This window comes from Drosophila arizonae, chromosome 5 (genome assembly GCF_054131065.1).
Source record: "Drosophila arizonae isolate 15081-1271.41 chromosome 5, UAZ_ARI_1.0, whole genome shotgun sequence".
Classification (NCBI taxonomy): Eukaryota; Metazoa; Arthropoda; class Insecta; order Diptera; family Drosophilidae; genus Drosophila; species Drosophila arizonae.
In genome coordinates, this window is record NC_142925.1 from 21520517 (window position 1) to 21664695 (window position 144179).

The 144179-nt window shown below is 38.4% G+C and overlaps 3 protein-coding genes and 2 long non-coding RNA genes across 8 annotated transcripts; 2 read left to right on the plus strand and 3 right to left on the minus strand.

Annotated features, from left to right (window-relative positions):
- Positions 1 to 8953: 8953 nt before the first annotated feature.
- On the minus strand, positions 8954 to 11263 carry LOC108617652 (uncharacterized). Its single transcript, XM_018013497.2, has one exon. The coding sequence runs from the start codon at positions 11037 to 11039 to the stop codon at positions 9120 to 9122; it is 1920 nt and encodes a 639-aa protein (XP_017868986.1). The 5' UTR covers positions 11040 to 11263; the 3' UTR covers positions 8954 to 9119.
- A 1513-nt stretch (positions 11264 to 12776) lies between these two features.
- LOC149268770 (uncharacterized) lies at positions 12777 to 42642 on the plus strand. Its single transcript, XR_016270550.1, has 5 exons — positions 12777 to 13320; positions 13393 to 26397; positions 26472 to 34415; positions 34490 to 42427; positions 42501 to 42642. It is a non-coding gene; the product is annotated as an uncharacterized LOC149268770 (long non-coding RNA).
- Positions 42643 to 43712: 1070 nt separating this feature from the next.
- Positions 43713 to 64335, minus strand: LOC149268771 (uncharacterized). 3 transcript variants are annotated; one of them, XR_016270548.1, is made up of 5 exons: positions 63791 to 64335; positions 60693 to 63718; positions 52645 to 60620; positions 44630 to 52570; positions 43713 to 44556 (listed from the first exon to the last, which is right to left on the minus strand). It is a non-coding gene; the product is annotated as an uncharacterized LOC149268771 (long non-coding RNA). The 3 variants fall into 3 exon arrangements; XR_016270549.1 differs by having other exon boundaries at positions 60693 to 61352; positions 61425 to 64335; XR_016270547.1 differs by having other exon boundaries at positions 60693 to 64335.
- Positions 64336 to 66086: 1751 nt separating this feature from the next.
- LOC108615024 (uncharacterized) lies at positions 66087 to 67796 on the plus strand. Of its 2 annotated transcripts, none has more exons than XM_018009256.2 (3): positions 66087 to 66547; positions 66602 to 67079; positions 67137 to 67796. In XM_018009256.2, the coding sequence occupies exons 1-3, from the start codon at positions 66466 to 66468 to the stop codon at positions 67336 to 67338; spliced, it is 762 nt and encodes a 253-aa protein (XP_017864745.1). In that variant the 5' UTR covers positions 66087 to 66465; the 3' UTR covers positions 67339 to 67796. The 2 variants fall into 2 exon arrangements, with proteins under 2 accessions (XP_017864745.1, XP_089326096.1); XM_089469970.1 differs by having other exon boundaries at positions 66442 to 66551.
- Positions 67797 to 101163: 33367 nt separating this feature from the next.
- On the minus strand, positions 101164 to 103081 carry Vha36-2 (Vacuolar H[+] ATPase 36kD subunit 2). Its single transcript, XM_018013499.2, has 2 exons — positions 101830 to 103081; positions 101164 to 101766 (listed from the first exon to the last, which is right to left on the minus strand). Exon 1 carries the CDS (start codon positions 102884 to 102886, stop codon positions 101912 to 101914), a length of 975 nt encoding a protein of 324 aa, XP_017868988.1. The 5' UTR covers positions 102887 to 103081; the 3' UTR covers positions 101164 to 101766; positions 101830 to 101911.
- Positions 103082 to 144179: the final 41098 nt, after the last annotated feature.

The window sequence follows — 144179 nt, forward strand, 5'->3', positions numbered from 1 at the left end:
TTTTATGACTTCCATTTAAAGGCAATCGTAGAGCACACTTTATAGATTCTAATGGTTGGTTTCACTCTCACCCCAATTTCCTGTTACTTTTGATAATGTGCAGTTGGGTAACCCACATGTGTGGTTCATGATAATGCCAAACAAATCGCATGCGGCCCATTTAGATGACATAATCGATAACCGTTAACCGATAAACTGTAAATTGCCAAGTGCAAACTTTTTGTCGCACATTAAGATGCGGCCTAGACTTAAGTGCGTCGACTGTCTGTTAGAGTGAGACAGTGTATATGTATGTGTATTCGTATATTCACACAAACCTTGTGCTTGAAGTCAATCAACGCGTTTTTTTTTATTTTTTGGAAGAGGGGCTACTGTTTCCACATGGCTGACTTATTTTGTTCTTGTGCTGGCAACTTTTTTTGTTAGTTATATACGTTAAATAAGTCCCTGTTGCGCGAGCCGAAACTTTGTTTAGGGCAATAAAAAAGTTTTTCCTTAAAATATACAAAATAAACTCAAGAGAGGAGACAGACAGCGGGCAGGCAAGCAGACAGAGCGAGGCAGCGAATGAGGCAGCAGTGCTCTGATGTGGATGTGCAACCTTTTGGGAGCTGTTCCAGAGCGCAAATGTAATATTTGCTAATTTTATGTGAATTTAGAAGAAAGTTTCGTTTGCTTTCTCTTCGGCGCGCAAGAAGCAGCAGCGGACGCATAATCCTCTCGAGTAAACGCAAATCTGGCGCATTTATGGTTATACAATATTTTTTCATCTGTTTTCTGAAATGCACAAAAAAAAAAAGAGAAGCTGAAGGAAATCTGAAATAATATGATAGAGAGCAACGGAAAATCAAACAAGTACCTAAGAAAAGTCTAATGTATGGGATTATCCGCAAGCAAAACAAAAACAACAGCAACAGCAACGGAGGAAGCTAAGGCAAATCAATTTTGCATATATATGTATATACAAATATATGTATATAGGTACATACGTAGGAATGCATATGGGATAAAATCCTTTTCTTGGGTCTGCCTGCTTGTTTTTTTCATTGCGAACTTGGGCAAAACAATAAACTCTTGGCATCTAATAAAAGGTGAAAATCTTTTGAAAGCTTCAAAAGGTTTTGTTTTGCCACGCAGCGCGTGAAAAATTTGCCCGGGCTTTTGGATTTATATCTCTAAATAGGAGCAGGGGCAGACTTATATATATCCACGTTAGACTTGCGTCTTGAGTTCAGCCAGCTGGCATCAGCATCAACATCAACATCAACATCAGCTTCATAAATGCGGTTAAATGTAAAAGTTTTTGCATCTTTAAAATGCGTGTGCGTTGTTTTTACAAAGTTCATTGGATTGGAGTACGGTGTGAGGGATATAGGAAGAGAGAGACAGCGAGCGAGAGAGAGAGAGAGGGAGAGAGAGCCCTGCGGTTTATAAGTAGAACCACACAGGTGCTCAATCGCTCAGCTGCTCTGCAGCATAGAAAGGCGTTTGGCTTGAGGAAAATTGTTGTGGAAGGAAGGCAGCGCCGTGTTGACTTAGAATATGTAATCAAAAAGGTTGGGAGTAGCTGAGCAGACATATGTTACATATGCTGCGAATTTCTGAGATGCTAATGTATACACTAAAAGTATTGAGTGGAAATGGGAATAAATTTAAAAGAAAATTTTAAATAAAAATTGAATATATTAAACTTAAGAAAGTACAATTTATGTCGATTAAAGTTCGACATGGGAAGGCTTATAAAGGTTGTTATTGTTCAGAAAATAATATTATTATGCAGGACGGAGCTGGAGTGGCAGCAGAAAAAAGTTCAAATGTCTAATAGATATTATGTAAATGTGTGTTCAGAATTTTGTAATAATATTTTAATATTTATCTGCTGAAGGGTCATTAAAAATTACTTTAAACTTTGATTTATCAGGATCAAAACATAGCTCACGACTGATGTAAGCAATATGCGTTCAAGTATCGCTCTCTCTTTCCTCTCTTTCTTTCTCCCTCTCTGAAAAACCTCTAACTGTAACCACATTGCGTAATTAAAGCCATTTGCAGCGAAAGAAGAAATGTTGGACACATGAATAAGTAAACGAGAAGTCTTCCAATTCTATGCCCTCAGGTCCACATTAAATGCACTTCCAGCCGCAGCACGCATTCGTTTCTTATGGCTATTTGAATTGGATATATTGGGCATTTGGGCACTGGGCACTGTGCACTGTGCATTGGGAAATGGAATAGGGTCGGTCTGTGCGGTACGGACAAGGTTGCGTGCCAGTCGATTGACGTAGCTTGAGAGGGTTAATGCATGGCACATGTGTGTTTTTATTTCTGTGACTGTGACTGCGTCTGTATCTGTGAATGGACACACACATAGCCAGTAAGTGGCTGGCAAATGGCTTTAGCTGTTATTGAAAATTATCTATGAACCAGGCCCAGCAGCTAGAGCAGCAGCAACAACAACAGCAGCAACAACAGCAGCAGCAGCTTGGAAAACTGTAAAACGTTCCCAACATGCCCGAGTACGAGCCCAATGCTAATTATGGTCAGTAAATTAGCCTGGCGACCTTCATTGCCAGCTGAATTTGTGGTCCGAGACACACGCAAGTGCTTAAGTTTTTATTTCTTTTCAGTTGCTTGATAAGCGCTCGATAGAGGCATTTGTATGTATATACTTTATTTTTCAAGTATTTGATTGATTAATTCAAATCGAATTGGGCTACGAATTGAATTTATAATGGTTTCGTAATTTGGCAGCAATTTAAATAAGTCGGAGAAAAAACTCCATTAACTAAATATGTATGTGTGTGTGTGTGTATGTGTGTGTGGAGTTTGGAGTAGGGTAATGTGGGTGAACGAAGGCAAACAAATGTTCTTTATATAAATATTTTTATAAATTTATTTGATTAAAAATATGTAATTTTAATTTTGCTAAATATTATTTTTAATAATTATTAAAAACAAATTTTTTATAATAATTCTCTTATAATAGATATAATTTTGTCTCTTGCCTTAATTTAATTTAATATAAATATATATTATATAATATAAATATATAATATATATTTATTTTTATAAAAAATAATTGATTATCTTTAAATATACTTGATATTTTATTTATTATTATTATATTATATTTATTATTATTATTTATTTTATTTTTTTTTAAATAAATGCAACAAGGAATTTAAATTTAGTTTCTTTTATGGAAGTATTTTTTATTAAATATTTATATGTAAATATATTTTATAAAATAGTTAATAATAATTTTAATACATTCTTCAATATGAATATTAAGGGAATGGCATAATTTTAAATTTCAGAATAATTCCATCTCTTTGAGCATCATTCCTGCTATCAAGATAAATCAATTCATATTAGATGATAATAAATAATAAGTAGAAAACGTAGAGTAGTATATAGGCCGTTTCGACTCTGGACTCTACCAAACGATCTTGCTGTGCTCGTTAGGCATTTCTGCTTTGTTCGGTTGGCTCTTCAATCAAATTGACATAAACACATGTTGGGGCCTTAAGTGTTGTCGCGCCTACAAAACGTAGACACCGAGCTGAAGACAGAAGGCAGTCGGGGGCATGGCTGCGAAGGGAAAGCCTCTATTAATAGAGCATTAATTGATGGTTATGTCAGTTGAAAGCGTCGTTGACAAACTGTGTATCTGATGGATACATGAGGCGAACGCCCCGACAGCAGCATTTGAAAACTTTTCATGCACTTGCATTGAACGCTGCCATTAATCAAGGCTGGCGCAACACCCCCGCAGCAGCCCCCGCAGCAGACCCCGCAGCGGCAGCAACAGTGGCCAAAATTTCCCCTACAAATGCCGCGAAGCTTTGCTGCGGTTAAATATTTTGAATGGCAACATATGTTGGCTGCCATAAAGTAGCAAGAGATTTGTCATGTGTGTGGCCACAGCGCGCTGCTAGCAGCCGGCAGCAGGCAGGAGGCAGCAGGCAGGAGGCAGCAGGCAGGAGGCAGTTACATTTCGGCCAAGTGCTTACAACTATTTACCGCTGCAATCGCTGCAAACTACGCAAAAACTATCTTGCAGCCAGCAGATACGACAACCGCAAACAAGTTGCAGCTGCATTTCAAGCTTTGGATACAGATACGGCTACAGCCGAAAGCCGTAGCCCGAGCCAAAGCCGGAGCCAGAGCCAGAGCCAGAGCCGGAGCCGGAGCTAGAGCCAGAGTTGGAGTTGGAGCCGACGCAAATGTGCATGCTGCGGTTTTTCCAGCATGGAGCTGGGGGCTAACAGCGCGATTTTGCGTAAAAGTTTTCCAAACATTTTGGCCCCAACTATGCCAAACATTTTTGTATTCAAAACTATTTAGCTGTCAGCATTTATTTGCCAAAAAAGAAACAGGCAACAGAAAAATGAGTTCAGTTTATATTGAGATACTCTATGTGCATGTAGCCAAAGTTTCGTTGAACATCAAGTTTATGGGTATTTATTGATTTTGCAAATAGTTTTAGCTTTGATTGATGGCTGCAACAGGGCCGAGCGGGCAACGCAGGGGGAAAGTTGCAGTGTTCGAGTGCGGATTCAACAGATTTGTAGACCGAATGCTGAAAAGTGATAGAAATGATACATTCGAGTATTTTCATGCATATTTATGTTCGTTTGTTTGTTCCCTGTGCAGCTGCCAGCTGAGAGTGCTTAAAAACTATTTTGTAGGTTAACTATTTGCGGATTGGGAGAACAGAATCTATAAACTGCAAATCCAAATCAGATACAAAGTGGAGTGGGAAATGGAAATAAATATATTCCTGTTTAATATTTGCAAAACTAACGATATTTTCACCAATACAAAGTCATTTGCTTCGGGCTATTATTTATATATAGTAAAACAACATTTTAGCCTCTGTGTAATCTATTGTATCTACTGCTTTAAAGTTACATCAGGCCTTGTCAGCTGAGCAAATTGAGGAACTTACTTGAAATTTTATTACAATTCTTGACTTGATTTTTGTTTAAATTATTTTTAAATTAAACTAAAAAATAATCAAATTTGTAATTTAAAAAAATAAATAAATAAATAAAAATATTCAATATGAATTTTAATACTAGATATATACACATCAAAAGGAAGAGTTTAAGTATTCGTTTTAAAAAATATATGAAAAATGTTGAGTTTTAGTGTTTATTCAAAAACTTTATCCTCAAGCAAAAATCCGAATACTAATAAAAAAAAAAAATAAATAAATACTTGAAAATATTTAATTAAACTATTGAACCATACGATTTTTAATTGATTCTAGACATATTCTAAAGTTAACACACACACACACATACAACTTAAAAGGGATATTAAACAAAGCCATAAAACGTCTAGCTGCGGCAGTTGGTAGCTGGCATTGACTTGGCCCGAAGGCCAAGCAGGCTATTAAAGAAATTCCTGGACGTAACAGTGAGTATCGAGCGAGTGCAGAGCGTTGCTGAAATGCCAAAGCCTCTTTTGCTTGTGGTTATAGCACCACCATGATGATGATGATGATGATGACGATGATGATGAGGACGAAGAAGATGCCGAAGCTGGTGCCTAGAATAACAATGATGATGATGATGATGATGATGTGGATGCGGATTGCATTGCTCATTAACACGAAACTAATTAATTGCGCAATTCAAGTAAACTATCATGTTGCGAGCGGGCACCGCCATTACAGCCACTTGATTGATCACCTCCAGCCGCGTGCAGCATGATCTTCTTTGAGCTAACAAGCCGAGGCCAAGTGCAGGGCCAAGGCTGGCACTAGAGCAAGGGCCACGGCTAGAGAGGGTGCTCCGAGTGCCAAGTGTCTGTTGGCCATGCAGCCCATTGCATTTTAAACGCTAATTTATTGTTAACTGCAACATGTTGCCGGTATGCAAAAATGTTGTCTGGCATATGCAATTAATTGTAACAAGGCCCCGCCAGCTAACTCAGTCAAGCAACTAGCTGCTGCTGCTGCCTCTGCTCGGAGTCAACCTTTAACGAGCTTCCAGCTGCATTGTGGCCAAAAAAAGTTTTGAGGCAGCGCGTTAACTCGGTGCAATTTACGTGTTAATTTGAAGTCGTGTCTCTCCAAATGTTTTGGCTGCCCCCCAACAAAAAACAAGCAGGAAAAGAAAAATAACTTTTACTCTGCGCGACGAGAAAGTCGTAAGTAATTCATGTGTTGCACGTAATTGCTAGGGTGTTGCTGCTGCTGCTGTTGCTGCTGCTGTTGCAGTTGCTGGCGGTTGCGGGCGTTTGCATGTAGCTAGCAGCTGCGAGATCGCTCTAACTATCAGTTTAGGTACTCGACACTGGCGAAAGTCTCCACTTAAAAAGTAGCCAAGTGCCCGAATGTGTGCCACAAATGGCCCAGCGCGCACACTTCGATAGATTTATCGATTAAGCTGATTTCCACAAATTGATGGGATTAATTCAAGGAATTGTTTCCCTATATAATGTTAGCTATTGATTTGCAGCAGCAATTCATACGTAAGTTATATTAAGTTATACCATTATGCATTGATATAGTATCTACATTTTAAATAACTTAAATTTTATTCGCATTGATCGATCACTTCTTCTATCAAAAACATACTCAAAATATGGGCGTGTATGTTGAGTGAAAATTTTTACATTTCTAGCAGCATGATCATAAAAATATCGATACCGTTATGTATCGATACATATGCTTATAAATAATTGTTAAGTGGCAGACTAAAAGCTTTAAAATTAGTATTGCATTTAATTAATTTAAATATGTATATCATCGAATATTTTAATCCAAATGTCGATTATTATAAAATAAAAACCATCATCTTTTATTGCAATCATTTAAAGCAGATCAGTTCGTATTAGATTATTCGCTATGTATCGAACAACAAAATTGAACATTAATCAATGACCGATAAAACATTTAGTGATCGATAACTCTACTCTTAATAAATAGTTAATATATGTTAACTAAGTTGGTTGAAATACAGCCACGAATATCTATAGAATCTGTTTATCAATTTATAGATTATCATCATTATTATTAATAATAAGTAACAATCAGTTCATTCTAATTTTAATTATACGACCAGCATAGTTTTTGGCTAATGTACCCCTTCTATGCAGCTTTGATCTGCAATCAGTGAGTCGTTTCCCTTGCAAATTCAATTTGAAAGTATTCTGTTTATTGTTTGTGCAATATTTTGTTTGATGGGCAGGGTCAGGACCCAGAGCCCTGATTCGGAGTCAAAAGTTATGAGCAAACAATTTTCTGCTTAAAAGCGTCTGTCAGAAAACTTCGGAGCGGCCCTTGTCAACCAACAAAATGGTCTGGCCAAAAATTGTAGCTCTTGCGATTTGTCTGCAATTACTCGTACGTTGTGGGAGGGCAGCCAGAAAAGTTGTGAAGCACCCGAAAATGGAAACCCAGCCCAGCCCAGCCCAGCCCAGCCCAGCGCAGTACGTGATTTGTTTTTAACGAGATTTGCGTCCAAGGAAACTATTGACAATGCAAATATTTCCTAACTCACTGGACGGTGCGACCGGAACCAGTCCTCCGTTCAAATCATGTCCATTTTGGGCGCGCCTGGACGTCCGCCCCTTTGCGCACACAATACAAAATATTGTGTGTCAAAAATGCGTGTTTGCTGGCTGCTCTTGTTCTTCCCGTTGTTATTGTGTGCTGCATATAATATTTCGCATAGTTTTGCAGCTGAAGTGGTTCCCGATCAGCCCCTCGACAGTTGCGAAAAGTTGAAACAGTTTACAATTTCAAAAGAGACCCTTTAAACACACACGCACACATACACGCATACATGTCGGTCCTTAAGTTATCCAACGCCCCGTCCAGCCCCACGCTTCGCTTTTTAATTTGACAATCAATTGACAGTTCGTTTGGTAAACACAAACAAATACACTCAAACAAATGCCGTGCAAAACTATTGCTGAGCGAATAAAAAAAATCAAAAAGAGAAAGACAAAGAGAGACAGAGAGAGAGAGAGAGTGGAAGAGAAACAGAGAATGAAAAATATCAAATAACTTGTCGATTTCAAAGCATATTTCAGCCATTCAATTCAAGGGCCTCTTATGTTACGTTTCCACAATTAATCGAATGCCACTCTGATTGACAAGTATTCAGCAGAAAACACAGCAGCTATGCGGCCTTTTGGGATTCCTGCTCTAAAATGTTGATACACTCTCGTTCTATCCGCTGACCGGAGCTGTGCAAATATAGTAATATTACTACACAAATATCAGCCATTGGGCATGAAACTCTCATCAATTAGCAATACAAAAAGTGTTCCCATTCCTATTTGAAAATGAAAATTGTGTATGAAAGCTTTTAGCAAACTAAACAAAACTAGAATTGCATGGGGTAATATTAATGGATATGCCTTTTAAAGAGAGTGGTATAGAAAACTGTTTTTTGAATTAAATAATTACGTGATCAGAGAACTATACTTATGAAATTGAGAGTGAGGCAAACAGTCTTCTCCATTAGCCATGCTAAACGTTCGCATTATATAACTAAACAGATCTTTAATCCAAAGTACCTAGCAGTCAATTCTATACCATTACAGTCATGTCTCGATTATTTGTACCCCGAATTATCAGGACTCGACTGTATAAATACATAAATAATAAATAAGTAGTATAAACAATGTGATCAGAGAACGATGTACAAGTTGAGAGTTATCTGAGAACTCTTCTCATTTAGCATTGCACAGTATTCCCATTCATATTTAAAAACCTTATTCTGAAAGCTTATAGATAACTAAACGAACCTTACATTCCAATTTCCTACAAGCCTTAAGTATACCTAAATAAATAAAGAAAGAAAAAAATAGATAAATAAATAAATAATTGAAAAAATTAATAAATAAATAAATAAATAAATAAATAAATAATTGAATAAATAAACAAATAAATAAATAAATAAATAAATAAATAAATAAATAAATGAATAAATAAATAAATAAATAAATAAATAAATTAATAAATAAATAAATAAATAAATAATGAATAAGCAATGCTTAAATTGCATGTGGAAATTCCAAATTTATGCCTTTTAAAACAATGATACAGGACTCGTGAGAGGACAAGGGCACATCTGCAAATGAATCATGGGACGATGCTACTTATTCAGGCCAAACATGGCCAAAATATCCTCCTCCGTTAGCTTTTCGTCTTCAGCATTGGCCGGTGCTGTAGCCGTGGGAGCGGCGGGTGCTGGCGCTTTGGGCGGCACCGAATTGGGCTGGGGCTTGGCTGGTTGGCGCACTGGACCCGCCGCCTTGCCTGCTTGCTGTTGGGGCTTCACATTTGGCACGGCCTTCATGTCTGCATTAAGGTTTTCGAGGGCAACTGTGTTCCTCTTGATAGTGATCGAGGATCGGGCCGCACCCGTGGGCGGCTTTCCGGTGGCCTTCGGGTAGTGCTGTGTCTTCACAGTCACCTCAATGTTGAAGGGCGGCTGCTTTGAGGCGCTCAGCAGCGTGATGTAGGGACTGTTTGGCTGGGAGGTTGGCATGGACTTGGGCTCAACGGGATCGTTCCAGCAGCGATAGGCGTCCAATGAAATACCCGGAGGCGGTATTCTGGGCTTTTCCGGTTCCACTGGCGGCTCTGGTTCTGGCGTGGGTTTGACGTCCTTGAACGGTGCCAGATAGGTGAAGAGATGCGGCCAGCCGCGTCGCTTGTATTCGCACATGCAAACGCACGCGTTGGGATCCTCCTCCTCCTCCTCCTCTACGGAGGCCTCCTCCTTCTCAACCCTGGGCCCGTCGCGGAACGGTGCCAGGTAGCAGTAATCCGTATCGTAGTCCTCCAGGCCACTTTTCGATAGCTTCTCGCCATGCGCCTCCTCCATGTCATCCCCGTACGCCGGAGGACAAGTGCAAATTTGGCACGTACAAATGCACTCGTCGTCGCAGGAAAGCTCGCTTTCGCAGGGCGGGCAAACCGATACCGGGCAGGGCACATGGTGATGGGGCAGCTCCTCATCCTCCTCCTTGTAGGGTATCCAGCGGCAAATGTACGGCCCCTGACTGCTCTCGGCAGTTATCACAGGCGCCTGACGGTCCTGGAGGCACTGCAGCTTGTGGCAAGCGCATTTCGTATCCTTCCTCTTCTTCTTCCGGGGCCGCCTGTTGGGTTGGGATTTATCCGAGGTCTTGGAGCTGGTGAAACCTTTGGACGCCTGCTCAAGTTTGCTGATCATATGCTCCATGGAGATCATCGTGTACTCCATGTGCAGAGAGATGGGCGAGGTCAATTTGCTGACGCTATTCACCTCCTTGTTGAAAAACAGTTCTGTCGTCTTAACGCTCTTCATGCTGGCGATCGTATTGACCGAGATCGTGTCCCAATACTTATATGCGGTCTTGGGCGCCATACTGGCCTGTGAGACAGCCGGCAGACAGGTGCAGCCCCGCCCCTCGGGATCCTCGTAGATTATGCGCGTTTGCAGCTCATCGTAGAGCGTCTTGTAGATGCACTCGATGCACTCCTCATACTGCTTCTGCTCCCAGTACATGAGGCCCGCGTAAACTGCGAAAATCTCCGCCGTACGCTTGGACGCGTGCAGCCAAATGCACTCGGAGCGATGGCGCAGCTGGGACTCCAAAGACTTCAGCTGCTTGCCGCCCTCCCCAGTGCCATGGTAGTAAGCACGGAAGGCGCGCTTCGTGATGCCGTAGGCCAGCTGGCTGTCCATGCGGTTCATGCCGGCCTCGGTGACCAGATCGTGCAGAAAGTTCTCCTTGCCGAAGCGTTTGTGCGGCACCCGATCCACCCTGTAGCGGAACTCCTCGTAGTGGCGGAAGCTGCGTTTGATTGGCTCCTTGGTGCGACGCGCCTGCCAGGCCGGCAGGCGGCAGAGGATCATCACCTTGATCAGGCTATTGGCGATGTCTTCGATGTCATCTTCAAAGTAATCGCCTTTCTTCTCTACATTCACCGTTGTGCACTTTGTGACGTCGGGACGCCAGCATTGACAGGCCTTGAACCGATCATCGCTGAATGCTTGACCCGGAAAGAAAAGCGTCGAAAACATTCAGACCAAAAGTATTTGCTTGGCAACTTGGCAATTTGTTATAGACAATTTGGCACGTGGGGAAATTGGGATAATTTAAAAGCCTATTAAGACAATTTAATCAAAGTATAATGGATAAAAAATTTTACTAAACCTCTTCAAATGAGAGCGAAATACTGAAAGGATGCAATTCAAAAGATGTAATGGGAAATAGAGAGCCCCGAAAGGGACTTTTATTTTCGAGAGAGAAAGATAGAGAGAGAGAGAGAAAGATAGAGAGAGAGAGAGAAAGATAGAGAGAGAGAGAGAGAGAGAGAGAGAGAGAGAGAGAAAGACAGAGTGATAGGTTCTAAAGATGAGGAAGGAGCAATTAAATGGGAAAGCAACAATGAGAAAAAAAAAATTAAAAAGTCAATTAAAAAAGTACTATAAAAATACAAAATATAATAAAATATATATATTGTATTTTTCCATATTTTCGCTCCTATGAGCAATGCTTTTATGAATCAGCAATTCAATCAAAAGTAAATTTATATATAGTTGAACTACTTCTAGCAACTCCCTGGCCAATAGTTCCGTCTGTTTCCTCTCAAATGCGAACTGGGAAAAACATGTCCAACATGTCCACCTGTTGCCTGTTGCCTGTGGCCGGTTGCCGCTGCACCGCGCGTTATTCGAGTTGGGCGCAAGCCGAGCAACTTGTCACTTCCTGAATGACGTCTGTCATAGTTTTGGCTGGGGAAGTGCATTGCTGACATGCTGCTGTTCGAAATGCTTTATTCGTGGCAGACGTACAGAAATTCATATTTATCATCGGGGCCAAAGCACAGTGGAAAGACAGGCGGCGGGGCTGGGCAGGGTGTGGCTGGGGCATCGGCCGTTGGTGCAACATGCAACCAAATGTACAAAAGCCAGCAACAGCGACTGCGGCACGAATCATTTTGATATTTGTTTACCCAACAATTTGCCGTGCTCCATTCGCTGCTCTCTCTGCGCTGTCCCCACTGTCTGTCCGCCAGGAGGAGGAGGCGGGGCGCAAGCGAGCGCCGTCTGATTTACTACTGTTAATTCGAAATACTTTTGTGATGCACTGCAAAGCGGAAATGCCATGCGACACACACACACGCACGCACACGCACACACGCACATCACATGCACTTATTTTAACAAGCGACTGCGCAAAAACAACAAACAAATTTCTATATGCTTCTCCAGAGCTAGAAACAACATAGAAACTAATAAGAAATTCTAAATTTATTTAGTCGAAATTTGAATACGCTTTAAAATATAAAATAATATAATAAATATGAATAATTATTTATATATGATATATGTACATATATTTATAGAATACAATAATATATGTTATAAAAGAAAATATAGTACAAACAAACTAAAATATTTTGTTTATAGACTTTTTTATTTTTATGGCATAAAGAAATTTAAATTATATTATTTATTAAATAAATTGTAGAATAGTATATTATATCTTATTAATATTATCAATCAATTTAACAGGGTGATATAATTTGTAAAATATTACACGAATTTTTGACCAGAGAGTGGAAAAAAAAAAAAAAAAAAATATATATATATATATATATATATATATATATATATATATATATATATATATATATATATATATATATATATATATATATATAAATTAATATTTGTGGTATAAAATCTTTTATTCGACACACAAAAATTTAAAATAAATTAATTATGAATATACCTATATATAAAAATATGTAATGGTTGCCAATTTGTAATATTGCAAATTGCAGCGCATGTCGTTTGCGACAACATTGTCGCCTGCGCTGCAATGCAATGCACGAGAGAGACAGAGAGCGGAGCTTTAGCGATCGAGCTTTCGTTAAGCTTACGCTGTGCTCGCTCGTCGGAGACAGTGGGAGAAATACGCTCACTAGCATCCCGCGGTCCGAAGCTTCGCTGAGAGCGAAACATTGAAACCAAGAACACTGGAATGTGGGCGTATAAAAAGCGGCCACATTGCCAGCTCCATCTTTTTCCGGCCCACATTTTCAAGAAGATACCCTCAGCGTGGAGTGCTATCCAGCTAAAATTTTTGTTAATAATTATATATATATCTATCTTTATATATATATTTAACAAAAAGAAACATACACAAAAGATTATTGCCCTCCACAAAAGATTGGAATTTTCTGAATTTGGCCCACCGTGACCAGCTGAGCTAGTCAGTCATTGACTTTGGTGCGCGCAGCCGCACGCATTTTTATTCGTGGGAAACAACAAGTGTGCAAGCAGGCAAAAAAAGGTATTTCGATCAAAATTAATATAAATTAAAACTTAGTTTACAGAAACTAAGTTGGTTTTTTGTATTTTGCAGCCTTTAATATAACCCTAACCTCTCGGCCAGCAGAAGGCCACATGCACATATGCGCTGTGCAGAGGTTAGGGCTATATATTAAAGTAGCCCCCGAAAAAAAAAAAAGATTAGCCACCGAAGAAAAAAAAAGAGCCCCGAAAAATAGCACCCGAAATAAAATGTATAGCAGATCGCAGAACGGCGAGGGATTATTGACGACATATTAGTGAAAAAAAAATATATATATATATATATAAACTAAAAATTACAAATCATTATATGTGCGGTTTAAAAAGAAACAAAAATTAGAGAAAATTATGTATATATATTTGCACGTGTGCGCAATGTGTATGTGAAGAAAAAAACATGAAAAAAAAGCTTCCAAGACAAATTTGATAAAAGTGAACGTGCAGCATAAAACTGCAAGTACACGAAAAAAAAAAAAAAAAGAACTTTAAATGCTTATTGGTTAAATAAATTCTTGATTTAATAGACAATAATGAATATTATACATATATAGAATTATATATATATAATACATAAAAAAAAAAAAAAAAAAAAAAAGACCGAAAAGTATGATACTATAATTCCCCACTAAAATAATAATAATGCATTAAAATAATACACAATAGTTCACACATCCTCCATATAGCAGCAGCAGCAGTCACCAAACGAAAGGCCTTTCAGCGGTGGACATACAACAAAAAGAACTGTGAGTGCTAAATTAACCCTTGTCTTCCCCTCCCTATCATGTCCCCAAAATGTATAACGAAATAAAACTAAATAAATAAATAAAGAAAAAAATAGAAAAAAAAGAAAAAAATTTTGAATAAAGAATGAAATACAAACTAAGAAATAAAAACTATGAAATAAAAGCTATGAATTAAAACTAAATTTTTAAATTAATATATATTAACGAATACTCCCCAAATGTCTAAAATATGATTTAAACATTCTTTTAATATTTTATTGTAATATTATATTATTATATTATTATGTTATTATTACTATATTGCTAACCTTTTTATACATTTGTAATTTTTTCATATTATGTAGTTTTTTTTATTTTATTATACACTCAAACTACATACCAAACACATGCACATACATAAATATAAATTAAAGAACATGAAGCGACAGTAATTAAGAGTACATGAAAATGTAATAGTCTAGTTAGAGTAATTTAAAGAATAAATGTATCTTTTAGAATTTTTTTGAGTTTCCTTGATGGATTAATATGGTAGGCTAGGAGTATAGCGTTGGCATAGAAGAGAGAGAGAGTCGAGGCAATCTTTATTAGGGGATCTTCATAAACAATTTAAAGCTGAAGATCATGGTTGGGTTTGGGTAAAGACAGCGAGAAGCCAACACCACCTCGGCTTCCGCGTCTTTCTAACTGTCCGTGTTTGTTTCGTTTTTCTTGTTGTCCGAATGTTTGTGTTGCATAGGAATCCTAAAAATTTTAAAGTTTGTGTGTATTGGTGACGGTTTGGCAAGACCCACCCCACCGCCGACAGAGCTAAGGGAACCAGAGGATTCCGCCCGCCACTACCCGATCCACGTCTTGTGTATGTTGATGTATGTTGATGTATGTATGTATGTATACATGTATGTGTATATATGTATATATGTATATATGTAAACATGCGAATGGACGAAGATCGCTTTCATACTCGAGTACGCTCGTTACATAGATTTTATGGCGCCCAACGGGGGGCCTGAAATTCGAAGAGAGAAGTTAACGCCCGCTGCATTCATACATAAGATCGATACATTACATAAATTTTATGGCGCCCAACGTGGGGCACTGTGAGTTCATTAGCTTTCAGTGAACCGAAATTGTTTGTGGGGCACTGTGAGTTCATTAGCTTTCAGTGAACCGAAATTGTTTGTGAGGCACTGTGAGTTGATACGCTTTCAGTGAACCAAAGTTTTCTTGTATGGCCACTTCTTCTATATGGAGTAGTAGTCATACAAAACACCCCCTTTTGTGAGAATATTAGTTGTCTCAGTAGCCTGTATTGCTGAAATAGACTTAGACTGGGTTGGTCTAGCTATCGCAACAGCGACTGCTGAGAGGAATAGATTTGTTTTCATAGGTACTACGAAGCTGCTGGATTCAAGCCTGGATCGCAGACCGAGACACCTTGAAGAATCTTTCAACTTTAAATGAATTAAAGCATCTCTGCTTTGGAAAAGAACATCTTCCCTCACAATTGTAGCTCGTTTTTGTTTGCTGTGGATGAAGCCACAATTCAATCTAGTTCTAGAAAAACTTCTCTAAATAATTCCAGAATATTGTGTATTCGGCTAGGATACCAATACTGATTATCCCTGGAGGGTATTCTTTACTTAAATGAAGAATGGTAGAAGCCTTAAGCAATGCTAGTTGTGTGTTGATAAGTTGTTGTCGTTGCGTCTTTAAGTGTACTATTGTCTGGAACTCGGAGATATGCTGCCTGTGCATTCCCTTGCCGAATAGTATAGTTTTTGATGGTAGCGATAATAAATTTGTAAATACCTGCTAGATTTAGTTTCAATAGCCCAAAATGAAACAATTCGGAACAGTTAGAACTAATAAGAATACCTCGATTTTCTCTCTCTATGCCATTTATAGTCAAGCTTAACAACACTTTTTAGTAATTATGCCAGTTATAAATACACCGCCGCACGTCGCATCTGTAGGTAGTACAGAAAATAAATGCGCACTATGTGCGACAGAAATGGATGATACATATCCTTGCTATTTATTAGCGTGTCAGCACATTTTTCATAAAAACTGCGTAGAAGCGTGGTTAACAGAAAATACCATCTGTTATACTTGCCAGACACCAATAGATAAGCAGCAAATGAAGCTAGTAGTAGGCAATTGCTCACCCTCTCGGAGGCACGAGACAGCTCCGCCACCAGCTCCAGTAACTCGTCGAGTTACAACCAGAAATCTTGCCAGAACTTTAGCACTAGCAGAGGCCAACAATACAGCTAATGTACAAGAAGCTGCTTTGTTGAATGCTAGTGGCGCACAGTCATCAGCTTTAGATGCGAGTCAAAGCCCGAGTCAGGCTGAAGCTGCGCGACCCAGAACTACTAGGGGACGACCCAGAGCAACTCGACCATTCCGTGGTGCGAATCCTCAAAGATCGCAGCAACCGGACTACAATGTTATACAGAACATGATTGAAGAAACAGTCACTAGGGTCATGTCCTCGTTAGCCATAAACAATCGCCCTTCGCCAATCGAATCATTGCCGGTAGCGAACAGTCGCGAGTCCCCATCAATAGGCGCTTGCTCCTTGAATAGTCGAAGGATCGTTGACATTATGCAAAAGTGGGGAGTTCAATTTGATGGTTCATCAGATGGATTAGGGGTTAATGAATTTATCTATCGCGTTAAATCGTTAACAGATGAGACCTTAGATAGTGATTTCACAGGCATGTGCAAGAATATGCATGTGTTATTTACTGGAAAGGCTCGATCATGGTATTGGAGATACCACAAACAAGTTGATCATATTATTTGGTCTGACCTCTGTGCATCCCTTCGTCAACAGTACGATGATTATCGGTCAAGCTTTATGAAGATGGAGATGATCAGAGCTCGAAAGCAAAAACCAGGAGAGTCTTTTTCAACTTTTTATGAATCGGTAGCCTCTCTTATAGATAAATCTTCACTCAAGGTAGCAGAAGAAGAATTAATGGAAATTTTAAAGAATAACTTACTCCCTGAAATACGCGGGAAGCTATTATATCAGCCAGTTCACTCGGTAGGACACTTACGCCGTTTAGTTCAAATGAGCGAAAACTTAGCGTATGAGACTAGTTGTCGTTTTAATCAGGCAAAGCCAGTAGTACAGCGTAGACAAGTTTATGCTGTCGAAGAAATAGCTGATGATGTAGAAGGCGATTCACTAGATGCAGAGCTTGCAGCTATACGCGCCTCTCATCAGAAACTTCGTTGCTGGAATTGCGAAGAAATAGGCCATATCTGGGAAAACTGTCTATCTGAACGTCGCATTTTCTGCTACGGTTGTGGACAGCCCAATGTATATAAGCCACAGTGCAAAGTCTGCCTACAGAGACAGTCGGAAAACCGGCAGAAGGCATCCATCAACAGCCGGATGCCCACGAAAATGTAGAACCCAAAAGCACAGATACAGATACACCCGAGTTGCAAAACTTGCACTCGAATACGTCTGCACTTCGTTTTCGTCCCTACGAAGAACGCTTACAAAATTATGTAGAAGTTCGAAATCGAATATTTCAAGATAACCCGCCTGCTATTAGAAAGCGAACTCAAAGATTAAAGACATATTATACAGAGGTTAAGAAAAACCGGAATTTGCAAATATCTACGATTTTCAATAATGGAACCGACCTTCGTAGCTATGCTGAAGTTTCGTTCTTAACTTATACAGAACTTGGTCTGTTAGATACTGGAGCGAATATTAGTTGTATAGGTTCGAAATTAGCAACACAAGATTTTTCGAAGTTGTCCGAGTTTAAGCCTATAAAATCGAAAGCAAAAACAGCAGGAGGAGAAAGTCAAACCATTATTGGATATTTAGACGTAGAACTGACATATAACTCTGTCACCAAGCCAATGACATTATATATTATTCCCAGCATAAAGCAGAATCTCATTTTAGGACACGATTTCTGGAAATCCTTTCGCCTTGCACCAAACATTATTAACGCTATAGAGATAGCTGATACAAGCAAGCATGATTCCCACGAACAATCATATCCTTTAACGAAGACAGAGATTCAACAACTAGAGCTAGTAAAAGGATTATTTCCAAATGCATCTCATAGTTTGGGGCGTACAACACTTATAGAGCACCACATAGATATTGGAGACGCAAAGCCAGTGAAACAAAGATTCTATCCAGTCAGTCCCGCTGTAGAAAAGCTGTTATATCAAGAAATTGATCGAATGCTTCAGTTGGATGTGATTGAACCTTCTGTTAGCCCTTGGAGTTCACCTATGCGCCTCGTAGTAAAACCTAATAAAGTTCGCTTATGTTTAGATGCTCGCAGACTAAATGATGCTACTAAAAAGGACGCGTATCCTTTGCCCAGCATTGATGGGATATTTTCGCGATTACCTAAAGCTAATCTTATTTCAAAATTAGATTTAAAGGATGCTTTTTGGCAAATTAAACTCACTGAGGAGTCTAAGCATTTGACTGCATTCACAGTCCCAGGCCGCCCTTTATACCAGTTTAAAGTTATGCCCTTTGGTTTATGCAATGCCCCCTCCACAATGTGTCGTTTAATGGACCAGCTTATTCCACCAGACCTGAGGCATTGTGTGTTTGGATACCTGGATGACCTTTGTGTCGTCTCAGAAGATTTTCCATCTCATTTATCAATTTTAGTCCGTCTAGCAGATCAATTTCGAAAAGCGAATCTAACTCTGAACATAGATAAAAGTCACTTTTGCGTTACAAGCATTAATTATTTAGGCTATGTAATTGGAAGTGGAGGTATTAGCCCAGATCAATCCAAAGTATCTTGTATAATTAATTGGCCACCGCCCAAGAACTTAAAGCAAGTTCGTGGATTTCTAGGAGTGTGTGGGTGGTACAGACGATTTATACATAACTTCGCAGATCTTACTTGTCCAATTACTGACGTACTCTCTAGAAAGTCAAAATTTGTCTGGCCTCCCGAAGCACAAATGGCTATGGATAGGTTAAAGAAAGTATTGACTACTGCTCCCATTTTAACAAATCCAGATTTTAGAAAAAAATTTTATTTACATTGCGATGCCAGCGATTTTGGTATTGGTGCCGTGCTTGTGCAACTCTCAGATACAAATGACGAAAAGCCAATCGCATTTATGTCGAAGAAATTAAATCGCTCTCAACGCAATTATAGTGTTACCGAGCGCGAGTGTCTCGCAGTGATACTCGCAATTGAGAAGTTTCGATGCTATTTAGAACTGCAAGAATTCGAAGTGGTTACCGATCATTCTAGCTTGCTTTGGCTTATGCGGCAGCAGAATATCTCTGGTAGACTAGCTCGCTGGATTTTCCGTTTACAGCAGTTTAAATTCACTTTTAGTCATCGAAAAGGTAAAGACCATGTAGTCCCAGATGCATTATCTCGATTAAGCGAAAATGAAATATTAGAACTTGATATGAACCCGATTATAGACCTCACATCAAATTCTTTTTCAGAAGATTCTTATTTAGAGCTCATAAAGAAATATTCCGAGCAAAAGTCTCGATTTCCCGATCTGAAATTGGTTGGAAACTTTTTATATGTTCGCACCGAACATGCAAATGGTCAGCAAGAACAAGAAAAACTATCTTGGAAGCTATGGGTCCCCGAGAGCCTTCGAGCAAGTGCTCTTAAACAAGCCCATAATAGTTGTACTTCAGCCCATGCCGGAATGCAAAAGACCATAGAAAAGCTACGTAGGCATCTCTTTTGGCCAGGTCTAGCAAAAGATGTGAGGGAGTATATTCGTTCATGCGATACTTGTAAAGAAAGCAAAGCCCCTAATTATACATTGAAACCCCCAATGGGTGATCATATCCCTTCATATAGGCCGTTTCAAAGACTTTACATTGACCTTCTTGGACCATATCCTCGTAGTAAACAAGGTCATATAGGGTTGCTTATAGTTTTGGACCATTTTAGCAAGTACCATTGGCTATGTCCATTAAAGAAGTTAACGCCCGCTGCATTCATACATAAGATCGATACATTACATAAATTTTATGGCGCCCAACGTGGGGCCTGAAATTCGAAGAGAGAAGTTAACGCCCGCTGCATTCATACATAAGATCGATACATTACATAAATTTTATGGCGCCCAACGTGGGGCACTGTGAGTTCATTAGCTTTCAGTGAACCGAAATTGTTTGTGGGGCACTGTGAGTTCATTAGCTTTCAGTGAACCGAAATTGTTTGTGAGGCACTGTGAGTTGATACGCTTTCAGTGAACCAAAGTTTTCTTGTATGGCCACTTCTTCTATATGGAGTAGTAGTCATACAAAACACCCCCTTTTGTGAGAATATTAGTTGTCTCAGTAGCCTGTATTGCTGAAATAGACTTAGACTGGGTTGGTCTAGCTATCGCAACAGCGACTGCTGAGAGGAATAGATTTGTTTTCATAGGTACTACGAAGCTGCTGGATTCAAGCCTGGATCGCAGACCGAGACACCTTGAAGAATCTTTCAACTTTAAATGAATTAAAGCATCTCTGCTTTGGAAAAGAACATCTTCCCTCACAATTGTAGCTCGTTTTTGTTTGCTGTGGATGAAGCCACAATTCAATCTAGTTCTAGAAAAACTTCTCTAAATAATTCCAGAATATTGTGTATTCGGCTAGGATACCAATACTGATTATCCCTGGAGGGTATTCTTTACTTAAATGAAGAATGGTAGAAGCCTTAAGCAATGCTAGTTGTGTGTTGATAAGTTGTTGTCGTTGCGTCTTTAAGTGTACTATTGTCTGGAACTCGGAGATATGCTGCCTGTGCATTCCCTTGCCGAATAGTATAGTTTTTGATGGTAGCGATAATAAATTTGTAAATACCTGCTAGATTTAGTTTCAATAGCCCAAAATGAAACAATTCGGAACAGTTAGAACTAATAAGAATACCTCGATTTTCTCTCTCTATGCCATTTATAGTCAAGCTTAACAACACTTTTTAGTAATTATGCCAGTTATAAATACACCGCCGCACGTCGCATCTGTAGGTAGTACAGAAAATAAATGCGCACTATGTGCGACAGAAATGGATGATACATATCCTTGCTATTTATTAGCGTGTCAGCACATTTTTCATAAAAACTGCGTAGAAGCGTGGTTAACAGAAAATACCATCTGTTATACTTGCCAGACACCAATAGATAAGCAGCAAATGAAGCTAGTAGTAGGCAATTGCTCACCCTCTCGGAGGCACGAGACAGCTCCGCCACCAGCTCCAGTAACTCGTCGAGTTACAACCAGAAATCTTGCCAGAACTTTAGCACTAGCAGAGGCCAACAATACAGCTAATGTACAAGAAGCTGCTTTGTTGAATGCTAGTGGCGCACAGTCATCAGCTTTAGATGCGAGTCAAAGCCCGAGTCAGGCTGAAGCTGCGCGACCCAGAACTACTAGGGGACGACCCAGAGCAACTCGACCATTCCGTGGTGCGAATCCTCAAAGATCGCAGCAACCGGACTACAATGTTATACAGAACATGATTGAAGAAACAGTCACTAGGGTCATGTCCTCGTTAGCCATAAACAATCGCCCTTCGCCAATCGAATCATTGCCGGTAGCGAACAGTCGCGAGTCCCCATCAATAGGCGCTTGCTCCTTGAATAGTCGAAGGATCGTTGACATTATGCAAAAGTGGGGAGTTCAATTTGATGGTTCATCAGATGGATTAGGGGTTAATGAATTTATCTATCGCGTTAAATCGTTAACAGATGAGACCTTAGATAGTGATTTCACAGGCATGTGCAAGAATATGCATGTGTTATTTACTGGAAAGGCTCGATCATGGTATTGGAGATACCACAAACAAGTTGATCATATTATTTGGTCTGACCTCTGTGCATCCCTTCGTCAACAGTACGATGATTATCGGTCAAGCTTTATGAAGATGGAGATGATCAGAGCTCGAAAGCAAAAACCAGGAGAGTCTTTTTCAACTTTTTATGAATCGGTAGCCTCTCTTATAGATAAATCTTCACTCAAGGTAGCAGAAGAAGAATTAATGGAAATTTTAAAGAATAACTTACTCCCTGAAATACGCGGGAAGCTATTATATCAGCCAGTTCACTCGGTAGGACACTTACGCCGTTTAGTTCAAATGAGCGAAAACTTAGCGTATGAGACTAGTTGTCGTTTTAATCAGGCAAAGCCAGTAGTACAGCGTAGACAAGTTTATGCTGTCGAAGAAATAGCTGATGATGTAGAAGGCGATTCACTAGATGCAGAGCTTGCAGCTATACGCGCCTCTCATCAGAAACTTCGTTGCTGGAATTGCGAAGAAATAGGCCATATCTGGGAAAACTGTCTATCTGAACGTCGCATTTTCTGCTACGGTTGTGGACAGCCCAATGTATATAAGCCACAGTGCAAAGTCTGCCTACAGAGACAGTCGGAAAACCGGCAGAAGGCATCCATCAACAGCCGGATGCCCACGAAAATGTAGAACCCAAAAGCACAGATACAGATACACCCGAGTTGCAAAACTTGCACTCGAATACGTCTGCACTTCGTTTTCGTCCCTACGAAGAACGCTTACAAAATTATGTAGAAGTTCGAAATCGAATATTTCAAGATAACCCGCCTGCTATTAGAAAGCGAACTCAAAGATTAAAGACATATTATACAGAGGTTAAGAAAAACCGGAATTTGCAAATATCTACGATTTTCAATAATGGAACCGACCTTCGTAGCTATGCTGAAGTTTCGTTCTTAACTTATACAGAACTTGGTCTGTTAGATACTGGAGCGAATATTAGTTGTATAGGTTCGAAATTAGCAACACAAGATTTTTCGAAGTTGTCCGAGTTTAAGCCTATAAAATCGAAAGCAAAAACAGCAGGAGGAGAAAGTCAAACCATTATTGGATATTTAGACGTAGAACTGACATATAACTCTGTCACCAAGCCAATGACATTATATATTATTCCCAGCATAAAGCAGAATCTCATTTTAGGACACGATTTCTGGAAATCCTTTCGCCTTGCACCAAACATTATTAACGCTATAGAGATAGCTGATACAAGCAAGCATGATTCCCACGAACAATCATATCCTTTAACGAAGACAGAGATTCAACAACTAGAGCTAGTAAAAGGATTATTTCCAAATGCATCTCATAGTTTGGGGCGTACAACACTTATAGAGCACCACATAGATATTGGAGACGCAAAGCCAGTGAAACAAAGATTCTATCCAGTCAGTCCCGCTGTAGAAAAGCTGTTATATCAAGAAATTGATCGAATGCTTCAGTTGGATGTGATTGAACCTTCTGTTAGCCCTTGGAGTTCACCTATGCGCCTCGTAGTAAAACCTAATAAAGTTCGCTTATGTTTAGATGCTCGCAGACTAAATGATGCTACTAAAAAGGACGCGTATCCTTTGCCCAGCATTGATGGGATATTTTCGCGATTACCTAAAGCTAATCTTATTTCAAAATTAGATTTAAAGGATGCTTTTTGGCAAATTAAACTCACTGAGGAGTCTAAGCATTTGACTGCATTCACAGTCCCAGGCCGCCCTTTATACCAGTTTAAAGTTATGCCCTTTGGTTTATGCAATGCCCCCTCCACAATGTGTCGTTTAATGGACCAGCTTATTCCACCAGACCTGAGGCATTGTGTGTTTGGATACCTGGATGACCTTTGTGTCGTCTCAGAAGATTTTCCATCTCATTTATCAATTTTAGTCCGTCTAGCAGATCAATTTCGAAAAGCGAATCTAACTCTGAACATAGATAAAAGTCACTTTTGCGTTACAAGCATTAATTATTTAGGCTATGTAATTGGAAGTGGAGGTATTAGCCCAGATCAATCCAAAGTATCTTGTATAATTAATTGGCCACCGCCCAAAAACTTAAAGCAAGTTCGTGGATTTCTAGGAGTGTGTGGGTGGTACAGACGATTTATACATAACTTCGCAGATCTTACTTGTCCAATTACTGACGTACTCTCAACAAAGTCAAAATTTGTATGGCCTCCCGAAGCACAAATGGCTATGGATAAGTTAAAGAAAGTATTGACTACTGCTCCCATTTTAACAAATCCAGATTTTAGCAAAAAATTTTATTTACATTGCGATGCCAGCGATTTTGGTATTGGTGCCGTGCTTGTGCAACTCTCAGATACAAATGATGAAAAGCCAATCGCATTTATGTCGAAGAAATTAAATCGCTCCCAACGCAATTATAGTGTTACCGAGCGCGAGTGTCTCGCCGTGATACTCCCAATTGAGAAGTTTCGATGCTATTTAGAACTGCAAGAATTCGAAGTGGTTACCGATCATTCTAGCTTGCTTTGGCTTATGCGGCAGCAGAATATCTCTGGTAGACTAGCTCGCTGGATTTTCCGTTTACAGCAGTTTAAATTTACTTTTAGTCATCGAAAAGGTAAAGACCATGTAGTCCCAGATGCATTATCTCGATTAAGCGAAAATGAAATATTAGAACTTGATATGAACCCGATTATAGACCTCACATCAAATGCTTTTTCAGAAGATTCTTATTTAGAGCTCATAAAGAAATATTCCGAGCAAAAGTCTCGATTTCCCGATCTGAAATTGGTTGGAAACTTTTTATATGTTCGCACCGAACATGCAAATGGTCAGCAAGAACAAGAAAAACTATCTTGGAAGCTATGGGTCCCCGAGAGCCTTCGAGCAAGTGCTCTTAAACAAGCCCATAATAGTTGTACTTCAGCCCATGCCGGAATGCAAAAGACCATAGAAAAGCTACGTAGGCATCTCTTTTGGCCAGGTCTAGCAAAAGATGTGAGAGAGTATATTCGTTCATGCGATACTTGTAAAGAAAACAAAGCCCCTAATTATACATTGAAACCCCCAATGGGTGATCATATCCCTTCATATAGGCCGTTTCAAAAACTTTACATTGACCTTCTTGGACCATATCCTCGTAGTAAACAAGGTCATATAGGGTTGCTTATAGTTTTGGACCATTTTAGCAAGTACCATTGGCTATGTCCATTAAAGAAGTTCACGTCTGCAAAGATTCAAGAGTATCTGCTAAAGCACATATTTCATAGTTTTGGGGTCCCTGAAACTATCGTTAGTGATAATGGCACTCAGTTCAAGTCAAAAGAATTTAACGCCTTTTTGACGGAATTAGGCATCAAACACGTATACACCGCTCTTTACTCACCACAGAGCAACGCGGCCGAACGTGTAAACCGATCTTTGCTAGCAGCGATTCGTTCATACTTGCAGAACGATCAAACTGAATGGGATGTTCATCTCACGAGCATTTCATGTGCGTTACGCTCAGGACTGCATCAATCGCTAAACTGTTCGCCATACCGAGCACTTTTTGGACTCGATATGATAACACACGGAGCGGACTATAAATTATTAAAAGATTTGCATTTGCTCCAAGAGCCAATAATCCCGATCTCTAGATCCGACAATCTGGCTCTATTGAGACACGATATCCAGATCAATATCCGTCGAGCCCATGAACGAAACGCAGGCCAATATAATCTCAGAGCTAAATCGGTTACTTTCAAAGAAGGACAAGAAGTCTTTAGAAGAAATTTTGCTTTGAGTAAATTTTCGCAAAATATTAATGCCAAACTAGGACCACAATTTCTAAAATGCCGAGTCAAGAAAAAGTTAGGAAATTGTTACTATCTGCTTGAGAACCTGCAAGGCCAAGAAGTCGGTACTTACCATGCCAAAGATATTAGAAGCTGATTCCCGCTAATATACTGTCTAACGTTGTATATTATCGGGTGGTGTAATGGTTGCGAATCTCTAAGATTGCAAATTGCAGCGCATATCGTTTGCGACAACATTGTCGCCTGCGCTGCAATGCAATGCAAGAGAGAGACAGAGAGCGGAGCTTTAGCGATCGAGCTTTCGCTAAGCTTACGCTAAGCTTACGCTGTGCTCGCTCGTCGGAGACAGTGGGAGAAATACGCTCACTAGCATCCCGCTGTCCGAAGCTTCGCTGAGAGCGAAACGCCGAAACTAAGAACACTGGAATGTGGGCGTATAAAAAGCGGCCACATTGCCAGCTCCATCTTTTTCCGGCCCACATTTTCAAGAAGATACCCTCAGCGTGGAGTTCTATCCACCTAAAATTTTTGTTAATAATTATATATATATATATCTTTATATATATATATTTAACAAAAAGAAACATACACAGAAGATTATTGCCCTCCACAAAAGATTTAAATTTTCTGAATTTGGCCCACCGTGACCAGCTGAGCTGGTCAGTCATTGACTTTGGTGCGCGCAGCCGCACGTATTTTTATTCGTGGGAAACGACAAGTGTGCAAGCAGGCAACAAAAGGTATTTTGATCAAAATTAATATAAATTAAAACTTAGTTTACAGAAACTAAGTCGGTTTTTTTTGTATTTTGCAGCCTTTAATATAACCCTAACCTCTCGGCCAGCAGAAGGCCACATGCACATATGCGCTGTGCAGAGGTTAGGGCTATATATTAAAGTAGCCCCCGAAAAAAAAAAAAAAAGATTAGCCACCGAAGAAAAAAAAGAGCCCCCGAAAAATAGCACCCGAAATAAAATGTATAGCAGATCGCAGAACGGCGAGGGATTATTGACGACATATTAGTGAAAAAAAAAAATATATATATATAAACTAAAAATTACAAATCATTATATGTGCGGTTTAAAAAAAAACAAAAATTAGAGAAAATTATGTATATATATTTGCACGTGTGCGCAATGTGTATGTGAAGAAAAAAACATGAAAAAAAAGCTTCCAAGACAAATTTGATCAAAGTGAACGTGCTGCATAAAACTGCAAGTACACGGAAAAAAAAAGAAGAACTTTAAATGCTTAGTGGTTAAATAAATTCTCGATTTAATAGACAATAATGAATATTATACATATATAGAATTATATATATATATATAAGACATAAAAAAAAAAAAAAAAAAAAAAAAAAAAAAAAAAAAAAAAAACCGAAAAGCATGATACTATAATTCACCACTAAAATAATAATAATTCATTAAAATAGTACACACATCCTCCATATAGCAGCAGCAGCAGTCACCAAAAGAAAGGCCTTTCAGCGGTGGACATACAACAAAAAGAACTGTGAGTGCTAAATTAACCCTTGTCTTCCCCTCCCTATCATGTCCCCAAAATGTATAACGAAATAAAACTAAATAAATAAATAAAGAAAAAAATAGAAAAAAAAGAAAAAAATTTTGAATAAAGAATGAAATACAAACTAAGAAATAAAAACTATGAAATAAAAGCTATGAATTAAAACTAAATTTTTAAATTAATATATATTAACGAATACTCCCCAAATGTCTAAAATATGATTTAAACATTCTTTTAATATTTTATTGTAATATTATATTATTATATTATTATGTTATTATTACTATATTGCTAACCTTTTTATACATTTGTAATTTTTTCATATTATGTAGTTTTTTTATTTTATTATACACTCCAACTACATACCAAACACATGCACATACATAAATATAAATTAAAGAACATGAAGCGACAGTAATTAAGAGTAAATGAAAATGTAATAGTCTAGTTAGAGTAATTTAAAGAATAAATGTATCTTTTAGAATTTTTTTGAGTTTCCTTGATGGATTAATATGGTAGGCTAGAAGCATAGCGTTGGCCTAGAAGAGAGAGAGAGTCGAGGCAATCTTTATTAGGGGATCTTCATAAACAATTTAAAGCTGAAGATCATGGTTGGGTTTGGGTAAAGACAGCGAGAAGCCAACACCACCTCGGCTTCCGCGTCTTTCTAACTGTCCGTGTTTGTTTCGTTTTTCTTGTTGTCCGAATGTTTGTTTTGTACAGGAATCCTAAAAATTTTAAAGTTTGTGTGTATTGGTGAAGGTATGGCAAGACCCACCCCACCACCGACAGAGCTAAGGGAACCAGAGGATTCCGCCCGCCACTACCCGATCCACGTCTTGTGTATGTTGATGTATGTTGATGTATGTATGTATGTATACATGTATGTGAATAGCTATATGTGTATATATGTATATATGTAAACATGCGAATGCACGAAGATCGCTTTCATACTCGAGTACGCTCGTTACATAGATTTTATGGCGCCCAACGGGGGGCCTGAAATTCGAAGAGAGAAGTTAACGCCCGCTGCATTCATACATAAGATCGATACATTACATAAATTTTATGGCGCCCAACGTGGGGCACTGTGAGTTGATACGCTTTCAGTGAACCGAAATTGTTTGTGAGGCACTGTGAGTTGATACACTTTCAGTGAACCAAAATTTTTCTTATATGGCCACTTCTTCTATATGGAGTAGTAGTCATACAAAACACCCCCTTTTGTGAGAATATTAGTTGTCTCAGTAGCCTGTATTGCTGAAATAGACTTAGACTGGGTTGGTCTAGCTATCGCAACAGCGACTGCTGAGAGGAATAGATTTGTTTTCATAGGTACTACGAAGCTGCTGGATTCAAGCCTGGATCGCAGACCGAGACACCTTGAAGTATCTTTCAACTTTAAATGAATTAAAGCATCGCTGCTTTGGAAAAGAACATCTTCCCTCACAATTGTAGCTCGTTTTTGTTTGCTGTGGATGAAGCCACAATTCAATCTAGTTCTAGAAAAACTTCTCTAAATAATTCCAGAATATTGTGTATTCGGCTAGGATACCAATACTGATTATCCCTGGAGGGTATTCTTTACTTAAATGAAGAATGGTAGAAGCCTTAAGCAATGCTAGTTGTGTGTTGATAAGTTGTTGTCGTTGCGTCTTTAAGTGTACTATTGTCTGGAACTCGGAGATATGCTGCCTGTGCATTCCCTTGCCGAATAGTATAGTTTTTGATGGTAGCGATAATAAATTTGTAAATACCTGCTAGATTTAGTTTCAATAGCCCAAAAAAGAAATAATTCGGAACAGTTAGAACTAATAAGAATACCTCGATTTTCTCTCTCTATGCCATTTATAGTCAAGCTTAACAACACTTTTTAGTAATTATGCCAGTTATAAATACACCGCCGCACGTCGCATCTGTAGGTAGTACAGAAAATAAATGCGCACTATGTGCGACAGAAATGGATGATACATATCCTTGCTATTTATTAGCGTGTCAGCACATTTTTCATAAAAACTGCGTAGAAGCGTGGTTAACAGAAAATACCATCTGTTATACTTGCCAGACACCAATAGATAAGCAGCAAATGAAGCTAGTAGTAGGCAATTGCTCACCCTCTCGGAGGCACGAGACAGCTCCGCCACCAGCTCCAGTAACTCGTCGAGTTACAACCAGAAATCTTGCCAGAACTTTAGCACTAGCAGAGGCCAACAATACAGCTAATGTACAAGAAGCTGCTTTGTTGAATGCTAGTGGCGCACAGTCATCAGCTTTAGATGCGAGTCAAAGCCCGAGTCAGGCTGAAGCTGCGCGACCCAGAACTACTAGGGGACGACCCAGAGCAACTCGACCATTCCGTGGTGCGAATCCTCAAAGATCGCAGCAACCGGACTACAATGTTATACAGAACATGATTGAAGAAACAGTCACTAGGGTCATGTCCTCGTTAGCCATAAACAATCGCCCTTCGCCAATCGAATCATTGCCGGTAGCGAACAGTCGCGAGTCCCCATCAATAGGCGCTTGCTCCTTGAATAGTCGAAGGATCGTTGACATTATGCAAAAGTGGGGAGTTCAATTTGATGGTTCATCAGATGGATTAGGGGTTAATGAATTTATCTATCGCGTTAAATCGTTAACAGATGAGACCTTAGATAGTGATTTCACAGGCATGTGCAAGAATATGCATGTGTTATTTACTGGAAAGGCTCGATCATGGTATTGGAGATACCACAAACAAGTTGATCATATTATTTGGTCTGACCTCTGTGCATCCCTTCGTCAACAGTACGATGATTATCGGTCAAGCTTTATGAAGATGGAGATGATCAGAGCTCGAAAGCAAAAACCAGGAGAGTCTTTTTCAACTTTTTATGAATCGGTAGCCTCTCTTATAGATAAATCTTCACTCAAGGTAGCAGAAGAAGAATTAATGGAAATTTTAAAGAATAACTTACTCCCTGAAATACGCGGGAAGCTATTATATCAGCCAGTTCACTCGGTAGGACACTTACGCCGTTTAGTTCAAATGAGCGAAAACTTAGCGTATGAGACTAGTTGTCGTTTTAATCAGGCAAAGCCAGTAGTACAGCGTAGACAAGTTTATGCTGTCGAAGAAATAGCTGATGATGTAGAAGGCGATTCACTAGATGCAGAGCTTGCAGCTATACGCGCCTCTCATCAGAAACTTCGTTGCTGGAATTGCGAAGAAATAGGCCATATCTGGGAAAACTGTCTATCTGAACGTCGCATTTTCTGCTACGGTTGTGGACAGCCCAATGTATATAAGCCACAGTGCAAAGTCTGCCTACAGAGACAGTCGGAAAACCGGCAGAAGGCATCCGTCAACAGCAGGATGCCCACGAAAATGTAGAACCCAAAAGCACAGATACAGATACACCCGAGTTGCAAAACTTGCACTCGAATACGTCTGCAATTCGTTTTCGTCCCTACGAAGAACGCTTACAAAATTATGTAGAGGTTCGAAATCGAATATTTCAAGATAACCCGCCTGCTATTAGCAAGCGAACTCAAAGATTAAAGACATATTATTCAGAGGTAAAGAAAAACCGGAATTTGCAAATATCTACGATTTTCAATAATGGAACCGACTTTCGTAGCTATGCTGAAGTTTCGTTCTTAAATTATACAGAACTTGGTCTGTTAGATACTGGAGCAAATATTAGTTGTATAGGTTCGAAATTAGCAACACAAGATTTTTCGAAGCTGTCAGAGTTTAAGCCTATAAAATCGAAAGCAAAAACAGCCGGAGGAGAGAGTCAAACCATTATTGGATATTTAGACGTAGAACTGACATATAACTCTGTCACCAAGCCAATCACATTATATATTATTCCCAGCATAAAGCAGAATCTCATTTTAGGACATGATTTCTGGAAATCCTTTCGCCTTGCACCAAACATTATTAACGCTATAGAGATAGCTGATACAAGCAAGAATGATTCCCACGAACAATCATATCCTTTAACGAAGACAGAGATTCAACAACTAGAGCTAGTGAAAGGATTATTTCCAAATGCATCTCATAGTTTGGGGCGTACAACACTTATAGAGCACCACATAGATATTGGAGACGCAAAGCCAGTGAAACAAAGATTCTATCCAGTCAGTCCCGCTGTAGAAAAGCTGTTATATCAAGAAATTGATCGAATGCTTCAGTTAGATGTGATTGAACCTTCTGTTAGCCCTTGGAGTTCACCTATGCGCCTCGTAGTAAAACCTAATAAAGTTCGCTTATGTTTAGATGCTCGCAGACTCAATGATGCTACTAAAAAGGACGCGTATCCTTTGCCCAGCATTGATGGGATATTTTCGCGATTACCTAAAGCTAATCTTATTTCAAAATTAGATTTGAAGGATGCTTTTTGGCAAATTAAACTCACTGAGGAGTCTAAGCATTTGACTGCATTCACAGTCCCAGGCCGCCCTTTATACCAGTTTAAAGTTATGCCCTTTGGTTTATGCAATGCCCCCTCCACAATGTGTCGTTTAATGGACCAGCTTATTCCACCAGACCTGAGGCATTGTGTGTTTGGATACCTGGATGACCTTTGTGTCGTCTCAGAAGATTTTCCATCTCATTTATCAATTTTAGTCCGTCTAGCAGATCAATTTCGAAAAGCGAATCTAACTCTGAACATAGATAAAAGTCACTTTTGCGTTACAAGCATTAATTATTTAGGCTATGTAATTGGAAGTGGAGGTATTAGCCCAGATCAATCCAAAGTATCTTGTATAATTAATTGGCCACCGCCCAAAAACTTAAAGCAAGTTCGTGGATTTCTAGGAGTGTGTGGGTGGTACAGACGATTTATACATAACTTCGCAGATCTTACTTGTCCAATTACTGACGTACTCTCAACAAAGTCAAAATTTGTATGGCCTCCCGAAGCACAAATGGCTATGGATAAGTTAAAGAAAGTATTGACTACTGCTCCCATTTTAACAAATCCAGATTTTAGCAAAAAATTTTATTTACATTGCGATGCCAGCGATTTTGGTATTGGTGCCGTGCTTGTGCAACTCTCAGATACAAATGATGAAAAGCCAATCGCATTTATGTCGAAGAAATTAAATCGCTCCCAACGCAATTATAGTGTTACCGAGCGCGAGTGTCTCGCCGTGATACTCCCAATTGAGAAGTTTCGATGCTATTTAGAACTGCAAGAATTCGAAGTGGTTACCGATCATTCTAGCTTGCTTTGGCTTATGCGGCAGCAGAATATCTCTGGTAGACTAGCTCGCTGGATTTTCCGTTTACAGCAGTTTAAATTTACTTTTAGTCATCGAAAAGGTAAAGACCATGTAGTCCCAGATGCATTATCTCGATTAAGCGAAAATGAAATATTAGAACTTGATATGAACCCGATTATAGACCTCACATCAAATGCTTTTTCAGAAGATTCTTATTTAGAGCTCATAAAGAAATATTCCGAGCAAAAGTCTCGATTTCCCGATCTGAAATTGGTTGGAAACTTTTTATATGTTCGCACCGAACATGCAAATGGTCAGCAAGAACAAGAAAAACTATCTTGGAAGCTATGGGTCCCCGAGAGCCTTCGAGCAAGTGCTCTTAAACAAGCCCATAATAGTTGTACTTCAGCCCATGCCGGAATGCAAAAGACCATAGAAAAGCTACGTAGGCATCTCTTTTGGCCAGGTCTAGCAAAAGATGTGAGAGAGTATATTCGTTCATGCGATACTTGTAAAGAAAACAAAGCCCCTAATTATACATTGAAACCCCCAATGGGTGATCATATCCCTTCATATAGGCCGTTTCAAAAACTTTACATTGACCTTCTTGGACCATATCCTCGTAGTAAACAAGGTCATATAGGGTTGCTTATAGTTTTGGACCATTTTAGCAAGTACCATTGGCTATGTCCATTAAAGAAGTTCACGTCTGCAAAGATTCAAGAGTATCTGCTAAAGCACATATTTCATAGTTTTGGGGTCCCTGAAACTATCGTTAGTGATAATGGCACTCAGTTCAAGTCAAAAGAATTTAACGCCTTTTTGACGGAATTAGGCATCAAACACGTATACACCGCTCTTTACTCACCACAGAGCAACGCGGCCGAACGTGTAAACCGATCTTTGCTAGCAGCGATTCGTTCATACTTGCAGAACGATCAAACTGAATGGGATGTTCATCTCACGAGCATTTCATGTGCGTTACGCTCAGGACTGCATCAATCGCTAAACTGTTCGCCATACCGAGCACTTTTTGGACTCGATATGATAACACACGGAGCGGACTATAAATTATTAAAAGATTTGCATTTGCTCCAAGAGCCAATAATCCCGATCTCTAGATCCGACAATCTGGCTCTATTGAGACACGATATCCAGATCAATATCCGTCGAGCCCATGAACGAAACGCAGGCCAATATAATCTCAGAGCTAAATCGGTTACTTTCAAAGAAGGACAAGAAGTCTTTAGAAGAAATTTTGCTTTGAGTAAATTTTCGCAAAATATTAATGCCAAACTAGGACCACAATTTCTAAAATGCCGAGTCAAGAAAAAGTTAGGAAATTGTTACTATCTGCTTGAGAACCTGCAAGGCCAAGAAGTCGGTACTTACCATGCCAAAGATATTAGAAGCTGATTCCCGCTAATATACTGTCTAACGTTGTATATTATCGGGTGGTGTAATGGTTGCGAATCTCTAAGATTGCAAATTGCAGCGCATATCGTTTGCGACAACATTGTCGCCTGCGCTGCAATGCAATGCAAGAGAGAGACAGAGAGCGGAGCTTTAGCGATCGAGCTTTCGCTAAGCTTACGCTAAGCTTACGCTGTGCTCGCTCGTCGGAGACAGTGGGAGAAATACGCTCACTAGCATCCCGCTGTCCGAAGCTTCGCTGAGAGCGAAACGCCGAAACTAAGAACACTGGAATGTGGGCGTATAAAAAGCGGCCACATTGCCAGCTCCATCTTTTTCCGGCCCACATTTTCAAGAAGATACCCTCAGCGTGGAGTTCTATCCACCTAAAATTTTTGTTAATAATTATATATATATATATCTTTATATATATATATTTAACAAAAAGAAACATACACAGAAGATTATTGCCCTCCACAAAAGATTTAAATTTTCTGAATTTGGCCCACCGTGACCAGCTGAGCTGGTCAGTCATTGACTTTGGTGCGCGCAGCCGCACGTATTTTTATTCGTGGGAAACGACAAGTGTGCAAGCAGGCAACAAAAGGTATTTTGATCAAAATTAATATAAATTAAAACTTAGTTTACAGAAACTAAGTCGGTTTTTTTTGTATTTTGCAGCCTTTAATATAACCCTAACCTCTCGGCCAGCAGAAGGCCACATGCACATATGCGCTGTGCAGAGGTTAGGGCTATATATTAAAGTAGCCCCCGAAAAAAAAAAAAAAAGATTAGCCACCGAAGAAAAAAAAGAGCCCCCGAAAAATAGCACCCGAAATAAAATGTATAGCAGATCGCAGAACGGCGAGGGATTATTGACGACATATTAGTGAAAAAAAAAAATATATATATATAAACTAAAAATTACAAATCATTATATGTGCGGTTTAAAAAAAAACAAAAATTAGAGAAAATTATGTATATATATTTGCACGTGTGCGCAATGTGTATGTGAAGAAAAAAACATGAAAAAAAAGCTTCCAAGACAAATTTGATCAAAGTGAACGTGCTGCATAAAACTGCAAGTACACGGAAAAAAAAAGAAGAACTTTAAATGCTTAGTGGTTAAATAAATTCTCGATTTAATAGACAATAATGAATATTATACATATATAGAATTATATATATATATAAGACATAAAAAAAAAAAAAAAAAAAAAAAAAAAAAAAAAAAAAAAACCGAAAAGCATGATACTATAATTCACCACTAAAATAATAATAATTCATTAAAATAGTACACACATCCTCCATATAGCAGCAGCAGCAGTCACCAAAAGAAAGGCCTTTCAGCGGTGGACATACAACAAAAAGAACTGTGAGTGCTAAATTAACCCTTGTCTTCCCCTCCCTATCATGTCCCCAAAATGTATAACGAAATAAAACTAAATAAATAAATAAAGAAAAAAATAGAAAAAAAAGAAAAAAATTTTGAATAAAGAATGAAATACAAACTAAGAAATAAAAACTATGAAATAAAAGCTATGAATTAAAACTAAATTTTTAAATTAATATATATTAACGAATACTCCCCAAATGTCTAAAATATGATTTAAACATTCTTTTAATATTTTATTGTAATATTATATTATTATATTATTATGTTATTATTACTATATTGCTAACCTTTTTATACATTTGTAATTTTTTCATATTATGTAGTTTTTTTATTTTATTATACACTCCAACTACATACCAAACACATGCACATACATAAATATAAATTAAAGAACATGAAGCGACAGTAATTAAGAGTAAATGAAAATGTAATAGTCTAGTTAGAGTAATTTAAAGAATAAATGTATCTTTTAGAATTTTTTTGAGTTTCCTTGATGGATTAATATGGTAGGCTAGAAGCATAGCGTTGGCCTAGAAGAGAGAGAGAGTCGAGGCAATCTTTATTAGGGGATCTTCATAAACAATTTAAAGCTGAAGATCATGGTTGGGTTTGGGTAAAGACAGCGAGAAGCCAACACCACCTCGGCTTCCGCGTCTTTCTAACTGTCCGTGTTTGTTTCGTTTTTCTTGTTGTCCGAATGTTTGTTTTGTACAGGAATCCTAAAAATTTTAAAGTTTGTGTGTATTGGTGAAGGTATGGCAAGACCCACCCCACCACCGACAGAGCTAAGGGAACCAGAGGATTCCGCCCGCCACTACCCGATCCACGTCTTGTGTATGTTGATGTATGTTGATGTATGTATGTATGTATACATGTATGTGAATAGCTATATGTGTATATATGTATATATGTAAACATGCGAATGCACGAAGATCGCTTTCATACTCGAGTACGCTCGTTACATAGATTTTATGGCGCCCAACGGGGGGCCTGAAATTCGAAGAGAGAAGTTAACGCCCGCTGCATTCATACATAAGATCGATACATTACATAAATTTTATGGCGCCCAACGTGGGGCACTGTGAGTTGATACGCTTTCAGTGAACCGAAATTGTTTGTGAGGCACTGTGAGTTGATACACTTTCAGTGAACCAAAATTTTTCTTATATGGCCACTTCTTCTATATGGAGTAGTAGTCATACAAAACACCCCCTTTTGTGAGAATATTAGTTGTCTCAGTAGCCTGTATTGCTGAAATAGACTTAGACTGGGTTGGTCTAGCTATCGCAACAGCGACTGCTGAGAGGAATAGATTTGTTTTCATAGGTACTACGAAGCTGCTGGATTCAAGCCTGGATCGCAGACCGAGACACCTTGAAGTATCTTTCAACTTTAAATGAATTAAAGCATCGCTGCTTTGGAAAAGAACATCTTCCCTCACAATTGTAGCTCGTTTTTGTTTGCTGTGGATGAAGCCACAATTCAATCTAGTTCTAGAAAAACTTCTCTAAATAATTCCAGAATATTGTGTATTCGGCTAGGATACCAATACTGATTATCCCTGGAGGGTATTCTTTACTTAAATGAAGAATGGTAGAAGCCTTAAGCAATGCTAGTTGTGTGTTGATAAGTTGTTGTCGTTGCGTCTTTAAGTGTACTATTGTCTGGAACTCGGAGATATGCTGCCTGTGCATTCCCTTGCCGAATAGTATAGTTTTTGATGGTAGCGATAATAAATTTGTAAATACCTGCTAGATTTAGTTTCAATAGCCCAAAATGAAACAATTCGGAACAGTTAGAACTAATAAGAATACCTCGATTTTCTCTCTCTATGCCATTTATAGTCAAGCTTAACAACACTTTTTAGTAATTATGCCAGTTATAAATACACCGCCGCACGTCGCATCTGTAGGTAGTACAGAAAATAAATGCGCACTATGTGCGACAGAAATGGATGATACATATCCTTGCTATTTATTAGCGTGTCAGCACATTTTTCATAAAAACTGCGTAGAAGCGTGGTTAACAGAAAATACCATCTGTTATACTTGCCAGACACCAATAGATAAGCAGCAAATGAAGCTAGTAGTAGGCAATTGCTCACCCTCTCGGAGGCACGAGACAGCTCCGCCACCAGCTCCAGTAACTCGTCGAGTTACAACCAGAAATCTTGCCAGAACTTTAGCACTAGCAGAGGCCAACAATACAGCTAATGTACAAGAAGCTGCTTTGTTGAATGCTAGTGGCGCACAGTCATCAGCTTTAGATGCGAGTCAAAGCCCGAGTCAGGCTGAAGCTGCGCGACCCAGAACTACTAGGGGACGACCCAGAGCAACTCGACCATTCCGTGGTGCGAATCCTCAAAGATCGCAGCAACCGGACTACAATGTTATACAGAACATGATTGAAGAAACAGTCACTAGGGTCATGTCCTCGTTAGCCATAAACAATCGCCCTTCGCCAATCGAATCATTGCCGGTAGCGAACAGTCGCGAGTCCCCATCAATAGGCGCTTGCTCCTTGAATAGTCGAAGGATCGTTGACATTATGCAAAAGTGGGGAGTTCAATTTGATGGTTCATCAGATGGATTAGGGGTTAATGAATTTATCTATCGCGTTAAATCGTTAACAGATGAGACCTTAGATAGTGATTTCACAGGCATGTGCAAGAATATGCATGTGTTATTTACTGGAAAGGCTCGATCATGGTATTGGAGATACCACAAACAAGTTGATCATATTATTTGGTCTGACCTCTGTGCATCCCTTCGTCAACAGTACGATGATTATCGGTCAAGCTTTATGAAGATGGAGATGATCAGAGCTCGAAAGCAAAAACCAGGAGAGTCTTTTTCAACTTTTTATGAATCGGTAGCCTCTCTTATAGATAAATCTTCACTCAAGGTAGCAGAAGAAGAATTAATGGAAATTTTAAAGAATAACTTACTCCCTGAAATACGCGAGAAGCTATTATATCAGCCAGTTCACTCGGTAGGACACTTACGCCGTTTAGTTCAAATGAGCGAAAACTTAGCGTATGAGACTAGCTGTCGTTTTAATCAGGCAAAGCCAGTAGTACAGCGCAGACAAGTTTATGCTGTCGAAGAAATAGCTGATGATGTAGAAGGCGATTCACTAGATGCAGAGCTTGCAGCTATACGCGCCTCTCATCAGAAACTTCGTTGCTGGAATTGCGAAGAAATAGGCCATATCTGGGAAAACTGTCTATCTGAACGTCGCATTTTCTGCTACGGTTGTGGACAGCCCAATGTATATAAGCCACAGTGCAAAGTCTGCCTACAGAGACAGTCGGAAAACCGGCAGAAGGCATCCATCAACAGCCGGATGCCCACGAAAATGTAGAACCCAAAAGCACAGATACAGATACACCCGAGTTGCAAAACTTGCACTCGAATACGTCTGCACTTCGTTTTCGTCCCTACGAAGAACGCTTACAAAATTATGTAGAAGTTCGAAATCGAATATTTCAAGATAACCCGCCTGCTATTAGAAAGCGAACTCAAAGATTAAAGACATATTATACAGAGGTTAAGAAAAACCGGAATTTGCAAATATCTACGATTTTCAATAATGGAACCGACCTTCGTAGCTATGCTGAAGTTTCGTTCTTAACTTATACAGAACTTGGTCTGTTAGATACTGGAGCGAATATTAGTTGTATAGGTTCGAAATTAGCAACACAAGATTTTTCGAAGTTGTCCGAGTTTAAGCCTATAAAATCGAAAGCAAAAACAGCAGGAGGAGAAAGTCAAACCATTATTGGATATTTAGACGTAGAACTGACATATAACTCTGTCACCAAGCCAATGACATTATATATTATTCCCAGCATAAAGCAGAATCTCATTTTAGGACACGATTTCTGGAAATCCTTTCGCCTTGCACCAAACATTATTAACGCTATAGAGATAGCTGATACAAGCAAGCATGATTCCCACGAACAATCATATCCTTTAACGAAGACAGAGATTCAACAACTAGAGCTAGTAAAAGGATTATTTCCAAATGCATCTCATAGTTTGGGGCGTACAACACTTATAGAGCACCACATAGATATTGGAGACGCAAAGCCAGTGAAACAAAGATTCTATCCAGTCAGTCCCGCTGTAGAAAAGCTGTTATATCAAGAAATTGATCGAATGCTTCAGTTGGATGTGATTGAACCTTCTGTTAGCCCTTGGAGTTCACCTATGCGCCTCGTAGTAAAACCTAATAAAGTTCGCTTATGTTTAGATGCTCGCAGACTAAATGATGCTACTAAAAAGGACGCGTATCCTTTGCCCAGCATTGATGGGATATTTTCGCGATTACCTAAAGCTAATCTTATTTCAAAATTAGATTTAAAGGATGCTTTTTGGCAAATTAAACTCACTGAGGAGTCTAAGCATTTGACTGCATTCACAGTCCCAGGCCGCCCTTTATACCAGTTTAAAGTTATGCCCTTTGGTTTATGCAATGCCCCCTCCACAATGTGTCGTTTAATGGACCAGCTTATTCCACCAGACCTGAGGCATTGTGTGTTTGGATACCTGGATGACCTTTGTGTCGTCTCAGAAGATTTTCCATCTCATTTATCAATTTTAGTCCGTCTAGCAGATCAATTTCGAAAAGCGAATCTAACTCTGAACATAGATAAAAGTCACTTTTGCGTTACAAGCATTAATTATTTAGGCTATGTAATTGGAAGTGGAGGTATTAGCCCAGATCAATCCAAAGTATCTTGTATAATTAATTGGCCACCGCCCAAGAACTTAAAGCAAGTTCGTGGATTTCTAGGAGTGTGTGGGTGGTACAGACGATTTATACATAACTTCGCAGATCTTACTTGTCCAATTACTGACGTACTCTCTAGAAAGTCAAAATTTGTCTGGCCTCCCGAAGCACAAATGGCTATGGATAGGTTAAAGAAAGTATTGACTACTGCTCCCATTTTAACAAATCCAGATTTTAGAAAAAAATTTTATTTACATTGCGATGCCAGCGATTTTGGTATTGGTGCCGTGCTTGTGCAACTCTCAGATACAAATGACGAAAAGCCAATCGCATTTATGTCGAAGAAATTAAATCGCTCTCAACGCAATTATAGTGTTACCGAGCGCGAGTGTCTCGCAGTGATACTCGCAATTGAGAAGTTTCGATGCTATTTAGAACTGCAAGAATTCGAAGTGGTTACCGATCATTCTAGCTTGCTTTGGCTTATGCGGCAGCAGAATATCTCTGGTAGACTAGCTCGCTGGATTTTCCGTTTACAGCAGTTTAAATTCACTTTTAGTCATCGAAAAGGTAAAGACCATGTAGTCCCAGATGCATTATCTCGATTAAGCGAAAATGAAATATTAGAACTTGATATGAACCCGATTATAGACCTCACATCAAATTCTTTTTCAGAAGATTCTTATTTAGAGCTCATAAAGAAATATTCCGAGCAAAAGTCTCGATTTCCCGATCTGAAATTGGTTGGAAACTTTTTATATGTTCGCACCGAACATGCAAATGGTCAGCAAGAACAAGAAAAACTATCTTGGAAGCTATGGGTCCCCGAGAGCCTTCGAGCAAGTGCTCTTAAACAAGCCCATAATAGTTGTACTTCAGCCCATGCCGGAATGCAAAAGACCATAGAAAAGCTACGTAGGCATCTCTTTTGGCCAGGTCTAGCAAAAGATGTGAGGGAGTATATTCGTTCATGCGATACTTGTAAAGAAAGCAAAGCCCCTAATTATACATTGAAACCCCCAATGGGTGATCATATCCCTTCATATAGGCCGTTTCAAAGACTTTACATTGACCTTCTTGGACCATATCCTCGTAGTAAACAAGGTCATATAGGGTTGCTTATAGTTTTGGACCATTTTAGCAAGTACCATTGGCTATGTCCATTAAAGAAGTTCACGTCTGCAAAGATTCAAGAGTATCTGCTAAAGCACATATTTCATAGTTTTGGGGTCCCTGAAACTATCGTTAGTGATAATGGCACTCAGTTCAAGTCAAAAGAATTTAACGCCTTTTTGACGGAATTAGGCATCAAACACGTATACACCGCTCTTTACTCACCACAGAGCAATGCGGCCGAACGTGTAAACCGATCTTTGCTAGCAGCGATTCGTTCATACTTGCAGAACGATCAAACTGAATGGGATGTTCATCTCACGAGCATTTCATGTGCGTTACGCTCAGGACTGCATCAATCGCTAAACTGTTCGCCATACCGAGCACTGTTTGGACTCGATATGATAACACACGGAGCGGACTATAAATTATTAAAAGATTTGCATTTGCTCCAAGAGCCAATAATCCCGATCTCTAGATCCGACAATCTGGCTCTATTGAGACACGATATTCAGATCAATATCCGTCGAGCCCATGAACGAAACGCAGGCCAATATAATCTCAGAGCTAAATCGGTTACTTTCAAAGAAGGACAAGAAGTCTTTAGAAGAAATTTTGCTTTGAGTAAATTTTCGCAAAATATTAATGCCAAACTAGGACCACAATTTCTAAAATGCCGAGTTAAGAAAAAGTTAGGAAATTGTTACTATCTGCTTGAGAACCTGCAAGGCCAAGAAGTAGGTACTTACCATGCTAAAGATATTAGAAGCTGATTCCCGCTAATATACTGTCTAACGTTGTATATTATCGGGTGGTGTAATGGTTGCGAATCTCTAAGATTGCAAAATTGCAGCGCATATCGTTTGCGACAACATTGTCGCCTGCGCTGCAATGCAATGCAAGAGAGAGACAGAGAGCGGAGCTTTAGCGATCGAGCTTTCGCTAAGCTTACGCTAAGCTTACGCTGTGCTCGCTCGTCGGAGACAGTGGGAGAAATACGCTCACTAGCATCCCGTTGTCCGAAGCTTCGCTGAGAGCGAAACATTGAAACCAAGAACACTGGAATGTGGGCGTATAAAAAGCGGCAACATTGCCAGCTCCATCTTTTTCCGGCCCACATTTTCAAGAAGATACCCTCAGCGTGGAGTTCTATCCAGCTAAAATTTTTGTTAATAATTATATATATATCTATCTTTATATATATATTTAACAAAAAGAAACATACACAAAAGATTATTGCCCTCCACAAACGATTGAAATTTTCTGAATTTGGCCCACCGTGACCAGCTGAGCTGGTCAGTCATTGACTTTGGTGCGCGCAGCCGCACGCATTTTTATTCGTGGGAAACGACAAGTGTGCAAGCAGGCAACAAAAGGTATTTTGATCAAAATTAATATAAATTAAAGCTTAGTTTACAGAAACTAAGTCGGTTTTTTTGTATTTTGCAGCCTTTAATATAACCCTAACCTCTCGGCCAGCAGAAGGCCACATGCACATATGCGCTGTGCAGAGGTTAGGGCTATATATTAAAGTAGCCCCCGAAAAAAAAAAAAGATTAGCCACCGAAGAAAAAAAAAGAGCCCCGAAAAATAGCACCCGAAATAAAATGTATAGCAGATCGCAGAACGGCGAGGGATTATTGACGACATATTAGTGAAAAAAAAATATATATATATATATATAAACTAAAAATTACAAATCATTATATGTGCGGTTTAAAAAGAAACAAAAATTAGATAAAATTTATGTAATGTATCGATCTTATGTATGAATGCAGCGGGCGTTAACTTCTCTCTTCGAATTTCAGGCCCCCCGTTGGGCGCCATAAAATCTATGTAACGAGCGTACTCGAGTATGAAAGCGATCTTCGTCCATTCGCATGTTTACATATATACATATATACATATATACACATACATGTATACATACATACATACATCAACATACATCAACATACACAAGACGTGGATCGGGTAGTGGCGGGCGGAATCCTCTGGTTCCCTTAGCTCTGTCGGCGGTGGGGTGGGTCTTGCCAAACCGTCACCAATACACACAAACTTTAAAATTTTTAGGATTCCTATGCAACACAAACATTCGGACAACAAGAAAAACGAAACAAACACGGACAGTTAGAAAGACGCGGAAGCCGAGGTGGTGTTGGCTTCTCGCTGTCTTTACCCAAACCCAACCATGATCTTCAGCTTTAAATTGTTTATGAAGATCCCCTAATAAAGATTGCCTCGACTCTCTCTCTCTTCTATGCCAACGCTATACTCCTAGCCTACCATATTAATCCATCAAGGAAACTCAAAAAAATTCTAAAAGATACATTTATTCTTTAAATTACTCTAACTAGACTATTACATTTTCATGTACTCTTAATTACTGTCGCTTCATGTTCTTTAATTTATATTTATGTATGTGCATGTGTTTGGTATGTAGTTTGAGTGTATAATAAAATAAAAAAAACTACATAATATGAAAAAATTACAAATGTATAAAAAGGTTAGCAATATAGTAATAATAACATAATAATATAATAATATAATATTACAATAAAATATTAAAAGAATGTTTAAATCATATTTTAGACATTTGGGGAGTATTCGTTAATATATATTAATTTAAAAATTTAGTTTTAATTCATAGCTTTTATTTCATAGTTTTTATTTCTTAGTTTGTATTTCATTCTTTATTCAAAATTTTTTTCTTTTTTTTCTATTTTTTTCTTTATTTATTTATTTAGTTTTATTTCGTTATACATTTTGGGGACATGATAGGGAGGGGAAGACAAGGGTTAATTTAGCACTCACAGTTCTTTTTGTTGTATGTCCACCGCTGAAAGGCCTTTCGTTTGGTGACTGCTGCTGCTGCTATATGGAGGATGTGTGAACTATTGTGTATTATTTTAATGCATTATTATTATTTTAGTGGGGAATTATAGTATCATACTTTTCGGTCTTTTTTTTTTTTTTTTTTTTTATGTCTTATATATATATATATAATTCTATATATGTATAATATTCATTATTGTCTATTAAATCGAGAATTTATTTAACCACTAAGCATTTAAAGTTCTTCTTTTTTTTTCCGTGTACTTGCAGTTTTATGCTGCACGTTCACTTTTATCAAATTTGTCTTGGAAGCTTTTTTTTCATGTTTTTTTCTTCACATACACATTGCGCACACGTGCAAATATATATACATAATTTTCTCTAATTTTTGTTTCTTTTTAAACCGCACATATAATGATTTGTAATTTTTAGTTTATATATATATATATATATTTTTTTTTTCACTAATATGTCGTCAATAATCCCTCGCCGTTCTGCGATCTGCTATACATTTTATTTCGGGTGCTATTTTTCGGGGCTCTTTTTTTTTCTTCGGTGGCTAATCTTTTTTTTTTTTCGGGGGCTACTTTAATATATAGCCCTAACCTCTGCACAGCGCATATGTGCATGTGGCCTTCTGCTGGCCGAGAGGTTAGGGTTATATTAAAGGCTGCAAAATACAAAAAAACCGACTTAGTTTCTGTAAACTAAGCTTTAATTTATATTAATTTTGATCAAAATACCTTTTGTTGCCTGCTTGCACACTTGTCGTTTCCCACGAATAAAAATGCGTGCGGCTGCGCGCACCAAAGTCAATGACTGACCAGCTCAGCTGGTCACGGTGGGCCAAATTCAGAAAATTTCAATCGTTTGTGGAGGGCAATAATCTTTTGTGTATGTTTCTTTTTGTTAAATATATATATAAAGATAGATATATATATAATTATTAACAAAAATTTTAGCTGGATAGAACTCCACGCTGAGGGTATCTTCTTGAAAATGTGGGCCGGAAAAAGATGGAGCTGGCAATGTTGCCGCTTTTTATACGCCCACATTCCAGTGTTCTTGGTTTCAATGTTTCGCTCTCAGCGAAGCTTCGGACAACGGGATGCTAGTGAGCGTATTTCTCCCACTGTCTCCGACGAGCGAGCACAGCGTAAGCTTAGCGTAAGCTTAGCGAAAGCTCGATCGCTAAAGCTCCGCTCTCTGTCTCTCTCTTGCATTGCATTGCAGCGCAGGCGACAATGTTGTCGCAAACGATATGCGCTGCAATTTGCAATCTTAGAGATTCGCAACCATTACACCACCCGATAATATACAACGTTAGACAGTATATTAGCGGGAATCAGCTTCTAATATCTTTGGCATGGTAAGTACCGACTTCTTGGCCTTGCAGGTTCTCAAGCAGATAGTAACAATTTCCTAACTTTTTCTTGACTCGGCATTTTAGAAATTGTGGTCCTAGTTTGGCATTAATATTTTGCGAAAATTTACTCAAAGCAAAATTTCTTCTAAAGACTTCTTGTCCTTCTTTGAAAGTAACCGATTTAGCTCTGAGATTATATTGGCCTGCGTTTCGTTCATGGGCTCGACGGATATTGATCTGGATATCGTGTCTCAATAGAGCCAGATTGTCGGATCTAGAGATCGGGATTATTGGCTCTTGGAGCAAATGCAAATCTTTTAATAATTTATAGTCCGCTCCGTGTGTTATCATATCGAGTCCAAAAAGTGCTCGGTATGGCGAACAGTTTAGCGATTGATGCAGTCCTGAGCGTAACGCACATGAAATGCTCGTGAGATGAACATCCCATTCAGTTTGATCGTTCTGCAAGTATGAACGAATCGCTGCTAGCAAAGATCGGTTTACACGTTCGGCCGCGTTGCTCTGTGGTGAGTAAAGAGCGGTGTATACGTGTTTGATGCCTAATTCCGTCAAAAAGGCGTTAAATTCTTTTGACTTGAACTGAGTGCCATTATCACTAACGATAGTTTCAGGGACCCCAAAACTATGAAATATGTGCTTTAGCAGATACTCTTGAATCTTTGCAGACGTGAACTTCTTTAATGGACATAGCCAATGGTACTTGCTAAAATGGTCCAAAACTATAAGCAACCCTATATGACCTTGTTTACTACGAGGATATGGTCCAAGAAGGTCAATGTAAAGTTTTTGAAACGGCCTATATGAAGGGATATGATCACCCATTGGGGGTTTCAATGTATAATTAGGGGCTTTGTTTTCTTTACAAGTATCGCATGAACGAATATACTCTCTCACATCTTTTGCTAGACCTGGCCAAAAGAGATGCCTACGTAGCTTTTCTATGGTCTTTTGCATTCCGGCATGGGCTGAAGTACAACTATTATGGGCTTGTTTAAGAGCACTTGCTCGAAGGCTCTCGGGGACCCATAGCTTCCAAGATAGTTTTTCTTGTTCTTGCTGACCATTTGCATGTTCGGTGCGAACATATAAAAAGTTTCCAACCAATTTCAGATCGGGAAATCGAGACTTTTGCTCGGAATATTTCTTTATGAGCTCTAAATAAGAATCTTCTGAAAAAGCATTTGATGTGAGGTCTATAATCGGGTTCATATCAAGTTCTAATATTTCATTTTCGCTTAATCGAGATAATGCATCTGGGACTACATGGTCTTTACCTTTTCGATGACTAAAAGTAAATTTAAACTGCTGTAAACGGAAAATCCAGCGAGCTAGTCTACCAGAGATATTCTGCTGCCGCATAAGCCAAAGCAAGCTAGAATGATCGGTAACCACTTCGAATTCTTGCAGTTCTAAATAGCATCGAAACTTCTCAATTGGGAGTATCACGGCGAGACACTCGCGCTCGGTAACACTATAATTGCGTTGGGAGCGATTTAATTTCTTCGACATAAATGCGATTGGCTTTTCATCATTTGTATCTGAGAGTTGCACAAGCACGGCACCAATACCAAAATCGCTGGCATCGCAATGTAAATAAAATTTTTTGCTAAAATCTGGATTTGTTAAAATGGGAGCAGTAGTCAATACTTTCTTTAACTTATCCATAGCCATTTGTGCTTCGGGAGGCCATACAAATTTTGACTTTGTTGAGAGTACGTCAGTAATTGGACAAGTAAGATCTGCGAAGTTATGTATAAATCGTCTGTACCACCCACACACTCCTAGAAATCCACGAACTTGCTTTAAGTTTTTGGGCGGTGGCCAATTAATTATACAAGATACTTTGGATTGATCTGGGCTAATACCTCCACTTCCAATTACATAGCCTAAATAATTAATGCTTGTAACGCAAAAGTGACTTTTATCTATGTTCAGAGTTAGATTCGCTTTTCGAAATTGATCTGCTAGACGGACTAAAATTGATAAATGAGATGGAAAATCTTCTGAGACGACACAAAGGTCATCCAGGTATCCAAACACACAATGCCTCAGGTCTGGTGGAATAAGCTGGTCCATTAAACGACACATTGTGGAGGGGGCATTGCATAAACCAAAGGGCATAACTTTAAACTGGTATAAAGGGCGGCCTGGGACTGTGAATGCAGTCAAATGCTTAGACTCCTCAGTGAGTTTAATTTGCCAAAAAGCATCCTTCAAATCTAATTTTGAAATAAGATTAGCTTTAGGTAATCGCGAAAATATCCCATCAATGCTGGGCAAAGGATACGCGTCCTTTTTAGTAGCATCATTGAGTCTGCGAGCATCTAAACATAAGCGAACTTTATTAGGTTTTACTACGAGGCGCATAGGTGAACTCCAAGGGCTAACAGAAGGTTCAATCACATCTAACTGAAGCATTCGATCAATTTCTTGATATAACAGCTTTTCTACAGCGGGACTGACTGGATAGAATCTTTGTTTCACTGGCTTTGCGTCTCCAATATCTATGTGGTGCTCTATAAGTGTTGTACGCCCCAAACTATGAGATGCATTTGGAAATAATCCTTTCACTAGCTCTAGTTGTTGAATCTCTGTCTTCGTTAAAGGATATGATTGTTCGTGGGAATCATTCTTGCTTGTATCAGCTATCTCTATAGCGTTAATAATGTTTGGTGCAAGGCGAAAGGATTTCCAGAAATCATGTCCTAAAATGAGATTCTGCTTTATGCTGGGAATAATATATAATGTGATTGGCTTGGTGACAGAGTTATATGTCAGTTCTACGTCTAAATATCCAATAATGGTTTGACTCTCTCCTCCGGCTGTTTTTGCTTTCGATTTTATAGGCTTAAACTCTGACAGCTTCGAAAAATCTTGTGTTGCTAATTTCGAACCTATACAACTAATATTTGCTCCAGTATCTAACAGACCAAGTTCTGTATAATTTAAGAACGAAACTTCAGCATAGCTACGAAAGTCGGTTCCATTATTGAAAATCGTAGATATTTGCAAATTCCGGTTTTTCTTTACCTCTGAATAATATGTCTTTAATCTTTGAGTTCGCTTGCTAATAGCAGGCGGGTTATCTTGAAATATTCGATTTCGAACCTCTACATAATTTTGTAAGCGTTCTTCGTAGGGACGAAAACGAATTGCAGACGTATTCGAGTGCAAGTTTTGCAACTCGGGTGTATCTGTATCTGTGCTTTTGGGTTCTACATTTTCGTGGGCATCCTGCTGTTGACGGATGCCTTCTGCCGGTTTTCCGACTGTCTCTGTAGGCAGACTTTGCACTGTGGCTTATATACATTGGGCTGTCCACAACCGTAGCAGAAAATGCGACGTTCAGATAGACAGTTTTCCCAGATATGGCCTATTTCTTCGCAATTCCAGCAACGAAGTTTCTGATGAGAGGCGCGTATAGCTGCAAGCTCTGCATCTAGTGAATCGCCTTCTACATCATCAGCTATTTCTTCGACAGCATAAACTTGTCTACGCTGTACTACTGGCTTTGCCTGATTAAAACGACAACTAGTCTCATACGCTAAGTTTTCGCTCATTTGAACTAAACGGCGTAAGTGTCCTACCGAGTGAACTGGCTGATATAATAGCTTCCCGCGTATTTCAGGGAGTAAGTTATTCTTTAAAATTTCCATTAATTCTTCTTCTGCTACCTTGAGTGAAGATTTATCTATAAGAGAGGCTACCGATTCATAAAAAGTTGAAAAAGACTCTCCTGGTTTTTGCTTTCGAGCTCTGATCATCTCCATCTTCATAAAGCTTGACCGATAATCATCGTACTGTTGACGAAGGGATGCACAGAGGTCAGACCAAATAATATGATCAACTTGTTTGTGGTATCTCCAATACCATGATCGAGCCTTTCCAGTAAATAACACATGCATATTCTTGCACATGCCTGTGAAATCACTATCTAAGGTCTCATCTGTTAACGATTTAACGCGATAGATAAATTCATTAACCCCTAATCCATCTGATGAACCATCAAATTGAACTCCCCACTTTTGCATAATGTCAACGATCCTTCGACTATTCAAGGAGCAAGCGCCTATTGATGGGGACTCGCGACTGTTCGCTACCGGCAATGATTCGATTGGCGAAGGGCGATTGTTTATGGCTAACGAGGACATGACCCTAGTGACTGTTTCTTCAATCATGTTCTGTATAACATTGTAGTCCGGTTGCTGCGATCTTTGAGGATTCGCACCACGGAATGGTCGAGTTGCTCTGGGTCGTCCCCTAGTAGTTCTGGGTCGCGCAGCTTCAGCCTGACTCGGGCTTTGACTCGCATCTAAAGCTGATGACTGTGCGCCACTAGCATTCAACAAAGCAGCTTCTTGTACATTAGCTGTATTGTTGGCCTCTGCTAGTGCTAAAGTTCTGGCAAGATTTCTGGTTGTAACTCGACGAGTTACTGGAGCTGGTGGCGGAGCTGTCTCGTGCCTCCGAGAGGGTGAGCAATTGCCTACTACTAGCTTCATTTGCTGCTTATCTATTGGTGTCTGGCAAGTATAACAGATGGTATTTTCTGTTAACCACGCTTCTACGCAGTTTTTATGAAAAATGTGCTGACACGCTAATAAATAGCAAGGATATGTATCATCCATTTCTGTCGCACATAGTGCGCATTTATTTTCTGTACTACCTACAGATGCGACGTGCGGCGGTGTATTTATAACTGGCATAATTACTAAAAAGTGTTGTTAAGCTTGACTATAAATGGCATAGAGAGAGAAAATCGAGGTATTCTTATTAGTTCTAACTGTTCCGAATTATTTCTTTTTTGGGCTATTGAAACTAAATCTAGCAGGTATTTACAAATTTATTATCGCTACCATCAAAAACTATACTATTCGGCAAGGGAATGCACAGGCAGCATATCTCCGAGTTCCAGACAATAGTACACTTAAAGACGCAACGACAACAACTTATCAACACACAACTAGCATTGCTTAAGGCTTCTACCATTCTTCATTTAAGTAAAGAATACCCTCCAGGGATAATCAGTATTGGTATCCTAGCCGAATACACAATATTCTGGAATTATTTAGAGAAGTTTTTCTAGAACTAGATTGAATTGTGGCTTCATCCACAGCAAACAAAAACGAGCTACAATTGTGAGGGAAGATGTTCTTTTCCAAAGCAGCGATGCTTTAATTCATTTAAAGTTGAAAGATACTTCAAGGTGTCTCGGTCTGCGATCCAGGCTTGAATCCAGCAGCTTCGTAGTACCTATGAAAACAAATCTATTCCTCTCAGCAGTCGCTGTTGCGATAGCTAGACCAACCCAGTCTAAGTCTATTTCAGCAATACAGGCTACTGAGACAACTAATATTCTCACAAAAGGGGGTGTTTTGTATGACTACTACTCCATATAGAAGAAGTGGCCATATAAGAAAAATTTTGGTTCACTGAAAGTGTATCAACTCACAGTGCCTCACAAACAATTTCGGTTCACTGAAAGCGTATCAACTCACAGTGCCCCACGTTGGGCGCCATAAAATTTATGTAATGTATCGATCTTATGTATGAATGCAGCGGGCGTTAACTTCTCTCTTCGAATTTCAGGCCCCCCGTTGGGCGCCATAAAATCTATGTAACGAGCGTACTCGAGTATGAAAGCGATCTTCGTGCATTCGCATGTTTACATATATACATATATACACATATAGCTATTCACATACATGTATACATACATACATACATCAACATACATCAACATACACAAGACGTGGATCGGGTAGTGGCGGGCGGAATCCTCTGGTTCCCTTAGCTCTGTCGGTGGTGGGGTGGGTCTTGCCATACCTTCACCAATACACACAAACTTTAAAATTTTTAGGATTCCTGTACAAAACAAACATTCGGACAACAAGAAAAACGAAACAAACACGGACAGTTAGAAAGACGCGGAAGCCGAGGTGGTGTTGGCTTCTCGCTGTCTTTACCCAAACCCAACCATGATCTTCAGCTTTAAATTGTTTATGAAGATCCCCTAATAAAGATTGCCTCGACTCTCTCTCTCTTCTAGGCCAACGCTATGCTTCTAGCCTACCATATTAATCCATCAAGGAAACTCAAAAAAATTCTAAAAGATACATTTATTCTTTAAATTACTCTAACTAGACTATTACATTTTCATTTACTCTTAATTACTGTCGCTTCATGTTCTTTAATTTATATTTATGTATGTGCATGTGTTTGGTATGTAGTTGGAGTGTATAATAAAATAAAAAAACTACATAATATGAAAAAATTACAAATGTATAAAAAGGTTAGCAATATAGTAATAATAACATAATAATATAATAATATAATATTACAATAAAATATTAAAAGAATGTTTAAATCATATTTTAGACATTTGGGGAGTATTCGTTAATATATATTAATTTAAAAATTTAGTTTTAATTCATAGCTTTTATTTCATAGTTTTTATTTCTTAGTTTGTATTTCATTCTTTATTCAAAATTTTTTTCTTTTTTTTCTATTTTTTTCTTTATTTATTTATTTAGTTTTATTTCGTTATACATTTTGGGGACATGATAGGGAGGGGAAGACAAGGGTTAATTTAGCACTCACAGTTCTTTTTGTTGTATGTCCACCGCTGAAAGGCCTTTCTTTTGGTGACTGCTGCTGCTGCTATATGGAGGATGTGTGTACTATTTTAATGAATTATTATTATTTTAGTGGTGAATTATAGTATCATGCTTTTCGGTTTTTTTTTTTTTTTTTTTTTTTTTTTTTTTTTTTTTTTTTATGTCTTATATATATATATATAATTCTATATATGTATAATATTCATTATTGTCTATTAAATCGAGAATTTATTTAACCACTAAGCATTTAAAGTTCTTCTTTTTTTTTCCGTGTACTTGCAGTTTTATGCAGCACGTTCACTTTGATCAAATTTGTCTTGGAAGCTTTTTTTTCATGTTTTTTTCTTCACATACACATTGCGCACACGTGCAAATATATATACATAATTTTCTCTAATTTTTGTTTTTTTTTAAACCGCACATATAATGATTTGTAATTTTTAGTTTATATATATATATTTTTTTTTTTCACTAATATGTCGTCAATAATCCCTCGCCGTTCTGCGATCTGCTATACATTTTATTTCGGGTGCTATTTTTCGGGGGCTCTTTTTTTTCTTCGGTGGCTAATCTTTTTTTTTTTTTTTCGGGGGCTACTTTAATATATAGCCCTAACCTCTGCACAGCGCATATGTGCATGTGGCCTTCTGCTGGCCGAGAGGTTAGGGTTATATTAAAGGCTGCAAAATACAAAAAAAACCGACTTAGTTTCTGTAAACTAAGTTTTAATTTATATTAATTTTGATCAAAATACCTTTTGTTGCCTGCTTGCACACTTGTCGTTTCCCACGAATAAAAATACGTGCGGCTGCGCGCACCAAAGTCAATGACTGACCAGCTCAGCTGGTCACGGTGGGCCAAATTCAGAAAATTTAAATCTTTTGTGGAGGGCAATAATCTTCTGTGTATGTTTCTTTTTGTTAAATATATATATATAAAGATATATATATATATAATTATTAACAAAAATTTTAGGTGGATAGAACTCCACGCTGAGGGTATCTTCTTGAAAATGTGGGCCGGAAAAAGATGGAGCTGGCAATGTGGCCGCTTTTTATACGCCCACATTCCAGTGTTCTTAGTTTCGGCGTTTCGCTCTCAGCGAAGCTTCGGACAGCGGGATGCTAGTGAGCGTATTTCTCCCACTGTCTCCGACGAGCGAGCACAGCGTAAGCTTAGCGTAAGCTTAGCGAAAGCTCGATCGCTAAAGCTCCGCTCTCTGTCTCTCTCTTGCATTGCATTGCAGCGCAGGCGACAATGTTGTCGCAAACGATATGCGCTGCAATTTGCAATCTTAGAGATTCGCAACCATTACACCACCCGATAATATACAACGTTAGACAGTATATTAGCGGGAATCAGCTTCTAATATCTTTGGCATGGTAAGTACCGACTTCTTGGCCTTGCAGGTTCTCAAGCAGATAGTAACAATTTCCTAACTTTTTCTTGACTCGGCATTTTAGAAATTGTGGTCCTAGTTTGGCATTAATATTTTGCGAAAATTTACTCAAAGCAAAATTTCTTCTAAAGACTTCTTGTCCTTCTTTGAAAGTAACCGATTTAGCTCTGAGATTATATTGGCCTGCGTTTCGTTCATGGGCTCGACGGATATTGATCTGGATATCGTGTCTCAATAGAGCCAGATTGTCGGATCTAGAGATCGGGATTATTGGCTCTTGGAGCAAATGCAAATCTTTTAATAATTTATAGTCCGCTCCGTGTGTTATCATATCGAGTCCAAAAAGTGCTCGGTATGGCGAACAGTTTAGCGATTGATGCAGTCCTGAGCGTAACGCACATGAAATGCTCGTGAGATGAACATCCCATTCAGTTTGATCGTTCTGCAAGTATGAACGAATCGCTGCTAGCAAAGATCGGTTTACACGTTCGGCCGCGTTGCTCTGTGGTGAGTAAAGAGCGGTGTATACGTGTTTGATGCCTAATTCCGTCAAAAAGGCGTTAAATTCTTTTGACTTGAACTGAGTGCCATTATCACTAACGATAGTTTCAGGGACCCCAAAACTATGAAATATGTGCTTTAGCAGATACTCTTGAATCTTTGCAGACGTGAACTTCTTTAATGGACATAGCCAATGGTACTTGCTAAAATGGTCCAAAACTATAAGCAACCCTATATGACCTTGTTTACTACGAGGATATGGTCCAAGAAGGTCAATGTAAAGTTTTTGAAACGGCCTATATGAAGGGATATGATCACCCATTGGGGGTTTCAATGTATAATTAGGGGCTTTGTTTTCTTTACAAGTATCGCATGAACGAATATACTCTCTCACATCTTTTGCTAGACCTGGCCAAAAGAGATGCCTACGTAGCTTTTCTATGGTCTTTTGCATTCCGGCATGGGCTGAAGTACAACTATTATGGGCTTGTTTAAGAGCACTTGCTCGAAGGCTCTCGGGGACCCATAGCTTCCAAGATAGTTTTTCTTGTTCTTGCTGACCATTTGCATGTTCGGTGCGAACATATAAAAAGTTTCCAACCAATTTCAGATCGGGAAATCGAGACTTTTGCTCGGAATATTTCTTTATGAGCTCTAAATAAGAATCTTCTGAAAAAGCATTTGATGTGAGGTCTATAATCGGGTTCATATCAAGTTCTAATATTTCATTTTCGCTTAATCGAGATAATGCATCTGGGACTACATGGTCTTTACCTTTTCGATGACTAAAAGTAAATTTAAACTGCTGTAAACGGAAAATCCAGCGAGCTAGTCTACCAGAGATATTCTGCTGCCGCATAAGCCAAAGCAAGCTAGAATGATCGGTAACCACTTCGAATTCTTGCAGTTCTAAATAGCATCGAAACTTCTCAATTGGGAGTATCACGGCGAGACACTCGCGCTCGGTAACACTATAATTGCGTTGGGAGCGATTTAATTTCTTCGACATAAATGCGATTGGCTTTTCATCATTTGTATCTGAGAGTTGCACAAGCACGGCACCAATACCAAAATCGCTGGCATCGCAATGTAAATAAAATTTTTTGCTAAAATCTGGATTTGTTAAAATGGGAGCAGTAGTCAATACTTTCTTTAACTTATCCATAGCCATTTGTGCTTCGGGAGGCCATACAAATTTTGACTTTGTTGAGAGTACGTCAGTAATTGGACAAGTAAGATCTGCGAAGTTATGTATAAATCGTCTGTACCACCCACACACTCCTAGAAATCCACGAACTTGCTTTAAGTTTTTGGGCGGTGGCCAATTAATTATACAAGATACTTTGGATTGATCTGGGCTAATACCTCCACTTCCAATTACATAGCCTAAATAATTAATGCTTGTAACGCAAAAGTGACTTTTATCTATGTTCAGAGTTAGATTCGCTTTTCGAAATTGATCTGCTAGACGGACTAAAATTGATAAATGAGATGGAAAATCTTCTGAGACGACACAAAGGTCATCCAGGTATCCAAACACACAATGCCTCAGGTCTGGTGGAATAAGCTGGTCCATTAAACGACACATTGTGGAGGGGGCATTGCATAAACCAAAGGGCATAACTTTAAACTGGTATAAAGGGCGGCCTGGGACTGTGAATGCAGTCAAATGCTTAGACTCCTCAGTGAGTTTAATTTGCCAAAAAGCATCCTTCAAATCTAATTTTGAAATAAGATTAGCTTTAGGTAATCGCGAAAATATCCCATCAATGCTGGGCAAAGGATACGCGTCCTTTTTAGTAGCATCATTGAGTCTGCGAGCATCTAAACATAAGCGAACTTTATTAGGTTTTACTACGAGGCGCATAGGTGAACTCCAAGGGCTAACAGAAGGTTCAATCACATCTAACTGAAGCATTCGATCAATTTCTTGATATAACAGCTTTTCTACAGCGGGACTGACTGGATAGAATCTTTGTTTCACTGGCTTTGCGTCTCCAATATCTATGTGGTGCTCTATAAGTGTTGTACGCCCCAAACTATGAGATGCATTTGGAAATAATCCTTTCACTAGCTCTAGTTGTTGAATCTCTGTCTTCGTTAAAGGATATGATTGTTCGTGGGAATCATTCTTGCTTGTATCAGCTATCTCTATAGCGTTAATAATGTTTGGTGCAAGGCGAAAGGATTTCCAGAAATCATGTCCTAAAATGAGATTCTGCTTTATGCTGGGAATAATATATAATGTGATTGGCTTGGTGACAGAGTTATATGTCAGTTCTACGTCTAAATATCCAATAATGGTTTGACTCTCTCCTCCGGCTGTTTTTGCTTTCGATTTTATAGGCTTAAACTCTGACAGCTTCGAAAAATCTTGTGTTGCTAATTTCGAACCTATACAACTAATATTTGCTCCAGTATCTAACAGACCAAGTTCTGTATAATTTAAGAACGAAACTTCAGCATAGCTACGAAAGTCGGTTCCATTATTGAAAATCGTAGATATTTGCAAATTCCGGTTTTTCTTTACCTCTGAATAATATGTCTTTAATCTTTGAGTTCGCTTGCTAATAGCAGGCGGGTTATCTTGAAATATTCGATTTCGAACCTCTACATAATTTTGTAAGCGTTCTTCGTAGGGACGAAAACGAATTGCAGACGTATTCGAGTGCAAGTTTTGCAACTCGGGTGTATCTGTATCTGTGCTTTTGGGTTCTACATTTTCGTGGGCATCCTGCTGTTGACGGATGCCTTCTGCCGGTTTTCCGACTGTCTCTGTAGGCAGACTTTGCACTGTGGCTTATATACATTGGGCTGTCCACAACCGTAGCAGAAAATGCGACGTTCAGATAGACAGTTTTCCCAGATATGGCCTATTTCTTCGCAATTCCAGCAACGAAGTTTCTGATGAGAGGCGCGTATAGCTGCAAGCTCTGCATCTAGTGAATCGCCTTCTACATCATCAGCTATTTCTTCGACAGCATAAACTTGTCTACGCTGTACTACTGGCTTTGCCTGATTAAAACGACAACTAGTCTCATACGCTAAGTTTTCGCTCATTTGAACTAAACGGCGTAAGTGTCCTACCGAGTGAACTGGCTGATATAATAGCTTCCCGCGTATTTCAGGGAGTAAGTTATTCTTTAAAATTTCCATTAATTCTTCTTCTGCTACCTTGAGTGAAGATTTATCTATAAGAGAGGCTACCGATTCATAAAAAGTTGAAAAAGACTCTCCTGGTTTTTGCTTTCGAGCTCTGATCATCTCCATCTTCATAAAGCTTGACCGATAATCATCGTACTGTTGACGAAGGGATGCACAGAGGTCAGACCAAATAATATGATCAACTTGTTTGTGGTATCTCCAATACCATGATCGAGCCTTTCCAGTAAATAACACATGCATATTCTTGCACATGCCTGTGAAATCACTATCTAAGGTCTCATCTGTTAACGATTTAACGCGATAGATAAATTCATTAACCCCTAATCCATCTGATGAACCATCAAATTGAACTCCCCACTTTTGCATAATGTCAACGATCCTTCGACTATTCAAGGAGCAAGCGCCTATTGATGGGGACTCGCGACTGTTCGCTACCGGCAATGATTCGATTGGCGAAGGGCGATTGTTTATGGCTAACGAGGACATGACCCTAGTGACTGTTTCTTCAATCATGTTCTGTATAACATTGTAGTCCGGTTGCTGCGATCTTTGAGGATTCGCACCACGGAATGGTCGAGTTGCTCTGGGTCGTCCCCTAGTAGTTCTGGGTCGCGCAGCTTCAGCCTGACTCGGGCTTTGACTCGCATCTAAAGCTGATGACTGTGCGCCACTAGCATTCAACAAAGCAGCTTCTTGTACATTAGCTGTATTGTTGGCCTCTGCTAGTGCTAAAGTTCTGGCAAGATTTCTGGTTGTAACTCGACGAGTTACTGGAGCTGGTGGCGGAGCTGTCTCGTGCCTCCGAGAGGGTGAGCAATTGCCTACTACTAGCTTCATTTGCTGCTTATCTATTGGTGTCTGGCAAGTATAACAGATGGTATTTTCTGTTAACCACGCTTCTACGCAGTTTTTATGAAAAATGTGCTGACACGCTAATAAATAGCAAGGATATGTATCATCCATTTCTGTCGCACATAGTGCGCATTTATTTTCTGTACTACCTACAGATGCGACGTGCGGCGGTGTATTTATAACTGGCATAATTACTAAAAAGTGTTGTTAAGCTTGACTATAAATGGCATAGAGAGAGAAAATCGAGGTATTCTTATTAGTTCTAACTGTTCCGAATTGTTTCATTTTGGGCTATTGAAACTAAATCTAGCAGGTATTTACAAATTTATTATCGCTACCATCAAAAACTATACTATTCGGCAAGGGAATGCACAGGCAGCATATCTCCGAGTTCCAGACAATAGTACACTTAAAGACGCAACGACAACAACTTATCAACACACAACTAGCATTGCTTAAGGCTTCTACCATTCTTCATTTAAGTAAAGAATACCCTCCAGGGATAATCAGTATTGGTATCCTAGCCGAATACACAATATTCTGGAATTATTTAGAGAAGTTTTTCTAGAACTAGATTGAATTGTGGCTTCATCCACAGCAAACAAAAACGAGCTACAATTGTGAGGGAAGATGTTCTTTTCCAAAGCAGAGATGCTTTAATTCATTTAAAGTTGAAAGATTCTTCAAGGTGTCTCGGTCTGCGATCCAGGCTTGAATCCAGCAGCTTCGTAGTACCTATGAAAACAAATCTATTCCTCTCAGCAGTCGCTGTTGCGATAGCTAGACCAACCCAGTCTAAGTCTATTTCAGCAATACAGGCTACTGAGACAACTAATATTCTCACAAAAGGGGGTGTTTTGTATGACTACTACTCCATATAGAAGAAGTGGCCATACAAGAAAACTTTGGTTCACTGAAAGCGTATCAACTCACAGTGCCTCACAAACAATTTCGGTTCACTGAAAGCTAATGAACTCACAGTGCCCCACAAACAATTTCGGTTCACTGAAAGCTAATGAACTCACAGTGCCCCACGTTGGGCGCCATAAAATTTATGTAATGTATCGATCTTATGTATGAATGCAGCGGGCGTTAACTTCTCTCTTCGAATTTCAGGCCCCCCGTTGGGCGCCATAAAATCTATGTAACGAGCGTACTCGAGTATGAAAGCGATCTTCGTCCATTCGCATGTTTACATATATACATATATACATATATACACATACATGTATACATACATACATACATCAACATACATCAACATACACAAGACGTGGATCGGGTAGTGGCGGGCGGAATCCTCTGGTTCCCTTAGCTCTGTCGGCGGTGGGGTGGGTCTTGCCAAACCGTCACCAATACACACAAACTTTAAAATTTTTAGGATTCCTATGCAACACAAACATTCGGACAACAAGAAAAACGAAACAAACACGGACAGTTAGAAAGACGCGGAAGCCGAGGTGGTGTTGGCTTCTCGCTGTCTTTACCCAAACCCAACCATGATCTTCAGCTTTAAATTGTTTATGAAGATCCCCTAATAAAGATTGCCTCGACTCTCTCTCTCTTCTATGCCAACGCTATACTCCTAGCCTACCATATTAATCCATCAAGGAAACTCAAAAAAATTCTAAAAGATACATTTATTCTTTAAATTACTCTAACTAGACTATTACATTTTCATGTACTCTTAATTACTGTCGCTTCATGTTCTTTAATTTATATTTATGTATGTGCATGTGTTTGGTATGTAGTTTGAGTGTATAATAAAATAAAAAAAACTACATAATATGAAAAAATTACAAATGTATAAAAAGGTTAGCAATATAGTAATAATAACATAATAATATAATAATATAATATTACAATAAAATATTAAAAGAATGTTTAAATCATATTTTAGACATTTGGGGAGTATTCGTTAATATATATTAATTTAAAAATTTAGTTTTAATTCATAGCTTTTATTTCATAGTTTTTATTTCTTAGTTTGTATTTCATTCTTTATTCAAAATTTTTTTCTTTTTTTTCTATTTTTTTCTTTATTTATTTATTTAGTTTTATTTCGTTATACATTTTGGGGACATGATAGGGAGGGGAAGACAAGGGTTAATTTAGCACTCACAGTTCTTTTTGTTGTATGTCCACCGCTGAAAGGCCTTTCGTTTGGTGACTGCTGCTGCTGCTATATGGAGGATGTGTGAACTATTGTGTATTATTTTAATGCATTATTATTATTTTAGTGGGGAATTATAGTATCATACTTTTCGGTCTTTTTTTTTTTTTTTTTTTTTTTATGTATTATATATATATAATTCTATATATGTATAATATTCATTATTGTCTATTAAATCAAGAATTTATTTAACCAATAAGCATTTAAAGTTCTTTTTTTTTTTTTTTTCGTGTACTTGCAGTTTTATGCTGCACGTTCACTTTTATCAAATTTGTCTTGGAAGCTTTTTTTTCATGTTTTTTTCTTCACATACACATTGCGCACACGTGCAAATATATATACATAATTTTCTCTAATTTTTGTTTCTTTTTAAACCGCACATATAATGATTTGTAATTTTTAGTTTATATATATATATATATATTTTTTTTTCACTAATATGTCGTCAATAATCCCTCGCCGTTCTGCGATCTGCTATACATTTTATTTCGGGTGCTATTTTTCGGGGCTCTTTTTTTTTCTTCGGTGGCTAATCTTTTTTTTTTTTCGGGGGCTACTTTAATATATAGCCCTAACCTCTGCACAGCGCATATGTGCATGTGGCCTTCTGCTGGCCGAGAGGTTAGGGTTATATTAAAGGCTGCAAAATACAAAAAACCAACTTAGTTTCTGTAAACTAAGTTTTAATTTATATTAATTTTGATCGAAATACCTTTTTTTGCCTGCTTGCACACTTGTTGTTTCCCACGAATAAAAATGCGTGCGGCTGCGCGCACCAAAGTCAATGACTGACTAGCTCAGCTGGTCACGGTGGGCCAAATTCAGAAAATTCCAATCTTTTGTGGAGGGCAATAATCTTTTGTGTATGTTTCTTTTTGTTAAATATATATATAAAGATAGATATATATATAATTATTAACAAAAATTTTAGCTGGATAGCACTCCACGCTGAGGGTATCTTCTTGAAAATGTGGGCCGGAAAAAGATGGAGCTGGCAATGTGGCCGCTTTTTATACGCCCACATTCCAGTGTTCTTGGTTTCAATGTTTCGCTCTCAGCGAAGCTTCGGACCGCGGGATGCTAGTGAGCGTATTTCTCCCACTGTCTCCGACGAGCGAGCACAGCGTAAGCTTAACGAAAGCTCGATCGCTAAAGCTCCGCTCTCTGTCTCTCTCGTGCATTGCATTGCAGCGCAGGCGACAATGTTGTCGCAAACGACATGCGCTGCAATTTGCAATATTACAAATTGGCAACCATTACACCCATCTTTTTTTTTTTTCGGGGGCTACTTTAATATATAGCCCTAACCTCTGCACAGCGCATATGTGCATGTGGCCTTCTGCTGGCCGAGAGGTTAGGGTTATATTAAAGGCTGCAAAATACAAAAAACCAACTTAGTTTCTGTAAACTAAGTTTTAATTTATATTAATTTTGATCGAAATACCTTTTTTTGCCTGCTTGCACACTTGTTGTTTCCCACGAATAAAAATGCGTGCGGCTGCGCGCACCAAAGTCAATGACTGACTAGCTCAGCTGGTCACGGTGGGCCAAATTCAGAAAATTCCAATCTTTTGTGGATGTTTCTTTTTGTTAAATATATATATAAAGATAGATATATATATAATTATTAACAAAAATTTTAGCTGGATAGCACTCCACGCTGAGGGTATCTTCTTGAAAATGTGGGCCGGAAAAAGATGGAGCTGGCAATGTGGCCGCTTTTTATACGCCCACATTCCAGTGTTCTTGGTTTCAATGTTTCGCTCTCAGCGAAGCTTCGGACCGCGGGATGCTAGTGAGCGTATTTCTCCCACTGTCTCCGACGAGCGAGCACAGCGTAAGCTTAACGAAAGCTCGATCGCTAAAGCTCCGCTCTCTGTCTCTCTCGTGCATTGCATTGCAGCGCAGGCGACAATGTTGTCGCAAACGACATGCGCTGCAATTTGCAATATTACAAATTGGCAACCATTATAAAATTTATGTAATGTATCGATCTTATGTATGAATGCAGCGGGCGTTAACTTCTCTCTTCGAATTTCAGGCCCCCCGTTGGGCGCCATAAAATCTATGTAACGAGCGTACTCGAGTATGAAAGCGATCTTCGTCCATTCGCATGTTTACATATATACATATATACATATATACACATACATGTATACATACATACATACATCAACATACATCAACATACACAAGACGTGGATCGGGTAGTGGCGGGCGGAATCCTCTGGTTCCCTTAGCTCTGTCGGCGGTGGGGTGGGTCTTGCCAAACCGTCACCAATACACACAAACTTTAAAATTTTTAGGATTCCTATGCAACACAAACATTCGGACAACAAGAAAAACGAAACAAACACGGACAGTTAGAAAGACGCGGAAGCCGAGGTGGTGTTGGCTTCTCGCTGTCTTTACCCAAACCCAACCATGATCTTCAGCTTTAAATTGTTTATGAAGATCCCCTAATAAAGATTGCCTCGACTCTCTCTCTCTTCTATGCCAACGCTATACTCCTAGCCTACCATATTAATCCATCAAGGAAACTCAAAAAAATTCTAAAAGATACATTTATTCTTTAAATTACTCTAACTAGACTATTACATTTTCATGTACTCTTAATTACTGTCGCTTCATGTTCTTTAATTTATATTTATGTATGTGCATGTGTTTGGTATGTAGTTTGAGTGTATAATAAAATAAAAAAAACTACATAATATGAAAAAATTACAAATGTATAAAAAGGTTAGCAATATAGTAATAATAACATAATAATATAATAATATAATATTACAATAAAATATTAAAAGAATGTTTAAATCATATTTTAGACATTTGGGGAGTATTCGTTAATATATATTAATTTAAAAATTTAGTTTTAATTCATAGCTTTTATTTCATAGTTTTTATTTCTTAGTTTGTATTTCATTCTTTATTCAAAATTTTTTTCTTTTTTTTCTATTTTTTTCTTTATTTATTTATTTAGTTTTATTTCGTTATACATTTTGGGGACATGATAGGGAGGGGAAGACAAGGGTTAATTTAGCACTCACAGTTCTTTTTGTTGTATGTCCACCGCTGAAAGGCCTTTCGTTTGGTGACTGCTGCTGCTGCTATATGGAGGATGTGTGAACTATTGTGTATTATTTTAATGCATTATTATTATTTTAGTGGGGAATTATAGTATCATACTTTTCGGTCTTTTTTTTTTTTTTTTTTTTTTTATGTATTATATATATATAATTCTATATATGTATAATATTCATTATTGTCTATTAAATCAAGAATTTATTTAACCAATAAGCATTTAAAGTTCTTTTTTTTTTTTTTTTCGTGTACTTGCAGTTTTATGCTGCACGTTCACTTTTATCAAATTTGTCTTGGAAGCTTTTTTTTCATGTTTTTTTCTTCACATACACATTGCGCACACGTGCAAATATATATACATAATTTTCTCTAATTTTTGTTTCTTTTTAAACCGCACATATAATGATTTGTAATTTTTAGTTTATATATATATATATATATTTTTTTTTCACTAATATGTCGTCAATAATCCCTCGCCGTTCTGCGATCTGCTATACATTTTATTTCGGGTGCTATTTTTCGGGGCTCTTTTTTTTTCTTCGGTGGCTAATCTTTTTTTTTTTTCGGGGGCTACTTTAATATATAGCCCTAACCTCTGCACAGCGCATATGTGCATGTGGCCTTCTGCTGGCCGAGAGGTTAGGGTTATATTAAAGGCTGCAAAATACAAAAAACCAACTTAGTTTCTGTAAACTAAGTTTTAATTTATATTAATTTTGATCGAAATACCTTTTTTTGCCTGCTTGCACACTTGTTGTTTCCCACGAATAAAAATGCGTGCGGCTGCGCGCACCAAAGTCAATGACTGACTAGCTCAGCTGGTCACGGTGGGCCAAATTCAGAAAATTCCAATCTTTTGTGGAGGGCAATAATCTTTTGTGTATGTTTCTTTTTGTTAAATATATATATAAAGATAGATATATATATAATTATTAACAAAAATTTTAGCTGGATAGCACTCCACGCTGAGGGTATCTTCTTGAAAATGTGGGCCGGAAAAAGATGGAGCTGGCAATGTGGCCGCTTTTTATACGCCCACATTCCAGTGTTCTTGGTTTCAATGTTTCGCTCTCAGCGAAGCTTCGGACCGCGGGATGCTAGTGAGCGTATTTCTCCCACTGTCTCCGACGAGCGAGCACAGCGTAAGCTTAACGAAAGCTCGATCGCTAAAGCTCCGCTCTCTGTCTCTCTCGTGCATTGCATTGCAGCGCAGGCGACAATGTTGTCGCAAACGACATGCGCTGCAATTTGCAATATTACAAATTGGCAACCATTACAAATAGTATTAAATTAAATATTACTAAATCTGTTCTCCCATTACTTTTCAATCAATTATAAAACAATATGAAGAATGGAAACTAATAAACAAATAATAACATTTTAGTCTTTCAGACTCAATTCATTTCAATTCTTCCCTAACTTTTGTCTTTTATATAAATGAATTTTATATAAATGAATTTAATTTTGTCTACAACTTCAGAATATGTAGTAGTGAACATATAGTACTTTCCAATATTTTTCAAATTAAAACTGCGATCCTCTTGTCATAGTTGTTCGAGCCATTGTTCGAGTCTAGTCGAAACGGAATCAAAGTCTGCACAAATATTGTCAGGCGGTCATGACAAATATTTACATAGGCAGCGCGTGTGTAGGTAAAATTTTGGGTCTGCCACCAAAAACAAACCAGAAAAACAATATATATATATACATATTTATATACATATGCATTTCTGTATGTATGTATAAAAGTACAACGCCGGAAAATGCGGGCGCATTGGCAGTGCGGGCGATTGATTTTTCCTGTATTTGCTTGCAGCCTCAGAGTCAAGCAACATAGACGACGGGGCGGCTGTCTGGGAGGAGCATTAAAATAAATGCAGTGCATAGAAAGAGAGAGAGGGAGGGAAATATTGTATGGAAGAGTGAGTGAGTGAGTGAGTGAGAGAGGAGAGGCAATAGAGGCCTCGAGGCGCAGGCTCTGGCTCTAGCTAACACGCCAACAGACAGTTTTAGTGCAGCCTAGAAAAATGAGTTTAATTGTTGACCTTAGCTATTAGCCCCTGTCAAATGGTTTCGGTTGACAGCAATTTGCGTTGTACTTCGAGTTCGGTTCGAGTTGGCTTTGCATTTTGTCTTTTGTCTTTTGTGTCTTTCAGTGTCGGCATTCATTGCACTTTAATTTATATGCAAAAAGCACAACGAGCATTTTGCACAAGTTTCTTAGTATTGCCAGTGAATGTATGTGTGTGTGTGTGTGTGGAATACGCTTCGGTATGCACCAAAGGCGCTGACTGACAGGCCTCGAGGTATCAGAATCGGGAGAGGTCCGCTGCAGCGGTCGGGCCACGTTTTCGTTTGATATTTGTTTATGTTGCAGCAACAGCAAAAATTCTCTGTATTCCACTTCTTGTTATTCTTGACTTGCAGTATATCTATACTCCTATATATAAATGTCCATTTAACAGGGCCATGTGCTGTGCAAGTTGATGATTATTGCCCTTTTGGGCAGTTTGATTGTGAAATGCATTGAAATGTGATGTGTGGCCTGCTATAAATGCTGCATTAACACACAAGCAAATTGACTTGTAAGCAGGCGACTGCAGTTTATTGATCTGAGCAGCGAATGAGAAGCGCAAAGAAAGGCGACGTGAGGAATTTAACGTACGTGTTTATTGGACAGATAAATATGACACTAAGAAAGGTAGAGCGCAAAGACGAGGAAGAGTTAGAGCAAATGAGGGAGAGAGCGAAAAGGGGAGAGAGATTTATAAATATACAGAGAGAAGGCTTTAAATCTTTTAATCTATCTATCTAATCTGAATATATCGTATATTATTAAATAGAGCATTTTCTCTAAATAGAATCTCTTTAATGATTATTCCATTTATCTGGTTATTTTAAAAAACAACATACATAAAACCAATCTTCCTTAATTTAAATCAGTCAGCTTATAAGGTCGAAGCTGAGAATCGGATTACGTATATCCAGAGAAGGATCTCATTACGAGATGACGTAATGCGAGACTGCTGAATAACGTATTTGAGACAATCTCATATCACTATGAGTTCTCTGACTCAAAATTCTCTCAAGTATTACAATTTGTATCAATGAACTAGCAAACAAGTTTGATATCTATATTCACAGTCCAACTTGTCGAGTGGGGCATGTTAGTCCTCTATTTCCACTTAGAACAAGAGTATACTGCCAGCTAGTTGCAATATATACTCTCATCCATCTATTTCCTGTTATCTGAGTAAGGTTGCTCGGTTGCTCGACTCAATGCTATCTACTGCCGACTCTCGAAACTAAACAGGTTTATGGAATAAATGCAACTGCGACTTGTTTCAACTGCAATTCTAATGTCAAGCGATATTACCTAACGAGCTGTTGCTCCATCAAGTATAATGAAGTGTTTCAGCGAAATGTTGAGAAAAATAATAATATTTATCTGCACGTGGAAGGCATTTTGCAATGCCCTACGTCTACGTAGGTAAGCTTAAGACTTTATTAGTGTCCAATACTCTACCCGTCTATTCGCAGCCGATGACATCCAGAAATGCTACTTTGGAGATGACAAATGCATTATAGCCAGCACAAATCAGTATTTGCGAAAGTATGGCAAGGGCAATGCAGAATTGGGACTGCCTCCACTCGATGATTTTCAAGTGGACGACATTACGCTCATCAACTCACCTGGGCCACTCTGGATAAGCTACAAGCTGAAGAACCAGCGGCTGAGGGGCCTGGAAAATGCGACCATCATTAGCATATCGGGCTTTGATCGTCAGCCGGAAATGAATAAAATGATTATCGAGCTGAGGACTCCAAGTCTCGTCAGTCAGGGCACCTACGAGCTGCGCGGCCGTGGCGTCATATTGTATACCAATTCGAGTGGCAGCACCCACTCGGACTTGCAGAATGTGCACTTGACACTGAATGTCAAGAGTTTCATCGAGTACCGCCAGAATCGGAGATATCTGAAGATCTACGGAGTGACAACCAAAATCGATCTGGATCGGTAAGCTGGCAATAGAACTGAGTCTGACCTAGATGCTAATTGATTTCTACTTATTAGCTGGATACTGACTGCAGATAATTTATTTAAGGAGAACACGGATCTCACTCTCTTGCTCAATCGCGTGATCAACGACAATTGGCTCGAGTTTTGGAATGAGATTGAAGAGACCATATTGCCAGTTTATACAAAGAGCATATTAAATGTTGTGAATAATATTATCCAAAAAATTCCATATGATGAGCTGTTCTTAACAGACTGAAAAAGAAATCAATAAGACAAAAACAAAAAAAAATTATTGTGTTATTTATAAGTATAATATGTGTCGAAAATTATTTAAAGTGGAATCAAAGTTTTATATTTACTCAGCAAAATGAAATAAAATGTAGTAGACGGGAGAGACGAACTGCCACTTAATTTTCTTTAGTTCGGAAAAGCAGTTTCATATTTATATAGCATATGTATTATCTTTATATATATATTAGATTGTAATTGGCTTCACCGTATTATTACCTTACAGGGACAACGATTTTTTCGGAAATAATATCAGTTCGCTGCATTTTTAAACAGAACATAACGGCATCTGCAAAAGAGCACTTCTTAAACGTACCTTTTAAATTTGTAAAAAAAAAACTTTTGTACTTATTTTACATAGATATATTTACGATGTGAAGATTGATTAATGCTAATAAATACAAAATTATTTTAAAATATATAGAACGTAATAAAATATTATAAATAAATATTTCAAGACTATATTAGTTAATTTAAAAAATTTTTAAATTTAATACAATATGCTACACAAATTATTTTTTACTTTTAATCTAATTACTATAGTAAAGTTAAGGTTTCGCTTTTCGGTAAGATATAAAAAATAATCAATGGTTAATCATTAGTCATGAATAATATAATTATTTAATAAATTTTGATGTTTTTTTTATGACATTTTTTCAAAAACAATTTTTTATAAATAGTTAAACTATATTTTGTATACAAATCTATAAAACGCCTCAGCTATAATGAAAAAAATTCAGTTTTACTGCATATTTCCATTAAGATTTATTTTTATATATTATTGTCCGATTTTTCATTACAAATCAGTCATATAATAATTACAATAATTGATTTTAATTGGCAAATCAATTTGCTCTTTTACAATTTACTTGACCTTTGATTTGATTTTCTTGTGACCTTTAGCTCTGAATATTTGTAATTCAGTAGCAGCATTTGGCGCTCTTGGTATTTCTATTGTGCATTTCAAGAGCAGCTGCCCCGAAGAGACACAGTCGAATCAGTGCTCTCCAGAACTGCCCACACTCAACGCCCTCCAATTCCCACAGCGAGTTTAATTTATCACGCTTGATCTTGATTAAAAGCAAACACCCGCAACCCGCTCCGCTCAGCGCCTAAAGAGCCCAAAGAGAATAGATTGCTGAAAGCAAGAGGAGGGGAGGGCGATGCGAGTTGAGCCATGGCAAATCCAGTCGGGCAGTCAGACAGCCAATTATAGACAGTCAAAGTCGCGTAAAGATGCCAGAATGAAGATCCACAGACACGAAAGCTGAATGAAAACGAAAAGCGAGCCACGGGAAATTAAAATTATAATATGAAAAGAAGGAGTAGAAGAGGAGCAACAACCACTACGTCAACAACAACAAGAGCGACTGCAATAAAGACATCAACAGTTCGGAGGCATCAAAGAATCAAGCGAGACACTCTAAAGGGTGTAGGTAGCTGGGCACAGAGGGGGGGAAATGTGGCGCAGGGGCCAAAGGGCAAGTTGTAAGATTTCCAAAAATAATATTAAAATTAGCAACGAAGCGCAACAAATGAGATTTTCAACCAGTTGCAGTTGCACTCCCCGATGCCGTTGCCGGTGCCTGGCCATAAATCGAGCGAGCGTCCAGGCCTCGGCAGAGGCGTAGATCAATCAAAGAGACGGAGATAGAGATTGCGGGCGGGAGAATGGGAGAGGCAACAGGGAGAGCAACAGACAAACAGCTTAGTCCCAGTAATTAGGAATGATAAATGTGGAAAAGGCATTGCACAAAGCACCATACAGAAGCCAAGGCTTGCGCATGGAAAGGGTTATAAATAAAATAAAAAAAGAGAACAAACTGAGCAGCCCAACAAATTGGGCAATGCGTGTGCTGGTAAAAAATGTATGGATAAACTGGCACATCAGACACATCAATAGGCTAGTGGAAAGGCAATTAAGCGAGGGGAGCAGGGGAGCAGCGTGTGGGAGGTGCTAAGTAAGCGGTCTTTGGGTAGAGTTATGGCAGCGAAAAGTCTTGCCAGCTTAAGATCTTATGCCAGTGATGTAGTATATGGCAATAATAATAATTATTATACGATATATGTATATCGTGAGGGTAAAATCACGTGTGCTCTGATTAGGCAGGAGGAAGAGGGTACTATATTAAAGTTAGTATAAAATAGATTTAAATATATGTTTCAATATTATTATGAATATTTTATTATTATTTAAATATAAGCTTTATTCTTATTTTATGTTAATGTTATATGTTAAAATATACAAACTAATGTACTTTATGAAATATATACTTTTTAGCTAATAATATTAATTGTTAATCTTATTAGTGTACTTAGCTATTATGAAGCATGATATACTTAGCCTCACTAGAACAACCAAACGTTGAGGTTCTTCTCATCCACTCACCCAAAAACAATCGCTAGCAATAATAAGGAATAAATAAGTATTTATATTAATTAAATTATTAAATAATTAGTATTACCAATTTAGTAGTACAAGCGAGACATTTGTGTATGTTTAATTTGTTTAAAAATACTTTAATTATTAAAAGTAGAATTATTTTTTTATAATATTTTAATTATTAGCAATAAAACTGTTTTATTTTTTATATTTGTTATTTAATTATTTTTTTTTATGTATATATTAACAAATTTTAACAAATTAAATATGAACTAATGTTATCAAGAGCTGTTAAGAATTTCCGCCTGTACAAGTTTTGTGTATTCTGTAACTCCAGTTTTAGATATACATATGTATGTACTTAATAAAAAATAAAATAACTATGTACTATTTATGTGAATTTTTATGTCATCTACTTATTGATTAAAATCGAATTATTTTAGTATTGAATTGAATTTCTAAATTTTCTTTACCGAAATACATATAAATAATGTGGTACGCACAAATATTGTGGCCATATTAGACAAATTGGGTATCATATGAATCGAGAAAATTTAAATTAAATAACCATCATTTCAATTCCTTAAATATTATTGCTTATGTGTTCTCCTGCCAGAGTTGCTACCGATATTGCCTTAAGTCTGTTGGCCCGATAAAAGGCTACTACCGGCACTTAATTAGACAAGCTAGCAAGTCAGCAGCATATTAATCAAATTTACGAGGAGAAGATTCTACTCATCCATCAATTCAAATTCGTTACACTTACTGAATTCCAAGACAATTACCAATTAGTTTGTTACCCACTTTTGTTACATTAAACAAATCAGGCATATAGTTTAAAGTTAAATTATACTATTGTCAAATATTGACAGAGAGCTCGATTATAATTTTCATAATCGACAAATCAACATATAGCCATTGAGCAGTCTTGCCACTCCACCGAAATATCATTTCCTTCCTCTCTCGCTCTGCCGTTTTTTCTGTAAATCTCTATCTCCTGCCCCTCGCTATGTTCCACGATTTTTTTGCTACTCTGCATTTTTTATGAAAATATATGCAGTATTTCCAATTACACTTTATTTCAAACAATTAGCCAGTCAGAAATGCCAGAACGAACCCTCGAACCGCGCTCTGCTCATGCGATGACTCCACTTTGCCGCCCCAGCTTTGGGCTAATAATGTTAGCGCCATATTTGACCGCCGTGTTGGCGTTATCACGACTCGACCAGGCCGGACGAGCTGGCCGAAGGCAACAATGTTGGCTAACCGCAAGGCTGGCCGCCAGGTGCAAGTGGCCGTGTTACCAAACCGGGGAGAGCTGGGATAAGGGCTGGTAGCTTAGGGCTGTGGACGGTGTACGGCAGCAGGCGCCGGGCGCCGGGCGGGTAGCAGGGCACATTTACATCATTTGCGGTCTGTGCGGGGCATTTGCATTTTGCATTTGGCATTTGCCATTTGGCATGGCACGGAATCTCACGGATATGTGTCTATAACAAAACAATTAGAGACGACGACGACGAGGACGACGGCAAAGCCCTTGACGATTGGACGCTGATTTATGAGCGCTGCAGGGCGGTGCGGTGCGGTGCGGTGCCATGTGGTGGCTACACAAAAACTCCAAGACAGGCACGTAGCAGCAGGCCGCGGGGATTAGTTTGAAGGCAAAAGGCAAATAAAAGAAAACGCGACGCACACATAAAAAGCCAAGCCGAAAAACTGCTGCTTGATGGCTGTGAGTGGGTGGATCGCTGGTTGAGCTGACTGCTGACTGCTGACTTCTCCATGTTTCTCTATCTCCCCCTCTCACTCCCTCTCTCCTTCTCTTTTTTGGTTAAGTCAGCCGTTGGGCATTGGGGCATAGTAAAATGCTAGTGAAACAATTATGCAATTACTTAATTTGATAGCCCAAGTGTGTGCCATCTCTCGGCATACGAGGCCCCATTCCGAGGCTTCTACTCGTGCATATTGCGTATACGCCCCGCTCACCTAACTCCCACTCTCTCTTCCTCTTTCTGTGTCTTTACATTGCCTTTGCTTTGTGGCCTGTAATTGTTTTAACTGCCCTGTGCACGCGCTGTGTTTACACGACCTGTGACCAGTACGAGTGACGCTGACTATAAGCGACTGCCTACTTTATGCTTGCTGCATGTGTTTGCGAGTGTGTGTGGGTATATGGCAGGGGCTTCCGGCTCTAGCTGTTGGCATTTATGAATTTGTTGTTAATATATTTGCATGCAGCGTGCATTACTTCTAGCTGGGCGAACATTTCTTGGCCAAGAAAGTCCGCAAAGTGCTCTGCCCCGACTATACAATAAAACTTTAAAGCTGCCACACCCTCTCACTAATTCAGTTCAGCCTAAAAGCCTCGGCGAGGTTAGACAAGATATTGCCATTAGCACAGAGTGACGCCACATTCTAAGCTCGCAGATTTTGTGCTCACCCTTCATTTGGCTTGAACTGCCTATAAGTATCTTAGGGTTCCATGAGTCGTGCACAATAACCTCCGCTTGAAAGGTGTCATGGAGTGCAGCAACAACAACAACAGCAACAGCAACAATAAAGAAAAAAGGGTACGTAGTTAAGATGAATAAGTTGTTATTATCATGGCTAAAAATATGTCATACGCCACGTGGGTTTGTTTGCTCTGCGACTGTGTGTGTGTGCGTGTGTGTGACTTCTGTTTCGTGTTGCGTCGTTCCGGCGGGTCCGTCAGTCAGCTGGTGTGCGAAATTTCAGCAACAATCAACACCTCAACGCCAGCGAAAAGAATGAGAGAAAAGCAGAGAAAGCGGCGCAGGTAAAGGTAAAGTGCTGGAAATTGTTAGAAATCATGGCTAATATAAATCATCTTGGCAAGCAGCTTTGCATGCTCAAGTGTCATACATAAGGCGCGCACATATGAATGCCAACCACCGTGGCCCCAACCCCATATGTGGGCGTGGCATTGGGGGGTGCAGCGGTCGTAGCTGCGAGACATAAACACTTGAAGCTCAACCCTTTTGCTGACTTTGGCAAATGCGACGCCAACTAAAAGCGTCAACGAGCAGCCCCAACCACGCCCCACCTGGCCGCACCTTAGACCCTATATACACACACACACACACACACACACAACTTTTGTTTGTTTTGCAGCTCAAGTTGTGTTTTTGTGTTTATTTTCGTTTGGATTTACTAAAGCAATTTCCATTGTTGTTCCTTAAAGGCAACGCTCAATAGTCTGCGATGTCTCTGTGTGTGTGTGTGTGCGTGAATGTAAACACATATTTGACATTTGCTGCACACACATACACACGCATCTTTGTTGTTTATTTTTTGTGCAAATAAATAGTTGCAACAGCTGCTGGCATATGCCTTGAACCTTGTTTTTCACCTCGACTCGCCTTGCGGCAAGTTTCCTTGCAGCAATATGTTGAGACAAATGGTTTTTATTTTCTGTCACATATACATATTTATATAGAACAATTTTTAAGTAAGATTGATTCAATTAAGCTGCTGTGTGTGGGTGTGTGTGTGAATGTTTGGTATTTGCTCATCCGCCACTATGTCAACTATATTTTCTATGGAATTTTCAATTAAAATTGCAGCAAATAAAATATCTCATGAAAACTCAAATTGTTATAGACTACGAAAATATGTGACTCGGACTTTTTAGGCATTCAAACTGAATTCGCAATGGATTTATTTACATTTAATAGAATTTTAATGAGAGTAGCGGACAATTAAATTGTAATTATGTCATAATATTTACTAACGTTAATATATGAAAAAAAAAATAAAAAATAAAAATAGTTAATTGATATGGAAAAAGGATAAGAGAGGACTAACTAGAATTTGTATTCAAATAATTTTGGACTTAATGATTAAAAAAATATATATAGATACAAAATTTGAATATGATTGAAAATTTAAAATTAATAATACAACTTCGAATAATGAATGCATATAGGAACAAATATTAAAATTAATTATTTGAAATTATAATTTTTAAAAGACTTTAAATAATACTAAAATTAATAAAATATTTATACAAAAAAAAAAATAAAAAAAAAAAAAAATACAAATGATAATAATAAAATAAAATAAATAAATAACAAAATATAACAATTGTATTAAAAAAATCTCTTAAATAAATTGAATTTTATTCCGAAAATATTTTGATACATGTATTTAGAATATATCAGTATTATATTAATAGAATATGAAAATATCTTATTGAACCATGTTTTTAATATATTACAAAAATTTTCAAAGAATTAAAGTAAAATTTTGACTAGTTTTTAAAGATTCATAACTAACAGAGAAACTTTAAAAATATATATTTTCTATTGTAATGCATACAAACGTTATACATATGTAATGAATTACTCAAAGTTCTTGTTTGCTGATTTAATAGCTCTGCTCATTAAAATACAATGTTTCATAAGCTAACCTAGAGCAGTAGCTGCAAAATTATTGACAGCGTTCACATTCTCAGGATCGTTCAGATGCCGAGTGATAAACGAAATCTGCATGTCACATTCAACTTTGACATTTTGCTTTGATGTGAATTAACAATGCGTAACTACAGTTCAAATTCACGGGGTGTCTGTGACATCTGCTTGTGTTTATTTCTAGACACGCACACTTGTCAGTCTGACTCTCTGTGCGTGTGGGTGTGTGTGTTTGTGTGTTTATTGCTGGGGCTCATATAAGAATTAAGCCATAATGCTTTCAAGTGCAAAAACTTGACAAACGCAACATGACAAACATAAATAACGAAAACGAGAACAGAGCACACGACATCTCTCACATATGATTTTATGATGTGTATTTCAGCAGCAGCAGCAGCAGCAGCAGCAAAAGCAACAACAGCGAGACCGACAGAACAACTGTAAAACTAACAACTCCGTCAAGTCAAGTCAGAAAATCCTGCAAATGCAAAGTTGAACAACAACAGTGAGATATATAAATATGTATATATATACTCTATACATATGTATATATGCATACACACATATCATATGGCTTAGCTTTTGTGTGGCGCTTCACTACAATTTTCATGAATACAATATATATGTATATATATGTATATATTTATATGAAAACGTATGTATCTAACACCCTTCCTTTACACCTTCTTCTAAATATTTAATCGTGGGCGTGGCAAAAGAAATTGGGAATACCACAGAGTGGCAGAGTGAACAGAAACAGGACACGGGTTAAGGGAGAGAGAAATATTTAAATGACATTTACTCACTCAGTCAAGAGCAGCTTGGTATATAAGGATTGTAGGGGGCTTGGTTGAGGTAGCAGCTTAACTAAATTGCATAAAATTTATTTAAATGATAAGGGAAGAGAGAGAGAGAGAGAGAGAGAGAGAGGGAGAGAGAGGGGGCGGCCTGTGCATGGGGTGCTTAAGCTTTAAAACAATAACTATGCAATATGTGCAAAACGTCTGCTGGCATTTTACCTACACGAGATGTTGCAGACGACACATGGCAAAAGACAGGGCAGGGCAGGGCAGGGCATTCCCCTGGCCTCCCTCTGGCAGAGCATTAGGGGCTGTTGCCTAAGCCAAAGCGACTAAAGCTAGACACTGGCCCGGCCCTACACTCCCCCCACTCGCCCTCCCGCCCCCCCTCTGGCCCAGCAAACTGTCGTCAGTCAGCTTAAATTTATTGCTTCCTTATGTTGTGTTGCGTTATGAAAATAAATACCTTTGCCACACAGACAGCTCCTCACAGATGTGTGTGTGTGTGTGTGCGAGTGTGTGTGTGTGTCTCACTCTCCAATGCTTAAACTTGAACTTTTTTGTTGCGCCCATATTTTATGCTGCTCCCTATGCGCACTTTTAAAATATTATATTATATTCCTTCCTCTGCTGTTTTACTTCTTATTTTTTTGTTTGTTTCGCAAAACTTTGAAGAATTTTTCGGTTATGCGAGGCTCTAAATTTTGTGTGTCAGTGTTTTCTTTTTTTCACTCTGTGTTTTCTCGTCGACTTTTGGCAGTCCTTGAGGCAGATACTACCCACTCAGTTAGCGACCCGGCCCCTACAGCTCCATCTAATGCCCCCGCTGATGCTGTAGCTGCTCTGTCTGACCTCGTTTTTAATGGCGTTTGTTTTGAAACGGGATTTCCGTTGTGCGGAAAGGGTTTTACGACTGCTTTTTATGGGCTTTTCCAAATGTACACACACACACACTCACAGATAGACCGAGAGGCAAACAGACACATGCATAATTCCATATGCAACTTTCATATTTCGAATATCATTTATTTAAACTTTGCATTATGACAAGCTCGTGTCATATTTTCGGGCTGCAGCACGGGGCGTATACTTAATATTGCCAGCGACCCACTTGCCGGCGGCATCGAAAATGCATTGCGCAATCGATGAGTGCCAAAACGTTGTGCCAAAAAGAATACGCACACACACTCACACACACATTCGCAGCTAAGTGGGACAGGCGAATGAATAGCTTACAATGACTTAAGCGAATATAAATATACGATTGCTGATATCTAAATATATTCATTATCCATTCTTTGGATATTCGCTTCAGTTATGCGCAATAAATGGAAAGATTAAGCATACGCACCGTATCACAAATAATTTACTACGATTTTCGCTCCTTCGACAATATTTACAATTATTTACTTAAGCCACGCCTCTTAGGGTTGAGCTCTTCTCATATTTAAATTTATTTAAATAAATTCTTGTCAAATATTCAATTCATCTCGAGGGAGCAAAAAAATCAATTAAAATACAAATGTTGAATTTATTTTACTTTTAATTGCATCTTGTAATCTTGCAGTCAATTTGAAATGTTTCTAAAAAAAAAAAAGTCTGTTTCTTCCATGTCTTTCACTTGATTGTCTTTTCATTTCAATAGTATTTATTTCACAAAATTGCTTTGTTTTATCAGAGTAGTTTATTTGCATAGCTCTATTGTAATTAAATTGTCAATAGGAGAAAAAAATATATACATATAAATGTTTATCATGTAACAATATTTATTTGAATATTTACTAAAGATTAAAAAAGTTTCACACAAACTTCTCAGAATATAAAAAAAAAAAAAAGTGTGGTAAGTACGAATGCCAGACTAGGTTATACCTTACAACGGAGAGATTCACAATATAATATAAGAAAGAAAAAAAACACATCTTAGAACAATGTTCATTTAATACTATTAACGAATGATTATATAAAATACTGATTCGATCTCAATTCTGCCAACTGGATAGATGGATCTATATAGTTGTCTTGGGAGTACGACACACATCTATCAGTTACAGCTAACAGCTCGTGTCCTCTTCATATTCAATTTTAATTCTACTAAAAAGTGTTGAAAAAAGTAATTGAAATTAGCATTAACATAAGCAACCATGTTACAATGTAATTAACATTTTACTCAGTTTATATTTTTACTCTCTATTAAACAATTAACCGAACCGCAACGTTTTTACTCTCGCTGGCATTCCATCGCCAATATTAATCCATCACACCTAACAAAAAGCTCTAACGATTTTAAGTAAAAACTGTAAACAAAAATATTGTTCTAAAGTGTTGCATGTTTATATAAAATTCTAATTTAATTTAAACGAGCCATAGTTATAAATAGTTGTCTTGGGACTATGATTTGCAAGGGCTCGCTTTCCCTTTACATTTCCTTCGTGATTCTATCTCTCGTTGCATTTAATATTACATATTTTGATTGCAATTCTTTTAAGATATTATTGCATTGCAGTTCAATTAGTTCAATGAGTGTTCGAATCTGTCCACATCTATAGCTATCTAACCCATTGATCTAACTCCTGCCCAATTTGCTGGAGTGCAGTAAAATCAACGACTGTTTCCACATTTGATTCGCCTCTTTCCATTAATTATGCAAAATTGTTGCACAAATAAAATGAAAATCGAGCAAACATGTGACAACAAATTGCCATCTGTCTGTCTGCCTGTCAGTTGAGCGTCTCTGCTACTCTCTCTATCTCACTCTCTCACTCAAACTCGCATTCCCACTCTCTCTCTCTCTGTCTCTGTCTCTGTCTCTCTGCTTATATATGATGCGCCTGCCAATATTGAATTTGAAATTAAATCGCCCCCAAAAGGCAAATGGACAATTGGTTGCCCGCCTGGCAACAGTTGTGCCAAATTGGCCCGGCCTCTTTCCGTCCCATGCCGCCCCGGCTCCGGCCGATGTCCGCTCAGATTTAGCCCCCCTCGGAAATCTGCATGTGTTAATTACTGATAGGTGGTCGGAGGGGAGAGTCCCAGAGCCAAGTGGAGAGTGGCGAGTGGCGAGTGGCGAGTGTCGAGTGCCGAGTCATGGGGTCAAGGGTTCGCTGATGCAAAAAATTGTCAACATGGCGGCGTCGGCTGGTGGAGTAGCTGCCAGCGCAAGCTGCTCCATGCCGGTGATTTATAAACCCCCATGCAGGCTGTGCGGGGGGCGCGAGGGGGGCTGCCCCTCTGCTGCAAGTGGCGCCCACTTGAATTTGCATTTACCTACAGCAAAAACAAATAAACGTCTAATCGACGTGGATTCGTGTCTAGGGGAGGGGGATTGGGAGGGGGAGGCAGGTGGCAGGTGGCATCAACTGTTGCCGCGCAGACAGCGACAAATTATGTGACGTAACAGCTGCCAAAATGTGGGTTGATTCTGCGCCAGGGCGGGGGGTCGGTGGTGCGGCGGGCGTGGCTGGGCGGAAAAACTGATGCTGGCCATAAACAAATAAAACACAGTTTGGTCGAGAAATTGATTTTTTGCGCCTAATCAAAAACGAATTAATTTCAGTCGCATGTGACAAATGCTTTTGTGTGTATCTGTGTGTGTGCGTGTCAATGGGGGGTGTGGCAAAAGGGGCGGCATTTTATTTTGATTTTTGGCCAACTAGCCAGCCGCAGTGCCAATGCTATCTAAGCCTCTAACCCCAATTGATTAAATTGGCATGAAATGAAATTTATGTTGCCTGCTATATTCCTTCTTTCTTCTTCTTCTTCTTGCCTTTGCGGTGGTTGCAAGGTGTGCGCTTCTGGTGGTGGCAAGTGTCAGCGAGTGGACCACGGCTGCTGCCTCAGCCACCCTTTGGGCTGCCCTTACAGTCGCTTAAAGTCTTAGCAAATTGCTGGGCTTCACTTAAAGCCGTCAGCAATACCAGATGATACGTAAGCCAGTCTCAGCCTAGGGCTGCCTCTAACTAGCTCACTCATCCCGTTGGCAATTATCAGTGGAGTTTTGTGGCTGAAGCTGCGGAAGTCCAGACGAGTTGATGTTCGAACTTTTGAAATTTGTCTGCACAATGAAATTTAGTTGTAAATTGTTGGTGAATCATTTGAATTGATAAATAAGTTAAAGGAACATCTTGCGAAATTAAGTAAAACGAGTTGAAAGTTTAACGAGAATTTCGGCAGTTGGGAAATTAGTTGAGTTTAGTTTTTGATAAGCAAGAAGATGCTCGACTTTCAAGCTGGAAAATGTTAACGTAGATAAAAAACGTTGTATAATAGATTTATTATTTATTAGGTATTTATTAGAGAAACTTATCCAAAATGTAGACAAACTTATGAATTGAATAAATTTTATTTCTTATTTATAGAGCTTAGAAATTATCTAATATTAAGACTAACTTGAAAATTGAGTACTAGTAACTGGGGCCTTTAGCTTGATAATTTATGTTTTGATTAAAAAAAAAATTATATTTAAATAAATGTCACATTTGCACATAGGTATTTTAACATAATAAATAGAATTAGGCTATGTGACGTTTTTCAACACTTTTAAAATAGTACTAATAGTAGTAATAGTGTTTATATCTTGTGTAAGATTTATTGTGAGGAAAAAAATAAATATTTTGAGAATGGGAATAAGAAGGAAATAAATTAACAAAATCTATTTAAAAATTAAAACAAATCATTATAAAAAGAATAACTTAATTACTAAAACATTTTTTGTATGAGTTTTTTTTTCTAAAAAATTTATTTTTTAAAATTGTTTTTATTTTTTTTTATTTTTCTTTTTTTGTTTGTAGAGAATTATTTATTTATAAATAATTTTAAAACAATTAATTATATAAAAAATTATAATTAAATCTAAAATAATAAGTCATTTAATTTTATTTAAAAGTTCTTTTAATTATATTCAGCTACACAGCAATATAAATTTTACTTAAATCAAAAATAAAGTAAATTATCTAATTAATGAATTATGAAAATTAGATTTGTCTTTATATATATATATATCTGACATATACTAAGCTATTTATCATAGGACTTTAACAAGAAAACAGACCAAAATTTCATCACGAAAATCATTTTTACCAGATCATATATACTTCATTTAAAACTATTCAGAAAGGAATACTAATAAAATTCTCCATAATACAATATATCCTATAGAGCTAACAAATATTGCGAAAAATACCTCTAACATACTCACTCTATTCCTTAGCTTAATTTAGACATATACGTATATTTAGCTCAAGCATATACGTATCTCGAAAGTCAACTCGAACTCGAAATGAAACTCTTCTTCCTTAGCATTTGCTGTAGAGGACAAGTTCAGTGCACCTTGTTAATAAAAATTGGGCCACTGCGGTTGTTTTATTGATTTTTTGGTTGGCCCTTTTTCTCTGGTTTGTTATGACGGCACAGGGAGCGCTACGCAGGCAGGCAGGCAAGTAGGCGTGGCTGAAGTGTGCGGTTCGGCATTTTGTAGCGTGCAATTCAATTTCATTAACGCGCGCAGCGCACTAAAATCAATAGTAATTAATATGAGTAGTTTAACGCACACACACACACACACACATGCATACACACAGACAGCGAGTGCCCCCATCCCTTGGCCGATCGTCTGACGATGAAGCTCTTGAAGCTTTTTACGAACATTCCAATATATGCCAGCTGCCCGCACACCCCGCTGCTCCTGCTTCCCCTGCAAAGCGCACAGCACAACAACAGGCCACAAATCAAAAATCAAATATTAAGCGAGCACATGCAGGAAGTTCAAATGTGTGTGTGTGCGTAAGGGTGTGTGTGTAAAATAAATACGTTTTAGCCATGAAAATCCCTTTTAATTGCCACGCAACGGCCAAAGGATTTGCACACAAACACAGAGCAGAGACATTGAGCAGCAGTCAGCAGTCGGCAGATAGACAACACTGGAGTGTGCTGGAGAGGGCTGGAGTGGGCTGGAGGGGGAGGTGGACAAGTGCGAGGGGTCTGCTCGGCCTGGCCTATGCGGCGGAATCGGAGTCCGTTGCCCAGTGGAGCGATGCCCGGCCACAGCCAAGTGGGATTTAGTGCAAATTGCAAAGTGTAACTTGTTTTTACGAAAAAGCACTTTAGCGCATTAGAAGGCCACGGCGGGAGCGGACGTGGTGTGTGCCGTACCCCGGCTTCGATTCCCACACACACAGACACACACTCACTCACTCACAGATATATGAGAAAGGTGGGCGCGGGCGGATGCGGCGGCCACAGACTGGGACAGGTTGCCAAAAATCTATGGTCCGAACAGTTGTCGATGATTAGAAACGAACGCAAAAGCTGAAGCACACAAATGCTGCGTGCGATAGCAATGTGTGTGTGTGTGTGTGTTGTTGTTGCTGCTGCCCCTTGCTGTTGGCAGTCATGTAGCGGACATGCAACATACAAAAGCAACAACAACTGCAACAGCAACAACAGCAACAACAATAATAGCTGTGCAATGTCCTGGCTTGCATATCCTACGCAACATATGACCAAAATGCTGGGGTTACCAGCCCAACTATTTGTGCCTGTGTGCGTGTACAAGTCTCTGTGTGTGTGCTTTAGAGCTCGAACAACTTTCATGAAACAAACAGCATTAATTACATTAAAGATTTTGAATGCATTATGAAAGCTATTGGTAATTGAAGAGCGAAAACGATTTGCATCGCCTGGACAACAGGCACTAAGCCCTGGACGGTCGGGCCAAATGGGATATGTGGCCTGAAAGGCGGTTGCACAGAGGGTGGCTCTGTTATTTCAGCTAGTTATGAGCCAATTAGTCAGGCGGCTTGGTATACTGCAATAGTTGAGCAAACTTAAGTAGTTAGTGTTCATAAATGAAATACATGGAGCTTGAAGAGGTAGAGAGAAGGAAGCTGAAGGGGAAGTGTAAGAGATATGAGGTAGTAGAAGGGTGTAGAAGTCAATGGGCAATAGAGAAGGTGATTAGAATGAGGTAAGTAATGTAGTGAGAGAGAGAGAGTGAGAGAAGGGGGGAATTTAGTTCAGGCAAGGCACACGTGCTTGAGTTTCACTAAGAGAATTCAATGACTTCAATGTTAAATGTTGTTAGGCCATTCAAAAATGAATATAAATTTTCCCGTTGAGCAATTAATATCGAAATCTTATGTAATTTACTTGCAGTCATCATTATTTGCTTTAGCATATCTCATGCTGTCACTGGATTAGGCGTTGTCAGCTGTCAAAATATCGTTGCTAGTTTGTCAGGATTTATTCAGGTTAGATTACATTATCTATAGGCGTATACATATATGTACATATATCATTGAAGATCTCAGCATATTTGCATATTTGACAGTTTAGTTAACACATGCATAAGCCCAATGACATGAATTACTGTAAAAATAATTGCATAATGGATGCTCTTACTCCACTTTGCATTCACCCACACACACACTCAATTTGCTTGCTATTGGAAATGATTGAAATGAAAATTAATTGAAGACAATGGCATGCAAAATGCATTTTCAATTAATTTTCATTCTTTATGACAACATATTCATATCCCATACACACGTGCACACAGACTTACACGTTCACACACACACACACACGCACGCACAGATTATACCGTTATGATTTAAGGTGTCATAATGGCCCATTGTCAGAAGTGGCGCACAGTGCATTTTAACCATTAAATGCTTGGCATCCATATTTTTAAAATATTCCCAGTTTTTTGTATTTTTGTTGCTGTTTTCCATTCGCGTTTCAGCATTTTAATCAATAAACGCAGATAGGCAAAATATTTGATGTTTGACTTGTCCGTTTTTTGCCCATGCCCATGCCGAGTTTATTGATTTTATCAATTGAATTTCAATTTTATTTTCCAATTGTTTTTGCCTTGTGAAAGTCCAAGTCAGATAAAGCGGGAAAATGTGAAAATCTGAAAAAGAATTTTGTGTGACTTTGTGGCAAGGCCTATGGGAAATCGTTGATTGTAATACGAGAAACTTAAAAAAAAAATGTAAATAGTAAAAAAAAAAAAATAAAAATAAAAATAAAAAATAAATAAATGATATATAATATGTGGTTATACAATAATTAATACATATTTAATTGTTTATAATTTTATTGATTATATTAACAAAGGTATTCAACTTTTTTTATTTACAAATATGTTATGAAAATGTATTTTGTGCTCTATTTAAATGTATTTTATTGTTGTAATATATTCATAAATGTGCAAAAAACTCATTATTGAAATTATTAATTACCTCTTTATGAGTACTCGAGGAATATGGAACTAGTGTAAAGGAAACTAAAAACGTTAAATTGGGAGAAGTTATATTTAAAAAAATATATATATATTTAATTTAATGTGCCTCCTTTTACTATATTCTATTCCCTCTAAGAGCAGGCCTACTCGGGTTTCGTTTATGGATAAATCTGGTCATCCGCTATCATGATATTTTGTCGTAAAGCATATTTTCCAATTGACAACCCGATGGGCAGGAAAAAAAAACAAAGGGAAAAAGGGAAAGAAGAACGAAGAACGAAGAAAGCCGTGATTTGTGTTTACGTTTTGCCCGGAAGCCTAAAAGCGTCGCGGAAATCACACCATGAATTTAATGAAAAACAGCAAATATCGAGGGCTCACTGTCGGCCAGGCCCGGACCCCCATTTCTGCCCGGTTGGTCGACTGGCTGGTCGACTGCCAGACCCGGCCTCGGCCTCGGCCGAGACCATAATTGTTTGCAAAAAGTTTATGCACGTAGCGATAGCGTACATCAAAAAATGGTGCAGTAAGAGTGGCGACGCTCTGCTCCTGCCCCTCTCCCACAGTGGGGCCCAAAAATCGCCTTTCGCCTAAACTTCAGACATAAAACGCCAAATTGCACCATTAAGAAATTCGTTGCGCATCACTGAGCATTTAAAATGGCGCGGGCGACGGAGCCGGGTCCAGGTCCAGGCCAACACATAAATAATAGTTATAAATACCTAGTGGTAGTAAACTTTGTCATTGAACCCCGTCGGAGGTCCGAAAATCGCGTACACTTAGCAACACAAACAGCCAAGAAAGGAGGGAATCAAGGCAATGCTACTAAGAGTTACTCTGGAAAAGCCATGATAACTAAGGAATGTTTACTCCTTATAACTGCTGAAGATATGTGAATATATTCAGAAATATATACAAATATTTTTAAGAACAAAAATTGATTTTTTTTTATATCGCGAGAGATAGATAATTTAGTGATAATGTTTGTAACTATTTATCCAAAAATATATTTTAATGATTTTTAGAAAAAAAATTATATAATCACTTTAATAAAATATATAAAAGCTAAAAATAAATAATGTAGGATATTTCTAATCATTTCCAAATATATTTACAAGTATATAAAAAGGAGTGATCTATATATGAGGAATATCCATGTGAAAGATAGCTACTTACTCTATAGATATACATATAGTACAATCAGGTCAAGCCAAGACAAGCTTTTGCTTATATATACTCTCAGTTCAATGAGATATTATTATTATAATATTCTTAAAACTGAAACTGTAGGCTAATCAAATGAAATGGGTGCTATAAATAAAATCTTATATGGCTTACTCAATCCTTTAAGCTGTGGAGTAATGTAAAAGTCTCTCTAAGAATGGCAAATCAAATGATATTGAGCCAGTCATTTAAGTCCCTTTTACCATACTCAATCGAACCACAATTACAGGGTATCATAATGCGTCCAGTTCGGTTCACGGACAAGCAAGTCCGAATCGAGTCTATGGATGAAATCAGAGCACGTCAGCAGAAAACTTGGCCAGCGCACTTTGTTGCTTCCTGTGGCGGCTGCTTTGGTAATCACTTGAATATTACGTAGCGGAAATCGAAAAGTACGCTGGAAAATTTTTAGCGCTATCTTCAGGAAAATGAAGAAGCAGACGATGAAGAAGAAGAAGAAGGAGAAGAAGCAGAAGAAGATGATGTCGCGGCAGCAGCTTATGACAATAATGAAAGCGTTTTGAATGTGCGCCAGTCGCCATCAATTTGCAGCTTTTGGCTCGCTGGACGGCGTAGGTGGGGCTGGGGCTGAGGATGGGGGTGGGTAAGGGGTAGCTCGTGCAAATGGCCGCCGGAAGTGGCAGTGCTGCAAATAAAAATGGCGGCGGGCGCCTTTGCTGGCAGCGCATTTTCGGTCATTTTTGCGGCGCCATTGAACAATTTGGTTTGTGTTTTGCAAGTTGTCGCAGGTTGACGACGACGACGATGATGATGATGATGATGCTGCTGCTCCAGAGGAGGAGGAAATGCTGCTGGTATCATCGCCGCCCGGCCAGGCAACCCTAATTTTGTGCTTGGCTGCAGCTACGTGGCGCCGCATTGGCCGCCGCATCTTGTTTATGGCGAATAACTAATATGCCGTAAAATAAGTGGGAAACTCTTGCAGCTCGACGGCTCTATCGGTTTAAAAACACATTTGCCATCATTTTGCGGTGCAGCTGCTGGGAGTGGGCGTAGAAGCTTGCACAATAAATGCAGTGACAATTTACGGGACAACAAAAAACAGACGGAGCGGCGAGTGAAAAGGCTTGTGAAGTCGCTAAGGATAATTGAGGTAACGTAAACTGTTATGAAAAACCAAGCGAAAGCAAGAAGTGGACAGAGAGAACCCAAATAAAGTGTGGATTATAATATGGGAAAAGAAACGAACAAGCGCTGCAATTAAGATGCTGTTAAGATGAGCATCGAAAAATATAAGAACCGAATTTTACGAGCTGCACTGAAACATAGAGATAAAATGAGACAGCGCTCCAGCTTGGGCTAATGAAAGGGAAATTTTATAAACGAAAGAAACGAGCTGAGGAAAATTTAAAATCTGTAAAATATTAATGGATTGTGGAAACAAGCAAAGAAGTGCTTAAAGAATGGTTTGAAAAGCGAAAAAAGGAGCAATTTTAAAAGAATATATAAATAGAGATATATGTATAAGTATGGGAAAATATTAGATTTATTTTTTAATTAATTAATATAAGATATGTATGTATACATAAGATAAAATATTATAGACTTATAAAATAATAGGTATACGTATATATAATAAAATAATAATAATGTATATAATATTATAAAATTATTTACGAACTGTTTCGAATGAAATTCAAGTCACTTCCAGTCAATCGTCCAGTCTGAACTGATCTATATATAAAACAAATAAAATCAATATGAAACACACAATAAATAAATACACAAGAATTTCAGCTTCCAACATATTCCTTAGCTGCTTTTCTGGTAGCTCATTATAAAAATCCAGCTAAAGGATTTGAGCCAAACAAAATATAACAAGCAAGAAACTAGAATCCAGCTGAGTGATTCATGCTTAGCTACTTATATGCATTATTTATGATTCACTTGTACTTCATGCAACCCATTTTTCGCACATAATGCAAATACTAGCCATAACTATCTCTCCCTCCCTCTCAATCTCTTTCTCGCTCACACTCTAGCAAAAACTTTGCTCCTAACTCAATTGCACACAAAAATGTTGTTATATTTTATTTGCTTTTATTTTACTTTCATTTTTTTTCTCTCTGCATTAAACGCAAGAGCAAAATATTTGGTAGCAACTTTTCGCAGCGGGCTTCCGTTGTCTGTCCATCTGGGCTGGCTGGCTGGCCGGCTGGCCGGTTGCTCGTAACTCCTTTTGTGGCGAGTCCTTAACAACAAAGGACGTCCATTGAATGGTGGAAAAACGCAAACAATTGTAATGACAAAACCAAACTAACCACACGAACCAAGAGGATATGCCAGAGATAGAGAGACGACGCATGGATAAACGTCGAGCTATATAGATACGATGTGTGTGTGTGCCTGTGTATGTGTGTGTGTGCAGAGATCGGTATAGATGCGTTGAGATGGATGGGCGCTTGGCTGGACGCAACGAGTTTTTATACAATAGCACTGTGGAAATATAAAAATCTGCTAAAATCATTCATGAGGGGTTTGAAAAATTCAACAGAAAACTGACAAAACTGACAGAAGGGCTGCAAATAGTGTTTAGAAAGAGTGTGGGCTAGCAAAACATACATATATAGATAGTATAGATAACTGAGAAGAGTGTGAGAGAGAGAGAGAGAGAGAGAGAGGGAGAGGGAGAGGGAGGCAGGCAGGCAGGCAAACGTAGTGCGGGGCAACATGTTGACAAAAATTGCACACAAAATGCTGAGAGATTTGGAGGTTTTTGTTAGGGACAATGGTCACAATACATGCACACACACACACATACACACACACACAGCTGTTAGACGCCCCATGGCTGGGCGTTTAAATAAAAATCTGATTAATTTCTTTTATGTGCGCTTTAGGGTCTTTGTGTCATTGTGTGGCCAAGAGAGCCCGAGCACCAGAGTCAGAATCTGAATCAGAATCGGAGTCAGAACCAAAAACCGTAACCCAAAACCTACAACCAGGTCTTCACAGTTTGGGCAAAAGGTGTCAGGAAGCAAGGATAAAATGGGCAGTGACATGTTTTGTGCGGGGCACATGACATGTAGCATATGAAACACACGCACACACACACACAGGCACTCAAACAAAGGCCACAGCTGCATGTCAAAGGTCGCTGGCAACATTGTCGCACTTGGTAAGGCAAAGTCGACTTGGCTCAGTTATATTTTCGTTTATATGCCCCCATATTGGGTGAGATTGCATCGAGCTCTTGAGGTTAAGTCTATTGATATGAAACTTATCTGATTAAGCCGAAACATAAATAGGCAAGCAGTTGAATAGAAATTTTATTAGAATTATGTGGGTGAAGGTCGAGAGTGTTTGGTATGCGAATTGCTTGACATGAAATTTGTGATTTATTTATAATTTGATGCTATGTATAGGGCTGGACGGTGTGCGAAGAAAATCTATTTGATTTGTGGCTGTGCAGCATAGAATTAGTATAACATGATATTGAAAATATTACTACTGTTATTACTACGAAAGAAGAAGAATTAGTAGATAACTTGCAAAAAATATATATAAGCTGTTTATACTATAGAGTTTGTAAAAGCTGTCTTCTTTTTAAATTGTTTTGCTCTGAAAATGTTTCGCTTGAAGCCCGTGCAATGATCTTCTATTTATGCAGTTTTCCACTGATGTCTTACACTACACTCTATGAAGGTTGTCAAGTTCTTTTATCTTGTAACCTAGATTACTCTTCATATTCTCTAGAAAAATGATTTAAAAAAAAATAAATAAAATAAAATAAATAGGAACAAAAACAGAACACAAATTAAATTTAAATTTAATAATCTCTAAATTTAACAAATATTTTTATTATATAATCCGAGAATTCTTTTCTTTTAAATAAATATTTCAATTGAAAAAAAAAAAAAAAATTAATAAATAATAATAATAATAAAAAAAAAAAAAAATACAAAATCTTTCAAAACTATAATTTAATTCCCCTGAAATTTCTCATAAAATTGTAGGATAAATTGACGATTTGAAATCATTTAGTGATCTAGTAGAAAAATTATTAATTAAAGCACTCATTTTTGACTCTCTTACCTGCCCATTTAAATTACCTTTATTTAGATAAGAAATTTTCGATGAGCAGTTCTTAATGTATGTTGCATGGGTCTCTGCTATCTTCACCAACTTGAGAGTCTATTTTATGCATCTGCTGAAAGACTTTAATCTTTGATATTTATTGATTTCATATATTCTAAAGAATATATAAATATAACAAGGATACTTCTAACAATAATGTCTTAGTCTTAATCATTTATCCAAGTCCAATATAGATAGATTGTAATTAAATATATCGTGAAGCTTCAACCAGCTGCTCGTTCATTCTGTTTCTCCCCAAGATATTCTCAACTTGCATATCAAATCTCTTGCACTGTCGGCTTTAGGGAAATCAGAGTTAGCTGAGTTCATTTCACTGGCAATTACTTTGACGCTTTAAATTCCTGGCATTCGTCTTAGTTTTTTCAAGGCTCCATAATTTGCTGCTCTAACATTTTTTATGCGGCCTCTGCTGCTGCTCGCCTGCCGTTCGCAATTGAGGCAGACATCATTTAAGAAGCCATTCCGAGCGCAGCGCATAGACATAAAAAATATTTTATTATTAATTCATTAGGCATCTTTTTTAATGGGCCGCATATTGTTGTAGTTCTGTTTTCTTTTCTTCGCGGCTGGCGGTTTTAATTGTTAATTAGTTAAATGTGCGATACAGGCCACATGGCAGTCCACCCACACCCACACCCGCACCCACACCAACACCCCCTCTCAAATGGCACCCAGAGGCAAAGCAGAGCCTCGCTCTCCCCCTTGACAGCGACTCTGGACTCGCTGCCCCACTCCAAAGACTCTGCCAAGTGTCGCACAAGTGTCGCACCTCCGCCGCCCCCTCCACCACCAGAGGCCGACTATTTATTGGACGTTCTAATTGAGAGTGCGTTGAATTGGAAACCACAGAAATTGCTCTCAGTCTGACTCTCTGTCTGTCGCTCGGTTTGTCCGTCTGTCTGTCTGGCTGGCTGTCTGGCTGTGTTGCTGTCTGCTCGCCTGAAAGTTATGTCGCCACGTACATGCGCCGGGCCATAAAAAAGCCCGGCTAATAATTAAGAGCCGCCCTCTTCTTCGCCCACCCACGCAAATGAACATAAATGGGCGCAAATTGTGTCGCGCCCCCTCTCTGGGGTTTTCGGTTAGGGCGTACTAATCATAAAAAGAAATACAACGAAAATTATGAATTTGTTTGGCGTAATTTTACGACTAAGTAAAAAGAGAAAAAAACCAGCCCAAAAAAATAATCGACAAAAAAAAAAAAAAGAAAAAAAACCCAAAAATATTCTCTCTTTGGGAACCCAACGAACGGAGCTGCCAATAATGACCCAATTTTGTGCATCAAATTTATGTTTATTCGGCTGCCGATGCCGTTGCCTTTTCCTTTTCTATTTTTTCCCATTCTCGCTCCCTTCTCTTCCAATATTAATATGTATAAAAATTAACGGTGGAACAAAAATCGTTTGCGCAGCATAACAAGAAAATTACTTTTTAATCTTATGAGTCATTAGAAGACATTTTCGGCATAATGCTAACGGGGGGAAAGCGCATTGCCGCCGATAAAGCCGAGCGAGAAGAAAAGATGCTCGATGCTCCTTCTAGCATATGATAACAACAAAAATTTACCTAAGCTGCCTGACTAAATGGGGAGCTCAGCGCTTTTGTCTCGGTCTGTCTGAGTCTGTCTGAGTCGGAGTCTGGGTCTGGGTCTGGGTTCGGCTTGGGCTTCGGCTAATTTTGTTATGTGTGAACTTTTGTTAATGCCGATAGATGGCATTTGGGGAGTTAGCATATGGAAATGAAGCTGTCAATGGGCGCGAAAAAGGTGTGACCAGCTGTTAGTTATCTGCCACTTAACGACACACTCGAACCAAAACAAACTCAAAAGCGCAAACTGATTGTCTAACCCATAAACTTGCAGCACTTAAAAAGCAATAAAGTCGTATACAACGCTGAAATAGTTCGATATCGTCGAAGATTTATTCGCTGATAATCTCTGCTTGAATACAAAACTTTTCAGCCCAACAGAATTGTGTGTGGGTCGAAGCTGTTTATGAATACTAAACAAAAGGAAACTGCTTCTAAGCCAGCTTCTAGAGAGTGCGAGGGGCACATGGAGTAGCATTTGGCAAACTGAACTGAAGATGTGTGGCAAATCAATGTTCCCTGAGAACATGGAATGAATAGAATAAGAGAGCTTAAAATTTAGACTGAGCCCCTTACATATTTGTCTTAAGAGTTTGCATTTATATAATATGATTAAGGAAACAATGCAAAATGAGAGATATTTAAAGAAAATGTTGAGTCAGTTCTCTACACTAGTTTATCTTCAGTTCGTGCTTTCATCTAGGCTCGACCAGCATCGTATTTCGTAGTTCTCTGTTGATCTGTTAATCAAATGTTTCTCTCATCGACTCGTATATTATTGATTCAATGTTCTCTTCGACAGCAGCAGAGATATAATACAAATTAAATAGATTACTAAAGAATAGATAAAATCATTCGTATTACTTTTATTGCCTGGTATGTCATAGAGTCAGTCAATGCGCTCTTAAATATCAGAAAAGATAGAAAAATACAAAAATGCTGAAAATACAAAAATACTGAAATATCTTTTTATAATGAGCAGCTTCTCTCTCATTAGTTTATCTTCAGATCATGCTTTCATTTTTATAGCGAGACTCCCACAGCATCATATTTCACTTTCTGTGTTCTTGTTGATTTGTTAATCAAATTACTCGTAATACTCTTTCATCGATTCATCAGTCAGAGCAGCAGAGAAATGATACAAATTAGAGAGATCATTGAATAGAAGCTCATATCATTCCTATTACTATCATCCCCAGTCAATCCTCTATTTCATATCAGCATCGAAAGAATACAAGAATAGATCTACTCAATTTAATAATAAGAGTCAATTCTCTCATTAGTTTACCTTGAAATGACCACAGCATCATATTTCTTCTTCTTGTTGATCTGTTAATCAAATCATTCGTATTACTTTCATTGACTCGTGTGGCATAGTGAGAGCTTCGTTAGTTTTGCTGCAAATCCGCTTAAAATACGCCCGCAGCACAGCTGAGTTTTTACCTGAAATTGGGCTCTTTAAGGCATTATTGTCTTATTACGTTTTTTGGATTCCGGGCCGGGGTATGCGAGATTCGGTATGTGGACAAACCTTTCATTGTCTTTTCATTCGAAAATGGCTATAGCTAAAGCCCATTGCTGTCCATAATCAACGCAAATCCTTGCCTAATGCCAGTTTTGTGTCACACACAGCGGGCATGCGGGGGCCACTCAGGTACGGGAAAGCAAAAGAGAAAGAGAGAGAGAGAGAGAGAGAGGGGGCATTGGAGTACATTGTCATTGTCATGGCTCTATGAAGCGCTTTCACCTTCTATGGACTGCTGCTGCTGCTCCTGCTGCTGATGACGGCCTTTTGGCTGTCTGCAGAGGCGATAGCTTCGACTGATAGTGTGCGGCCGGGTCCTGGGGGCTCTTGGCCCGCATCGACAGACGGCTGCGAGTCCTTTTGCCTTTTTGCTGATTTCGCCGGCTTAATGTTATTTGTATGCCCGTTGTCCTTTTTAGTTTTGCAGTTGTTGTTTCTAGGACTACACAGCTCTGGCCACACACAAAAGGAGGCAACACAAAAAACCTTGCACTGTGGAAGCAGAGCAGTTGCCTTTGCTTTTGTGGTTGTAGCGATGTCTTCTTCATGCCCAAAAAAAAAAATAGAAAACACATAGCAGAGAGCAGAGCGTGTTGTTGTCCTGCCAGCCCCCTTTAGCAGGCGGGCCACACATGTTGTATGTGAGTGAGTACCGTTGCTGTTGCTGTTGCTGTTGCTGCATGTCTGCGGTTGTCTTTTGGCAGCCTTTTTTTTGTACTCGAGCCTGTTGTTGTTGCGCTTGTTTGTTTGTTTGCTGAGCATGTCAACTGTTCTTATTTTTTGTCTTGCCTCCCCTTCCCTCGCTCCGCTGCTATCCTGCGCTGCGTCCTGTGTTCAAATTTAATTGCTGTGGGAACTGCACATGTGAGCCGCTCAAGCCCAGACGCGGCCAGATTGGATTTTCAATCAAAATGGTCAGCCTAGTATGGCACTAACAGACTTCTCCCAGCCCAGGCCCAGCCAGAGCCCACACTCTTTGCAAGTCTGCCCACGCACTTTTGCCATGGCTTTTATTTCATATCATTTTATTTTCCTTCTTTTTTTTTTTTTTAATTTTTTGTTAACAAAATATTATCAAAGTTTTAATGGCACCCCAGACAGTGCAAAGGGCTTCATATTTCTTGAGGCGCCGCAAGCCTAGCCACAAAATTAAAAAGAATCAAACTTGTGGCACGAATGCCAGGACATGAAAATACACTTCACCTCATTTAAAATTCTGATATGCTTAATCAAATGACAGCGTCGCGACACTTGAAAAGTGAAAACAAATTCCAAAATTGTCTACTCTAATCGTCATTTATTAATTAAATTCGCAAGCCAAGTTCTAAAGTTAGAAACGTCAAGTGTTTAAGCTCAAGCTGTGCTTAACTAAGAGCAGAGTAAGAATGATAGAAGAGAATAGACATTAATTCTATTTTACCATCAACTTTTATGCTCCTTCGCTGATCCAGAAGCAGCTGGTAAGTTAAGAAAATATATTGAAATATTTAAATATATTGAAAATATTTTGAAAATATATTCAAGTTAAATTTTAATATAAATCTAAAAAATGCATAAGAATCCGCATTATTTACATTTATATTAAAATTTAACTTGAATATATTTTCAAAATATTAAACAAATTTATTATTCTATTTAACATCCTATATATTTAATATATGAGATATTAGTTATGTTTCAATTGAATGAGATAGATATCTTTATGTTGCGATGCTTATCATTCCAAAGAGCTATGAATTTATGTTTAAATTTTTAATTTATACTTTGTATATAATTATAATTAATTAATTTACTTTTGAGTATAATTTGATCGGAAAGTATTTTCGATCGTTTTGATGTTGAAATGGTCGTAGTTTTCTACTCTTCACTCGAAGGCGTTAAGAGGCGATCCTCAATAACATATTCGTGCATAAAGGGAAAGCATTTATATTCCTTAGTAAGTCGCAGGTTGCATTTGCAGTGCTTAATTTTAAAATTTGTCTTAATTTTATATTCGTTCTTATATCTAAATAATAAATCAATATAGGGGATTGATACGCTCTGCTTTTTCACTTCTCATTAACAAAATACCTTTGAATTTCGAAAACTTGAGTTTGTCAATCTCTTCTTTCTGCTACTTTTATATTTTACATTTGCTTCGCGTTCTTTCGTTGGGTGTCTGCTTTGAGAGTATCTGAGGACGTATTAGAGCTTCATCAACTTTTCTCACTCTTTATCTGCGTTTAATTGCTCACTTTTTATACTCATTCACGAAAGTGAATCATTATACTCATTCACGAAAGTGAATCAGTATATTGGTTTTGTGCAATGTCCGTCTTGCTGTCCGTCCGTCTGTCCGTCTGTCCGTCCGTCCGTCTGTCCGTCTGTCCGTCTGTCCGTCTGTCCGTATGAACGCAATCTATTTCGGCGCTATTGAAGCTAGAGACTTGAAATTTGGAACACATACTCGTGTATATCTCCGATTTATAAAGTGTTAAAATTTTCCCGATCCGCCCACTAGGGGCGTGGCAAATCGGAAAATGCATTTTCCGATATACCAGAAATCATGTTTGTTGAAGAGCTAGAAAGCTGAAACTTGGTATGTAGGTCCGCGTTGACCACCTAAGATCACGAGCTATGGCGGATATATCTACGCCCATTGGGGGCGTGGCAAATCGGATAAAACTGTATCTCCTAAAGTTGTAAACCTAGAATGCTGAAATTTTGCACGTCAGCTAATGGTATGATTCTATAAAGTCTGAAGATAAATTATAAGTCTACGCCCGTTGGGGGCGTGGCAAATCGGACCTGAAGATATAGTGATTTTTTAAATTCTCCTATATTTTGGACACTATTGATGGCAGAGACCTCAAATTTTGTATATATACTCGGACTGATCACCCAAGACCAAAAAGTTTTGTCGGATATATGTCCGCCCACAGGGGGCGTGGCAAACCGCAAAAGTTTATATCTCCTAAAGTATAATAGCTAGAAGCTTCAAATTTGGATAGTTGAGTTACTGGTAGCCTCCTCTATCGATTCCCCAAAAATAATTTTTACGCCTCTTTAGGGGCGTGGCATATCGAAAAATACCCTGTAATTTTCACATTTTTTTAGGGTAAGCATTCAAACTTTGCAGTTAGGGTAACGTTATCTCTTTCTAAAAACTGACCAAAAATGAGGTGTCTACGCCCAGTTGGGGCGTGGCAAATCGGAAAAACCTGTATATTCTACAGTATTAGAACGAAACTTAACTACTAAATTGTTGATGGGATGTGAATGAGTATTCCGCAGTCGGTAACGCCCGACTGCAACGTTCTTACTTGTTTATACCCGGATTTATTTCATTAACTTCATAAGCATTTGGAATCGTATGTGAATTAAGGACATTTGCAGCAATTATTTTTAAGGTTTCCTTTCAATTGGTATTTTGCTTTTACATTGAAGAAGATGAGCGTAAGTAAGTAAAATTCACATATTAACTAACTAGCTGTAGCTACAAACGCTTATATTTAATAAATTCCCAGAAATCGAACTTCGCCCTGCAGAGATGAAGACAAACTATTTTATTTCAATGTGGAATGCCCACCTCTTAAATTCTACTTGAAGGAAATAAACTGTTTAAGCCACATCAATTTCACTTACCTCTCAGAAGTTCTCTTGAATCCGCACTCTAATACGAAATGGATTTTAAGTTGGTTGCTGCTGCTGCTGTTGCTGATGCTGCTGCTGCTGCTGCTGCCATCTCTAGCATTATATACACAAAAGTGTATTCAAATGGCTTTGTGCAGTTAGTTTTTGCATAGACTCTGGGGAACTTATGTCATTAGGCAATGCGGCGACATTTTGGGGTCGCAAAAAGACCGCAACGGGCTGCCATATCCGCAACGTTCTGTGCATATTTGGGACGTGTATTAATGTCGATAAAAAGTTGCTGCCGCATGCAACGAGCGGCTGCTGCTGCTTGCTGCTGTTGCTGCTGTTGCTTGCCATTTGCCACTTGCAACTTGCTGTAAAAACGGGCAACATCATTATGCGGCAAACACTTAATTGTCGCTCATATCTGTGCCCCCAACCGTAAAACAGGAGAGCGGGACAGATTCACAGCTCGACTGGCTGCTGTTTGTGCGTAGTCCAATTTTCATTTTGGAATTTTGGAAATTGGCAAAAAGCGCGGCCAGCAAGTCGAATCGCGTATTGTCGACGCAGTTCTGTGGTGCGGTGGGCGTTGGGCAGTGGGGCAGTGGGCGGTGTTCGGTGTTTGCTCCGCTCTGGCACTGCCATCATTATCAGCAAATAATCAACGTGATGCTGTTGTTGCTGTGGCAACAAGCGCAACGCCAAATGTTGCGTAATGCATGCAACCCCACTGCAGATAGCGTTGCGGCCGCACAGCCAGTTCTGTGGCATCAACAGCAAATTCGAGCTCCAGCTGCAGTTGCCAATGAGTTATACAAGAATTAGCCTCATTTGCCTTTGCAGTAATGTTGTGGCTTGCTTACAATGGAAGTTAACAAACATCTGCCAAAGACTCTGTGCGAAATAATAGAATATCTTTTGATACTTAACTCAAAATACTTTACATATAGAGAGTAATTCCATATTTTATTTCGAGCAGCTTTACTTCATCTGCTGTAGCATGCAGATATTTTCACATAATCTCTGGGGCCTTTCAATGCACTAGCCCTGCCGGCTTATATAAAAGACTCGCTGTAATTAAGTTATACAGCGATTGTTTAAATTAGCTTTCGAGTACAAATGCTTTGGCAGTCCAGCTGTAGTGCTTTCCCTAATGCTCAGGCTAAGCCGACAACATGCCGTCTGTCGGCCCCACCCACACAGCAGTTGTCTTTGGCAGCCTAATCTGCTCATGACCCCCTTCTAAGGCTGGTCCTTGATGCGCCAAAGAGACAGCAATAGTCACAGACAGGAACTCAGTTGGCTAATAAATAGAAACCCTTTCGTCTATTGCACAAAAAACAGCCAACGGCTCTTTTTCTTGGCTAAGACCGACAAAACTTTTTGCTAATAAAGGTTGCTCTTGTTTTGGAGTGACTAGCTAGAGGCGGGGCGACAGGGGTGCGGCCTCTGTTGCTAGGACATTAAATAGTCAGCTCATTGTCGTGCCTGACGTGGCGCGGCGTCAGTTTTAGCTTTTTTTTACCAGCTGCAAAGAGCACAGAGCACAGACAGAGAAGAGACATGCAATGAATGAAGCCACTTGAAGCAATAACAGTGCACTGTCAACTAACGGAGCCACAGATACAGATACAGATACAACGACAACTGAAGCTACAGCTCCAGATACAGATATCCAGATGCAGATACATATAAAGCACGCGGAAGCTGACAGCTCACGACTGCAAGATACTCTGTATTCAGAGAAAAGAGAATACAGATACAGATACAGATACAGATACAGATACAGATACAGATACAGATACAGATACAGATACAGATACAGATACAGATACAGATACAGATACAGATACAGATACAGATACAGATACAATAGATACAGATACATACAGATACAGATACAAGATACAGATACAGATACAGATACAGATACAGATACAGATACAGATACAGATACAGATCAGATACAGATACAGATACAGATACAGATACAGATACAGATACAGATACAGATACAGATACAGATACGATACAGATACAGATACAGATACAGATACAGATACAGATACAGATACAGATACAGATACAGATACAGATACAGATACAGATACAGATACAGATACAGATACAGATACAGATACAGATACAGATACAGATACAGATACAGATACAGATACAGATACAGATACAGATACAGATACAGATACAGATACAGATACAGATACAGATACAGATACAGATACAGATACAGATACAGATACAGATACAGATACAGATACAGATACAGAACAGATACAGATACAGATACAGATACAGATACAGATACAGATCCAGATACAGATACAGATACACATACACATACACATACACATACACATACACATACACATACACATACACATACACATACACATACACATACACATACACATACACATACACATACACATACACATACACTACACATACACATACACATACACATACACATACACATACACATACACATACACATACACATACACATACACATACACATACACATACACATACAGATACAGATATCATATATCATATATCATACAGATATCATTCAGCAGTTTTAGTGAGTGTATATACTCTCTAACAATTTTAGTATAACAAGCCATAGCATATTGCAATGCGAACTATTCGTAACTGGGGGTCATTCTGCCAGCACTGGCAATATGAAGACGTATGACAGCTGGGCCAACGCAGGCCTTCGTCTGCTGATGATGATGTACTAGGAGTGAATGAGAGAGAGAGAGAGAGAGAGAGGCAGATAGACAGGATGATGGAAAGAGGCAGGGAGTGTGTCGGAGCCCTGTGACGGGCTGGTTGGCCGGCTGTCATACACTTTTAGCCTTTTGAAGTAATTTGCAGTTGCTATTTTCTGTTTTGTAATTGCTTATTAATGTCATTGTGCTCTCGGGCCTGGGCCAGCGGATGGGCACAGGGCTCTGCCATAGCTTCACTTGAAAATGTTTTTAACAAATTTATGCTAATGTGATTTTGCAATTAAAATGCTGCACAATGATTCCAACGAACCAGTGATGGGACATGAACTATTTGTTGCTAGCGAGAGGGGCGTAATGCATAAGTGCGAGGCGATTTATAATGGCTCTGGCTGTGTCTCAGACGCAACACGATCAACATTTATTCACATCCGCATTATGATCGGCGCGCGGCATGAGCTCTTAAATCATTTTACCATATGTACAAGCTCTACAAGTCTGTGAGTGTTTCGATATTACAAGACCGTCCCCAGTCGTCCCCAATCGTCCCCAGCCGTCAATTCATCTATCTTCAACGCTGATTCAGACGCCAACCCAGTTCCCTTAAAAGAATCGCCGACAAATGATGATGTAGTTATTGGCGGTGCCGGGGAGATAGCTCTCTGATGCCCAGACATTGGTTTTAGCATTTGGCATAACGGGCTGTCAGAGATTAGTTGCTTTTCCCATTCGCACCATGGTTGAATTGGGGGCAAATCAGGCGAATAATATGAGAGAGTCGCTCAAGTGCGCTGTTATCGAAGCTATCGATTAATCAACTTGTTTCTGTTCTTTTTTATGAAGAATGTGCAGAAAGTGGATCGAAATGATGTAAATAAATGTAAATAAAGTTGTGTGATTTAGAAAATTTATAAAATACAAATACAAAGTCAACAGTAAAATGTATTTATTTGTATAATATTATATAATATTCTGTATAATAATTTAATGAAATAGCTTAAATTTATTTAAATTAAAAAAAAAAAACAAGGAAGTGCATTTATACAAATTCAAATTTGTAACTAATATATTTTTTACCAAATTATTTAATTATACGAATTCTAAAATTACATTTGCCTTGATTCGGAATATATATCGCCGTAGTTAGAACTAATCCTATTCAAGATATATATCCACTTCGCTGCCAGCTTTGCCCACTGTAAGATCCCGTCTGATTTACTGTAGCACGTTTACGTTTTCTTTCCATTTGATGTCTCTGTCTGGCCTTTTGATCTTGCTGCACCAGGGCAAAAGGCTCTCTTTTTGTATCTTTTAGTTTGTCTTGTCGTTTTTAGTGGCTTAATGACTTCTATTGCAGAATATGAGAAATGTTTGGCAGCATCCAGTTCGCATTGGGCAGCCTACAGATGGGCCTACAGAGAAATCTGTATAGATTCGTGTGCTGTAGCGATTTATATGCGGAGTCCGTGTGTTAAATATTTAACGATTTGTACTTTATTTATACGTTTGTCATAAATTACTTTAATATTTAAAATGCACATTGCTCTCGTTTGGGCGCACATACCATCACCATCACCATCACCATCAGCTTCGGCATCGGCATCGGCATCGGCATCAGCAGGCACATCAAGTGGCAGCCATCACATGCAATGTGAGAAATCATGCATAAAAATTTATTATGTTCAAGCGCATGTTGCAACATCATGTTGCATGTGCCTGCGCTCTGCCCAGCGCTCCTGCCCCTCCTTCTGCCAGTGCTTGCGCCAGCGCCTGTGCCTGCAACCATCATAATAATATCAATGGCACAGGCAAAAAATGTTTCTGCACAGAAAAAAGGAATCAAATCATATATGCAAACAGTAAACGAGATTTATAACGAAGTTGCCATGCACTTTACAGAATGAATTCATCACAATAATGATAAGTAACCGAAAAGTTAACGCAAGCTGTTTTATTAATGTAACTTTCTTAAAATACTTTACAGAAATTATAATATTATTTGCGCTATGAAATAATAATAGTTTGCGTAAATATTGTTAAGTTTTTTAATCAAGTTTCAATTTCAGCTTTCAATGAAATAAATTAAAGGAGCCTTAAAAATAAAAAAATTAAAAAAATTTACATTTACATATATAAATATACAATTATAAATAAATATATGCACATACATTTATAAATATAAAATGTAAGTAAAGTCCATCTTTTTGATTTTTAAAATAAATTTAAAAGCTAATAAGGAATATTTAATTTTTTTTTTTTTAATTCCTTAAACTCTATTGAATGTTTAATATATTCCTAATTTTTATTTATTTTATTTTGTGATCATTTTTAACTAATAGGAGAACAAAAAATGCTCTTAGATTATATTAAATATGTTTTGAGCACATACATTTCTGCCCTAAAATAATTATTTATTTGGCCTTCTTCAAGTAAATAACATCGTATTAAAAATGTAAGATCATTCGATGTAATTGAAATTGAATTGAATTATATTTGTTGAAATACGAAAAAAAAATTATATTAATAATTATTGTTTAAGAGTGAAGATTATAGAAAATGTTTAATTTTAAATAATAAATATATATGATATATTCATTAAAAAAGAGCTCTGTAAAACCTTTAATTTGTTTTAATTTTCGTAATTTTGATTTATTTGTTTTTTTTTTTTTTTTTTTTTTTTTTTTTTTTTTTTGCATAATACATTTTAAAACATTTCTTTATATCCTTCATATATCAATTAAATTTAATCTTTATTATGTCATGTAGTCTTCAGTCGTGTCACACAGCTGTAGCTATAGCTAAGCTAACCGCCCTGTTGAGTACAAGCTCGTGCATTTGTTTGCTGCGGCACATTGCAAAGTGCAGCAATGCAGCACAGCAACAGCAGCAACAGCAACAGCAGCAACAGCAGCAACAGCGACAGCAGCAGCGTAGTTGACGCCAGCTGCGACTGCGGCGGCAACATCATTTGAACTGTCATTAAACTTTGACTATCATCCTTTTATTATTTGGAGCTACCGTTGCCTGGCCCATGTTGCAAGCGCTGCTGCTGTTGCCTCATTGTTGTTGCTGCCAATTGTTGCAGCATTTTATATATATTTCGTTGTTGTTGTTTTCTGTTTTCTGTTTTTTTTTTTTTTTTTTTTTTTTTCTGCATTGCGCCTGCTTTGTTGTCGCTGCTGGCGTTGTTGTTGCTGGCATTTTGTTTTGTTTTCCCTAACACGTGAGTTCACCGCAGCGCACGTTGCAAGTTGCTGTTGTTGCTTTGGCCTTTGTGTTGCTGCCAACAAGAGCAAAAGCGCTGCATGGCTTACAATATTTGTGTTATGAAGTGTGCGAGTGTGTGAGCGCACACACACACATGCCAACATATGTGCATGCATTTTTTTATGCCGTGCTCTCCTCTCTGATGTGTCGTAATAGACGTCCTTTATTATGGCCAGTTGCATTTTGTAATATGCATTTGTCAACACAAAAGACTCGGCTGCCCCGCCGCTGTTGGCCAACTTCAATTGCAGGTGAAATGCTGGCTAACGAGCAACTCCACTCGACTCGACTCGACTCAACTCAACTCCTAAAAGGCAATACAGACTGTGCAGCTTTGCCGCTTTTGGCCATCTATTTGTCATCAAATGAAATTTATGGCCAAACGCAATGAGACAACGAGCTATTCCCATAGCCAAGTGTCATTGCGGTAAAGGGTTCAAGAAGTATTCTATGGATCGGAAGGATGAGAGTACAAAATAAGTGATAAGCTTTTCTTTTTCAATAAAATTACAAATTTTAAGTCTGAGTTCCTCAAATAGATCTCTAAGCACCTTCAGTGAGACATCGACTTGCTGAGTTCGATAATGCGATACTTAGGTGTCATCGTTGCTGGATTCGGATGAACTGTACTGTGGTACTAGCGACTGAGCACGCACGGACAACGTCACCTCATCACGATCAATGTGCTTAAAGTATTCGGCGGTATGTGGATCCGGTAAGTGGGTGTCGGCGCGTTTCGTCTGAGTGGCGACCAGGGAGTGGCGCTTGATGTAGGCCTCGCGAAGCTCCGGGTCCGGTGCCTCTCTGTCGAATGGTGCTTCATCGAAGGTGATCTCAGGCAAATGCTGGACATGGCCACCGTGCTTTATGTACGCTGCCAGCTCCTCCGCCGTCATATTTTTGGTCTTGATGAGCTCTGTAAAGGCGCGCTTGGCCTCCAGCTGCTTGGCCTGTGAGCGCTTCAATCGATAGAAGTCCTCGCGCTCGAACTCCTCCAGCTCACTGCTGATATACTTGGCCGTTGCGGCCAGCTGCGGCAGGACTACAAAGTCCAGGGCATTGACTCGCATGTTGGTCTGATGCGAGGCGTGCGTCAACAGGCGCAGCATGTACTCGAGCGATGCGTAGTCGACGATCATCTTCAGCGCGTCTTGAAAATTCGTGCGCACCTTCGCCACCTGTTGACCACCGCAGTTGAGGCCAACTAGCGGCTGGGCGTACATGTCGGAGATCTCCAAGTCGAAATAGTTCAATGTCACGCCCACGATCTTCTGCTGGCGCCTGCTCAAGTATGTGGTTGCCTTCTTTTGGTCGGTGACAGTCAAGGGCTTGAAGTCCGCGCCCAGCAGGTTCGCCTTGGTCACTGAGAAGATGGCGTTGCGCATCACATCATCCAAATTATCCCCCTTGGCGACCATTTGGGCCTTCAGCTCCCGCAGCTTCATATCGATTGCATCGCGCTTGCGCATCAGCAGCCGAATGCCACGCTTGGCGGCCAGGATCTTTTGACTCATCAGCACCGCATTGGCGCGAGATGGAAATATCTGAATCTTGTTGTTGACAGCCATCTTGCAGCGGCACCCACACCTCGCACCAAGGACTTCCTGTCACTGGCTCTCCTCGCCACAGCCAGCTGAACGAGCCGGGAACTCCTAGAAATATTCTTTGAAAAACTTAAAATTTATTTAAAAGCTTGACTTAAAAATCATTTTGTACTTTTGAAATTATTATCTAAAAAGTAAATTCAGTTACCGTGCCTCGAAATAAAAATTATATATACATATATTTATTAAAATGTTTGAGGCCTCTTGTAGTCTTAAAGAATATTTTCAGAGATCGAGAGATCAAGTTTAAGTTATCGTCTAAAAACAAGTTAAGTTGATCTAGCCACGAAAAATAAATATGCATATATTTAAATTGAACTTATTTAAATATTTAAGAAATTTGACTGTCTTGAAATAAAATACGAATTCTATAAATTGAATTGAACACTGATAATTAAGTAAAGATTTAATTTCTATATATTTTATAATATTTTACAGTCCTTAATTGAATAAATTATTATTATAAACAAGTAAGAAGGCTCCAGTCGAGACTGCTCGACTAGGAGATACCCTGAACCCTCCAAGCTGATATTCTAATCATTCTGCACTTCTTTTATGCACATATACATACACATGCATCCACACGCACGCATAAGCCTGCGCTCTGCTAGCTGCGCAGTAAGCAGCGACTGCGCTTGGGCTGCAGTGTGGGCAATATTATGAGAATTTATTTGTCGAATAATTTCTTTTGTAAACATATGATCTTAATGAAACTTTCAGAGTGTAATCATATGATGAATATGTGTGTACATTCCAAAGCACAAGTCTCTAGTATTTGAAATGCGTTTTTTACAAATTGGGGGCGAATGGGGCGTGGTATCCAAAATCTGTAAATTACAAAATCTTTGTATCGATAAACTTTATATACAACACAAATTTGAAGACTCCAGGTCTAAAAATGTTCAAATTAGGCTAAAAAAACAAAATCAATTTTTCGATTATTCTCGATAAAAAAGTTATCGGACGATTTATCGAAAAAATAAAGCAAACTCGTACTGCGTATGGTACACACGAGTATGCATGCCAAATTTCAGCTCTCTAGCTCTTATAACTTCTGAGATCGACCCACTCATACGGACGGACGGACGGACGGACGGACGGACGGACGGACGGACGGACGGACGGACAGACGGACAGGGCTATATCGACTCAGCTCGTCACGCTGATCAAGAATATATATACTTTGTGGGGTCTGCCACGCCTCCTTCTGCCCGTTACATACTTTTTCACAAAACCATTATACCCTGATTTCCCATTTTCAATGGGTTCAGGGTATAAAAATGCTATATAATATTTTCAAAAAGCGAACTAAACTATAAGCTGAGCAAATATAATATTAAATTATACCTAGCTGTCATTGAATATTTTAAAAATTTTTATGTTCAGTATTTTAAATAATTTATATCAAAATATTTAATATTAGTGCAAGCAACTTTACATAAAATGTGATTTCTTTGGTCTTACTAATATTCAATGTGAAATTAATTTGTATTTATAGCTTATTGCGATTTATTTTTTAATAATATATAGTAAGAATATAAAAATGTTTGTGTACATATATTCTCAATAGATTGTACATCCGCATTTAAATTTAGAATATACCAAAATAACTTCATACTAAAAATCACTATATACAATATACTTACCAAACAAAATAACATCAATGTCTTTCTACTATTATATGATATAGTTTTTGCTTCAATTTAGCAGTTACAGCTGGAATTTCAAACTGGAATTAAAGCAGGAAATGTATTTGTGCCTTGTTAAACACACACACACTCACATATAAACACACGAACTCTCATACAGGACTTGTAAAATTGTTTGCTTTTCAATTTGAACAACGTCTCTTTCAATATTTTCATTGCATTTCCGTTATGAAAGTATTTGCCTTAGTGCAGCTTGGGCTTGTTATGATTTCAACTTGTTGCACGTGAAATGCATAACATAATTTTTACTCCGCCCGCAGCCGTGGCAGCGACTAGCGACTAGCGACTCTTTGGCCCTTGAATATAGTCCAGGCACGTAAAGCCTGCAGCCGCCAGAGCCGTTCTCAGTCTCAGTTCCTTGAGACTCGAGCTCCACATGCGGAAGTTCTGCCTCGGCAGCGAGAATTTCAATGCAGAGCGCTTAAAGTGCAAGTGCTGCAATGGAGGCTTTAATTGAAATTTGTAGTTGACGGCTGCGGGATAGGGGCGTGGCCCACAGAGTAGATTAGCTACGTACATACGTACATATATGCAATTCGAACAGTTTCTGCCTAGGAAACATATGGCAAAATGCAATTGCTTCTGCCTCTGCCTTTGCCACAGCCTTTGCCTCTGCCTCTGCCTCTGCCTTTGCCTTTGCCTTTGCCTTTGCCTAGGCCGACAGGCAATATGCTGCGCCGTCAACATTAATTTTGTATGATTTGCATTAATATCGCCCGGAACTTGACATATATGTCATTTACTTGCAGGCAATCGAATCAAATTGCCCACGCAGCAGCTAGGGAACTGCTCTCTCTCTCTCCTCTCTTTCTATTTCTCTCTCTCTCTCCCTCTCTCTCTCTCTCTCTCTCTCTCTCTCTCTCTCTCTCTCTCTCTCTGGGCCAACTCGTTTATGGAGCTGGAAACTAGAAAAGATTTGCTCATCTATCGCAGCTGCCAGCTAAATACTCTAACAAATAATTTAGAGAACTATTTATTGTTAAATTGATTTTAATAATTCTTTCATTCTTTTATCAAAATTTCTTTAGTTAATTAAAAAAACGGCGACTTCTCTGTGAATAGTTCTGTCTGTTTATAAACATATCAAGAACCGATATACCCTTGGTGGGGCTAAGTGCATACGAGCAGAACAAAGTGCAATCATTTTTGCATCGAGCACGATTTATAATTCAATTTTTTGCATTACCTAATTAAAAGTCGCTCAGTACGCTTGACAAGCAGCCGAATGGGCAGTGGGAGGCGGGGCAAAATTAACTCGGCCCACACAGCTGACAATATCCGGTTTAATGCTAACAAAAATTCGAAAAAAAGGAAAATTGAGGAAAAGCGACGGAAAAAAATGCAACAGCCGAGCGTAAAATTTGCTTGCAGCTATTAAACGGAACTTGGAAAAAAAATGAAAAATAAAAGAAATAAAAATAAAAGGACGCTCGAATTGGTGAACGAATCGAATTTCAATCAATTAATAAATGTGCAAATTAAATAATTGGCGTCACTCTTGTGGCAAAAGGCAATTCGAGAGGCGACATTCCTGCGATATCATATTAAATATTCAATTAATAACAGCATCACAGGGTAGCGTTGCTCAGCAACTTCAAATGGTCATGCCTGCAGACATAAATGGGATATACATATATATAAGTATATTGAATGAAATTATATTGAATTCCAGATGACAAATTCCCAGTTGACATTATTCGAAAATTTACTTATTAGATAATTAACGTTTTTGGCGACTGGTTTTTTTTTTTTTTTTTTTTTTTTTTTTTTTTTTTTTTGTTGGGCTGAGGTAGGAAAAAATGCTTTATGCACCGTCAGTCATGTCGTCACTTTGACCGGTGTGTCGGACTGCATAACTGCTTACCGACTAAAAAATCCTCCTCTTCTGGGGCTCAAATCCACCTTGGAACCAGGAGATATCCCGCATTAACCTTCAAGGTGGAACCCCATTGTGTGCTCTAAATGAGCGTTGCCCTCTGTGTGCCTGCGTCCAGGTCATACTTCTTCCGCCGCAGAACCTTTTCGGCGAAGTCATAGACTTTTTTCCAAGCGTCTATGCTGCTGCACATTTGCTGTACTAACGTCTCTACTTTGACTTCACCTACTGTATCTGCCAGGTCGATTCTTTCTTCCGACCATCTTTTGCAATTGAAGAAGGTGTGTTCTGCATCGTCCATTGCATTTTCGCAGTAAATGCAGCTGGATTCGGCAGTTTTCCCCATTTTATTTAGGTACTTTCGAAAGTATCCATGTCCGGAGAGTAGTTGTGTCAAATAGAAAGACGTTTCACCGTGCTTTCTATTTATCCACTGCTCCAGATCGGGGATTATTTTAGCGGTCCATCTTCCATACCTTTCGCATGACCATCTCGCCTTCCACGAGACTATGGTTTGCTGTCGTATGCTCTTTGCCGCATGTTCTGAGTATTCTCCTCTTTGCCGAAGATTCCATATTTTTTTGCGCTCTTGGGCAAGCAAGTCAACCGGTATGACTGCTGCTATCACAGTCACGGCCGCCCCGGAGACTGTGCGGTACGCCGATGTTATCCTTAAGGCTGCTCTTCGTTGCACAGCTAGCATCGGTTTTCGCCTTACATTCGCCTCTAAGGTATCCGCCCATACTTCACTGCCATATAGCAGTATTGCATTTGTCGCTTCCATGAGGAGTCTCCGTTTTCCTGCCGTCGGGCCGTCAACGTTTGCCATCAGTCTACTCAGAGACCCCGTTGCTGTCGCTGTTTTCCGCGTGGCATACTTCAGCTGTTCCCAGAAGGTAAGTTTACTGTCCAGCCTAACGCCTAGATAGTTCACTGTCCTCTGCGTCCTTATCAGGTTTCCGCTTACTCGCATCTCTATTTCGGTTGGGATCTGCTTCCCCGTGAACAGAAGTAACTCTGTTTTATGGGTGGCAAGCTCCAATCCTCGAGAGCTGAGCCATGTCTGTGTGCGGATCATGACTTGGGTAAGTCTCTTTTGGGCCTCTATGGTGTTTCTGGCAGTAATGACGGCTGCGATATCATCGGCATAACCAATAAGGAAGGTGTCTTCAGGCATTTCCAGTCTTAGGATGTCGTCGTAGCTGATATTCCACAGGTCTGGTCCCAGGATTGACCCCTGTGCAGCTCCTCCAGTTACTCTGTATCGTTTTGTTCCAGTTTGCGTGGAGTACAGGAGTATTCGATCCTGCAAATAGCTCCTGATCATATTCATGAGGTACTCCGGTATCTGGAAGCGGTGTTCCAAGGAAGTAAGCATATCAGTCCACCTTACACTATTAAAGGCGTTTTTAACGTCCAGCGTTGCTAACAGAACAACTGGGCGCGAGTATGCATTTCCTCTTTGCGTAGCTCTGGCTGCCTGAACCACTTCATCGATAGCTCCCATTGTGGATTTTCCAGCTCTGAACCCATGTTGCCTAGGGCTAAGTCCTCCAGCAGCCTCTACTGCTGCGAGTAGTCTAGGTCTTATGAGCTTTTCTAAAAGCTTCCCAGCTGTGTTTAACATACACAATGGGCGATAAGCCGAGGGTGTATTGGGATCGCCTTTGCCTTTGCTAATGAGCACCAGTCTTTGTTCTTTCCACGCTTCTGGGAATATCCTTTCTTTTAGACATGCGTTATACATCCTAAGTAGAAAAGTGGGACGTCCTGATGCTATCACCTTCAGTATTTCTGCCGGTATATTATCTGGTCCCGGCGCTTTCTTGTTCTTCAGGGAGAGAGCTGCAATGTTGAGTTCTTCCTCGGTGAAATCTGGGACTAAACCATCGAGCTCTACGGGTGCTCGCTCATGCGCCTCGTGGATGTGTGCTGGAAATAGTGTTTCCACTATGTGATCCATCGTGTCATCATCCACGTTTGGCACTGCTCCGTAGTTTCTCAGCTTTTTCATGACTATCTTGTAGCCAAGTCCCCAAGGGTCTTTATTTATATCTTTGCAGAGCTCTTTCCACTTGTCATGCTTACTGCGTGTGATAGCAATCGACAGTTCTTTTCTCGCAATCTTGGCTGCTAACGCTTCCGTCGTGAAATTTCCAGAGCGTCGTGCCCTTGTTAGCCTTCTTCTACATTGTATGCATACTTTCCTTTTTTCTGCAATATCGTGGTTCCACCAGTACGCCTGTCGTCTACCTCCGTGTTTGCTGTGCGTTTTTGGCATCGATACGTTACACGCTCTTTCCATAGCGGTTAGGCTTCTTTCGACCACTTGCTTCGACGTCAATGTGCCGTCGAACTGTCGTTCTCGCCTATCTAATTCAGCTAGTAGTTTGCCTGTATCCACCTTACTTATGTCCCATCTATGAGAAGTCTTTCTTGAGTATGATGGGTGGTTTTGCTGACTGGTATTTTGGAAGTCATATGATATATACTCGTGATCACTTCCCGTGAAGTCATCGAGTATCTTCCAGTCCTTTATCCGATCTACGATGTGTTCGGATCCAAAGGTTACGTCAGGTATTGTGCCTTCACATCCCGGCCTATGGAAGGTAGGTCTGCTTCCTCGGTTTGCTACCACTAACCCGGACCTAGCGGCCATATCCATAATTTTTCGTCCTCTAGAGTTAGTAGACGACATTCCCCAGTCCACTGCTCGTGCATTCAGATCGCCTGCCACAATGAAGGGCTGCCGTCGATCCACGAGGAGATCCTCGATTGCATCGAGTTTATTCTGGAAGGTGCTTATGTCATCGCTAGGGGTTAGGTAGCAACTGACTACTGCGACTTCTCTGAAGCGTGCGTAGACGTAGCAGTTTCCCATCTTGCTTTCTAGTGGCTGTTGTCCACTACTACTGGGGATCCATATGGCCGCAGTCTTGGTGTCGTCCTCTAACCAAACTCCGTTCTCTTTTCGCTTATATTGCTCACTGATGATCACTACATCTATAGCATGTTCTGCTACTATCTGTGTCAAAAGTGCATCTGCCGTTTTGCTCCGGTGTAGATTACCTTGGAGAATTTTCAACATTTTGCTGTAGTTTGTCGTGTGCTTGGGCATTTCTGCGATCCCGGCATGTGATCGACAGAAGTACGCCCCGCATCCGTGCAAATGCAGCATTTTGGTGGTTTTTTGCAGTCTTTCATCTTGTGACCTGATTCACCACATCTAATGCAGATGCCACCACCACTTCTGTCCGGTCCTGTGCAGTTGGTCTGCAGATGGCCGACCCCGAAGCATCTGTAGCATCTGCGGATGGGTTGACACATCCTGGGCCTAGCCCTGACAAAACCAATTTTAATGTCTGAGCTCAGCAACGTCTCCGCTAATTGGCTTTCTAAAGTTACAAAGGCCCTTACTTGCTCTCGACTGTTTGGGGCAGTGACTTTTATGCGCAAGTCCACTGATGAATTATCAAGGACTTGTCGCACTGCCTCAGCCACCTCAGACTCTACAGTTAGTGAGTCTAGATCTCGGATCTCCACTGTCGCTGTAGGCTTTAACTCGGCTACCGTGGCTGTTTTTTTAACGGTAGCCTTTAGTTTTTCAACTAGTTCTGGATGTAACTTTTCCCCTCTGCTCAGTTCTACAAGGAGTGCCCCGGATCGGGTTTTCCTTATGCCTCTCACGTTTGCCTTTTCGTCCTGTTGGATTGTGCTGCGTATGTTTCGTAAAACATCTACGTAGCTTTGTCCACTTTCAGGTTTTATGAGGACTGCTTCTGAACGGGGAGGTTTCTTCTTGGCGACTGGTTGCAAATATATTAATTATAGTAATAATAATTAATTAATAAAAAAGTCTAAATTGGGTTAGATATAATAATATAGTAGATGTTTAACCCTCTATAGGTACGGCTATTTACTATATTTATATTATAAGAGATAAATATATCTTACTCTTGCAAAAAGTACCAGTATAACTGTTCCATGGAATTATATTGTCAATCGGAATACATTTCTTTAGTAAACTATAATACTTTAATAGGTATATCTGGTTTAATATATTTTTTAGCACTTTGCAAGTAAAAAATATGAAACAGTAATGTAAGTTTACTTTTAAATATATTTTTTAATTAGTAATTTATTTTAGTAGACATTTATAAAAATTACTGTCAAGCAATGTCTCGCATATATATATTAACGGGATCGTTGATCCCTGTTCCTATAAATATTACAAGCTCAGTCGATATTCGTCACTTTTTGGGGCCATAATATTATGTTTCTTTATCGAATCTAAGAAATATACACATATACTTTGAACAAAATTGTCTGAAAAATTTATTTATAACCACACTCAAGATTATTGGAACAGAAAACTTAGCAGCATAAAGTTAAAGTTTCTTAGTTAATCTGCAATGCTCCCTTGTGCTGCCCTTGTGACTATCCGTATAAGCAGTTTATTAGTGCTCGAATCGAATCACCTGCGTCTCTGGTTCTGATTGTTCTACTCTGCAGAGTTAAAGGAACTCCTTTTTTTGCTGTTGTATCTGAATATTTAAATTTCGTATCGTGCGTTGGGCTTGGGTCTTTAAGAGTTGTCGCTTACGAAATCAACTGCAAATCACGACTGGGCAAAAATACATGCAGAATCTACTGTGAATGTGGCTATATTTATGCCGGCAACGGGCAGTGGGCAACAACAACAACAACAACTGCCAGACCGACATTAAGACAGAGAGACAGACGCATAGGCAGACAACAGCAACTGCAGTTCCCACCAAGTGGTGCTTGGTGGTGCTAGAGCTGATGCTGCTGCTGCTGCTGCTGCTGGTGGTGGTGGTAGCTAAACAAAACGTGTGCAACAAACTAAGCCATTTTTGTCGCCGCCCGTCTAAATACCAAACTTGGCTTATACAGCAGCACCCAGCAACAGCAGCAGCAACAACAACGACAACAAAGTGAAAATGTCCTGCGCAGCAGTCGAAAAGTTATAGAAGCAGCAAAAAAAGGCCAAAACCAAATAAATCATGATTCATGACCAAAAGCCACAGAAATGCCAAAAATAAAAGCAAAAACTGCATAAAACTTGACAAAAAATACAAAAAAAAAAAAAAAAAAACAAAAAAATGAGAATACAAAAAAGAGAAGAAGAAGAAAGAGTTTGAAGTGGAGGAGGCGACGACACAAACTGTTCGTGATTCGAGCCTCTGACTTTTGCCGAAGCTGCGAGCGCTACGAAAATAATGCGACATATTTTCGAAATAAAAAAAGAGAGAAACAAGAAATAAATAAAAGCAACTGAATACAAAAATTGTGACAGAGTTAACGTCGCGAATCGTTAGGTTCGTATTGGAATCGAGAGTTTCTGGCTTTGCCCTTGGCCTTTTGTTTTTGTGGCTCAGTCATGTTGGCCATGTTTACAAAATGTGCCGTGTGCTAAGCATTTTTATCACGCACCACTCCCCCCGGCCCGCCCCTTCTATGCAACCAGCCCCAAACAGGCCCCAGTTAACATTTTTTGTTTCGGTTTTCTGTTGTCGTCGACAAAGTTCTTCATAAGAAATCATGTTGTCTGACGTCGTCCTCGGGTCTCTCTCTCTCCCTCTCTCCTTCCCTCTTTTGCTCTCGCTTTGGCCCGCCTAAACGATCGTTTTGTCATAATGCGACATTTAAGGAATCTCTATATGAATTCACTTAACGATCTGACGATCTGACGCGTTGCTCCTCGGTTCGCTGCCTTCAAGGTGTGGAATTGTAATTATGTGATTGTACAATGGTCAACTTTTAATTGCATTTAATATAATAACACGGCCATTTCATATGGGATGTAGAATTAATTACAAGTTCCAGTCTTAATAATATTTTATTACTATCTTTAGATTGATTATAATTATACAGCTAACTTAATGCCAAACATGAAAAGATTATAGAATTAAAATTGGAGTACCTAACAAAAATAATCAGAAATAAATAAATAAATAAATCGGAAATAATAATAAATAAATTTAAAAAATAATTAAAATAATTGTTTCTTTATTCATATGTATATTATTTGATATATTATCTAAAATTATTTTTATTAAATTAATTAATTTTTTATTCATTTGAATTAACATTTGTTGAATGTCCTTTTGTTTATATCAAGTCATTAAAATATATGTTATATGAAATAGATATTTTTGTAATTTGCATATACAAATAAATTTTTAAAATATATTAATATATAATGAAATATAAATATAATAAATAGTAAAATATATATATATTCAGTTATTTTTTTATTATCAATTTATAAATTATTAAATTAATAATTATTGAAAAATTATTATTTTTTTATTTAAAATAATAATATATTTTTTATTGTAATTAATATAAATTTCTATACTCTTAAGTTAGTATTTATTTATTATTAGTATTTATTTATCTTATTTTTTCTTATTATTATAATAATTTTTTAATCATATGTACTATTATTATTTGCCAATCTAATTTATTTAATATTTATTTGATTATTATTATAATTTTGTCTGGTGTTTCTCATCACGATTACTTGACTGTTATAGGTTATACAATATACATATTGTATATAATATAATTCACATTATTTTATTGCCTTTTTCATGAGTTTCTATGTCCACTTTAGTGCCTGCTGAGTCATCGTCATTTGGCAAAAATAACTATGCTCACGTTCCGCTCGCCCAATGGCCATTACTGAAACTTCTATAAAAAGTCCGGCAGTGTCCCACTGTGTCGCAGATTCATTGTCGGGCGCATTAAAATGGCTTCGGCAACAATGCGAGCCACATTAACAACCAAAGGGAACATCAACAACTTACAACTTTGTCAGGGCTACGACTGCAATGAGCCCGATGACGTTGAGTATGATGACGATTCCTGTTGCTGTTGTCGCTGTCTTGGCTCGGCATCTGCTCTTCTGCGTCGCTACCCTTTTGCACACGTCCTCTACTCAAAGTCTTCTGGAGTGGACGGGACTGGACTGAACTGGACTGGGCGGGACGGGAGTGGAGGGACTGTCCTTCGGCTACCTTGGGCAGACAATTAACTTGCTCGCTGACTTTTAAAAAGGCATTGGCTGACATTTTTACGCGTGTACATGATTTTATTTGCCTGGCTGTTCGCTCTGGGTAATTATGGCACGTTAAAGTGTTAATGTGCCACGTTAAGGGCCAGAATCTGTTTCGTTCTCCCTCAGTCTGCGGCTCTCTATGGGTGCAGCTGGTGCGCCGGCTTTGTTTAGGATTTGCTTGTGATGAAGCCATTTGTGGTTAAAATATACGACGCATACCATGTGGCTAGGCCACTTGGCCAACTGGTTGACACTCATATTTTAACAGTTTTTAGTAATATGACCAATTAGCTGACCGTTGTCAACGAGCGGTAGTCAAGCAGTCAGCCAGTCCGATGGACAAACGGACGGACGGACAGACAGCTGCTGACTGCTCGTTTATTTGCCTTTGACTAACTGAGATGAAACTGGTTTCAATCCAATCCAACTGTAACTAACCGTACGGCTAGGTCAGGCTTCCCAGAGGAGCTCACCTGGACTGTCACCTGCTCCGCATCCATTGACGTTATTGATTCGCAGCCCACAATTTGCCGCTGCCACCCAATAGCCATAAGTTATTATGTCTGGCTGAACTGGTTCTCCCTGGCTGGCTCTAGCTGTAGCTGTAGCCATGGACATGTATAGATTGCCATTGCCTATTGCCTATCGTCTATTGCCAATTCCATTTTTGCCTATGCCATGTGTGCCGTCTGCCTCGATGGCCCCATGCCTCATCCTCAGCCCCAAACTGAAACTCAAACTCAGCCTCAGCCTCATCCGCCTCTTAAGGCGTTCGAGAAAATTGCATGACAAATAAGTTTTGTGTGTCGCAGACAGTTGACATTTTTTATATGCTGAGTTATACGACGCTGTCTAGCTGAATGGGGCGTGCACCTCAACCCACCTCACCCCATCCCCGCCTCCTCTCATTCAGTGGCTAGGCAAAATATTGATTTTTATAAATGTGAGCCACATGCAAAGTTGGCAGTTGTTAAAGCGAACCAATTGCCGGGCCATCATCAGGAGTTCGCTTTCGCGCTGTGGACCCGAAGCCAAGGCAGCTGTTAGCCTAATGGGGCCGATGTGTGGAGAGCCTGTAGACGATGCTCTCTTACAATATTGAAGAAGATATTGAAGAGCATTAATTGAGTGGGCAGGCTTATGCGATGTTTATTTTAAGAAAGGTATATGACTATATGAAGTCAAACAAAATATTATTTATTTATGCACTTTATATGCACTTAAGAATCTTAAATATTTTATTTTAAATCAAGAAAAATTTGTAATAAATGGAAGACAAAAATTTGTCAAAATATTTAAAATGATATGTATAATACATAAGTAAATATTAATATATAAAAAAATAATTGTTATAAACAAAAAATAATATGCATATTAAAAAAATATATATATATTTATAATTAGTAATAATAATAACCTTATAAAAAAAAATATACATATATATATATATATATATATATATATATATATATATATATATATATATATATATATATATATATATATATATATATATATATATATATATATATATATATATATATATATATATATATATTGTTTACTTTTCAATTTAAAACAAATATTTTTTAAATGTACAATAAATAAAATACAAATAATATTAATAATATTATATTATTAAAATAAGAACAAATAATGTTGTATTTATTTTTATTTTACTTTTTTTTTTTTTCTTAAATTCAAAAATAAAAATTAAAATATTTTTCTCTGTGATATATTACAACATTTATTTACTTTAGAGATTCAAAAACTACTTCATCCGCTCGCTGCTCATTTAAAAACAATTCTCACTATTAGTTGAGCTACATTTGTATAAATTAACTCATAATAAAAAATAAATAAATACTTTAAAATTCTTCAATTATATCCATTTAAATCTAAAGACATTTTCTAGGCTTTATGCCTTGATTAACTACAAAAGCCACATACCATAGTTGCCGTCATAATTGTCCAAATGTTTTCATTAACAAATTTCCAGAGCTCATTAGTTAAATTACTTGACAGGCGTAAATCAATTAAAAGGTCTATGCGAATTTCTTGCATTTGCCAAAGTAACAGAGACGGTCGAGCCTCGCTCCCCTCCCACCCCTCCACAGCTGAGTAACAGTCTAGGCATTTTAATTGAAATTAATTAGCCAGCACATAAGACATGCCTGGTTAACTAACAAACGAGACCCGCAAAGTTGAGCGGAAAATGAAGCCCCAGAGACAGAGGGAGAGTGAGAGAGAAAGAGAGAGAAGCAACAATATAGGAGGGAAGGGTTAGGGGTAAGGGGTTGCTGTTAACGACAACAATAAGCTTCAACTACTTCACGCCAATTGTTGACAGTCAGTCAGCGAAAGAGTCTCAGATGGAGGCAGAGAACCTAAATGGTGGCTGAGCAGCGAGGGGAGGCAGGGGAGCATAATGACAGTCAGAGGCGCAATTGAAGTTGGAGTCGCTGCAAATATGAGTAGTTGCTGTTGCTGTTGCTGTTGCTGTTGTTATCGTTGGTTCTACACTGAGGTGCGCCGGCATTTTGTCAGTCGGCTGGGGCAGAGGCAGCAGCATTCGTTGTATGTCAATCATTTTGGGGCCAACATGTGAATCTTTTCCACATGAGCATTAAAGGCGCTCAGTCGGAATACAGAGACAGACAAACAGAGACAGACAGGCACAGAGAATGCCGAGTGTACTGAGACGACGCACTGCATTTGCCATTTATGACAGTTGAAATGTCAAAAGAACAACAGACTGAAGCCAAACACAAGGCAGCTTGCAGCATGCTGAGGCATCAACAGTAACAGCATCAGCATCAGCATCAGCATTTGCAAGTGTTAAGAGCACAAAAGATGACGAGTACGTCGCCGTCGTCATGTGCGCAGCTGTTTTTGATCTGCCACGGATGCGCTTCATTGCCCCCGAAGAGGCGACGAAGGGGCTGCGTTGACCCGCTCACACGCGCAGAAAAACAGAGAAAGGCACTGAGAACACACACTCACGCACACTCACAGTCACCTCGTAATTCATATTAAGTATTCATTAAAAGGGCATTATAATTCGTGAGTGACGTTTGCCACATCTCGTTGCCTTTCGACTAGGCTGTAGGGCATAGAAAAATCATGTTTTCGAATCAAAGGGAATACAAAAGAGAAACATAGCCTAAGTAACATTTATATTGAATATTGGATTAATTTATTTAGAATTTTTATAATATATTTTACATCAGTATATAAATTTTAAATAACTACAAATAATTTTTATATTTATGTATTCTATGTAAATTTATATATTTATATTTTTTTATTTATTAGTATTTATTAGAGTACTTAACATATCATCACATAATATAAATTGTTATTTACAAATGGTTAAAGAAATCGACATCAAAACTAACCAGATTTAGTTTATATGTATGAGCTTTGTTAAGATTAAGTTAAAGAAGATAAAATAGAGAAAATAGTAATATAATTTGATTAATTTAATTTAGTAAATTTAAATTAACAAACTTAATATATGGAGACAACAAATTTTATAAAGATACAATAAAAATAAAAAACAAAATAAATTTAATCTAATTATTTTGTATAATATTGTAAAAAATAAAATAAAGACATAGTTAGCTCAGCTATGTTTAAAAAAACGTATAAAAAAATTATTTTCATTTGCTTCAGAATTTGATTTAAAAATTGAAGAAAACAAATATTATTTTCATTTGCTAACCCTTTGATTTAAAAATTTAAGAAAACATTGTCGATTTTTAAATATTTATTCATATTTTTACATAAGTAAAAAATATATTTATATTTTTCAATTTTGTATTATTTTTTGTATTAAATAGCCAGATATAAATTTTTAAATATTATTTTAAAAATATGCAAATGTGTTCTTACAGAGCATTAGCCAGTCGTTCCTTTATTTTTTAAATATTTCGCCTTTATTTTCGGTTGGTTTTTAGCATTTTAATTGTGTGCAGTGTGGACAGATTTGTTGAAATGCTTGTTAAAAACGCATTTTTATGTCAAAAGGAAATAGTCGCTTGACTGCCAGCACACACACACGCACACTCACACACACATACACTAAGAGTCACAATTTGAATGTGTTGTTTGAGCAATGAGAGCGAAAGGCGTAAAAATCTGCGTAATTAAATTTTATTTCGGGCTGTGCCACGCGCAGCTGGCAGCGATTGGTGTTGAGCGATTGCTGCCGTATGCTACGTTGACTAATTAGCTGCGCTGTGGCTCACAAAGCAAAGTTGAAAGAATAAAGAAAACGTGAAACGAAAAATGAAACACAGAAGGGAGATTGAGGTACATCAAAGCCAGGCACGTGACCCAACCCAACCCAACCCAATCCAAATCGAATAAGCCCAGCTGCGGGCCAGCCGACCAGGAAATGTAACTGGAACACCTTGGCAGCAAGACAAATCCATGGATGGCTGTCAAATTAGCAACGCAAATTGCAAAACCAACACACAGATATACAAATGTATCTATTTATCTTTATGTGTGCCCCCTCTCGCTCTCTCTCTCTCCCTCACTGTGTGTGTGTGCATAATTTTCGCAAACATATTTATGTCGCCTCTTTGTGCAGCCACTTAGTTAGGCTTGTTCTGGCGCTCAAGTGGCTCTCGTTTTGTTTGCTTTCTGCTGCTGCCCTTTTCGCTGCCCCAACCGCAGCCGCAGCTCCATCTCCATCCCCATCCCCCTCTGCTAGTCGCTTATTGCTGCTTATTCATTTCAATTCAGTGGATGTCGGCGCTGCGCTTTCATCTTTTGCTCCCATCCAATGCGTGCCACATGGTGGCAAAGTCGTCAGCGTCATCAACGCCTCGTGCATCCCATAATAAATAACACTGCAGCATTATTCTGTAAATTTTGAGCAAAAGCACAAGTGTTGCATTGATATACTACTTATGTATGTCAAGGGGTAGCTGATAATCAAAGCTAAGCCAAATACAGATATACCATGATCTATCATTTAATGTCAATTTACAAACTGATATGTTTGGTTTATTAGTTTCGGATATTGGCTTCGTTATTAAGATGACTTTTTATTTGTTTTGATTTAATTTATATACATGTTCTTCTTGTTGAATTTGTAAGCAATGGCTCTTTGAAACTCTGAGGCTGTAAATTATAAGTAGGCAAGTCCAGATAGACCATAGTTTATTTTAAATTTGATTGTTAGTGGTGGAAACAGGCATGTGTTCAAATATATGAAAGGTGAATGAAATATTATTGATAGTATTCTTGTTTAATGTCAATATCCACGCGTTGATCCACGAACTTATTGCTCTCTGAGATTATTGAACTTTATTCCATGTCGATCAATTGGAAAGATATAAATTGATTTTCTGTATAATTTTGTTATATTTTTGCTATATTAATAATATTATATTATTATATTTCTTCTTTTGGGGTATTTGATATTTCAGAATTGCTCATGTGGCCAGACAAATTCAAAGTAAGTGTTGGATGAATCGATTTGATAAAATTTATGAATACATTTTCTGTCTTTTGCAAAGTATGTTAGGATTAAATTACAGTTTGTAGTGAAATGTTTCTACTGGATTATTTATTGCTATTTAATTTTTTTTTTTTCTAGAAATAAATGTAAAAAATGTATAAGCAAATAATACATATGTCAGATATTTATTTGATTACCATTAAATATTAGCCTATCATTAGTATGGAGAGTTGTTAATGAGTAACATTGCATTATGAAAGATGATGAAATTAGAGCAGAGCGTTTAAAGAGCGAACCAAAGACAGCTGCTTATGCCAATCTATTAGTATTGTGATATTCGTGAGTGTCAGTCAAGAAGAGTATGACTTGAATGTCGTTGTAAAAGACACAAAACGGGGAGCTGGTAGAGAGGATGTGTAAGAAAAAAAAGTTCGATACGCAAACAAAGAGTAGAGAGACAAAAATACGCCTTGCAGCGTCTTAAATAAAACAAAGTGTTAAATAAAACAGAGTGTGAATTTCTTACTGGGAATGCATCTAGATCACCTTTAACATACATACATACATACATATTCATATATTCATATACATACATACATATATTTTCTTACATCTATTATAATAGAAATGAAGTTTAAGCAATGTAATATATTCTCTGACTAAATAAGTTAATATTTCCAGAGGCAAACTTTCGATAGTTCTTCAACTATATCATACTAATATCGAATTTGCCCTGCTCACTTCCTTTAGTCTACACAAATCCTCGACTGTATCCCCATTTCACATTTCAATCTAATGCACTTTGCTTGAATTTGTTGGCCTTGAAGAAGGGGCGTGGTTGTCACTTCAGCAGGTCGTAAATTCGTGCGATTATACATTTGGCCGGAAGGCTTCCAATGCAGCGCTCTGTGTTTTCAGTTCTATTTTATTTTTTGGAGGCGTGCTAAGTCAACGATGTCATCGACTATGATGTGAGTCATAAAAACGAGCAGCGTTGACAATTTCAAAAGGAACAAATACAAATATATATATACATATAAATGTGTGTATATATATCTCCATTTATGTCATACGTAGAACAATATTCCACTTGAGTGGTATAAGACAACATTCTAAGCAAAATAAAAACAAAATGAGATGGCTAAAGAAAACATTACCAAGGCCACATCACATTTATGAGTTATGCCAGAGATGTGAAGAGTTTTCACATGTGTGAGTCAACGAGTGAGCGGTGGAAAGACGGAGAGAGGGAGCGATGGAAAGAGGGAGCGATGGAGCGAGTGAGCCGGTCCAAAGATCAAACATCAACAAAACATATAAATACATATCATAAAAGTATGGACGGTGTAGAACCTGGATGGACCACGCCTCGTGTCATATAAATTCTTCCAAATCCAGAAACATAAAAGCTGCCTTGGATTTTGTTGCCACATAAGAATTCAACATGTTTTACAAGCAATCAAATTGCATTTTTCACATAATACACGAGGCAACACGAACACAATCCAGAGTTCAGTTCTCGCTCTCTGTGCGCTGCCGAGTGGGCGTCATAAATAGTCGTGGCAGAAGGGGCTTAGGTGCTTTAGGAGGTGCTCAGAATTGTTGGAGAATTCACAAGTTGCCGCTAAAATAGCCGAAGAGAGATTAATATGCAACAAAGCGATGCTTTATGAGGTACCCGGACCCGGACCCAGGTTGAACAGAGTTTGTTTACCTTTCGGTCTAGTCGTCCATCGGTCGGCCTGTTTATATGGTCTCTAATTAGTCTCACAAAGGGTATATTGTCTATTGAGAAATTCTTAAAAAGGAAATGAGAGCTTGTTAGCAGTTCTGTAAATTACAAACATAAAAAATGTATACATATATTTTATATAAAATTTGTATAAAACAAATATAAATATATAAATTATTTATAAATGTAATTAGTAAATAAAATATTTAAAATTCAGTTCGCAATAAACTCAGAAATAATTGGAAGTTCTGGATAGGTTATGCATATATAATAATAATAAGACAAAGTCAAAAAAAAAAAAAAAAAAAAAAAAAAAAAAATCAATTTTATCTTATCCTATCTTACTTTATTTTATTTTTTTTTTAAGTTTTTTTTATGGGTAATATTAACTTATTGCCCTATAAATTTGATTATTAAAATGTCTACTCGAAAACATTCTTTTCAAAAATAAATCGAATTATAATTTAATTTAAAAATTTCTAAAAAGTAATTTGTATACCAATAATATTTAATAAATGTATATTGATTACAATAAATAATATTTTTAGATATGTGAGGCCCCTATCCAAGTTTTCAAGTTTTGTTGTTTCGCCTCTTTATTATTGTTGTTGTGCTTTGGTTGCTTCACTTCGCGCAATTTGACATTAGACAATGACGATTGATGGCCCGATGGTTGGCTCAGTTTTGGATGCAGAGCAAATGACATGCATTTAATCAAACGCGTCGAGGCAGTTTCATTTGTTTCATTTTCTTATTTGCTTTGTTTGTTTCTGTTTTTCTTTTCTTCTGGTAAAGTTTTCAGCGGCAGCTACTGATAACGAGTTTTGCGCATTAAGCTCTATTATGGAGCCTACAGTTTCAGTTGGCGCAGCATGTGTAAGGCGCGTCTGCGGCTCTATGCGGAATCCTTGTCGAATCCTTGTCGTTTATCTAGCCCAGGCAGACAGTCAGCCTGCGACGCCCCAAAGCGATAATGGAACTTAGTGGAGGATTCCGAATTCTGGATTCTGTAAGAGGGAGGTGGGTGGAGGGCGGAGGGCGGGGTTTGTCATCTGCGAAACACTCGTTTAGTGTAATTGGGCCAATGGCGCTGCGAGTTACACCCACGCCGCCGACAGCGGGCGGCAGCGGCTGTTGCCAACAAAAGTCTGGCAACAAAAACTGCAAACTTTTTGGCCAAAAAAGATGAAGAAGAAAGCCCACAACAACATCGACAAGGCAGCAGAGACAACTACATTTATATATGTATACAGTTATATATATTTATTTTTTGGTTGGCCAAAAAGTTTTATATTTTATGACAGGCCAGCCATGCCAGACGCAGACAGACAGACGGACAGACGGACGGACGGATAGACAGCCGACATTTGAGCGACACTTGCAGTTTACAGAGATGGATTCAGAGCACAGCAGCTGGAGTTGAGGCCAGGATTGGAGTTTGGTGGGGCGGTAAACCGTTTGGATAAACTTGCAGACATTGGACGTGCCCGGCTCTCAGCTAGACACGCAGACAGACAGACAGCTGTATATAATTACAGTTACAGTTACAGTTACACTTTCACTAAACTGTCCGCCAAAAAATGCTACCCCTCTTACTCCCTCTCTCTCTCTCGCTCTCTCTCTCTTTCTTTCTTTCGCACACATGACCGCCCCAACCCATAAAGCCGAAAGTTTTTTAGTACAATTTTGGAGAAGCGCTCTGTGACCCCTTTAAAAGTCTCAACCGAATGGCATTTGGCCTGACGTCTGTCGGCTTAGCATAGTTTTATGGCGATCATAAAAGTAAAAACTGAGCTGACTCACGCACAGAGTTGTCTAAGAGCCGAATTAGTTTAATTGCAATATATTCTCAAGTAGTTCAAGACTGTTTTAACTGCACCTAAGGCAGGGAAACGCATATTTGCTAAATATATATAATAAATTAAAATGTTATTTGTAACAATTTAAGATATTTATATTTTGACAGATAAAGGAGAATTGACAATGAAACTTTAAACAATACATGAATATTTATAAGTCGTTTTCCATTTGTAAATAAAGATGAGGAAGAAGACTCTGTGTAAGGAAACAAAAAGTGTTACCTTTGCTTACTGAGTTATTAGCCTTTTTATACCCTGATCCCATTTTCAATGGGAAATCAGGGTATAATGGTTTTGCTGAAATGTATGTAACTGGCAGAAGGAGACGTGGCAGACCGCACAAAGTATATATATTCTTTATCAGGCCGACGAGCTGAGACGATTTAGCCTTGTCCGTCTGTCTGTCCGTCCGTCGTCCGAATGAGTGCGTCGATCTCAGAAGTTATAAGAGCTAGAGAGCTGAAATTTTACATGCATACTCGTGTATACCATACGCAGTACGAGTTTATCAACCGATATCTTTTTATCGGGGACAATCGATAACTGCGCAGTCAACAGAGCGCGTGGTGATGAGTGCGTATGATGCATGTGTATGCATAAAAGAGGTGCAGAATTATTAGAATATCAGCCGGCCGGGTTCAGGGTATCTCCTAGTCGACCAGTCTTGACTAGAGCACTCTTGCTTGTTATGAATATGCTAAGCCATAAGTTCCAGGAGTGGAGCTAGGCATTCCAGGAGTATAACTATTTCAATTCAGTTTGTAAGCCCTGTTATAACTAAACATCGAAATTGTAAACTTTATATATAAATAATACAATTTTATAATACATGTAATACATGTATATGGTCTTCTATTACTGTATGGATAAATGGAAAACACTTTGCTGCTTCAGTCTGAATTCAACATTAAAACTAAACTAAACAAAATTTCTTTTCATACAAATAAGTTCTAATTTTGTCGCATTGCCGAACGCCATTGCTTAAGCCAGCTAATCTCCTATCTCTGATCTCTAGTTGGGCAATTAGTACATGACAAACATAATTGCAGCCTAAGGATCAAGTTACATGCCCAATTTTATCCGCTGCTGTTAACTCAATTCTGATAAACTTTCAATCGCATTATAACAAATCAAAGTAAGCTTGCAACTTCTTCGATTTTCAATTATAAATTCAAAATGCAAATAATTCATTTCGCAGTGTTCCATAATTCATAGTTCACTGTCTAATTTCATATCCAATTTTTTCATCTAGCTCACACTATATCTCACATTGGAAACAATCACTAGTAACGTCAGCAATAGACTTAATATTATATTAAAATTTGAATGGAATGCCCTATTGTCGGTTTTACACTTTTTTAACGTATTAATTTATCGTGATATACAGTCTGAGGTCTAGAGCGGAAACCTATCAATAATTTCTATGGCTAAAATATATACAATATTTACATTGGAACTGTTGTTTGGTAATGTAAGCAAGTTGTCCAGAGAATCATAAATCATGTTTGATTGTTTGTCAGATGCCATTTCATATATAAATACATTAAATTTATTAGACTTCATATTTTTTACATATATTATTTAAAGTAAAACACTGCCTGGTGTGGCAGTCACCTTCACATATATCCATTGTAACCTCTCATTTACATCCGTTTCGTACTCGTAAGTGGAAATTTTTCATTTTATTCCTTTTCGGTTGTCCGCAATTTAATTTGCGGCTTTTCTGTCTTAGAAAGTCCCTTAATGATTTGAAGCCATCGGCTTTGGCCAGCAAATTCACAAAGACAAAGGGCTGAAAGTTCTCTTTGCTTTTCGTTTAGGCAAAGGAATCTTGTTTGGCATTTGAATTTTGTGTGCATTTGCAGTTCTCGAGCTATTCAAGGACAATTTAATTATTCAGCCCCATTTTCGTCTAGTTTTTTTTTCCAGCTCTCTTTCTCTTTTTTGGTGTTTTACAAACAGCTTGCACTTCCGCTTCCGCTTCCGCTCCCACTTCCGCATCCGCCTGCCCCTTGGACGCCATTGTTGCGCTTGTCTTTAGCAGCAGCAGCAACAGCAGCAGACAGCAGGCTGTTGCTGCCTTCGGCATCCGCGAAGTGCACATAGAGAGAGAGAGAGAGAGAGAGAGAGAGAGAGCGAGAGAGCAGTGCAACTAGGAAAAAGTTTTTCCATTTCCTCATCGCTCGGCTGCTGCAAAGTTCGCTGGCGCTCTAATGGAACTTTAAGCTAGATTAATTTTTTAATTAGTTCTTTTGTTGTTGCGCCTTCGAGTGCCGTCTAGCAGCCAGTCAAGCCTCGCCTCGCGCCCCACCCCGCCGCCCGTTGCATCTGTCTTTTGCCTAAAACATCCTTTGGCAAGTTTTTCTTCGAGCTGCGCTCATTTGTAGTCGTATCCATTTCAACGAGCAGCGCATGCAAACTAATTTTCCGAGCACTTTCTGTATCTATTTTATTTATATATCGCGCTGCATCCACAAAGAACAAAACTAATTTTAGGGATTGAGCGCAAAAATGCCGAAGGTTATTTTAACGCTGCCGCGTAAATAGGTTAACATTTTAAAGTAACTCGATCATATCTCAAATATGTACGAGTACGATCTAAAGCGAAAATCAATGTCACTTTATGTATGGCAGAATCACATTATTACATATTTAATATTCACATTATTGTTTGAATATATTAAAGATTTTTTATATATTTATTTATTTATTATCATTACTATTGTTTTGTGTGTAAGATTTTTTACTGATTTGAGCTAGATGAATGGATATGAAATATGGATTACGGATGAGTACGAGGATTTCGTAAGCGAATTAAAAGCTGTTAAGTAAAACCTTATTCATTTAAATTAAATATTTATTCTTTTTAATTAAATATATATTTAATTAAAATCGTATTATATATTAAATAAAATAATTATTATGGAAAAAATTCAATTCATTCATATTATGTGTAAAAATATAATTATATTAAATAATAAAAGTAATGCTTGAGTACTTTTATTATTTAATATAATTATATTTTTACACATAATATAATATTTTAATATACGGTTCGACCATTTATCTTTATGCATTTCAACGTAAAGATTTTGTGTAATATAATTGAAAATTCAGTGGGTACATTAATTTCAGTTTGTGCCTAGACAATACTTAGTTACTCCGCTTAATCACTGACAACAAATTGTCTTCAGTGTAGTGACCAGCGTCTTCCAAAAAGATCCAGAAAGCGAAGGCCATGCTGTGCGCATTTGGAGATATATATTTGAAGACTTGAATAAAAATGGATCTATCTCTGTTTTATGATATCTCTACATCCTGTATATGCAGAAATAAAGACGAAGCATCTACGTAGAACTGATAGTCTAACAGTCTTGCCTAGAGCTTCCTTGTTCTAAAGTTAAATACATTTCTGTGATAATATCTACGATTATTCTACGGTTTTTAGAATTTCTGCTGAAGTGCAATATATTCGTTTCTTTATACAAAAATCTCTTACATATATTACGAATTGGCCTTGTGAGAAACCTTTTTGGCTTTTTTGGAGTCAAGTGAACAGCTGCCTTTTAAATTTGAGGCCAGCTATAAAAAGCGCAATTTTATCGAATAAAATGCAGAGAACTGAAAATACTTAATTAAATTTCCGTTTCAATGTGTCAAAGTGTGAACAACACAATAATTTGGTTCTTTATTAACGGAGGCCGCTGTCGTGTGGGCGTGGCTGGCTGACTGGCTGGCTGGCAGGCAACGGGGCAACAGCAAAGGCAACAATCTAGGCAGCAGCTGCTGCACGAAATCCTTAATAAAGTTAACGTGCATGTGTATGTGTGTGCGTGTGTGTGTGTGAGCGCGGCTATATCCTGCCACCGGAGGTGTCAATTTAAAGCCAATTTAATTTGTGCGACCGACGGCGGCTGCCCCAAAGAACTTGCAACACGCAGTTTAAAGCCGCGCTCGCAGCTTGCAGCAGCAAAGGCAACAAGAATCAATTTGAAACTGAATTCGAATTCAGCAGAGCGAGAGGGGCAAGACAGAGGGGAAGGACTGCAGGGAGTAGCCGTTCCCTGGCAGCAATGGAAATTACAATTTTTAACTGCGTCTGTCTTGGCCAACTTGTTGTTGTTGCTGTTGTTGTTGCTGTTGTTGTTGCTGCTGTTGCTCTGCATATGCCGCTTTCAATTAAAAGGCATTGGCCAACACCACGAGCTCTGGACATTCGACACGATGCAGTTCCACATATGTGTTTGCGTGTGTGTGTGAGTGTGTGAATGTGAGTGTGTTACTGCCTTTGGCCAACGCATTCGAACCAAATGTGACAACAATGGCAACAGCCCCCCTCCCCCGCCCAACAACATGAGCAACAACCAGTGCGACCTAATTTGAAAGCCAATTTAAAGCTCTTGCGAAATGCCAGAAGTGCCAAAGGCAAGGGGGAAGGGGGCCAGGAGCAGCTCTTGCATGCAACTGCAATTGAACTGAACGGTAAACGAGCCAGCAGTGCCGCAGCAGCAACAGCAGGAGTCGGAGCAGGAGCTGCACTAGCAGCAGTGTTGTAAGGCTTGCGAGACTTATGGAAGGTGAGAAGTAGAAACGAGTTAGATCTTAACTGCAAACTATACTTCTATATAGTTCACAATATTTGCTCTATGAAAATTAACTTATAAATAAGAGAAGAGAGAATGTTTTTATGGAGAAAAATCTAAAATATAAATTTCTGTATTTATACATAAATATGTTTATATACTCGTAGGAGAATATTAGATACCACAGCTTACAAAACTATGTTTAGTGTACTTTTTCTTACATATTTGCAATTTTGTTTATTTAAACATGACTAAGCCTTAGAAAAATTTGAGTAGATACATTATGTAATATGTAACTTGATTTAAAATCCTCAATTTGTTTGAAATTTAGCTATGAATTATTTTAATAGTCTTATTCATCTTATCTTATTCATTATTTCATTACAAAAATGTTTAAATTACCATAAATGATAGATATCGACAAATAAAACACAGGTTAAGTTTTTTATACAGGAATTTGTAAATTAAAAATTTGGTTAAATGAATAGAATAATTTGTATGTAATTCTTTTGTTTAACCCGACTAAACTACCTTCTCAAAGTAAATGAGTTTTCGGTTTTTGAGCCTCAATAAAAAAATAAATAAATAAATAAAATAAAATAAAAAAAGGAAATATATATATATTTAAATAAAAATAAATAAAATAATAAATATACTTTTGGTTATACCAATCATTGATATATAAAATCATGTTTTTAATGTTTATAAGCTTTAAAAATAATTATTTATTTTCTGAATCAGTCAAGTTTTATCAAAAACATCAGCAAATGCAATTTATCTGGAAATAACTGCGCTGCTGAAGATGCCAATGTAATGGGTCTCAGCAGAATTTTATGTTTACGCCAACGACAGCAGTCCTCAGAAAGAAATTGACTTATCGCTGGCTATGCTCCACGTTATCCATAAAAATATAAAAAGAGAAGAGAGAAGAAAAGAAGCCCCAGACATGTGCTCATCACAATAAAAGTCTCTCTATATGTGGCACGGGCTTAGTCCTCGCCATTCGACGACTGGGCCCGAGGGCAACAACTGCTAAGCTCGTCGACTTACTCTCGCTTGTCATGTAAAACACAAAACTTGGAGCTACACTAGTCAACTGGGGCTGCTCCTGCTGCTTCTGCTGCTGCTGCTGCTGCTGCTGCTGCTGCAGTAGTTGCTGCTGCGAAATGGCAAATGGCAAATGGCAAATGCTGCAAGTGGCGACAAGTCGCAGCCTTTGCACATTTGTAGAGAGTCGCAGATACTTGTGCATTCGTGAGGCACGGATACCTGGCTAAGTTCTCGCTTTTTGTTGTTGCCAAAGACAAACTGCCGTGTATTAAATTCTAGCCCAAAAAGACAAAATGCAGCGACACGCAGTCAGGCGTTAGGGGTTAGACGGGCCACAGGAGGCGGGAGACAGCAGGGACAGTAGCGGCAGCAGGCAGAGGGGATTGCAATTGGATTTGCTGTTTTGTGCATGAGATGGTTCGTTTGCCAGCACAAAAACTTATCTGGCCAGAGCAGAGCTTTGCTCCAAAGCCAGAGCATAATGCAGCAGCAGCAGCAACCTCCTCTCCAGTGACACACTTTCTGTGTGTGTGTGTGTGTGTGTGTGGAGGGGGGGGGGGGGGGGGGGGGTATATTAAAATTTCTAGCCGGACAGTTTTATTTTTATGCCAACCTCTACACCCGGCCACCTTTTGCAATGTGCTACATTTTATTTGACTTCAACTCCTGGCGCCCTATTCCTCTCGTTGGCTATGCAAAAAGCCAAGTCTCTGGATCTGCATCCCTCTCTCTCCCGCACACTCTCCCTCACCCACTTTGCCTCTGTGGCTAACAAAAGTTGTGCGCAGTCAGTTGACATAAATTTTGTTAGCCTACTTTTGGCCAAAATTGCTCACAGACAATGCACAGAAGCAATGCGCTATTATTATCCATTTCCTTCCACGGCTGCAGCGTAGGCGTAGACGAGGAAAGAGCGCAGGAGAGTGGGCGCGGCTGCCAAAAAATATACCCCATTAACTGCAGATAATTGTTGAATTTCACTTTTTATGGCGCTCCACGTGAAAGTGCACTGACTTTTACCCGGGCAGATTACACAGATTTAGGGTAATAGGAAATGGGATGGAAATTTGCTTGAAATACAAATAGATATGCATATATATATATATATATATATATATATATATATATATATATATATATATATATATATATATATATATATATATATATATATATATATATATATATATATATATTAATGGATTTATGTATCTACATATATGTACATACATATATTGTATTATACATTTTATTTAAGAAACTCTCCTTACTTATTCAGAAAAATGTTTTGGAAATGTTAAATAAAATAATATACTTTTTTTTATTTTAATTTATTTATTTTTTTTATATTTACTTATATATGAATAACTTAGTTGGGACTTTATTTTTAATATATGTATTTATATTTTTTATTATTATAATTTCACATTCTCATTAAGTCAAAAAGGTTATAACAAATTTATGTGAATGTGTTATTTGACAATAAAATTGATTTTAAATAAGATATAAATTTACCAAAATATAATGTTGTAGTAGTCCCCAACTAAACTGGAGCTACAATAGGCAGATTCAACCGATCTTTGAATAAAATTGTTTTATTGATGTTTTGATTAAAATGCGCTGTACACACTTAGGCAATAAAATAAAAAATGAAATGAAATAAAATAAAATAAAAAATAAATATATTTTTTTAAACTAAAGGAAATAAAAATATTTAAAATTTAAAATTTAAGAATGTTGCATAGATATTTCTATTTAGTTTATTCATTTAATGCATAATTTATATACAGTTGGAGTATTATTTATGTAAACATAAGAATAAATTAAATGTAATGTACAAAATGTAATGTACAAAAGCTGTAAAGCCTTAAGTCAGCCGGTTGGTAATATTAATTTGTAATTATTATCCATGCTTAGTTAGGCAATAAAATTATTATTTTTAGTTCATCTAAGTTTGATTTAGTTTTGTCCACACTTCTTTTTAAATAAGTAAACTTTTTACCTCTCACAAATAAATGTTTCGTATTGTTTTTATTTTTATTTATTTTTTTTTATTTATTTATTTTTTTATTTATTTATTTATTTATTTTTTTTTTTTTTGATAAATTAAAATTTAAGCATTATATATGAAATATTCAATTTAAACCAAGACCCAACTTCATTTCGTTAATTGAGAGCATTTAAAAGTCGTTTCAATTTTTTCTGTCATTAAGGGACGAGTATTTTTAATTAAAATATTACAGGTTACTTGATGGAGGGTGGCCGGGTGGCAACGCTAACGGTTAACAGAGCTCCACATTGTGGCGCTTGCGACGCGCTGCATGCAACTAAAAAATAAATTTAATTATGCAAAAAGTCCGCGCTGCACTCAGCTCGAGGGGAGCTGCCAGCGCGCAGCAGGAAATTATTTCAATTGTATGCACTTGAATAAAATAATAAAAAAGAAATTTATAGAAAACCAGCTGAAGAAGCAGAGGGGAAGCAAGAGGAAGCAGCAGAGCCGAAACGAACATTTCAAGAAGCAGCCAAAGCACAGGCCAGCAGCAAGTGCCATACTTAGAAGCAGCTGGGCAGCCGATGGGGCAGCCACGTTGCGGCTTGGGGCATGGGGCATGGGGCACGGGGCATGCCTGCTGCACAGGCCATTTGAATGAGGTGCTGACTGACTGACGTTGGCCTGGCCAGAACCAAAGCGAACCGAACTGAACAGGCCAGCAAAAAGCGAATGAAAAAAGTTGGCAAGCAGCGATTTTCAACTTGAAGTGCTTGAGCAGAAGGTCGTGGCGGGAGGGGGAGGGGGAGGGGGCAGGGCAGCGAGGGACACTCGTTTGGCGGTTTAGGCTACCTTTTTGGCCGGGCTGAGTGCCACTTTTCGGAAATTCAAATTTCCGATTCTTGATGATTTTATTTAAATTTGCGTATTCGAGTGTTTGTTGGAGCCACTCGAAGTGCCGACTGACTCCAGCTCCCCGAATGTCTGCCAGCTTGGCTGCCAGCATGAGGCCTTCTCTGTCTCTGCCTCCACCTCCGCCTCTGTCTCTGCTGTTGCCTTTGTTTTTTGGCGCAAATTGTTTAAATTGGCAGGAATTTGTGCGTTGCAAAATTGGGCACGTCTTTGAGGGCTTCGGCTTTTAGGCCAATTAACATAGTGCAGCTTAGCCATGATTTATGTTTTACGGCTTTTGGGCCCCCAAAAACGCAGCGACGAACCCTCATTATCATATCAGTCCGGCAGCTGCAGCGGCTGTTGCCAAAGCTTCCACACTAACACACACACACACACACACACACGCCCACAAAAAGAGGCTGCACTTTGTAGATAACACACACGTGTGTGTATTGCATCCCCCTACCCCTACCCCTCCATCGATGCTCTCTGTGAAACTCACGCGTGCAGCATTCCCATTAGGCAAATGCGGAGCTGCCTCTCAGATTTTTGTCCGAAAAGAGGCGTGGACAAATCGAAGTTGCCCTCTGTTATTTATGACATTTCGTACGGCTAAGCGTGGCTAACTTAGATTTCAGATAGTCTTTCGTTTCATTAGTCGATCCCTAACCTTGGTGGTCAGCATATCTAGCCACGTTTTCGTCTGTTTCGCTGTGTGGCTTCATCATTGTGAGGGCCTCGTGTTAGGGCGTGGCAGCTGCTGCCACTGATCCACACAAAAGTCAAATAGTTACCCTCGTTACTTCCGCTGCCTCTCCGACACACTCTCTACCCCCCTCTCTCGCTCACTCTCTCACTGTCTTTTTGATGTAAAACATGAAACAATAAATTTCCCATAGACGATGTTATCACCAAATGCTTATGCAGAGGGGAGATTTTCGACTGTGCTAGTTGACAAATAGCAGCGAAGAGAATCGAGAGTTAGTCTGAGAAATCTGATCTGCGTAAATTAAAGTCAAGCTTGGGCAGATTATGAGAATGTTGGATTAAGGTATTAGTGCATAGAAGCTAAACATGATTATCTACAGCTAATATCTAGGTATAAGTGTGTCGCTGCAATGAATTCGGTAAGCCCTGCCTTAAAGGGCTTCAATGGGCTCAGTTGTTAGGAAATAAGTAAGGGAATTGCAAAGTCACGCTGTCAAAGACAAAGTCAAAGTAAATAGACTGTTTAATAAAGCAACTAAAATGTAGCCAAGGAGATTAGAAGAGGCAGCAATAATAAAAAATAATATTAGCAAAAATATTATAACGCTTTTGCCAAGTAGTCTATTCTCAAAATGAGAAATGAAAGGGGTATACAAAATAATTCAGCGCTTAGTGGAAAGCTTAATATTTAGAAAACTGCAATAGACCCAAATAAAATTTTTTATATTTTAAATTTAAATGTATTTACCCATATTTATTGAAACATATAAAAATATTAACTATTAGTTAAATTATTTTCTTGCTAATCAATGGAAGCATTATATATTCTCCCGATTTTTTTGTCTTTCTTATTCCCATTAAAAATGGGAAATAAGGGAATATTATCTGCCGAGCTTTAGCGTCGATTCTGATTCCAAGCATTGAAGAAGGCTTTTATTTTTCCTACTTAAATGCTTGGAATCAGGTTACTTAGTTTTACTATATAGATTTATATCTTTTAATGAAAACGCAGTGACCGTATAGAAAAAAGGGTAGAAAAAGGAAAAGTTTGCATAGAAAAGAGAGTGCAAAACTTCTGCAAACTTTATAAGAATTTTTTAGTAGACAGAGAACGGGAAATAATAAGAGTTTGAGATGCAATAGAATATGAGCTTTAACTAGTTAAATTATAAATATTAAAAACAAGAGCTAACCCATGTTTAAGATAAATTTGTAGCTCTATATATGATTAAAAGAGTTTTAAGATAAATAAAGCACAATAATAAATAAATATTGCACACGTTTGCTTAAGAATATAGGAGACCTCTAAACAATTTTAGCTTGAGAGAACTCATTAAATGAGCAATTGTTAGCAATGCTTCAGCCTTAAGAGAGAGCATTGGTGTTATATCAAAGCTCTGCAATCGATGCTCACACTTGAGGCTGCAAACATTCCCCGTTTGATAGCAGCTGAATTCAATGGGCAGAGTTGTGTGTGAAGGAATACAAACTGGAATATATTCAAGGCACATTGATTATACTTGTAGAAGATTCATTTCTAGATACCCATTTGGCTCTATCGACTACTTGCCTCCCCAGTCGTTTGCTTGTTGCATTGAGAATCTCGTGGACATCTTTGGTATCGGAGCGCTATATCACGCATTCCTCATCATGCGGCATACGGAATGGAGCATGCAGCATGCAGCATGCAGCATGTTGCGTCCAAAAAGGGGCAATTGCAATGCAAATGCTGCCACTTAGACACATTTCGAGTTAGTTATGCCACGAAAATGGCCAATCAGAGCCAACTAAGTAACCCGCTCATTTGAGAGAAACAAACGCCTTCAGTTGCACGTTTAATTGCGGCTGTTGCCACCAAATTGCATCTGAATGTGTTGCCAGTCTCAGTCACAGACTCAGTCTCTCTCTCTCTGTCTCTCTCTCTCTATCTCTTTCTCTGTGTGCAACATAATATAACAGACCAAATTATACCACTTATTGCAGACCCCGCGCTATGCCCCATTTCAAAGACTTAACAAGAAGGAACTACAAAAAAAAAGATACAGACAGAACAGAATGAACGACAGGCCAAACGACTCAACAACCAGGCCAAAATGTTGTTGTTGCTGTTGTTGTTGTTGCTTCGGTTGTTTTCGGCACTTTTCGCCTTGGCGTTGTCAGCATAGTTAGCGCACAGATCCAGATCCCCAAAGATAAGTTCAGTCGGGCACAGCTGCGCCGAAAATCGTTGGCATTTCGCGCATGCGTCGCCCCCCTCTCACAGCTAACTGCAACAGAGGCCGAGCTGATCAAGCAGACGCGGCGGCAGAGGCAGAGGCAGCAATCACAGCACACAGTGGTAAAAGGGTTAGCAAAGCCCATCAGCAAATTTTACATCATATAGTTTATATTAATTAAATAAATTTATTATAGTAAATTTTTGTTTCTTTTTTTTTTCAACATTTGATTACGAAAATCATGAGGAAATGGACTCCGAACATTGAAAAAAGAATTATCAAATACAATTTTGCAATTCTCAACTAATCGTGTGTTACCAAGTGTGTTAGTTTTAACCGCTTGACCGAGGAGCTACACCTTTGAAATTATGTGTAAGTTATTAAATTCGAATTCTATATTTCTATAATATATTTTTAATATGACATAACAGATTTTAAAATGATAATAAAATAAAATATAAATTTTCCGTTTATATTATAAATATTTTTTTAATATTATCAAAAAATATTTATTATAAAAATAAAATTAAATAAAATAATTAAGAAAATAAAAAACATAAATACAATAAAAAAGTAAGTATTTTAAGTTGTCAACTCATGGAATATTATATAATTGGGATAAAATATAAAAAAAAAAACTAAAATAATCTTATATGTGTATTTTACAAGAATCTAAGAAAAGAATTATTTATTCACTTTTTTATTTTTATTTTTTATTTATTTAATTTCACTGATTTCCCAATTTTATTTTTTAATACTTCAAACCACTGTGCAGCAATTTGAATTTAGTTCTGCAGCTTAAGCAGAAATTTTCAGCACCTCGGCACAGGATTGAATTGAAGCCAGTGTGCGTGCGAGTGTGTGTGTGCCATTTGCCCGCAGTGCTGGGCTGTGTTTGAGCGAGTGTGGAGTATGCTCGGAGGCAAAGTTAGGGAATGTGCTTGAAAATTAGTTGAAATAGTTGTAGGTACAAATTTTAGGCGCTGTTTTTTCCTTCAGTATGTGGCGGCTACTCGAGGTCGATCGTGTTGTGGCTGCTGCTGTCGTTGTTGTTGTTGCTAGAGTTGTTGCTGTGCGTGTTGTCAGGCACCGTTAGCCAAGGCCCGGCAACAACGTTGTCGGTTGTATGTGTCAATTGGTTGAACTTTGGCAACAGTTGTTACAGTTGTACCACACACAAAAAAAAAAAAAAAGCTAGAAAAGAAAGCGGAATGGTAGTGTGGGAGCTAACGAGAGGGGGAGGGAGTGGGGGCAAAAGAGTTTACATACGTTTGTAATGAAAAAAGCAGGCGATTTTTGCAGCCGGTGCGCATAATTTATTTGACTATAATTACAATTAATTATGGTAATTATGTTGTTTTTAGAGACCAATGCCAACTCAATTATTTGAACGCACAGCACTTTTCCGTAGCAACATGAAAACTTTGCGGTTGGAAAATTCCCCAACGCATGCACACACACATATACACACATACACGCCCTCGCTGTAACTGCAAAGGGAAAGACAAAAACAGCGTCGAAAATAACATTTGGCAAAACTTTTGCTACGTTGTGGCAAAAACTCGCGAGAGTGTGTGCGTGTGTGTCTGTGTTCTGCTATCTGCGTGGGCGTGCGACATTGCAGCGAGGTGGGCGTGGCTGGTAACACGCTTCGTCCAGGACGCAAAATTGCAGGAAGCACAAAAAGTTGGCGGGCAATGTACATAAAAACATCTAACAGCGGGTTATGAGTGCGTCCATGTGTGTGTGTGTGTGTGTGTCAGTGTGAGTGTGTGTGGGTGGGTGTGTGTATGGCAACCGCAATCAAAAGGGATATTTAATTGTGCCTAATTAGCTAATTTATGTTGGCGCTGTTGTCATGAGTGGCAGCAAAGTGTTTCTCTAAGCATATTAAACTGCTCGTCCTTTCGCCTGGTTCCCGGAGCCCGGAGCCCGGAGCCGTCGCTCTGGTCTCCCCAGCTCCCGTTGCACGACCCATGCCCGCGACCTGCCTGCGACATCGTCATGTGCAAGCTGACTCTGCTGCAGACTGAGTGGAAGCAAAGGTAAGGCTTGATGAGCGCCCGCAGCTAGGCAATATCTTGGACACTGCCAAAGGCGACTCCTGCTGCATTTGGTCTACTCTAACGAACTGTTATTATTAGAGGGACAATACGGACTATATAGACCTTGGCTGAAGGGCAGTTTATAGACTTTAACTTTTTGCGATAAGTGACTGTGATATTAGCATTGGATTAGTTTTAAATTATGAATATTATAATTGAATTAATTAAAATTTGTTATTTATGTTAAAAATAATTAAAAATAAAACTTGATTAAAATAAAAATTACAAAACAAATATTGTTTAAAATTTATTATTGATTCAATTTGAAAATTTGCTCTCAAAATATAAACTGAAGCATCGACTTAAACATTCACTCAAATAAGCTAATAAATATTAACACTCTGATTAATGGCCTTATAGCTACTATTAAAAATATGAGAACGGAAGAACACGCAGCTAGAGGGCAGAAATATAAAAATTACGCGCTCTGAATATATATTCGCAAATGTTGTATGGATTTAAAGCTATTTAAAGCTGACTCCCTTATGACTCCCAGGCTCAACTGAGCAGCCCACTGTGTTTAGTTTAAGATATGATGATTTATAATTTAATCCTGTAAAGAAAGCTCCTTAATTGATGTAAATAGAAACAGCAACAAAGGAACAGGTAAGCTGTTTATGTATTTGAAGGTTTCCTCAATTATCCAAAGACTTTGATAGAAATTAACACGAAAAGGCAAATGCTTTGCAACATTTGACAACTTCAATTATATATTTGAATTTTTAATAATTAATATTTTAATTGTTATCATTAATATAAGATATATTTCAGAGCTAAAATTCTAGACTAGATTTGAGATTCGATTTGTTTTTATATATTTCAGTTTTATTCATAATTATATGGGGATATACTTGCAAATAATTGTTAAGCAAGTATGTATAATATTTCTTATATATAGTAATTTTCATATGATCAAAGACTTCTCCAATATTCAGCTGACTTTGATTAAAATTAACGCGACAAAATAAATGCATTACAAGATTTGACAATTTACATTATTACATTACATTATTACTAATTAATATATTAATTAAAACCATTAATCAAATTAAAATGCATAGTTATATGTAATCAATTATAATATTAACATTACATTATTATTATTATTTATTAATAGTAATTATAAATATAAATAGAAAATACTTAGAAAATATAAAATCTTATTAATAAAGGTTATATTATTTAAATTATTAATAATCAAACTAATCAAACTAAAATAATAAAATTTTATACATAAACTAATAATAATTAATTAATTATTTAATATAATAAAAGCATATTATCGTATTATCTTAAAAGGTACGGTAATATTAATAATTAATATAAATAATACCTATGCCTACATTCGATTTTATGTAACCTTCTTTCACTATCTTTGGTTTCATGCATTTCGAAATTGGGCTTTGTCAATTGCTTATCAATAGACATTGATTTGCTCTCTCGTTTGCCTTCTTGGCTGCTGACAGCTGCTCGTCAATCGGACTGGCACAAGGACGTGTAGTTGCCTGTCGCTGGCAGGACGCACGCAGTGCCCTGAGCCTCGCTCAGTCGGAGCCTGACCCAGTTGCAAGTCAAATCAAATGAGCGCCTGTCAACAGCAACAACAACAACGACGACAACAACAAACAGTTGAAGCAACAAGGCCTAAATGTACATAATGACAGGAGCTGTGAGGCGCTGCTGTGGGGCAGGTCTGCTGGGAAGGCGCCTGCTGTCAGTTTTGCATAAATCGATAAAAAAATAAAGCAGAAGAAGAAGAAGAAGAAGCGGAGAACGACGAACAGGTTTAAAGAGACGTTCAGAGTCTCTGGCTGTGTCTGCCTTGTGGGGTAACTAGCGAGAGTGAGAAAGAGAGAGCAAGCAGGGGGCGAGCGGGTCTTGGCACGCCTTGGCTCTTGGTCGCCTGCCTAATGCGTTTAATTTTTCTTGTGCTACAATTTGCTGACAATCTTCTTCCTCTTCTCACTACTCGCCCTGACACCCGCCCCTCTGCTCCAGCCCCTGCCACACCCCAGCCTCATTGTTTGCCTTGTGCACGTCGCTTGCGCATTTTTTCCAGGCATTAAATTTTATTTCGCGTTTTTTCTTCATTTTTTTTTTTTTTTTTTTTTTTTGCATTTGCATAGAAAATTCATTAATTTTGTCGCATTCTGTGTGAAAAAGTTGAGAGGGAGGCAGATCTGAAATTGTTAGACAAATTTTTGTGGCTGGCTGCTGTAATAAATTTTCGAGTGTGCGGTTCAATAGTTCGCCTGATAGAAAGTGAAAGAGCGAGCGCTGCGAGCGGTGTGACCAGGCGAACGAATTTGCTTATCATTGTTGCTTTTCTTTCACTCGCCTTCTTGCCAATTGACTTGAGCCATCGATTTTGGTCGCTTTCGTTTCTTGACTTGTCATTGACCCCCCGCCCACAGCCAGCCCCATTCCACGCCCCTGGCGAGAGCTCTGCGTCTACCTCGGACACACACATGCACTTCAAGCTGTCAGTTGGCGCATTGTAATCGGCGTCTGACCCGCATTAATTATAGCTCACTGACATGTGATATTCACACATGCCGCACACTCACTTTAACACACACACACACACACACACACACATGTACGCAGACAGCCAGAGTCTTCTCGGTCCACTCGAGTCCACTTAAGCCGACTTCTCATATGGACAGCAATGAGTTTCAGCTGCCTACGAGCGTCTCGTTAATCGATATATCTTTTTACTGCTCTGCAACTCTTTCATGTGCCCCTCTATCCATCTAGCTGTCCGTCCGGCTGTCCGGCTGTCCGGCTGCCTCTTGAAATTGAGCCGTGTCCATGTCCGGAGCTCGTCAAGCTGCTTGACCTAGCAGCAGCCGCAGCAGCACCAGCAGCTGCTCTGTCTCTATCAATTTCAGCTCTTTCAGCATCTTTTGTTATATTTATTTTTACTCGCATTTATTGTTATTTATTTAGCTGTGAAAAAACGAAAGTCGTTTCACACCTTTTCAAACGGGCTTTTCTCCAAGTACGCACTCTTCTCTCTCCCCCTTCCGCCAGCCCCCTGCTGCTTTATATGGGTTAAGTTCAATATCCAAACACTTCTGAAAAACTTTTAACATTACACACATATCCATGGCAGTTGGTTTTTCTCAAGTATTTATCAAAATTTCTATGTTGTCTTCTAAATGGACGTCGCTTTACTTTCTTTTGTCTGGAGCAGAGAGCTCACTTTGCTCTGTTAAGTGTTGTTATTTTTGCTGTCTCGTCTAGAAAGCGCTCCAGATAGCGCCAAAGCGTGGGATAAACCGAGAGCAAATAGATTCTAGCAGGGGCATTCCTCATACCTCATACACGCTGAAGATATTATGTGCCTGATTAACTTTCGGGCGTGCCTTACTTGAGCATATCCAGCGCCGGCATCTCTTAAATATTACTAAACACATTAGCTAAGATCTCTGATCTCCGCTGTATTTACTTTGATGAGCTGTCGTTTAGGTCGACGACGCTTTGTCACTGTCTTTAGCTTAATCTCGCCGAGCTGAAGAGCCATTTGCAAGCTTTTCTCAAGAAGGCTATCCAAGCTGATTTATTTCTTTCAATTGAGCATTTGCGCATGCGCGATTGCCTCTGGCTTCAATCCCCAAGTGTTTAGATTGTGTGGACCAAAGAAACCTAAACTTGCCAAAATTTCGAGACAAAATTCAGAAGCTGGGCAGCCTAAATCTCTAGAGATTAAGATTCACATTAAAACAGGTACTGCAGCCCAAAGAAGATTTGCTGCACTGAAACCTAAATATTTGTTAATTTATTATCCTAGCTGCACTCTAAATCTCTTTCTTCCTCTAATCTCTATCCTCTATAATATATAAGTAAAAGCTGTCCATATTCGACGAACCCATTAATAATAATTTGATTTATGGACATCATTCCTTAAGCATGATATCTCTTATCCTTCAAGTGGTCGCCTTGACGCTATATGGCGTATTGTTCTCGTCAAAATATACAGGGTTGCCAGATGGATACGTCGAATATAGCCAAATAACAAATTTTTGCTTAGATGACGTTGGCTAACCCCGATTATAATTGTAACTTCATCTTATAAAAGTAATAAAACAAAAATAATAAATTAGTAAATTCATTATATATATATTATTCCGCACTGCTCTGGAATGTATGATATAGACGGAAAGTGCTCCATACGCTCTAGTAAATTCATACTTCATTCAATTACAAATGTCAAACTTATTGATTTTATTGATTCGCTCAAATGTCTTTACAGCTTTCCTCTCTTTACAAATTTGACTCACTTTGCCATATTGACTGTTTGAATAGACCCAAACTCCTGCTTCGTCTATTCATTTCTATCTCAGAAAACACTTTAATTTATTATTTGTAATTTATTTATTTCAAATATGCGCGCATAGCTAAATAGTAATGAATACATAGAATATATTTATGTATTATTGATATCTATATATATATTGCAACCTAATTCTAAAGCTCTCACTTCCTCTTTTCCTACTTCCGAACCCGAGCACTTGTCCATAATCCTGTGGTTAGTTGCAACCACCTGTTGGCGGAGCTTGAAGCTTATTAATTTTCAATTGAGATGCCTTGGCTGTTGAGGAATTCCAGGCAAATCAAAACCCCATTTGCCGACTTAGCAATTCCGGTTGGAGAAGCACAGCTCGAGTTGGTTCAATCCTTGCGCTAATCTCAGCGCTCGAATGCAATGCAAATCCTGAAATGCTGGGGGAAAGACACAAAGGTAAGAGCAAAACGAAAGCGAATGAAGAGGAAAACCTTGATAAAGAGGGCAACTGCAGGGTGGCGAAAGCATCTATGGAAATTCGTCGACGTCAACGGCGACGCTGATGTTCGAGCAGCAAAATGAAACCTTCAACTTGAGCATTTTTTTTAGCATTTCCACAGCAATTTTCCAACATTTTCCGCTGACTACTAAAGTCATTATGTGAGCAGGTAAATAGGTATATATATGTATATGTATAGTGGGGGACTGTGTATATACATAGCTTTAGTGCTCGCTGCGACGTTTTGTCGTTCAGTAGGTAAGTAATCTCATTATAATAATGGGAACAATTGATTTCTGTCTGGCCGCAGCGCCTGGCAAGGACTTGACTGACAGGCTCGGCCTTCGTTCTCAGCGTCGTCTTCGCTCTCGCTTCCAAAGCAGTCAATAAATGTACAGCGCGCTGTTTTCGGCCATAGCCAGGCCATCAGTGGCTGCTCCAGTACTGGCACTCAATCATCGCAACATTCCATCGTTGCCTGGCGAGAGGCGACCGCAACAGACAGAGACAGAGTCAGTAAGAGAGAGAGGCAGAGAGGGAGAGGGTGTAGCTCCTGTTCGGTCGCTGGCTGTCTTCGACATGCCTGTGATGATGCTTTAGTGTTGCCGCTGATGAAATTATAATCAAGGGAATATATAATTTCTTTCACCTGGTTACATCTGCAGCGCCCGCCTGCCCCCGCTGCCAACCACCCAAACAACAAACAAAGCCATCAGTAGCTGCTTCGCTGCTCTCCTGTCCCGCCTCCTGCTTCGTCCTTCAACTTTCAATGATATGATAATTTGCTTTTGTTTTCTTGCCAGCGAAAACTTTTGCCTGTCTGACGCGCGGGCTCGCGGCTGGGGCGGACGGCTGAAGGTGTGTGGGGTGTGTGGGTGTGGCATGTGGCACTGCATCGATTTCTTCAGCTGTTTTAGCTGTTCAGCTGCTTTAGCTGCTCAGTTATTCAGCTGCCTTGCGGCACTGTTTGTGGACCTTAGACACCAAAAACATTTTTGCCCCTTGTCTTCGAGTTATCTCGTTTAGCAATTTTCATGCTCCAGAAAAATACAAAAAAAAATAAAGAATACAAAAATATAATAAAAATGGCATTCAAATGCAGAAGGCGAAACGCGCCCAATCCGAAAACCGAAAGCCCAAGACCGAAATCGACCGCATAATGTGCCACAATTAAATTACAATAAATCATACTCAGATCTCGCCCCAAAAAGCTCTTTGCTCACTCTCTCTCTCTCTCTCTCTCTCTCACACACACTTTCTTACTCAATGTGTTATGACTCTAGCGTAATTAATCATTTCTTCTTTATACACACACACACACACACATAAACACGTACATGTGTTTTTTTTTTTTTTCGGACTACATTTCTTTTGGGTTTATTTTTATGCTTTATCGGTAGTTAGTTGGCTGCTAATTAATACCTCATTTATTGTTGTGGAGCTCTGCTGGGGCTACCTTTGAATTTAGATCTCGGATTCTGATTTCGATTTGATTGGCTTGCAGATGTGAATAACCGCAGCTCAGCTTAGCTCTGCGGTCAAAGGTTATAGCCAAAGCTATACAAGTCTCATTCCATTCGAAGTTCGATGCACTTTCTCGAGTCGAAATAAAGTAAAATAATTTCAAAACGAATTGAAAAGGTTAACCTGGCTGAAAAGTAAACAAAACGCCTTCAGTAGATCGCTTTTTAAGCCAATGAACTTTTTAAGGTTCATCGTTTTCTTTTTAAATGAATGGAGACAGGTTAAAATTATTATTAACATTTTAAACCAATTCAAATTCAAGTAATTCAAATTACACCTGAATTAACTTTGAAATATTAAAAAAAAAATTTTTAAAATAGGCACAAAAAAGTGAGATATTAAAATATTTTCAAATATCTACAATAAAATCTTGAAGCATAATAGTAATAAATTTGATAAATAAAACTCAAAATCATTTTTTTTTTTTTTTTTTTTTTTGCATATATGGGACACCTTATTTGTAATATAAATACGGTATACAAAAGTTTTTTTAGTTTTTATATAAGAGTACGGGACACCCTAGACGAAAGCTATTTAAACATTTAATTTAATCAATTTTAACGTCTCTGAAGAGTGAAGCAACAAAAGCATTATATTGATATTCGCATATGAATTTTATACTATAAGCAGAAACAAAAAATTGAAAAATCAAGCATAAATATAAGAATAATAATATGAATATGATAAGTTGATATTTAATTAAAAGCAAGATTAATATTTAGGCATCCAAGACCTATTTTAGATCGATGTATTCTCAGTAAGAAAGAAAATGTGTTTTTTAGAAATAAATCTGAAAATGTGTCCAATAAAGAGAAACATGAGAAAGTAGAATAAACTCAGTAGCAAATATTATATTATTAGATTAGCTGGTAAATAGAGAGTTAGTCAGAGATAATATGAAATCGTTACATGTGTAGACTACAGATCCGAAATCGATTTAATATATGCACCACATAAACTAAATAATCAATTATAAATAATAATAAAAATAGTTATGTTTCTTTAATGTTTTTCAAATTATCCATATTAATGTCAGAGTTTGTATTATGACCTGTTCTTCACAAGCCGCCGCAGCTGATTCGTTACCCAATCCGGAGTCACTTTTAAGCTCTCTTAGCTCGTGTGTGTGCGCTTTGAACTTTACCCTTACAATGCGAGCTTGTGGCAGCACACGGCAGACACTTATTCATTTGACTTGGCAAATTTGTCTTAGGCAATTTGATGGCTTAATGAATGTCCGCCTGCGCAGCCAAACAATTCAGATTCCCCATCCAGTCAGCCAGCCAGCCAAAAAGCTAAACACAGCTACCACTTGAAGGCTTCATAATCAACCTGAAAAACAGCAGCGGGCGCTCAGCCACTGCCACGCCCCCCTATCCAACAGTTTCGGATGAGTGTCTGCTCATCCGCTTGGCTGCTGATAAATTAACTTCATAATCTGCACAGTTATAAGCGCTGATGTTTGGCATTACTCTTCCATATTTTGGGCAGCCCGCCCGGCCGCAGTGCCCTCAGTCTGCGCCCTGTTAAGCATCATTACAACAAAGCATGGGTCAAAAGCAACAACAGCAACAACAACGATAACAACAAGAGCAATAAGAAGAGCAACACGCACCTTATTGTACAGTGTTACCTCCGCTGGCAACGGCTACAGTCAATGGCAT

What these genes read in the sequence shown, in the direction of transcription:
- LOC108617652 (XM_018013497.2), bottom strand. Translation starts at nt 11,039, where the DNA reads ATGTTTTCGACGCTTTTCTTTCCGGGTCAAGCATTCAGCGATGATCGG.
- Vha36-2 (XM_018013499.2), bottom strand. Translation starts at nt 102,886, where the DNA reads ATGGCTGTCAACAACAAGATTCAGATATTTCCATCTCGCGCCAATGCG.
- LOC108615024 (XM_018009256.2), top strand. Translation starts at nt 66,466, where the DNA reads ATGAAGTGTTTCAGCGAAATGTTGAGAAAAATAATAATATTTATCTGC. An exon ending in TTGCAATGCCCTACGTCTAC is followed by an intron (nt 66,548 to 66,601) that starts GTAGGTAAGCTT and finishes GTCTATTCGCAG; the next exon opens with CCGATGACATCCAGAAATGC. An exon ending in ACCAAAATCGATCTGGATCG is followed by an intron (nt 67,080 to 67,136) that starts GTAAGCTGGCAA and finishes TCTACTTATTAG; the next exon opens with CTGGATACTGACTGCAGATA.